Here is a 144,179-nt window from a genome sequence, read left to right as displayed (position 1 = left end):
GGCATATACATAAAAGAAACTTTGTTTTTTTTTTTGAGACAGAGTTTGCTCTGTTGTCCAGGCTCAAGTAAAGTGGCCCAATCACAGCTCGCTGCATCCTTGATCTTCTGGCCTCCAGCTATCCTCCCACTTCACCCTGCTAGTAGCTGGGACTACAGGTGCATGCCACCATGTCCAGCGAATTTTTTTTTTGTTTTTTTTGGTAGAGGCAGGGTTTCACTGTTGTATTAGTTCATTTTTATGCTGCTGATAAAGACATAACCAAAACTAAAACCAAAAAGAGGTTTAATTGGACTTACAGTTCCACGTGGCTGGGGAGGCCTCAGAATCTTGGTGGGAGGCAAAAAGCACTTCTTTTTTTTTGGTTTTTTATTTTTTTTTGAGACGGAGTCTCACTCTGTCACCAGGCTGGAGTGCAGTGGCGTGATCTCGGCTCACTGCAACCTCTGCCTCCTGGGTTCAAGCGATTCTTCTGCCTCAACCTTCCAAGTAGCTGGGACAATAGGCGCACGCCATCATGCCCAGCTAATTTTTGTATTTTTAGTAGAGACGGGGTTTCACCATGATGGCCAGGCTGGTCTCGATCTCCTGACCTTGTGATCTGCCCACCTCGGCCTCCCAAAGTGCTGGGATTACAGGCGTGAGCCACCAGGCCTGGTCAAAGGCACTTCTTAATGGCAGTGGCAAGAGATAAATGAGGAAGAAGTAAAAGCGGAAACACCTGATAAAACCATCAGATCTTGTGAGATTTACTCACTATCACGAGAATAGCACAGAAAAGACCAGCCCCCATGATTCAGTTACCTCCCCTTGGGTCCCTCCCACGACATGGGGGAATTCTGGGAGATACAATTCAAGTTGAGATTTGGGTGGGGACACAGCCAAACCATATCAAATATCTTGTCCAAGCTGGTCTTGAACTCCTGGGCTCAAGCGATCCTCCTGCCTCAGCCTCCCAAAGTGCTGGGATTACAGGAATGAGCCACTGCCCCCAGTTCAAAAAAACTTTTTAACGAGTATCAGGTCATGCATACGAGAGTGTTCATGTGAGCACTCTTTTTAATACCAAAACCTGAAAACAACCCAAATGCCCATTAACAGTCAAGGGAATAGACAAATTAATTAGAAGCTCCTGGAGGACAGGGACCACCTCTACAAAAAATAAAAAATCAGTACCTTCCCCATCTCACACAGTGTCCCAGGACCCTGCAGGGCAGTGGAGGTGCACCCATAAATAAATAAGGATATATTTATATCCACTCCAAGTGAATGTACCGTAATTATATGCCATAATGTGGATTAATCCTAGCAATATAGTATTAAGTGAAAAGCATATGTCCTTAAAGATTACATATAAAGTTAATAACATCTAAACACTCCCTCCCCCCCAAAAAACCCCACTCTTTTTGAATATATTTACATGTGACATTAAAAGGGAAAACAGAATGATTTCAGTAGTGTTACCTTGGAATGGGGAAGAGGCTGGGTGATACAACTGAAGATCAAACAGGTGAATATGAATGGAAATTCATTTCCTAGTTTTCATGTTGGTGATAATGTCAAGTGTATTTGTTGTATTATTTTAAATGAATGAATGAAGGAAGGAAGGATTGAGGGTCTTGAATGCACCAACAATGAGAATGTGTCATGAGCCGAGAATAATGATGTATCTAATTCTATGCATCTGTGCATCTGAGGGGGCCTTAGAAAATGCATTCTGTATCTGTTTGATATAAATAAGGGGAAGATGGTGGGGGGGGGGGAGTGATATTTTAAGTTACTCAGCATCAAATAAAATGGATACTCTGGAAAAATGTGTCACATTTCTCCTGTGGTTTCTAGTACCCTCTGACCAATTGCCACTTTTGCCTGGGCATTTAAGCATCCCAATTTTAGGAGACTGGTGATAGTGGAAAGTCAGTGAAACATCTTAAGCTTGCATAAGAATTTTGCAAAACAAGCAGTGTTTCTTTTTTTAAAAAAAATTAGTCTGGAAGCCTTATATCAGATAGATTCATTTGGGAGAGAGATCACATTCAGGGAAACCAACTATTAGGCTGTCACTATAACACAATTTTTAGTGAGGAATCCCTTGACCAAGTAAGTAGTATCAGCAGAAATTAAGAAGAAAGAGCAAATCCAAGAGCATTGGTGGTTCATTGAATTAAAGATATTGTGGTTCTTAGAATTAAACAAGATGTGCCAGTTATAAACAAACAAAATAATTAAAAGATGAGGTGAATAAGAGAATACATCAACAATTCTAAGGTTTCTACTGGGGCATTTCAAGATCTTATATGGCCTTATACAATTCTCTTTAGAAAAAGAATACATAATTATGACTCAAAATTAGGTATAAAAGTGAATATTTATTTAGAAGGGGCCAATGCAAATGAGCAGCCCACTCATTTGTTTAATTTTAACAAATGTCTGAAGTTTAATGTTATTAACTTCATGGTAAATTTGTCTCTGGATTTTAACCTGATATTGTGACAAGCCTGCCATAGAGTGGTTGGGAAGACCTCCTTCATTGGGAAAGGAAAATATAAAAACTTAAGTTTGACTAAACTTTTATGATCTTAAGAGTCAGAAGGGGGCCTTAGAAAATGCATAAATACCTAAACAAATCCACATTCCTATTCTCATGCATGAGTTGAGGCAGTCTTAATAGAAACCTAAAATCTGAGGTGACCTTGCACATTACAAATACACACTGTCATGCTTACTCAATATTCCCATGATACATTGTTGGCCAATAATCCATTTTTGCTCACTGTTTTAAACTCTTACCCTTCACCTTAGTGATTTACTCTGCTGCCAAAAAAGACACTGATTTTATTCACACAGAAACATAAATACCATAAGCAATACTGTTGAATGTTCAGAGCTTCAGGTCCCTGACTCTAGGCCTTTTCAGGAGCTCCATCTCAAATTGACTTACACTTCTATCACAGGGCCTGTTCTATAATGGATACTCAAAAATAACTGTGAAAGAGATGAAATGCATACTCTGTATACGAAAGCACAGGAGATCAGGAGCGGTGGCTCACGCCTGTAATCCCAACACTTTGGGAGGCTGAGGCAGGTGGATTACTTGAGGCCAGGAGTTTGAAACCAGCTTGAACAACAAGGTGAAACCTCGCCTCTACTAAAAATACAAAAATTAGTGGGCAGGGTGGTGGGCAACTGTAATCCCAGCTGCTTGGGAGGCTGAGAAACAAGAATCACTTGAACCCAGGAGGCAGAGGCTGCAGCGAACCAAGATCACGCCACTGCACTCCAGCCTGGGCAACAGAGCAAGACTGTCTTGTAAAAAAGAAGAAAAAAAAGCAAAAGGAATTTTTCACTTTCTCTTAGTGTGGTACAGATAACATGCTTCCCCAGTTAGAGGGAAATGACTCTAAAAGGCTAGCCAGACTTCTTTCATTCACTTCAACATGATTCTCTCATTTTTCTGTGGTCTGTTCTCGGTGTTCTCTCTTGAACCCCATGGGAATCATTTCTTTCATGTGTTCTGAACATGGGAAAGGTCAATTGGCTAATTCAGATAAAACCTCCTGAAGTGACTATACCATGATGATCTTACCTTTATGTGAGGCCTGATCTTCAACTTTGAAAGTTTAGAAAATTGATTATATGGGTTCATACGATAGTGATCAGCCTCCAAGAAATTTAATTGAAAGAAAGTGACTTTATCAATGGCATTTAGACTAATGCTTACCACATAGCAGGTGCTCAGTAACTGTTGGTTAAGTTAATGACTGAAAGAAGAGACAATTAAATGAAAGTTGGTTGGAGATAACAGATACTTTAGTATACATAGAGGACTTTTGAAAAGCTGGAAAAATAGGTCAAACTTTGAATTGCAGATGAACACAAATCCAAACTTGATTCAGAAGACAGTAGGAATGGGGCCTTTGAAGATTTTAGAGCCAAAAGAAGTGACACGATCAAAGTGGTGCCTTAGGAAAATTAATTTGGCAGTACAATTCAGGATGGATGGCAGGTTAGCAGACTATTATTGAAGTATAGGCATACAGAAAACAAGAGCCAGAACTGGGGTGTTATTGAAAAAAAAAAAAGACGAATACAAGGAACTAGAAAAGTTATTCACAGGACTAATTTGACATGATTTGGAGGATAGGAAAAGAAGAGAAATGATGAAAATTATTCGGTATTTCTAGAGTAGCAGATGGAAGAATGGATCTGTAACAACAACAACAAAAATATAAGCTCAGCTTGGTCTTGTATGCTCTTTGTCAATCTTTTTATTTATCCCCTTCGTTAAATCCCTGTCCAATTCCCTTTCTGGAATCTTTCCTACCTCTCTCACATCATTTACCACATTGGAGGTCATCTCATTTTTATTCAATAACCACACTTCTTTCTTCTCAGAAATGTAATTTGTGGTAAATTCTCTCTTGCGCCTGTGTTTCATTTTGGACATTTTCTGGTGTTTTCACTAATATATTGTTACTTTTATCCAGTGTATTTTTCACCTAAGAAATTGTAGTTTTCATTTCTAGGAGTTCAGTTTGGGCCTTTTTAATATCTTTCCTGTCTTTACTTAACCATATTTAGTCTTTCCTCTAGCTTTTTCACAATATGGAATGCAGTTATAATACTGTTTTTAACTACCTTCCTTTATCCAAAAATCTCAACTAACTCCAAGTAGGATATATATAATAAGAAAACCATGTAAAGGCACATTATAATCAGATTGCTGACCACTACTAATGAAGAGAAAACTGAACAACAGTTAGAAGTAAAGATTAGCCGATCATGGTGGCTCATACTGTAATCCCAGCACTTTGGGAGGCTGAGGCAGGAGAATGGCTTGACCCCAGGAGTTCAAAACCAGCCTGGCAACATAGTGAGACCCTGTCTCTACAAAAAATTTAAAATTTTAATAATTAGCCAGGTGTGGTAGTCTCGGCTATTCAGGAGGCTGTGGCAGGAGGATTGCTTGAGCCCAAGATTTTGAGGCCGCAGTGAGCTATGATCACACCACTGCACTCCAGCCTAGGTGACAGCAAGATACAGCCTCTAAAAAAATTAAAATTATAAATAAACAAAAACATGTATATGCATTTGATTCAGAGCTTCAAAATATATTAAGGAAAAACTGACAGATCTGAAGGAAAAAATAGATAAATCCATATTTATACCCAGATTATAAGTAGACAGAAAATCAGTAAGGATATAAAAGACTTGAAAAATGTTATTAGCAAAATAGATTTTAGATCTAAATGTAAAAAAATGAAACCATATAAGCCCTAGGAAAAAACAGGATGAATTCCTTTAGAACTGGGAGAAGGGAAAATCTTTTCTTAATTATTATTCAAAATCAGAAGAAATCATAATAAAGGCTGACAATTTTAAAAACATAAGGATTAAAGTAAAAAAAAATTTGCATGGGTATAGAAAGACCATAAGCATAGCAAAAGACAAATGAAAAACAGAAGATAATTGCAGCTTGTACCACAGACAAAAGGCTGATTTGCCTTAAAAACTGAGAAGATTACTCTAAAAGTATGATAGGACAATGGATAAAATTCACAAATAGTTCACAAAAAAAGATAGCAAATGCTCCTTAAATATATGAAAAGATAATTGAGCTCACTCGTAGTAAGAGAAAGTTCATTGAAAGCAACACTAATACATTATTCCTTAGCTATCATTTTATCTCAACTATCAAATTGTCAGAAATCCAGAAATGTGACAGCACATTCTGTTAGCATGGCTGTGAATTATCAGACACTCTCATACATTACCAATGGCAATGCAAAATTATACAACCCCATAAAAGAGAATTAGCATTATCTAATTATATATGCCAATCAACTTTCAGGAAACTACCTTGAAGAGACATTTCCATATATAAAAATATATTTCAAAGATGTTTCATTGTAACGTAATTTGTAATAGCAATGGATTAGAAACAACCTAAATGTCCATCAGTATAGGATTATTGAATAAGCTATAGTATTCACTATTTAACTCAGAGCTTGAATTTAGCATCACTAAACCTGACATTATGTGCCTTCTGGTAAGATGTATTATGAAATATATAGCATTACCTATAAATAATTCTTGTCAAGCTCATTTTCATCTGAATTTAATCAAGATTTTAGGCTTAACTCCTAGTTTTCAGGAAATACAGAGGGTACAGGGATTAGGTAGTAACACCATGAAGAAATAATTAGACAAATCCAGAATGTGGTGCATTCCACAAGAAAATAGGTTTACTCTCTCCAAAAAAAAAAAAAAAAAAAAAAAAACCAATGGAGAAAAAAATGTGAGGATATGCTCTAGATTTTACAAGTCTGAGAAGACAAAAAAGTGCTATGAGAGAAACTTCATTAGTTCTTGTTCATATTAAGCAGGTATAAGAGATATTTTGGGGACAGTTGGGGAAACTGGAATACAGATTGAAAGATGATTTTAGGGAATTCATATTGTGGTTATATAGGGGTATGTCCTTATCCTTACAACAGGCATATTATAGCATTTAGGGTGAAGTTTGATGTCTGCTGTTTATTTTAAAATGATTCCAAAAAAGTAAGAAAAAGCAGATATCGCAAAAAATGCTAGTAATTGTTGGATCTACATGATATACACTTGTTCATTGTATTGCTCTCTCAACATTTCTGTTTGAATGTTTTTATTAAAATATTGAAATTTTTCACTATAATTAGTCTAAGTGGAGGTTTTTTCTTCTCTATATTGTAGGCACTTTGTGAAGCCTTTCAATCTGAGGACTTTCACCTTTCTTTAGTTCTAGGATATTCCTGTCATTTCTCCAGATATTCCCTCCCCTCCATTTTTTTCTGTCTTGGATTCATGTTGCATATATTGGTTTCAACATTACCATTTCCTGACTCCATATGGTTTTTCTTTCATATTTTACCTTAAAAATTTTTTTAAAAGATTCTTCTTAGCGTTTCCGACCTTATTTCCAGGCTCACAAGTTTGTTCTTTGGATTTACTCATTTTTCACATTACTCCTTTCATTGAGTGCTTTTCTTTCAGTCATTATATGTTTGAGTCCCAGCATAATTTTCTTGTTCTTTTTTCCTTTTCCCAATATCCTCTCTTAACTCTTTAAGGATATTTAATATGTTTGTTTTAAATTCTAGTTCTGTTTGGTCTATTAATTCTCTGTTAGAATGTTTCATTTTGTTTTTCCTGTACAATGCCTGTTCTCCTCAGATATTTGGACTGGACAATCTCCTATCATCTGCCCATCACCCCCACTTAACTTCTGTCGGGGAACTCTGCCCCTCATGGAGCTTGCTTCTCTGCTCTGCTCTCTCTTAAGAGCTGTCTTCTTGCATTCACCTGAGGTGAGGGGAGGTGGGGAAGGATCCAGAGGAAAAAAATGGAGCCAACTAGTCTGCCTGCACCTATAATTATCTCCTCCAGTTTCTTCTTCTTTTTTTTTTTTTTTTTTGAGATGGAGTTTTGCTCTTGTTGCCCAGGGTGGAGTGCAATGGAACAATCTCGGCTGACTGCAACCTTTGCCTCCCGGGTTCAAGTGATTCTCCTGCCTCAGCCTCCTGAGTAGCTGGGATTACAGGCATGCATCACCATGCCTGGCTAATTTTGTATTTTTAGTAGAGACGATGTTTCTCTATGTTGGTCAGGCTGGTCTCGAACGCCTGACCTCAGGTGATCTGCCCATTTCGGCCTCCCAAAGTGCTGGGATTACAGGCGTGAGCCACCATGCCCAGCCCTCCTCCTCCAGGTTCTAACACTGCTCCAATATTGCCTTGACACTAGCCTGATGGTGGTATTAGTGATATTTTTCTTCCACACAGTAGAGAAAGAGTAAGCAATGATGTGCCCAGTTCAATGTAGGGGAGAAAGAAAAAGACAAACCTAAGTAAATTCTCATCTGGAATATCTATTTTCATGACACTGGTGCTCTTAGTTGTTCAGACTGCCATTTTCCTTCCATTCAGAAACTGACTCTTTTTACTCCCAAAGGTTTCTTACAGTAAGCATCCTCACAGTTGGGTTGAAGGAGGAAGACATGATAATTTTCCATCTTGTTCCCAAAGGGTCATTTTTGAAAGATATTTTACTTTTTTTTTTTTCCTTTCAGAGACAGAGCCTCACTCTGTTGCCCAGGCTGAAGTGTAGTGGTGCAATCATGGCTCACTGCAGCCTTGAATTCCTGAGCTCAAGCTATCCTCCCACCTCAGCCTCCTCAGTAGCTGGGAATACAGGCACACACCACCACCCCTGGCTAATTTTTAAATTTTTTTGTAGACACGAGGTCTCGCTATGTTGCCCTGGCTGGTCTCAAACTCCTGGGCTCAAGCAATCCTTCTGCCTTTGCCTCCCAAAGTGCTGGGATTACAGGCATGAGCCAGAGTGCCCAGCCTGGGAATCATAACAAACTGTACAGCCACTGCACTTGGCCTGATATTTTACTTTTGAATCCTTTTCCTTTCAAATCATTTTCTTGTGAAGTGTCAGTTTATGCCACCACTGTTGTTGATTTTCTCTTCTGCAATTATTGTCTAGTTCCACAACATCCTTATTTTTGTCAGCAGCTTTGCTGTGATTTGAGCAGCTCTCAATTACTGTTTTCTCTGACTTTCTGAAAAAATCCTACATCTTTTGCAACAGATTTTCAATTTGACTTTTCGAAGAGTTTGGAATAAATTTGCAAATAGATGAATGGGGACAGAAAGATATATTATATAAGGAGGGATGCTTAAGAACTAATTTTACAAATGATTGGGTCGTTGGCAAATATATATTAGTTAACTTTTGCTTCTTAGTGCAATCTCTTAACTGTGGGGACTTTTCTAAGGAGACCTTGACTATAAAGTACCCCCTACAGGCATTTAATAGGGCGATGGTGAGTCTTATATGAGCTAATGTCCATGAATCGCTTAGCATTTGTTCCTGGCACAAGTAGAGTTGGTTACTTAATGCTTTGTGTTGCTGCTGTGTACTGTAATACCACATCACACAGTATTATAATTGCTTAATTATACGCCTATATTTCCTAAGAATCTGTAATTCCTAAAAGGTAAAAATGATTTCTAATCAATCTTTGTACTCCTAATACCCAATAAAGTGCACTTCATATATGGTAAACATTCAAAACATATTGAGTCAGTAAATGAAGGAAGGAATGAATAGATATTTCCCTCATCTACTTACCCTCCCCCAGTCAAAAGCTATTTCTTCTAGGCCCTGAAACAATTTTATTTTTTGCTTTTAATTTAAAAGGTTTTTGTTTGTTTGCTTGTTTGATTTGAGGCAGATTTGATTTTTTTGAGACAGGGTCTCACTCTGTCACCCAGGCTGGAGTGCAGTGGCCCAAGCATGGCTTACTACAGTCTTAACCTTCCAGGCTCAAGTGATCCTCTCATCTCAGCCTCCTGAATAGCTGGGACCACAGGCGTGTGCCATCACTCCTAGCTAATTTTTATTTATTATTTGTAGAGACGCAATCTCCCTGTGTTGCTCAGGCTGGTCTCGAACTCCTGGACTCAAATGGTCCTCTCGCCTCAACCTCCCAAAATGCTGAGAGAGTATAGGCAGGAGCCGCCATGCCCAGCTTTTTTTTTTTTTTTAATGAGGCAAATATCTGTATACTAATATGAAATATCCTCCAAGATATAGTAATTGTTTTTATTATTTATTTATTTATTTATTTATTTATTTATTTATTTATTTTTTGAGACTGAGTGTCGCTCTATCACCCAGGCTGGAGTGCAGTGGCAGGATCTGCATTCACTGCAACCTCTGCCTCCCTGGGTCAAGTGATTCTCATGCCTCAGCTGCCCGAGTAACTGGGATTACAGGCACCCACCACCATGCCCAGATAATTTTTGTATTTTTAGTAGAGACAGGGTTTCGCCATGTTGGCCAGGCTGGTCTTGAACTCCTGACTCAAGTGATCCACCTGCCTTGGCCTCCCAAAGTGCTGTGATTACAGGCATGAGCCACTGCACCTAGCAGTAATTGTTTTTAAATGCAGAATAGTCTGTGGCATATGCTACTATTGTGTGTGTGTGTGTGATATGCATAGACTATCTTAAGAAAACATGAGAAACCAGTAAGAGTGACTGCCTTTGGGGAGGAACAATGGAAGCCACATGGGAAAGATTTACTTTTTTCCTGTATACTCTTTAGTACTTTTTTTTTTTTTACCTTGTGCACATATTACCTATTCTGTCTATATGTATTTTTTAATTTTACTTTACAATTTTTCTTTAACATTTCTGAGACCTAAAATAACTGGTAAATGGGAGGAGTGGGAAGATGTTGGAAGATGATAAATTTAGGTTAGAGAAGTATTTAAATATGGGTTTGTTACTTGCATATATAGAAACATATAAGAGTTTAAAAATGTTTGTTCTAGTCTTCATTTACCTAAAGGCTTACATGTTGCATATTTAAAATTGGCCTAACGATTACAGAGAACTAAAAATTAGATTGGACCTAACAGTTACACTTTTTGTGTTTCTAAATGATTTCATACTTTTCATCACATAATCTGCCTTTTCTATGAACTTTGCACCTCTGGCCACACCAGGTTTTGTTTCTGTGACTTTTCATTCCAACCATAGGTGTTGCTGTTACTCTTGCATATATAACCTATAAACATGCTGAAATATCCCAAATTTTAAAAACTATATATAATTTAAGATTTCTTCCTGAAACATGGTAGACCTTGTCAGTCCCCTGCCCGCCTTTGGGTCTATTGTATTTATGCTAGCAACTTCCAGGTGCTGAAGATCTTCTGGCAACAGAAGCCTCTGCCCCTTTAGGGAGGCCAATCAGCAAATGAAGAGAATTAAGGTCTCTTGGGAACAGCCCTGAACCAATGACTGGCAGAGTTGGTTTATAAACACCCCAGCACCCTTCCCAGGTGGGATAACTCAGAAATACTTATCTTCACTGACTCCCAGAGTTCCATTTAACCACAGTGACAACTGGCTTCATAACTTGGTGGCCTTCCCTTCCCTTTTTCAGTTTCCCACATTCTTCTACTGGTATTTTCTGGAATCTCCTCCAAAATAAACTATTTACATTCAAATCCTTATCTCAAGGTCTGTTTGTGGGGAATCTGAATTAACACATAAGGGCTGAAATCAGGTGAGATATACTATCCTAGATGCTTTTAGAGCTATCAAATACCAGAAGTAAAGGAGGCCTTAAGGATTATTTATTCTTTTGTTTTCTTTTTGTTTGTAAATGATTTCATTACTTTCAACCCTGAGAAGCTAAGGAAGGGATTGTCTATTCTAATCAAACCACATTGCTCAATATGGGATGTCTGTAGGCCTGGCATGGTGGCTCATGCCAGTAATCCCAACACTTTGGGAAGCTGAAGCTTGAGGATCCCTTGAGGCTAAGAGTTTTGAGACCAGCCTGGGCAACATAGGGAGCCCTCTCTTTACAAAAATTAATTAATTAATTAATTAAAATAAATAATGGAGATTTGTAAAGTGATTTTCTATAAACAGATGCTTATTTTTAGTGCACTTGCATTGTAGTAGGAGAACTAACGTTTTGCCTATTAATTCAACAAGTATGTATGGGTATGGGGCTACTATATGTAGGGTGTCCTGTTAGGCTCTAGAATGGATACAAAGATTAAGAAAGTGACCTTGCCAGGCACGGTGGCTCACGCTTGTAATTCCAACACTGGGAGGCCAAGATGGGCAGATCGCTTGAGCCCAGGAGTTCAAGACCAGCCTAGGCAACATGGCAAAACCCTGTCTCTATGAAATATACAAAAAGTAGTTGGGCATCATGGCGTGTGCTTGTGGTCCCAGCTACTTGGGAGGCTGAGGCAGGAGGATGATTTGAGCCCCAGAGTCAGATGTTGTAGTGAGCCAAGATCATGCCACTACACTTTAGCCTGGGCAACAGAGCCAGACCCTGTTCCCCCTATCCCCTTCACCCAAAAAAATGACCTCTTATCCTAAAGGCATTCATAGGCTAGTACTAGGGAAAAAATTCTGCAAGGCAGAATATTCAGAGGTGCATGCAAAATGCTGTAGGTGTTTTAAGGAAGAAAAAAATTCTAAGCAGCTAGAGAGAATCACGAAGAAGGTGGCATATACATTTTAATTTCAATAGGTGTGATGAGAAGAAGGCCCTTTTGATGAGGGAAAACATTGGGTGTATTTAGGAAATGGTAAGCGTAGCCTCATTACTGGAGTGTTGGTATGTATAAGGAAAAAGCAAAAAATAAAACTGGAAAGGCTTGAATACCAGACTAAGGAATTTGGTCTTAATTTGCTAGGTGTTGAAGACCATCAGAGTTTACTTTTAAAACAGGCATTAGAGGCCAGGCGTGGCAGCTTACACCTGTAATCCCAGCACTTTGGGAGGCCAAAGCGGGTGGATCAGTTGAGGCCAGGAGCTTGAGACCAGCCTGGCCAACATGGTGAAAACCCATCTCTACTAAAAATACAAAAATTAGCCAGGCGTGGTGGTGCATACCTGTAATCCCAGCTACTCAGGAGGCTGAGGCACAAGAATCACTTGAAACCGGGAGGTGGAGGTTGTAGTGAGCCAAGATTGCACCACTGCATTCGAGCCTGGTGACAGAGCAAGACTCTGTTTCAAAAAAAAAAGAAGAAGAAGGAGAAGGAGAAGGAGAAGGAGAAGAGAAGCATTACAGGGCCTGGCAGAATAGAAGAGAAAAGAAACTTGTAGAAACCAGTTAGAAGTTTCAAAAATAATAGAAGAAAAAGTGGGTATCAATGGAAAGCTCGAAATTCTCTATTCTTTCCTAATTGAAAGAACTCAGTCAACCCTCCTTAATTTGAATAGATATCTTCTGATATATTCTTCAGTGTCAATATGGATTTTGGGATCTGTAACGAAGTTTGCTTAAAGTAGAGCACTGAACAATAATCAAGGCAATGATTTAAGAAATAAACTGGGCACAGTGTGTATACCTATAGTCCTAGCTACTCAGGAAGCTGCCGCAGGAGGATCACTTAAGCCCAGGAACTCGAGTCCTGCCTGGGCAACATAGCAAGACCCTGTCTCTAAAAATAAATAATAATACATTTTAAAAATAAACAAATAAGATTTAAAAAACAGTAACACTACAAGGAAAGAAAAAGGACCTTAAACACTTACACACTTCTGGTGAGAGCTGAAATTGGGTTAAACATTTAAAAGCAATTTAGCAGGATGTAGCAGAGGCTTTAAAAACATGTATACCCTTTGGGATGGGTGCAGTGGCTCACACCTGTAATCTCAGCACTTTGGGTGGCTGACGTGGGAGGATCACTTCAGTGCACAACTTAGAGACCAGCTTGAGTAACATAGGGAGACCCTGTCTCCACAAATAATCAAAAATTAGCCAGGCGTGTTGGTGCACACCTGTAGTCCCAGCTACTTGGGAGGCTGAGGCAGGAGAACTGCTTGAGCCCAGGAAGTTGAGGTTTCAGTGTGCTGTGATCATGCCACAGCACTCAGCTTGAGCAACAGAGACCCTGTCTGAAATAAACATGCATACCCTTTGATTCAATAAAAGAAAACAATCACGCAGATGGTCCAAGAAGCATGTTTAAGGGTGTTTTCACATTCTTACCTAATTAAAAAGGAAGAATATCTAAATTTTTTTTAAAAAAAGCACTGGCCAGCTGGGCGCGGTGGCTCATGCCTGTAATCCCAGCACTTTGGGAGGCCAAGGCGGGCGGATCATGAGGTCAGGAATTCAAGACCAGCCTGACCAACATGGTGAACTCTCATCTCTACTAAAAATAGAAAAATTAGCTGGGCATGGTTGCACACGCCTGTAATCCCAGTTACTCAGGAGGCTGAGGCAGGAGACTTGCTTGAACCCGGGAGGTGGAGGTTGCAGTGAGCCGAGATCATGCTGCTGCACTTCAGCCTGGGTGACAGAGTAAGACTCCGTCTCAAAAAAAAAAAGCACTGGCTAAATATAGTAAATTTACACAAGGGAATACTTTTCAGTATTAGTAAGTATATAAATGCATATTAATTGCATTGAAAGTTCACCATACATTGTATAATCTTTGTTCATTGGTAAATATCTGTTAGGACAGCTTTTGCTTCTTAGTGCAATCTTGTAATTGTGGGGACTAGGTTAATGAAACTTTGGCTTGAAAAGACCTTTTAACTCAAAATGATCTACATATGAAACAATCCCTATCAAAATTCCAATGGCATTTATTTTGCAGAAATAAAATAATTCATACAAAATCTCAAGGAATCTCAAATAGCCAAAACAATTTAAAAAAAAAGAAGAGCAAGTTTAAAAGATTCAAACTTCAAAATCTTCAAAAGATTTCAAAGCATGTTTCAAAGCTACAGTAATTAAAACAGTGTGGTACTGACATAAGGATGTCAAGTAGACCAATGGAATAAGACAACCAAGAAATAAACCCTCCCATAGGTGGCCAAATAATCTTAAACAAGGGTGCCAAGAACACTCAATGGGGCAAAGACTCTCTTCAAATAGTGTTGGGAAAACTGAATCTTCACATGTCAAGGAATTATGTTGGGGTCAGGTGCTGTGTTTCATGCCTGTAATCCTAGCTCTTCGTATGGCCAAGGTAGGAGGATTGCTTGAAGCCAGGAATTCAAGACCAGCTTGAGCAACATAGGGAAACCCCATCTCTCCCAAAATAAAAAAAAATTAGCTGGGCATGGTGGCACACACCTGTAGTCTCAGCTACTCGAAAGGCTGAAGTGGGAGGATTGCTTGAGACTGGGAGGTCAAAGCGTCAGTAAGTGATGATCATGCTACTGCATTCCAGCCTATTGGATAGAGTGAGACCCTGAAAAAACAGACAGACAGAGAGAAGAGAAGAGAAGAGAAGAGAATAGAAGAGAGGAGAAAAAGGACCTTATATTTAGGTCCTTACATTTAAGGACCTTACATTTAAGGATCTAAATATAAGACCTAAAATTAATAAACTCCTAGAAGAAAATGTGGGGGGAAAGCTTCATAACATTGGACTTGGCAATGATTTCTAGGATATAACACCAAAAGCACAGACAACAAAAGCAAAAATAGACAAATGGGACTACATCAAACTTAAAAACTTTTGTGTATCAAAGGACACAATTAACAGAGTGAAAAAGGCAACCTACAGAATGGGAGAAAAAAATTTGCAAAACATATATTTGATAAGGTGTGTTAAAGCAAACTAAATATGGCCTGAGAAGGACTCCGTACTTCTATATTTGGGTCCTGGTAACCTAACTTAATAGGTGGACAAGATTGAAAACCTGACTTAGGAGTATGCACCTGTAACAATAGCTGAGTCTTGGCCAATCCCAGCAGCCATACTTCAACCACTCATACACTGCTGAATGTTCAAACTGTATTCAAATAAGGCAAATGCTGAGCTGTAACCAATCCAGTTGTTTCTGTACCTCACTTCTGATTTCTGTATGTCACTTCCCTTTCTTTGTCTATAAATTTGTTCTGAACACGAGGTATCCCTGAAGTCTCTCTGAATCTGCTGTGATTCTGGGGACTGCCCGATTTGCAAATTGTTAATTGCTCAATTAAACTCCTTTAAATTTAATTTGGCTGAAGTTTTTATTTTAATAGGTGTTAATTTCCAAAATATATAAAGTACTCCTATAATTCAACAATAAAAAGTAATATAACCCCATTAGAGAATGGGCAAAGCAGTTTGGAGATTTCCCAAAGAACTGAGAACTACCATCTGACTCAGCAATCCCATTACTGGGTATATACCCAAAGGAATATAAATCATTCTACCATAAAGACACATGCATGTGTATGTTCATTGTAGCACTATTCACAATAGCAAAGACATGGAATCAACCTAAGTGTCCATCAGTGGTGGACTGGATAAAGAAATGTGGTACACATATACCGTGGAATACTATGGAGCCATAAAAAAGAATGAGATTGGTGTGGCTGGCAAGATGGCCGAATAAGAACAGCTCTGGTCTGCAGCTCCCAGTGAGATCAACGCAGAAGGCGGGTGATTTCTGCATTTCCAACTGAGGTACCCGGCTCATCTCATAGGGATTGGTTAGACGTGGGCACAGCCCACGGACGGCAAGCCAAAGCAGGGTGGGGAATCACCTTACCCAGGAAGCGCAAGGGGTCAGGGAACTCCCTCCCTTAGCCAAGGGAAGTTGTGAGGGACTGCGCCTTAAGGAATGGTGCATTCTGGCCCAGATACTACACTTCCCCATGGTCTTCACCCCCCGCAGACCAGGAGATTCCCTCGGGTGCCTAAACCATAAGGGCCCTGGTCTCAAGCAAAAAACTGGGCGGCCATTTGGGCAGACACCGAGCTAGCTACAGGAGTTTTTTTTTTTTTTTTTCATACCCCAGTGGCGCCTGCAAAGCCAGTGAGACAGAACCATTCGCTCCCCTGGAAAGGGGGCTGAAGGCTAGCAAGCTAAGATCTGCTGGCTTGAAATTCTGGCTGCCAGCATAGCAATCTGAAGTTGACCTGGGATGCTTAAGCTTGGTAGGGGAAGGGGCGTCCGCCATTACTGAGGCTTGAGTAGGCCGTTTTTCCTTCACAGTGTAAACAAAGCCACTGGGAAGTTTGAAATGTTCATCGCAGCTAGCCCGACTAATAAAGAACTAATAAAGACTAATAAAGAAGAAAAGAGAGAAGAACCAAATAGACACAATGAAAAATGATAAAGAGGACATCATCACTGATCCCACAGAAATACAAACTACCATCAGAGAATACTATAAACACCTCTATGCAAATAAACTAGAAAATCTAGAAGAAATGGCTAAATTCCTGGACACATACACCCTCCCAAGGTTAAACCAGGAAGAAGTTGAATCCCTGAAGAGACCAATAACAAGTTCTGAAATTGAGGCAGTAATTAATAGCCTATCAACCCAAAAAAAGCCCAGGACCAGATGGATTCATAGCCAAATTCTACCAGAGGTACAAAGAGGAGCTGGTACCATTCCTTCTGAAACTATTCCAAACAATAGAAAAAGAAGGACTCCTTCCTAACTCATTTTATGAGGCCAGCATCATCCTCATACCAAAACCTGGCAGAGACACAACAAAAAAAGAAAATTTCAGGCCAATATCCCTGATGAACATTGACGCGAAAATCCTCAATAAAATACAGGCAAACCGAATCCAGCAGCACATCAAAAAGCTTATCCACCATGATCAAGTTGGCTTCATCGCTGAGATGCAAGGCTGGTTCAACATATGCAAATCAATAAACATAATCCAGCACATAAACAAAACCAAAGATAAAAACCATACAATTATCTCAATAGATGCAGAAAAGGCCTTCAATAAAATTAAACACCCCTTCATACTAAAAACTCTCAATAAACAAGGTATTGATGGAACATATCTGAAAATAATAAGAGCTATTTATGACAAACCCACAGCCAATATCATACTGAATGGGCAAAAGCTGGAAGCATTTCCTTTGAAAATTGGCACAAGACAAGGATGCTGTCTCTCAACACTGCCATTCAACATAGTATTGGAAGTTCTGGCCAGGGTAATCAGGCAAGAGAAAGAAATAAAGGGTATTCAAATAGGAAAAGAGGAAGTCAAATTGTCTCTGTTTGCAGATGACATGATTGTATATTTAGAAAACCCCGTCTCAGCCCCAAATCTCCTTAAGCTGATAAGCAACTTCAGCAAAGTCTCGGGATACAAAATCAATGTGCAAGCATTCCTATACACCAATAATAGACAAACAGAGAGCCAAATCATGAGTGAACTCTCATTCACAATTGCTACAAAGAGAATAAGATACCTAGGAATCCAACTTACAAGGGACATGAAGGACCTCTTCAAGGAGAACTACAAACCACTGCTTAAGGAAATAAGAGAGGACACAAACAAATGGAAAAACATTCCATGCTCATGGACAGGAAGAATCAATATCGTGAAAATGGCCATACTGCCCAAAGTAATTTATAGATTCAATGCTATCCCCATCAAGCTACCATTGACTTTCTTCACAGAATTAGAAAAAACTACTTTAAAGTTCATATGGAACCAAAAAAGAGCCCACATTGCCAAGACAATCCTAAGCCAAAAGAACAAAGCTGGAGGCATCACACTACCTGACTTCAAACTACACTACAAGGCTACAGTAACCAAAACAGCATGGTACTGGTACCAAAACAGAGAGATAGACCAATGGAACAGAACAGAAGCCTCAGAAATAACACCACACATCTACAACTATCTGATCTTTGACAAACCTGACAAAAATAAGCAATGGGGAAAGTATTCCCTGTTTAATAAATGGTGTTGAGAAAACTGGCTAGCCATATGCAGAAAACTGAAATTGGACCCCTTCCTTACACCGTATACAAAAACTAATTCAAGATGGATTAAAGACTTAAACAAAAGACCTAAAACCATAAAAGCCCTAGAAGAAAACCTAGGCAATACCATTCAGGACATAAGCATTGGCAAAGACTTCATGACTAAAACACCAAAAGCAATGACAACAAAAGCCAAACTAGATAAATGGGGTCTAATTAAACTAAAGAGCTTCTGCACAGCAAAAGAAACTATCATCAGACTGAACAGACAACCTACAGAATGGGAGAAAATTTTTGTAATCTATCCATCTGACAAAGGGCTAATATCCAAAATCTACAAGGAACTTAAAAAAATTTACAAGAAAAAACAAACAAAAAAACCCCATCAAAAAGTGGGTGAAGCATACAGACACTTCTCAAAAGAAGACATTTATGCGGCCAACAAACATATGAAAAAAAGCTCATTGTCATTGGTCATTAAAGAAATGCAAATCAAAACCACAATGAAATACCATCTCACAGCAGTTAGAATGGTGATCATTAAAAAGTCAGGAAACAGGCTGGGCACGGTGGCTCATGCCTGTAATCCCAACACTTTGGGAGGCTGAGGCGGGCGGATTATGAGGTGAAGAGTTTGAGACCAGCCTGATCAACATGGTGAAACCCCGTCTCTACTAAAAATACAAAAATTAGCCAGGCGTGGTGATGCACACCTGTAATTCCAGCTACTCAGGAGGCTGAGGCAGGAGAATTGCTTGAACCAGGGAGGTGGAGGTTGCAGTGAGCCGAGATCGCGCCACTGCACTCCAGCCTGGGCAACAGAGCGAGACTCTGTCTCAAAAAAAAAAAAAAAGAAAGAAAAAAAAAGTCAGGAAACAACAGATGCTGGGAAGGATGTGGAGAAATAGGAATGCTTTTACACTGTTGGTGGGAGTGTAAATTAGTTCAACAATTGTGGAAGACAGTGTGGTGATTCCTTGAGGATCTAGAACTAGAAATACCATTTGACCCAGCAATCCCATTACTGGGTATATACCCAAAGGATTATAAATCATTCTACTACAAAGACACATGCACATGTATGTTTACTGCAGCATTATTCACAATAGCAAAGACTTGGAACCAACCCAAATGCCCATCAGTGATAGACTGGATAAAGAAAATGTGGCACATATAAAACCGTGGAATACTATGCAGCCATAAAAAAGAATGAGTTCATGTCCTTTGCAGGGACGTGGTTGAAGCTGGAAACCATCATTCTCAGCAGACTAACACTGGAACAGAAAACCAAACACTGCATGTTCTCACTCTTAAGTGGGAGTTGAACAATGAGAACACATGGATATAGGGAGGGGAATATCACACACTGGGGCCTGTCTGGAGGTGGGGGACTGGGCAGGGGGATAGCATTAGGAGAAATACCTAATGTAGATGATGGGTTGATGCGTGCAGCAAACCACCATGGCATGTGTATATCTATGTAACAAACCTGCACATTCTGCACATGTATCCCAGAACTTAAAGTATAATAATAATAATAATAATAAAAGAATGAGATCATTTCTTTTGCTAGAACATGGATGGAGCTGAAGGCCATTATCCTAGTCAAACTAACATAGAAAACCAAATACCACATGTTCTCACTTACAAGTGGGAGCTAAACATTGAGTACACATGGACACAAAGAAAGGAACAATAAATACGAGGGCCTACTTGAGGGTGAAAAGTGGCAAGAGGGTGAGGGTCTAAAAAACTACCTACTGAGTACTATGCTTATTACCTGGGTGAGGAAATCATCTATACACCAAACCCCCGCAACATGCAATTTATCCATGTAACAAACCTGCACATGTATGCCCGAACCTAAAATAAAAGTTGGAAAGAAAAAATAATAAATAAATAAAATCAGTGATAGGGAAACAGGAAAAAAAAAAGAATAGGCAGAAGACTTGAATAGACATTTCTCTGACGATGCTATACAAATGGCCAATAAGTATATGAAAAAATGCACAACATCACTAAATCAACAGAGAAGTGCAAAACAACAACAACAACAAAACAAAACAAAACAAACCACAATGAAGGCTGGGCACAGTGGCTCACGCCTGTAATCCCAGCACTTTGGGGGGCTGAGGTGGGCGGATCACAAGGTCAGGAGATCGACCATCCTGGCTAACACGGTGAAACCCCATCTCTACTAAAAATACAAAAAATTAGTCGGGCGTGGTGGCGGGCACCTGTAGTCCCAGCTACTCGGGAGGCTGAGGCAGGAGAATGGCGTGAACCCGGGAGGCAGAGCTTGCAGTGAGTGGAGATCATGCCACTGCACTCCAGCCTGGGCGACAGAGTGAGACTCTGTCTCAAAAAAACAAACAAACAAACAAACAAAACCCACAATGAGATATCACCTTACATCCATTAGTATGGCTATCAAAAAACAAAAACTAACAAGTGTTAGTGAGGATGTGGAGAAATTTGAACCCTCCTTCACTGTTAGTGGTTTTGTAAAATGGTGCATCTGCTATGGGAAACAGATGGAAGTTCCTTAAAAAATTAAAAATAGAATGATCCAGCAATTGCACTACTGGGTATATATTCAAAAAGACTGAGGGAGAGGTCTTGAAGAGATATTTACACACCCATGTTTATAGCAGCACTCTACACTATTCCAGGAAGTGGAAGCAACCCAAATGTTCATTGATGTTGAGTAGAGGAACAAAATGTGGTACACACACACACACACACACACACACACACACACACACACAGAAATATTATTCAGCTTTAAAAAGGAAGACAATCTTACCACATGCTACAACATGGATGAACCTTGAGGACATCATACTAAGTGAAATAAGCCAGTAACAAAAACACAAATACTGTATGATTCCACTTATATATCTAAAGTAGTCAAATTTATAGAAACAGTAGAATGGTGGCTACCAGGGGCTGGGAAAAGGGTGAAAAAGTGAGTTGTTGTTTAATGGGCACAGAGTTTCAGAATTGCAAGATGAAAAAGTTTTGCAGATCTGTTTTTCTGTTTTACAACAATGTAAAAAAAACAACAGAACAGTACTGAATTGTAAAGTTAAAAAATGGTTACACTGGTAGATTTAATGTTTTATATATATAATATATAATAATATATATAAACATGGTGAAATCCTATCTCTACTAAAAAAATACAAATATATATATATAATATATATATAAATTTTACCACAATAAAAAAGAAAAAAATCAATTGACCATATATGTGAGGGTCTAATTCTCATCTCTCAAAAAGAAGACTTTGTTAAAAACAGTGTATACATGGCCGGGAGTGGTGGCTCACGCCTGTAATCCCAGCACTTTGGGAGGCTGAGGCGGGTGGATCACCTGAAATCAGGAGTTGGAGACCAGCCAGGCCAACATGGTGAAACCCCGTCTCTACTAAAAAAATACAAAAATTAGCCAGGCATGGTGGCGGGCGCCTGTAGTCCCAGCTACTCGGGAGGCTGACGCAGGAGAATTGCTTGAAGCCGGGAGGTGGAGGTTGCAGTGAGCGGAGAGGAGAGAGCGCCATTGCACTCCAGCCTGGGGGACAAGAGCGAGACTCTGTCTCAAAACAAAAACAAAAACAAAACAGTGTATACATTAAACGTAGAAGGACATCTAGAATACTGACAGTAACTTGTAATTTATTGCCAATATTCTGGATCTTACATAGGATGGCAGATGTTTATTAATTAAATAAATAATAAGAGGGTCAATGATGACAATGAGTTACAAAATAAGGGTTACGTTTAGTTCGAAATCTGTGTGACTGAAGTCCATTAAAAGACTTTTAAAAAGAGGACTGGGCACAGTGGCTCACACCTGTAATTCCAGCACTTTGGGAGGGTGAGGTGGGAGAATCACTTGAGGTCAGGAGTTCAAGACCAGCCTGGGCAACATAGAAAGACCCTGTCAAGAAAAGAATAGAAAAGAAGCATAGAAAGAAAAGAAAAGAAAGGAAGGAAATGGAAAAACATATAGGTGGTTATACACTGAAGTGTTAACTGTAGTTATCTCTAACTGGAGCCTTAAGATGATTGTATCTCTTTATTATATTTTAAATCAGATTTTCTAATTTGTCTTCAATTGTATATTATATAATGAGGAAGTAATGAAAGTCAATATCATAAAATTTAAGATTAAAAAATACTCAACAATAACAACAGGAAAGCCTTACTCTCTTAAATAAACAAAAGACTTGCTGGCCAATTATGGTCCTTTGTAGTGCATTACACTGAGTCCATGTAGAATACAGCCAAAACATTTCTATGAACAATGGATAAATTATATTAGGTTTGACTCATTTCACCTATGCCAGGCCACTTTTGCACAATACTTACAGAAAATGCCAAGTTGTTTCTCAAATATTTTCAAAAGGAAGGAAGCAGTTCTCCCAACTACTAGGAAATAAGTATTAAGCCATTTGGCAAATCTTTTTCTTGGTTGTAAGGTGTTATTTATATATAGAGGTATTTGAATGTACCTACTTTTTTAGGGAAAGAAGAATTTCTAACTGTTATTACCTTATTTTAAATAAATGAGAGCTGTGGACATAACCATAATAATTTAAAATTTCCAAATTTTGAATAACCAAGCTGAAAGCTTATTTTAAAACACTGAAATTGCTCTGACACTTGTCTGTATTATCTCGTATTCCCTAGTATTTTCCCGAGCATTATATTTCCATGTCATTGCTTGCATCAATGGTTGTCCTTCTTTCCAGATTGTAAGCTCAGTAAGAGTACAGATGATATTCTTCTTACTGGCAAATAATAGGAAATTAATATTTAATGTCATAATGTATAAATAGAGCATAGCGAGACTCTGTCTCTACAAACAAATAAAAAAAAATAGATGGAGGCTAGACGTGGTGGCTCATGCCTGTAATCCCAGCACTTTGGGAGGCCAAGGCAGGTGGATCACTTGAGTCCAGGAGTTTGAGATCAGCCTGGGCAACATGGCAAAACACCATCTCAACAAAAAATACAAAAATTAACCAACCATGGTGGCACAGGCCTGTAGTCCCAGCTACTTCCAGAGCTGAGGTGGGAGGATCACTTGAGCCCAGGAGGCAGAGGCTGCAGTGAACCAAGATCACACCACTGCATTCCAGTCTGGGCAACAGAGCGAGAGCACATCTCTTAAAAAAAAAAAAGTGTATAAATGAATTAATGGATAGAGATCTCATTAAAGCTAGGAAATAAAGGGTAGGAGTCTTACATTTAAGACTGGAGGTTTAGAGTGAAATGTTTAAGTTTGCATTTGACACTAATCAGTTCCAGTAAATGAAATGCCAATCTAAGGATATACTACTAAAAGTTCCTATCAGATGCAAGAATGTCAAGAAAAGTGGCAGATAAGCTACAATGTTATAATCATAAAAATTCAGAGCTGGGAAGGATCTTAAAACATTGAAAAGTCAAATCCTTCATTTTGTAGATGAATAAATTGAAGAAAATATAATTTAAATAACTTATGAGATCACACAGTTGTTGGCAGAACTAGACCCTGAGCCAGGTCTCCCAACTTGCTGGTCAAGTTCTCTTTCCTCTAGACTCAAAAAAAAAGATTGGCTATTACTTACATCCATACAAAGAGGATCAGCATATTCTTTGAACATGTTGGTCCAGATTGCTTCCTCAGCCACAAAGACCAACAAAAATTTAGGATTATGAGGGGCATTTTAACACAAAAGGAAATAAGAGCCACATCTGGAACACTGTATATAGTTCTGTGTCCTTACCTGAGAAAAGATACACTATAGCTAGAGGAGGGCTACAGGAGGAAAAGAAACTGATCTGAGAGTTGGAAGGATCCAGAATAGAATGAAAGCATTCTGCTGTTTCAGTCAGAGATGTTCAAAGAAAATGCAGTTGTTGGGTCTGCACCCAAACCTTTTGAAGTTGTCACCTAGAAGAACATCAGACCCTTCCACAAAATAGCCCTGGAGGCCATTGTCAGATGTCCTACCATGAACCCATGACTCTTATAACTCACATGGCCTTATTTACAAATATCTTTGTCTTAACGTTACAAACTACTGTGTCCCCAGAAGTACCACTAAAAGAGAGGGGGAAATGAAGTTGTTTTCACTGGTGACCATTAATGGTGCTGCAGGTGTCAACAGGATGACAATCGTCTGGAGACACTCTGTGTTGATCATTTCATTCCAAATCTTGGATTGGTAAGATGAGACACATCTCCCCCTCAATCATAACTATCAACTAATGATGCCTTTTATTCATTTTCTCCTTTTGGCATACATGGCAGTTTTATGCCTATGAATATTTTCCTGTTTAAGTATATCTTGATTTATAATAGCAATAGGGGAAACTTTTTCTTATAATAGTGTTAGAGTATTCAAAGGATGTTTTGCACATGCCAAAATTAAAAAATGAATTATGCCCTTGTTTCACATCTTTATTACATCCTAGCTCTTATTTGAAGTTATCAGATTTCAATCTTCAGCTTTCTTTTCCCTAGGTTTATTTCTTCTTTAATCTTCTCTTTTGTGTTTAGCTTTTTATATTCTTTTTCCAAAAATTTTTACATGCTAATATTTATTTTCACATTTATCTGCAAGCTTAAATGTTTTTACATGATTAATATGTACACTTTTTGTTAGATAGTGAAAACTGACTCAACTCTTCTAGTAGTGAGCAGTTATTCTAAAACAACTCTGCAAATATGAAATGTTAAAAGCTAAGCTAACACTAACCTGCTCATAATGACGATCTCTAAGGGAGGGTATTAAAGGGAACTTTCTCATTCAATACAAAATGTTCTGGCCAGGCAGTGGCTCATGCCTGTAATCCCAGCACTTTGGGAGGCCCAGGTGGGAGGATACCTTGAAGCCAGGAGTTCGAGACCAGGCTGTTCAACATAGTGAGACCCCCATCCCCCACAAAAAAAGTTTAGCTGGGCATGACAGTGGGTACCTGTAGTCCCAACTACTTGGGAGGCTGAGGCAGGAGAATTGCCTGAGTCCAGGAGTTTGAAGTTGCAGTGAGGTATGATTATGCCACTGCACTCCAGCCTGGATAATAAAGTGAGACCCTGTCTCAAAACAAGTTATGCATTATTTAGTTTTTTTTAATACAGAACATCTATAACTTTTTATGCTAAAAAAATTATGATAAATTATTAGGGGTCTGTGTTTAACTTGGACTAGTGTAACTCCTTCATGCAATAAACTGAAAAAAAATTATTAACTTAATATTAAACATGAGATGTTTATCAATAGAAAGCTAACATCAATAAATATGCTTCTCAATGTAAACAGGTCTCTTAGGATCTCTCCCAAGACAGCAGAATACCGTTTGTTTCCTTGTAAGAGATAATTTGCTAGACCAACACTAAGTTACTATAGAGAAGCATTTCTTAGGGTGAGATCCACAGAACATTAATTTTGCTGCTTGGTACTGGACATACCAGAAAAAAAGATTTTGTGGTTTGGTAAATTTGGTAAAACATGGTCTAAACAAAGATAAATATGCTTATTATTACTAACATTTGTAGTCTATTTAATGCACTAATACACATTGTGACTCTGAGAAGTTAAAGTGAGAATAGAGTGCAGTATGTAGGTTCTTCCAAACTCATTTGTTCCTAGTATCCTAGTATCCCTTTTCCTCCCAGGACCACTGTTCCAAGGAGCACATTTTGGGAAGCATTGCTTTAGGGAGTTCAGGAGAGAGTTCTTTGCATATTGAGGGGTATGCTTACTTATTACAGGATACTTATTACAGGATACTGCATACTGAGGGGTATTCTTTATTTAAGACTTTTTTTTTTTTTTTTTTTTCGGAGACAGGGTCTCACTCTGTTGCCCAGGCTGGAGTACAGTGGGCAATCTCGAAATCTCGGCCCACTGCAACCTCCACTTCCTGGGCTCAAGTGATTCTCCTGCCTCAGTCTCCTGAGTAGCTGGGATTACAGGCACACGTTACCAAGCCCGGCTAATTTTTGTATTTTTAGTAGAGATGGGGTTTCACCATGTTGGCCAGGCTGGTCTGGAACTTCTGACCTCAGGTGATCCACCCGCCTCGGCCTCCCAAAGTGCTGGGATTACAGGTGTGAGCCACCGTGCCTGGCTGGGTATTCTTACTTATTACAGGATTTATCCATATCTGGTCATTGCACATAGTTTTTGAGCCAGATCTAAATTAATTAAAGTATGGATTTTTCAAATATTAAACCTTACATTTTTTGAATAAACAAAATTTGATAGTGATGATTTATCCTTTTTATGTATTGTGAGATTTGGTTTGTTAAAATTGTGTTCAGAATTTTTACATTTTGGCTGGGTGCAGTGGCTCACACCGGTAACCTTAGCACTTTGGGAGGCTGAGGTGGGAGGAATGCTTGAGTCCAGGAGTTTGAGATCAGCCTGGGCAACATAATGAGACCCTTGTCTCTGAAAACTAAAATGAAATAAAACAAAAAGGGACCGGGCCATGGTGGCTCACGCCTGTAATCCCACCACTTTGGAAGGCCAAGGCAGGCGGATCACCTGAAGTCATGAGTTCGAGACCAGCATGGCCAACATGGTGAAACCCTGTCTCTACTAAAAATACAAAAATTAGCTGGGCATGGTGGCAGGTGCCTGCAATCTCAGCTACTCAGGAGGCTGAGGCAGAAGAACTGTTTGAACCCAGGAGGTGGAGGTTGCAGTGAGCCGAGATGGCGTCACTGCACTCCAGCCTGGGTGACACAGCAAGACTCCGTCTCAAAAAAATAAAAATAAATAAATAAAACAAGAATTTTTACATTTTATACTCATAAGAGAGATTGGCCTTTAATTTTCTATTCTTGTAATATGTTGTCAGGTTTTGGCATTAAAGTTATACTGGTCTCATAACTTGAGTTGTGAAACATTTCATCTTCTCTCTGGTAGAGTCTGTATAATCTTGGCATTAACTCTCCTTTGAATGTTTGGTCGAATTCACTGGCAAAAGTATTAGGGCCTGGAATTTTATTTTGTTGTATTTTATTTCACTGGAAACTTTTCCATTTTGGAGTTCATTTCTGTGAAAGGAGTAAGACTCCATTCAGTATGAGGGGCAAAACCCCATAGTCTTGCCAGCAATAAATGGTGCACTTAGTTGGGTACAAATAGGAAAAATGCATAGCTCTGCCAGCTTGAGAATGAGGTTTCGTTCAAAGCAAGTGGTGGAGCATACCACTGTAGGGACACCAGCGGGTGCACACCAGAGATACAGATTCTGCCATTTAAATCTGGTTACATTATTAGCGGGGGAAAAACCCAACAACCATTAAAAATAGAAAACAGAATTCAGAGTTGCTGCAATATATCACCTAAAATGTTGTTTTTTACCAGAAATTACTAGACACGCAAAAAGCAGGAAAGTATCATCCATATACAGGGGGGAAAAAGCATTTAGTAAAACTGACTCTGAGTGGGCCCAGATTTTAGTTTTTACAGGCAAACACTTCAAAGGAGCTATTATAAATATGTTCAAAAAAAACATTTTTTTTTTTTGAGACAGAGTCTCACTCTGTCACCCAGGCTGGAGTTCAGTGGCATGATCTCGGCTCACTGCAACATCTGCCTCCTGGGTTCTGGCAATTCTCTTGCCTCAGCCTTCCAAGTAGCTGGATTACAGGCACGTGCCACCATGCCTGGCTAATTTTTGTATTTTTAGTAGAGACGGGGTTTTGCCATGTTAGCCAGGCTGGTCTCGAACTCCTGACCTCAAGTGATTCACCCACTTCGGCCTCCCAAAGAGCTGGGATTATAGGCATAAGCCACGGTACCTGGCTGTTCAAACAATTTTAAAAATGCTAACAATAAATCAACAAAAAGGAAATCCAAATAGTGACATAGTATTAAAAAAAAAACACCAAAAAACGGAGGCCAGGCGTGATGGCTCACGCCTGTAATCCCAGCACTTTGGGAGGCCGAGGCAGGCAGATCACAAGGTTAGGAGTTCAAGACCAGCCTGACCAACATGGTGAAACCCCATCTCTACCAAAAATACAAAAATTAGCTGGGCATGCTGGTGAGCAACTGTAATCCCAGCTACTCAGGAAACTGAGGCAGGAGAATCACTTGAGCCCAGGAGGTGGAGGTTGCAGTGAGCCAAGATCATGCCACTGCACTCCAGCCTGGGTGACAGAGCGACTCTGTCTCAAAAAAAAAAAAAAAAAAAAAAACACAAACCAAATGGAAATTCTATAGTTGAAAAGTACAATAACTCACATGACAAATTCATACAATGAGGTCAACAGCAAATTTGAGTTGACAGAAGAAATAATTACTGAATTTGAAGATAGACTAATAGAAATTATCCAATCCAAGGAGAGACCAAAAAAAATTGAAGGAAAAATACAGCCTGGAAGACCATGGAGTCAAGCATTTCAGCTTATGTATAATAATAATCTCAGAAGAAGAGACAGAAAGGAGTAGAAAAAATATTTGAAGAAACAATGGCTGAAAACTTCTCAATTTAATGAAAAACCTTAATTTACATATACAAAAAGCTTGATGAAACTTGAGTAGAATAAACAAAAAAGAACCACACCTAGACATATCATAGTCAAATTTCTGAAAGCCAGAGACAAAGAGAAAAATCTCTCTCTCTCTCTCTCTTTTTTTTTTTCCTCAAGACAGAGTCTTGCTCTGTTGCCCAGGCTGGAATGCAGTGGTGCAGTCTTGACTCACTGCAACCTCCACCTCCCAGGTTCAAGTGATTTTCCTGCCTCAGCCTCCTGAGTAGCTGAGACTACAGGTGCACGCCACCACGCTGGGCTAATTTTTGTATTTTTAGTAGAGACAGGGTTTTGGCATGTTGGCCAGACTGGTCTTAAACTCCTGGCCTCAGGTGATCCACCTGCCTCAGCCTCCCAAAGTGCTGGGATTACAGGTGTGAGCCACCGCACCCAGCCAAAGAGAAAAATCTCTTAAAAGCAGCAAGAGAAAAATGACTCATCACATTTAGGGAAATGATACAGTTAACAGCCAACTTCTCATTAGAAGCAATGGAGGCCCGAAAGACATAGTCAAAGTGCTGGAAAAACAAAACAAAACAAAACAATCTTTCAACCAAGAATTATATATCCAACAAAACCATTTTTTTAAAAAAAGGAAGTTAAAATAAAGACATTACCAGATAAGCAAAAACTGAGAGAATATGTTGCTAGCAGACCAATACACTGCTAACCGATCAATCACAGATTGTGAAACTATATCAAAAAGCAAGATGGCTGGGCACTGTTCTAAACCGTAGCATCAGTAAGATTTTAAGAACCTTCTTTTCAGGCTGGGAAAGGTGGCTCGCTCCTGTAATCCCAGCACTTTGGGAGGCCAAGGCGGGTGGATCACCTGAGGTCAGAAGTTCGAGACCAGCCTGGCCAACATGGTGAAACCCTGTCTTTACTAAAAATACAAAATTAGCCGGGTGTGGTGGCACATTCCTATATCCCAGCTACTTGGGAGGCTAAGGCGGGAGAATCACTTGAACTTGGGAGGCGGAGGTTACAGTGAGCTGAGATCACGCCACTGCACTCCAGCCTGGGCAACAAGAGCGAAACTCTGTCTTAAAAAAAAAAGCAAGATTCAATTATATACTGTCCACCAAAAGACATACTTTAGAGTTGTAGGCATAAATAGGTTAAAATTAAAAGACAGAAAATAATATACTATGCACACAGTAATCATAAGAGACCTGCAGTGGCTATTTTAATATCAGACAAAACAGGCTTTAGGACATATTAGAGACAAATAAGGACATTTCATTGTTAGAGACAAATAGAGACATTTCATAATGAAAAAGGATCAACATATAAAAATAACAATTATAAATATATATGTACCTAACAAGCCCCAAAATACATGAAGCAAAAAACCTGACATAATTCAAAAGAAAAACAGACAATCCACTTCACCCTCAGTATCTGGTGGCCAGGAGACGTGCCTCAAAGACCTTCACTTACAAGGAACAACATAACTAACCAAGACCCCAACTTGTGTACTCTGAGATCAACTGCTTCATTTGCTTCCTGGCCATGCTTCCCCTAGGCTACTATCAGCCAATGACTGCATGTAGCCGGAATGCTAAGGCAGCCTCATTCCCGGGAGATATGGGGCTCTTCGGATTATCAAGAACTTTGACTCGAGGACAACAGCTTTGCTGAAACTTTCTTATTCTGCATAGTAGTCTAGGGTGCTTCTTCCCAACCTTGCTTCTCTCTCTCCTTCATTCAGATTTAGGCTTGTATTGTAGTCTGATGACTTCTCCAGTTCCTTCTCCAATTTTTCTCATGGTCCTCTCCCCTAATAAAATCTTTGTATACTTAATGCCGTCTTGGTGTCTGCTTCTTAAAAGGTCCAGACTAACACAAATGGTTCCAGGAGTGATCTAAGAAAATAGGCAGTAAGATGGGGACTTGGCTCACTTAGGACTAGCTCACCTACTGCCCAGCAAATGAAAAGGATGCTGTTGTGGTTGTGAAGTGGGGCATGGCACAAGGTGGAGGCTCAGAGGCTGAAGATGTCACTAGTGGTAATGTGGGAAAATGCATCCCTAGAGGGGAATGCTGATGGAAGAGAATGCTGTAGCAGGTGCAATATCTCAAGCCTTTCAAAAATATGAAGAAACAATGCTTTCAAGGACAGTAGAGCTGGAGTTGGCTGGTTGCTGCTAAGTCATAGTGATACAACTACCTAAGGATAATGAGAGACTGAGAGCACTTAACAATCAGCCAACATAGTGGCTCACCCCTGTAATCCCAGCACTTTGGGAGCCTGAAGCAGGCAGATCACTTGAGATCAGGAGTTTGAGACCAGCCTGGCCAACATGGTGAAACCCTGTCTCTACTGAAAACACACACACAAAAAATTAGCCAGGCATCATGGCACGTGCCTATAATCCCAGCTACTCAGAAGGCTGAGGCAGGAGAATCTCTTGAACCCAGGAGGTGGAGAATGCAGTAAGCTGAGATCATGCTATTGCACTCCAGCCTGGGAGACACAGGGAGACTCCATCTCAAACAAACAAACAAACAACCAATCAGTTAATGGTTAAGTGTGAGATTCAGAACCCGTGTGGTAGCTTACAAAGAGGCCCTTATCTCTTCTAGTAGAAGAACAGGCACATTTGAGCAGCAGGCTGAAGACTTAATATGTAGAGTCTTAGAGCTCCATAGTTTTTGCATTGCTCAGTCAAAGCAGTAGTGAAGATCAGGGCTTGGTGATAAAAACCTGAGATCCTAAGATGTGGGTGAGAAGGCTTTGAAGAGTCTGGCCTCTGCAACCACTGTGCCCCTGGACCCTCTGGGTTTACAGAGGTACCTTATCTTTCTTAATAAGAGCTAGTACTTTGGCTGTGCTGGAAATAGGTGCCCTCCTCTGATGCTGCCCTTACCCCCACCTCCTCTCCTGGCTAGTAGGCTGATAACTGGGGCTGTGCTGGGCCTGATAAAGGAGAAAAGAGACTATGTACTTAAAAAAATGGCAAGGGCTGGGTGTGGTGGCTCAAGCCAGCACTTTAGGAGATCCCAGCACTTTAGGAGATCGAGGTGGGCGGATAACAAGGTCAGGAGATCGAGACGATCCTGGCTAACACAGTGAAACCCCGTCTGTACTAAAAATACAAAAAATTAGCCAGGCGTGGTGGCATGCGCCTGTAGTCCCAGCTACTCGGGAGGCTGAAGCAGGAGAATAGCTTGAACCCAGGAGGTGGAGGTTGCAGTGAGCCAAGATTGCACCACTGCACTCCAGCCTGGGAGACAGAGGGGGAATCCATCTTAAAAAAAAAAAAAAAAAAAAGCAAGACTTAGCAGAAGTCAGGGGATTATTCCTGGGATTAGCATTTGAGGATGTTTAATCAAGGATGTCAGAATGGCAGACTGGATAAGCAAGAATTCACTGATGTGGGGGTACTTTCTCAGGACAAAAGATTTACTATTCTACTAGGAACTCCAGGAGATGGGACAAAGTTGCTGCAAGGATTTAAGAAGCCTGGAAAAAATAATGGCCAAATCTCAGAGAAGTGAAAATACCTGCCTTGCCCTGACAAACCGCAGAGGAAGGTGGGCATGCCGAAACTGATATGTAAGGCAAGAAGACCAGCTAGATAATTATGTTCCATTGGAAGGCCTAGAGGACACACTGCTAAAGCCATCAGGAATGAGCTGAAAGAGAGGTACCACTGATCCTAAGAAATTTGGTGGTGGCTCTCCTCTGCAGGCCAGGGCTAATCTAAGAGAAGAGGTCACAGTGTTGGGTTTATTAACACCCATTGAAATGATGGTGCCCCAAAGTAGTAGAAGTATGTGTCTTAAGGAATGGAATGGCAAAATAAGGCTTTTTGTTGTTGTTGATTATGATAATTTCATTAAGTCAGGTAATTTGTTACACATTCCAAAAGTTGAATTAAAAATGAAATCTGGAGAGAAAAATAGGAATAATCTCTAGAGGAGGTGTTTAACTTTTGACTAGAGCTGATTAAGTTTTTTATTATTTATTTAAAAATAAGGGGTTCTTTTATCCTATTGTATTCTTATTATAATTTAATGTCATATTGAATTTATATTTTCTTGTATTCGACTTTATAAACTTCCAGCCTGGGACTAGGAAAAATGCTGCTGAATGATGTCCTAGAGCTTTTATTTAGAAGTTAATCAAGATGATTATGTTCTCTTGGCTAACATTGGTTAATAGCTTAACATTTAAAATGCTATATCCCTTTAAAAATTTTTTATCCCTTTAACCTCTTTTCCATCTTAAGATACAAAATATATATGTGTATATTTACAGATATAGATACACACCTATATACACATTTACATGTATACAAAATATGTATGTATGCATGTGTGTGTGTATATATATAGCACATTAGGAGGATATACACACACACACACACACACACATACACACACAGTACATAGGCCAGGCACGGTGGCTCACACCTGTGATCCCAGAGCTTTGGGAGGATCACTTGAGGCCAGGAGTTCAAAACCAGCCTGGGCAACATAGTGAAACCCTGTCTGTACAAAAAAAAAAAAAAAAAATTACCAAGCATGGTGGTGCATGCCTGTAGTCCTAGCTACTCAGGAGTCTGAGGCAGGAGGATCGCTTGGGGCCAGGAGTTTGAGGTTACCGTGAGCTATGATCACACCACTACACTTCAGTCTGGGTGACAGAGCGGCCAAAATGAAGTTCAATCCCTTTGTGACTTCCAACTGAATCAAAAATCGCAAAAGGCATTTCAATGCACCTTCCCACATTCACAGGAAGATTACGTCTTCCCCTGTTTCCAAAGAGCTGAGACAGAAGTATAACGTGCAAGCCATGCCCATCCGAAAGGATGATGAAGTTCAGGTTGTACAAGGACACTATAAAGGTCAGCAACTTGGTAAAGTAGTCCAGGTTTACAGGAAGAAATATGTCATCTACATTGAATGGGTGCAGTGGGAAAAGACTAATGGCACAACTGTCCACGCAGGCATTCACCCCAGAAAGGTGGTTATCACTAGGCTAAAACTGGACAAAGACCGCAAAAAGATCCTTGAACGGAAAGCCAAATCTCGCCAAGTAGGAAAGGAAAAGGGCAAATACTAGGAAGAAACAATTGAGAAGATGCAGGAATAAAGTAATCTTATGTACAAGCTTTGATTAAAACTTGAAACAAACAACAAAAAAGAAAAGACACAGGCTGGGTACAGTGGCTAACATCTGTAATCTCCGCACTCTGGGAGGCTGAGGTGGACAGATTGCTAGAGTCTAGGGGTTCGAAGTCAGCTGGGCAACATGGCAAAACTCTGTCTCTATAAAAAATACAAAAATCAGCCCCGTGTGGTGGCACTCAAATGTAGTCCCAGCCACTTGCGACACTGAGATGGGAGGATCGCTTGAGCCCAGGAGGCAGAGGTTGCAGTGAGCTGACATTGCACTACTGCACTACTGCACCCCTGCCTGGGTGACATAGCAAGACCCTGTCTCAAAAAAAAAAGTATATATATATAAAATATGTATATAATATATATGCTATATATTATATATAGTATATATAGTATATATCTCTACATTATATACATATCTACATTATATATAATATACATACTATATATAGTATGTATATACGGTATATATAGTATATATATAGTACTATATAGTATATATATACACTATATAGTATACATATAGTATATATAGTAATATATATACTATATAGCATACACTATAGTATATACTATATATATACTATACTGTAGTATATACTATATATATACTATACTGTAGTATATACTATATATACTATGCTGTAGTATATACTATATATACTATGCTGTAGTATATACTATATATATACTATGCTGTAGTATATACTATATATATACTATGCTGTAGTATATACTATATATATACTATGCTGTAGTATATACTATATATATACTATGCTGTAGTATATACTATATATATACTATGCTGTAGTATATACTATATATATACTATGCTGTAGTATATACTATATATATACTATGCTGTAGTATATACTATATATATACTATGCTGTAGTATATACTATATATATACTATGCTGTAGTATATACTATATATATACTATGCTGTAGTATATACTATATATATACTATGCTGTAGTATATACTATATATATACTATGCTGTAGTATATACTATATATATACTATGCTGTAGTATATACTATATATATACTATGCTGTAGTATATACTATATATACACTATGCTGTAGTATATACTATATATATACTATGCTGTAGTATATACAATATATATACTATGCTGTAGTATATACAATATATATACTATGCTGTAGTATATACAATATATATACTATGCTGTAGTATATACAATATATATACTATGCTGTAGTATATACAATATATATACTATGCTGTAGTATATACTATATATATACTATGCTGTAGTATATACTATATATATACTATGCTGTAGTATATACTATATATATACTATGCTGTAGTATATACTATATATATACTATGCTGTAGTATATACTATATATATACTATGCTGTAGTATATACTATATATATACTATACTGTAGTATATACTCTATATATACACTATACTGTAGTATATACTCTATATATACACTATACTGTAGTATATACTATATATATACTATATATACTATACATACTATACATACTATATACTATATATACTATAGTATATATAGTATGTATACGTACTATATATAGTGTATATATAGTATATACACTATATATAGTATGCATATTATATATAATGTAGATAAATATATATAATGTAGATATATACATAGATGTAGATACAGATACACACATAATTTTTAAATCTTATTTTTCTAGTTCTGATGACCTAACTAGCTGAAGATCTTGCAAACTCTCTCAGGAGAGGTACCCAGGGATCAAACCAGTCTCTTCCACCACCCTGAAAGGAGAACTTGCTTAACTGACTTTCTCTCTTCAGTTCAAGGCCTTTCCAGTTACACCAGGGTTTCTTAATCAAGGATCTTTGGAGTTCTTCATGAATGGGTTTCTTGAGCTGTCTGAACCCTTTTGAGTTATCCTCAACATTCTATTTGTGTGTGTGCATACACAGTGTTTTCCTGGGGAGTCTGTTGCTTTTGTTTGTTTCTCAGCTTCTCTGACTAAAAATATTTCTGAAACACTAGCGTTCATCACTTGAAGCCTTAGGCCTCCTTGCCACCAAGAACAGCTACAATTTCATTCTGAAGGAAAACCAAACTAATCTTCTCTCCTAATGACCTGGGGAGAGTTCACTTCAAGACACCAAAGTAACTTTTAGTAACATACCATGAACACTGAGCAAAAACTAATCTATCTAACCTCATTTGGCTTCCAACATCACTTGGCACCTCAGCCCATCATCTTGAGGAAAGTCAAACCTGCCATCCTTGGCCACCAGTTCAAATACAAGCCACTAGACTAAATGTAACTACTTCTCTGACATTGATGCCATCAGCAGTACCATCCTCTGCTTCTCCTCTTGACAATCACCAGAGCTCTGAGACGAGGGTGAGGCAAAGTGGGTGCCTAGGGTATGAAGGAGCTGCTCCTTTCCCACCCTGCACTTGCGTTTGCTCAACCCAAGAGTCAGTGCCTCCTCACTTTTTGCACTCAAGGCACATCCCTTGTCTCACCCTAATCCCAGCTCTATAACACCAACTATAATGCATCCATTATGACCTGATGGAAAGAGCATCAGCCACAGGAGGAGGGAAGGGGTAGTAGTAAATTATCTGCAGAGACAGTAACCTAAGAACTAATTAGGGAAAATGAAAGAAGTCATTGCATAAAAGTGGGATAGCAACGATTAAGACTGGTGACAGGAAAAGAAGTAAAGGATCAGATATGGGTCTAGGTGAACAGGATGAAGCCAAACAGCTTAGAACATGGTGAATAAAACACGGATTCTGGGGCCTGCTCTTAACAGGTGCTGGTAGCTGGCTGGGCAAGACAATAGAACTCTTGACTTTATCTCAGCCTATTTTCAAAGAATCACATTAGAAAGTGTCCTGGTATGGGGAAGGGAGAGAAAAATCAGAAAATCTCTATAACATACAGAAATCTGTATATTAATTTTTTCAATTCTGTGAAGGCTTCTTCTTACGAGATTTCTGAAGTTGGGCCAACTAAAATTTAAGGACCCTTGAATGACTATTATCTTTGCTGAGAGAGGGTGTATGTTAAATTCAACAAAATTAATAACCTACATTTGTGTAATGTCTTACAGGTTATGACGTTCTCTGATGCTGTCTTTTTAAATCTCAGTCATTTCTCTTTGCTTTTGCCCATTTCTGTTCCCATTTCCTAAAACTCTTTCTTCTAGCCTTCTGGTTGACACCAATTTTTTTAAAACAGCTTTATTAAGATATAATTCACATACCATGCAATTCACCAATTTAAATTTTACAATTCAATGGCTTTTAGTATATTCAAAGTTGTGCAACCATCACGACAATTTTAAAACATTTCCTTCACCCCGAAAGAAATCCTGGACCCATTAGCAGTCTCTCTCCATTTCCCACACTAACCTCCCTAGCCATAGGCAACCACAAATCTACATCGGACGGGGCCCATTCTGGACATTACTTTTTAATTTTTATTTGAAAGTGCCCCTGTAATCCCAGCACTCTGGGAGGCCAAGGCGGGAAGATCACTTGAGCCCAGGAGTTAGGGACCAGCCTGGGCAACATGGCAAAACCCCGTCTCTACAAAAAATACAAAAATTAGCTGGGCGTGGTGGTGTGCACCTGTAGTCCCAGCTCCTTGGGAGGCTGAGGTGGGAGGATCACTTGGGCCTGGGGAGGTCAAGGTTGCAAGTGAGCTATGATCATGCCACTGCATTCCAGTCTGGGTAACAGAGTGAGACCCTATTTCAAAATGAAAAAAAAAATACAGAAAGAAAGAAAGTGCCCTTGGGGATTAGGAATTCTTACTTTTGGAACTCCTGACCCCTAAATGGTGGACATATGTGATAAATCAGAGAGCTGTGACAGAAATAGGGGGGGAAGGGGAAACAGTATTTATTTAACAACTACTATGTACTAATGTGTATCATTACTTTCATAACCATCCTGTGAGTGAGTTATCATTTAGCAGTTGAAGAAACTGAGGTTTATAGAAATTATGTAACCTGGCTTGGTGGCTCATGCCTATAATCCCAGCACTTTGGGAAGCTGAGGTGGGCAGATAGCTTGAGCTCAGGAGTTTGAGACCAGCCCGGGCAACATGGTGAAACCCCACCTCTACCAAAAGTACAAAAATTAGCCGGGTGTGGTGGCTGGCGCCTGTAGTCCCAGCTACTTTGGGAGCTGAGGCAGGAGGACTGCTTGAGCCCAGGATGCAGAGGTTGCAGTGAGCCAAAATAGCACCACTGCACTATAGCCTGGGCAACAGAGTAAGACTCTGTCTCAAAAAAAAAAAAAAAAGAAAAGAAAAATTATGTAACCTGTCAAAGGTTATAAAGTTAGTAACAAAGTAAGATTATAAATCTTTGTTTTCTGACTAGAGCTTATTCATCTTCTTTGCACCAGAACAGTGGTTCTCGAACTTTGGTGGGCATGAGAATCACCTGGAAGGCTTATAAAACACAGACTGTGGAGCTCCACACACAGCGTTTCTGATTTACTAGTTCTGGGGTGGTGCTTAAGCATTTGCATTCCCAAATGCTGCTGCTGCCAGTCTGAGACTGCACTATGTTGTGCTGCCTAACAGTACCTGAGAATGTAATTGATTAAGGTCACAGAGCTGGATGTGACTGATTAAGGTCAGAGAGCTTTAACGTCATCCAGCCATCTTTTCAGAACAGTACTTGTGATCTGACAAAGCAACTGCTGATTGATAAAAGGTGGAAAGTAATTAGAAAGGTAATACAGAGAACGATAATACTTCGGATACATGATGAAGTGTGATAACATCTATTTTTCTGGCTGGGGAATGAGATAAACAAATAGAGAATTGATCATGGTGCATGAAGCACCTAGAGTAAGAACATTTCAGTTGGGTGCAAAATGTAACGTTCCTTGTCTAGTTCAGAACTATGGCTACTCAAGGGGAGAAGGCAGGCAGACAAAGGACTGTCAACAGCAATGTCTCTTATTGTTCTTTGGCTACAGCTGCACTTGCATACTCATGCTGACTTCATGCCCAAATGTTAACTAGGCCAGAACTTGATCAGACTGAAATCTGTAAAAGAAAAAAAAAACCATCACAGATACCAAGAAAATGTATTTCCTTGAATCTGTTCTAACTCTGAATTTTGTTAAAAAATTAGATTTTTTTTTTTTTTTTTTTTTTTTTTAGTGGGAGGAAAAGGAGGACAGCTCCAAATCACTTAATTCAGAATCTGCAGTGTAATTGTTACGGTAGGCTCAAATGTGATTTGAACATCCCTAGCTATGGGATTTGGTGACCAAGCTCCCAAGAGAGGATGACACAGCACAGGGAATAGCACAGGCAGCTTGCCTTGCTTTGTAGGGGGCAGAGATGTGAAAGTCCTTGTTGAGGTCAGTGGAGCTGAGAGTACTCTTCATAATTTAAATGGACACGGGTAATTTCCTTATATGTAGGCAAGCCAGCCCTAGGGATAGGAAGGAGAAAGAAAAACAGGGAGTACAGAGTGCAGATGGCTGCCCTCTGCTAATTAGGCCTTACCTTTATATAGAATGCTTTTGATTTTTTCAGACACTTTCAGGTATATTAACTCATGCACAGAGGTCAAATATTATTATTATTAAACAAAGTGCAGAGAAGTATGGAGAATTAGCTCAGTTAATGAATTAGCTCAACTAGGTAATAGATGCATTAAGATTAGATGGGGACAGTCACTCTGGAATGCCAGGAAAACAAAACAATCAGAAATAAGTATAGTAACCACATTAATACAATCAAGGGAACAAGCGTTTCCTTCCAAAGTGATGGAAATTAAGTTTACTTGTTGGTGTCCTTACTTCCATATTCATTCATTTGTTCATTCATTTATCATGTATTAAATGCTTCCTACTTGCTTATCATTCTGCTCAGTGGGCCTGGGGGATGTAGAAATGAGACATCTCTTTTCATTTGTTGAGGCCCTACAAGGTGCCAGAACCTTTCCAGGCGTTGGGGATATAGTAATTAAAAACAAAACAAAACAAAACAAACAAGAAATGTATAAGCCAGTGTGGAGTAAGTCAATTAAAATTAACAAAGCAAAAGGAAGTAAGTCCTATAATAAAAATGCCTGGATGGATAGAGGGATGGGTAGATGACCAGTTATGTTTTAAAGCAAGTATATATATAGTACTATGTTAGTGATAAGAGTCTAGGTGGTGGGTATATTGGTGTTTGCTGTAAAATCTTTCAACTGTGCTTGAAAATTTTTATGATAAAATATTATGGAAGAAACACTATAGGAATGACAAGGAAGATGCAGATTTGAGAAAAGTTTATGAAAGACATGGCATTCTTTTTTTTTTTTTTTAAGAGACAAGTTGATAGAGGAATGCAATGGCATGATCACAGCTGCAACCTCAAACTCCTGGGCTCAAGTGATCCCCCTGCCTCAGCCTCTGGTGTAGCTGGGACTACAGGTGTGCACCACCATGCCCAGTTAATTTTTGTACTTTTTGTGGAGATGGGGGTCTCATTATGTTGCCCAGGCTGGTCTCAAACTCCTAGCCTCAAGTGATCCTCACTCTTCTGCCTCCCAAAATGTTGGGATTACAGGCATGAGCCACCCCACTGGCCTTTGGCATTCCTTTATCCTCCTCTTCTTCTCCTTAACTACCTAATATCCCCATGCTAACCCTTAGCTGTAGGTTCAACTTCCAAATTCCAATGGGCTATAAAGAGTTCTACAAAAGTCCATGACGACTAATAAATCTATCTAGTAGAGAAAAGACCTTTTGGAGAAGAGGCTAACTCTAGGACCACCTAAAACTCACCCACTCCCTAGCTATTTGGTAAGGCACCCCTTTAGGAAACTTCACCCAAATGCCTGCTTCTGGGTACCAGGTAGTGGCCACTCTCCCCATCTTTGTTTCCTGTCTGAGCTGCTACCGAGTTTCATGTTAGATGGTGACATAAAATACAGTAATTCCTAGATACATGCGGAGGGACTGGTCCCAGGACAGCCTACATGTAACCAAATCCACACATGAAGTCCCACAGTCAGTCCTGAGGAAACTGCACAAATACTGTATTTTCCATCTGCCCTTGGTTAAAAAAAAAAGCTGCATAAAAGTGAACCGCACAGTTTGAACCAGTGTTGTTCAAGTGTCAACTGTAATTTAAAAGTGAAAAAAGTTTGTTTTCTCTGGTATCCTTTTTTTTTGTTTTGTTTTTGTTTTTGTTTTTTGACACAGGCTCTGGCTCTGCTGACCAGACTGGAGTGCAGTGGGGAGATCATGGCTCACTGCAGCCTCGATTTCCCTGGCTTGAGAGAAAATTATTTTTTTCAAAATAATCTTCAATTTAAGGTAATTTACTAAGTTTCAAAAGATAATGCTATTGACGTAAATTCTGTTTTAGATTGTAGGCCCCATCAGCTCATTGATACTAGTCCCAAGTTCACAGGAGAAGAGACTGGAAGTTACTAGGCTAGTCCTGCCTCTCTCAGGTGTGTCCCAGCAAAACTTTTCTTTCCAGTTCCAGCGCTTTAGAAACCTTTTCTCTTCAAACACTAATACAGGGCCTAGACTGTACCAGCACTGTTCTGAGAACTTTACATATACTAATTCATTTAATTCTCACAAAAATCCTGGGATGTAATTGCCATTATTATTCCCATTTAACAGATAAGAACACTGAAGCACAGAGAGATTAAGTAACTTGCTCAGGGACCTGGATGTGAATGCAGAAATCTGGCTCCAGAGGTGGAGTCTGAAACTGCCTTTCTAAGTGACTGATTGCCAATCTCTGGAAAACCGGTTCAATTGAAGATATTAATGGATCAAAATGTCAGTATGTTTTCAGATACCCTAACTCCATAGGAAGCTCAGTGTATGGGATGAGATACTGTGGTTTAGAAGGGAATTGCTTTTCCAATGGAGGGCACCCTTCAGATAAGCCCCTCAAATTGCCCTTCTCTAGAGAGTCGCACGAGGACAGGCCTGCTAAAAAGGATGGCGCTGGGGGGTTTCCAAGACAGGAAATATCTAAAGCCAGCGGCTGACATATTATCTTGGCGAACGGGAGAAGGGAAAAAGAACCCTCATTTTTTGGAAACACAAGTTTTTAGCCTGGATAATGGGTAAATGACATTAACTCTTTGTTCCACCCTAATCTTTCAAGCTTGTTCAAATTTTGCTTCTCAAACCCGGGCCATTCCTTCTTATCTACTCTGCCTATTATTTCCTTCAAGCTTTTTATCCCTTCTGAAAATAGGTGGTAGCATACCAAATTAAAATACAGAACAGCCTGTTTCTTTCCCCCAGGGTCCGCTAGGGCGCGTCGGAGAAAGGGTTAACCGGGCGGGTGGGAGGGAAGGTCGGGCTCACACCTTTCGCAGAGACCTCGGGCGGCGGCGGGGCCCGGGAGGGGCGGAGGCTGGGGCCAGACGCCTCGCCGCCTCCGCCTCGGCGAATAGCAGCGCGCTGCCCGCCCGGATTGGAGCAGCAGCATCACGCTGACCTCTGCCTGGGATGTAAACCGGACCAGCCGCTGCGGGCAAAGGAAGGCTCTTGGCTCCTCCGGGAAACCCAGCCCCATCACCGGGCTCCGAGCGGCTCGCAGGCCAGCGACAGCGGCCTCAGCCCCGGCAGCGCCCAGCGGCGGCTGCGGAAAGCGGAGGGAGTCCGACGCGGGCGCGGGCGGGGAGCGTGCGTCCGTTCGCACAGGCAGCGGGAGGAGGGGCGGCGCGAACCATGGCCGGGGACAGCGAGCAGACCCTGCAGAACCACCAGCAGCCCAACGGCGGCGAGCCCTTCCTTATAGGCGTCAGCGGGGGAACAGCTAGCGGCAAGGTACGGCGGGGCCCGGAGCCGCGCTCCCTTCCCGGCTTCTGTCCCTGGGCGGCGCATGTGGCCGGCGGCCGCGGGCCGTGTCAGTTGCTGCAGCCACCGCGTGGCCCGCGCGCCTCCGCTCCCGGCCGCGCTCCAGCGCCGAGTGCGCCCCGCGCGGCCTGGGGGCGCTGCGGCGGGTGCGGGCGAAGACTCGGGCCTTGGGGGTTCCGGGGGTACGCGGCCACGATCGCAGGGCGGGAGTGCTCCTCCGGCTTTTCTCCCCCCGCGTTAATAACTCGTGGCCGGGGTCCTATGGGGGAAGGGCAGGGAAGCGGATGCTTATTGTTTTGCAACTCCAGTGTCGGGGGAGAGGGCTTTCCGCAGGATCCCCCACTAACCCCCGATGGACCCCCTCAAGCCCCGGTCTGGCACAGACGTGCTCGCCCCGCGGCGCAGCCTGGTGCCGAGGGCGGAGCGAGCCGGGAAGCGCGGCCGAGAGGGCGAGGGTGGCGGGAACGCGCGAGGCGGCATCCCGGGGAAGGGGAGCCCAGTGTGGGGCTGCACGCAAGGGCTGGGGATTACAGGGGTTTCCGGGTAAAAGTCTGAGAGCCAAATAGGTGCCGTGACATCAATGAAACGATAATAGTAGGGGCTTCTGTTTTTTAAGGTTATAAGAGGAAACGTGGTTGGCTTCAATGAGAAAGTTGTACTGGCTCCATGCTCTTCGGTGTCCAGGACGTACGCGTCTTGGATCCACGGAAGGGGGTCATCGTATGGGTGTCTGACCCTCTTAGGAGCCTGTTTCCTTTGTTTTATCAGCAAGGCAAGGAGAGACAAGGGAAATGACTTCCTAGCTTTACCCGGGGTTTTTTCTGCAGGTGGAGAAGGGTGGAGTCCTCCCAGATGGTTCTTTCTTTGCTCCCCTAACAGCCTTTAAGATGTGGCTACTTGTTTTTCCCACCGTTTAACACCCTCCAACTTCATTTGAAGCACGGGTTCCTCAAGGGATCCTGAGAGCTGGGTGCTGGGTGCTGGTTTGGAGAGGCAGGATGATGCTTCTCCCGGCTGGGGAGAGCAGAGCAGGAAGGCTGGTTGGCGCCATGAGGAAAGAGCCACGAGGTTTTAGCTCCCGAACCGACTCGTCAGTAGCCCCTCCTCCATATTGGTTTTACGTTTTTCCCTCCTGGTCTGGACTACTTTAGCGCAAGGAGCCCAGCCAGACACGGCGGCTGGCGCTGCTGGACTTCTTTATTGATGAAGTTGATCTCGTCCCTAGCTCCCGGGGTTAGGAATCGGCCTGCTTTAGGTCCTGAAGTTTCTGTTCTGTGTGCTCCCTGGTTGAAGGCTTTTAAAAAAAATTTGTAATTTTTGAGTATGTTCTTTACTATGACTTATACTAGTAATTCAAAGTAAAACCAGAATGCTAGCCCTTTCAGGAAGCTTTACCTGTTCTTTTAGAATTATTCTTGCTCTTCTGGCATATTCCTGTTGGATTGGGAGCATTTTTTGTTGTTGTTGTTCATGGCTGTTTTCCCAGCCCTCCTAGCACAATGCCTGCCTGGCATGTAGTGGGGTCCAAATTTTAAGCTGAAGTCCAGTCCTCCTAAAGTGGGGAGGAGACTTAAACTTGCATATGAGCTTTTAGAAACAAAATGATCTTGGTAATCATCTGAATAATTTAGTTACCACGAGGGTGAAAACTGCGACCCTAAAAGGTGAATAACTCTGTTCTTGTTCTTCTTGTGTGTTTCTCAGTCGTCACCTGTTCTAACTTGATAATCAAGCTTTTGGTGTTACTTGGGTAAAGTGAGGGATGGGATAGTGGTGAGCCAATGTGGGAGTAGCTAATTCTCTGCTATTTTTCATCCAGGAGGAAGAGTGTAGAAACTCCCAAGAAAAGAAGGGTCCGTTTTTATGCAGTTTTCGAAGCATGTTGTACATTTTTATTTATTAATTTAATTTTTGAGACAAGGTCTCGCATTTCCACCTAGCCCAGAGTAAGTGGCGCTGTCACAGCTCACTGCAGCCTCAGCCTCAACCTGGAGTAACTGGGACTACAGGCTGGCACTATCACGACTGGCTAATTTTTTTGTTCGTTTGATTTGTTTTGTTTTTGAGACAGGGTCTCACTCTTTTGCCCAGGCTGGAGTGCCGTGGTGAGATCTTGGCTTACTGTACCCTCCGCCTGTTGGGCTCAAGTGATCCTCCCACTTCAGTCTCCAGAGTAGCTGAGACTACAGGCTTGCACCATCATGCCCGACTAATTTTTTTTTTTTTTTTTTTTTTTTTGTAGAGAAGGGGTTTTGCCATGTTGCCAGGCTGATCTCAAATGCCTAGACTTAAGTGATCCACCCGCCTCTGCCTCCCAAAGTGCTGGAATTACAGGTGTGAGCCACTACCTGGGCTGGCTTTTTAATCTTTATTTTTTTTTATTATTATTTTTTTTGAGACAGAGTCTTGCTCTGTTGCCCAGGCTGGAGTGCAGTGGCATGATCTTGGCTCACTGCAAGCTCCGCCTCCCGGGTTCATGCCATTCTTCTGCCTCAGCCTCCCAAGTAGCTGGGACTACAGGTGCCCGCCACCACGCCTGGCCAATGTTTTTGTATTTTCAATAAACACGGGGTTTCACTGTGTTAGCCAGGATGGTCTCAATCTCCTGACCTTGTGATCTGCCCGCCTCGGCCTCCCAAAGTGCTGGGATTACAGGTGTGCGCCACCGCACCCGGCAATCTTTATTTTTTGTAGAGACTAGGTCACCATGTTGCCCAAGCTTGTTTGTACATTTTTGACATACGAATGATTGATAGTTTGTCATCCTTTAAGATTATTGATATTTTTGTTATTAAAAAAGTCGAAGACTGGGCCTGGTGGCTCACGCCTGTAATCCTAGCATTTTGGGAGGCAGAGACAGGAGGATTGCTTGAGCCCGGGAGTTTGAGGCCAGCCTGGGCAACATAGTGAGACCCCGTCTGTATAAAATGAAAATTGTGGTGGGTTGAGAAAGTTATTTTGACGTATGTTAAAAACCAGATTCTCAGCTTGGGCAACATGGTGAGACTTGTTCTCTACAAATAATAAAATTATCCAGGTGCGGTGCTGCAGGTCTAGAGGCTGAGGTGGGAGGAATGCTTGAGTATGAGAGGTCGAGGCTGCAGTGAGCTGTGATTGTGCCACTACACTCCAGCCTGGGTGACAGAGCAAGACCTGTCTCGAACAAAAACCAAAAAAGGTTATGGCTGAGTACGGTGGCTCACACCTCTAGTCCCAGCACTTTGGGAGGCCAAGGAAGGAGGATGGCTTCAAAAGCAGCCTGGGCAACAGAGAGAGACCCCGTCTCTACGAAAAATTAAAAATTAGCCATGTATGGTGGTTTGTGCCACCAGCTTCTCAGGAGGCTGAGGCAGGAGGATGGCTTGAGCCTAGGACTTGGAGGCTGCAGTGAGCTTTGATGGTGCCACTGTACTCCAGACTGGGCAATGTAGCGAGACCCCATCTCAAAAGCAAACCAAACCAGATTTTCATATTTCCCCCTAAAGGACAGGTGTAATAACACTAAAAGGTGGAAAAAAACCCAGGCTAAACTTCTTTGCCTGCATACATATCTGTGACTTTTAGGTGTCATTCTGTTTCCTTTTCATCTTTGCCTGTTCCTTGTTCTGTGACCTCTTCATTGGACAACTAAAATAGCCTCTGAAACGAGAAAAATCTGCTCCATTACACTGCCATCAGAGTGGTCTTCCTTAGGAATAGCTCTGGATGTGCCATTTTCCTTTTTGGAAACCTTGGGTAACTCCCCGCTGCTCAGTACAGGTCAAACACTTCAGTACAGTACAAATCCCCTTGGCCCCTGAATATGGTCCCAGGCTATTATTTTTATTTTTTATTTTATTTTTTATTGAGATGGAATCTCACTCTGTCACTCAGGCTGGAATGCAGTGGTGCCATCTTGGTTTACTGCAACCTCCACCTCCTGAGTTCAAGCAATTCTCCTGCCTCAGCCTCCTGAGTAGCTGGGATTATAGGCATGTGCCACCAGGCCTGGCTAGTTTTTTTGTATTTTTAATAGAGGTAGGGGTTTCACCATGTTGGCCGGGCTGGTCTCGAACTCCTGACCTCAGGTGATCTGCCCGCCTTGGCCTCCTGAAGCGTTGGGATTACATGCATGAGCCACCGTGCCCGGCCTTATTTTTCTACACAGCCAAATGCGCACAGACCATCTTACTGAACTGCCTTCACTTACATTTTTGCTCAGTGGCCTTCTTTTTGTAATGGCCTTTAGTCTTTTTAAGGCTCAGCTCTGTTAATACTTTCTTGAGGGAGCTTTGTTACCCATTTCCTTAATGAGAATTATTTTTTCTCTCTTCTGCTTCCATAGACTTACCATATCTTTCTTGTCTTATGCTTATTTGTTGACTGCTTCTTCCTGTAGAGTATGTGTTCTGTGAGAGAATACTTTTTCTTACTTAACCTGTTTAAGTGCTTGGGATTGAGGGGAAATAAGGATTTAAGGAACCATGAGAGAAGGTCTCTGTCCTTAGCAGTTTACTGTTTATAAATTTCTTCCACTGTTTTTATCACCAAGTCACTTTATCATTAAAGCATTTGATTATCTATTCCCTTTGAAGTCAGGCACGTGTCTTCCCTACTGGTAGATGACAATGGAAGATGAGGTTAGGGGAACTTTTGACTTAGTGGTAGGACTGGGATTAGGATCTAGGGTTTTATTTTTTATTTTTTATTTATTTTTGGGACAGAGCCTTGCTCTGTCACCCAGGCTGGAGTGCAGGGGTGCGAACTCGGCTCACTACAACCCCTGCGATTCTCCTGCCTCAGCCTCCCGAGTAGCTGGGATTACAGGTGCCCACCACAATGTCCGGCTAATTTTTGTATTTTTAGTGGAGACGGGGTTTCACCGTGTTGGCCAGGCTGGTCTCATCTTCTGACCTCATGATCCGCCTCAGCCTCCCAAAGTGCTGAGATTACAGGCATGAGCCTCTGTGCCCGGCCGGTTTTTTTTCTTAAAATCTGTACCTGTTTTGAACTTTCTCCACAAGCAGTGGCCTCTTCGTGTAAATATTTTTAGGGAGGATGGCCTGTGTGTGACCATTATAGGATAACAGAGGAGATGCCGTCCCCTCTGAGGTGTGGACCGCCACCTCAGTGCAGCTTGGCCGTGAGTCAGCATCTGCTTTTGGAATGCTTCAGAATGTGCTCTGGACCCGTGTTGGCGCCCACTGCCCTGTTCTGGAACCTTGGTCGCCATCCCCATCCAGCCAGATCACGTATTCCACACTTTCCTGTCAGGTGTTCCCAGGACTGTGGGGCTGGTTTGGTCCTTTTGCTGCTTTTCTCAGAGATGGCATTGTGTGTTTTCCGTCACCTCAAACTGCTGCCATGGCTGGGAAGGCCTGGTGTGATCTGGCCCTTCGGACCTTCTTCCCTTTCCCCCTTACTCTAGCTAGTCCAGCCAGACCCACTCTTGGCATGGCAGGCTTTCCCCCAGCCAAGGATGTCCGCATTTGCTGTCTGCTGTGCCTGAAACTCTCCTGCTTGTTCACTGAGCCATGCCTAGCACGATGTCTGGTAGAATGAAGAAGAAACCCTGGGTCCGGCTGCCTCCAGTAGTTCCTATCCTGCTGCCTTTCCTCAGGCTGTATTTCTTCTTTGTTCCTTGAGTGTCTTTGAAGTATGGTTTCTGATGCTCACTCTGTCTGTGGTCACCTACCAGTTCACTACATAGCATTTGCTTTCATGTCATTTCTTTGTCAAATCTTGCTTTTATGACGTTCTGTGATGGAGACAGATTGTCTTTGGGAATTTCACTGCTGAAGACCTGACCTTTTTTGCTAGTGGGCTCTGTGATGGTGCTGTTGGAACTACTTACGGTCTCTAAATCTTAGACTTGTATTTCAGTATTTTAAAATAAATAAAAAAGGGTTGAGAGTTTACTTTTATATGTGAGTGTGTATGCATATGTCTGTATGCTTTCGTGTCCATTAAACCATTTCAGTCATTAAGGTGATTTGTCATGAAAGCATTTGATCTTTTCATCATATATATAAAATATATAAGCATAACCCATATATAATTATGACATACAAAGTAGGAATAAAAAATGAGAAAAAGGAAACATTTAGAAACATAATTTCTTTAATGGTATAAAATCTTTTGATACTAAAATATTTTTTATTTGTGACTGAAGATTGAAAGAAGTTTTATTTTTAAAAATCTTGTTTAATGCTTGGTGAGTCTTGGATGACCTTGGTGGTGTTAGTTTTGGTGATCATTCAAGACTGAAGGTTTTGTTCTAAGTTTAGTCTTCTGAATTTTTATTTAATGATTATCATATTTGAAAAAGTTACCTCTAAAAAATCCAAGTAGAGGAAAGTCATCATTTTGTAGTACTTACTAAATCATGATATTCCCATCCTCCAGTTATGCTATGGCTTTTCCTTAAAACAAACTAGAAAATTTTCATCCTGTAGTCCCAGCTACTTGGGAGGCTCAAGTGGGAGGATTGCCTGAGCCCTGGGAGGTTGAGGCTGGAGTGAGCCTTAGTCCCACCATTGCAATCCAACCTGGGCAACAGAGCAAGACCCTATCTCAGAAAAAACAAAAAAAAGTACAATTAGTAGACAATTTAATATAATAACCTGAAAAATATAAAGAACCGTATAAAGCCCTCCAGCATCAGGTTTTCAGGCCTCATAAGCGGTAATTTGATTGGATGAGGGGGCAATGGTTCTAAATGTATGCCTGAGAATTTTGAACAATGAGAGAAGGTGACAACTCTGAAAAATTCAGTTTGCTTTGCCAACTCGCTATTGGCAATACTCTTTCCATAACATGGGTTTTTTTCGTTCTTTTTTTGTTTTTTTTAAAGCAGTTGTTTTTACTTGGTTTCTCCCAGTGAAACTACAGGAAAAGTGTCAGTATTTCTGTGAATGCCCACACTTAACCTTCAGTACCCTATGGGACAGGTGACCAGCAAGCAGTACTTTTTCTTCCTGTCCCATGTAGTGTTTGGTAAGAATTTTGCCTGGTACATATATGGCAGAAACAAAAATTTTGTGTGGGTTGTAGAGTTGTGCTTCTTTATTTCTTTATTCAGCCCATAAGTATGCTATTTGGTCTGACATTTTTACCTTTTTTTTGGCTGACTAGCAGGGAGCAAGGGCTGTTTTGTCATCTCAGCTAGCATGCTCTGCTTTCCCTCGCCTGTCCTCTAGAAGTCCAAAGTTCCATGTTTCTGGGATTGCTTTTCCCTGGGAGTGGAGATGAGCACTGTCTTTGCCCTTTGCAGGCTTCTAGTCTCCTAGGCTGTCTAGAGAAAGCTTGTGATAGAATGGGCTGATAACAGTGCTGATTTTGGACTATGGTCTAAAAGACATTTTTGTATTCATAACCGCTAAGAGAATTTTGGAGAATTCTTCATCCCATTTTGCACATATAATATATATATTTTTATATGTTATAAAATATTATACATTTTATATGTTATAAAATATATATTTTTATATGTTGTAAAAATATGTATTTTTAAAATTAGTTATTATTATTATTATTTCAGAGACTGTGTCTCACTATGTTGCCCAGGCTGGCATGAACTCCTGGCCTCAAGTGGTCGTCCTGTCTTGGGCTCCCAAGGTGCTGGGACTACAGGCAAGAGCCACTGTACTGGGCCCAATCACATATTTTTGACATCAGTTTTTTTCATTATAAATAAAGAGTTGAAAAGGAAGTGACTTCTGATATATTGTAAATATACACTTAAAAACAACAATTGTTTCATTATTCTTTTAAATGTATCTGATGGGCTCTAAATCTATAATAATTTGACCTATTGTCATACATTTTAAAACATGTAGATGAACAGGCTCTTATTTGAGTCAGAAATGTTTATTTTTCTTTTTTCCTCAATCATATTTCAGTTCCACTTCCCCTGCAAAATATTAATTTAATTTCATTTATTTTTATGCTTGAAAATATTTTATTGGTCGTTCTATCACACGTGACAGAAGTATACATTAAAATTTTATTTCCTGTTCTCATGAATCTAAGTATTTATTTCTTTTCGATTGCATTACTACTGTACTTATTAGTATAAAATTCATCAAAACAAATGGATACTGCCGGGCGCGGTGGCTCATGCCTGTAATCCTGGCACTTTGAGAGGCCTAGGCAGGCAGATTACCTAAGGTCAAGAGTTCAAGACCAGCCTGGCCAACATGGGGAAACCCCGTCTCTACTAAAATACAAAAATTAGCTGGGCATGGTGGCTGGTGCCTGTAATCCCAGCTACTCCGGAGGCTGAGGCAGGAGAATCGCCTGAACCCAGGAAGCAGAGGTTGCAGTGAGCTGAGATTGCACCACTACACTCCAGCCTGGGCGACGAGCAAGACTCTGTCTCAAAAAAAAAAAAAAAAAAACAACCAAATGGATATGTTATACATTTTTTTGAAGAAAACATCTTGATGAGATAGAGCCTTCCACCCCCAATTATTTGGTGATTCTGTGGATAATTACTATTTAATACTAGAATAAGATTTTTCATTTGTGTAGATCTAAGCTTTAAGGAACCCTGTTGACATAAATAAGTAGATGGAAATGGACAGAATATTGTTATATGAAGGTCACTTAGACTCAGTTTTTACCTTTAAAATTATATGTCAAAATACAGTGGATTTTTTGAATCAACTAGCTTGCCATTCATCTCCTCTAATTTTGTAGAAAGCAGGAAAACTGGGAACCTCCAGACTTGTAAAAGGAATTATTATTCAGTCATTAAGTCATTCATCTTTCAGTATCAGCTCGAGTATTTTAGATCACCTTTTTGCATGGATTCAGAATGGAGGGGTGATGGGCCTTTATTTTGTAAAGTGGGAGAAGCCTGATTGTGAAAAAGTATGCTTGCTTTCATGTGGCTCAGGAAGTTTTCATGTACCCTAGTTTGAAGACAACTGATTTAGGTAGCTTGGTGTCTTAGTCTGTTTTGTACTGCTATAGCAGAATACCTGATAATGAACAGAAATTTATTTCTCACAGTTCTGGAGGCTAAAAAGTCCAAGATTGAGCATCTGACACCTGGCCTTTTTGCTGTGTCATGGTCATCCCGTCCTGGAAGGCAGAAGGGCAGGAGGAGAGGAGGGGGAGGGAAGTCCGTGTCCTCATGCACAAAAGTTTCAAACAAGAGGTTCCTTTTATAAGGAACCCACCCCTGTCATAACGAATCTGCTCCCACGATAATGGCATTAATCCAGTTCATGAGGGTGGTGCCTCCAAGATCCAAACACCTCCCATCAGGCCCCACTTCCCAACACTGCCACGTTGGGCATCAAGTTTTCAACACGTGAACTTTGGAGGACACTTTCAAACCACAGCCCTTGTGTTCCAGCCCACTGTTGCCACTTACTTATTAAGTATCTGTATATTCATCTACAGAAGAGGGTCCTTACAAGCCCTTACATTTTCACAGTTCTGTAACTAGCCTTGAGTATCCTGTAATTGTTACCACTGGTCACACAGAGTGCTTCTTGAATCTGAACCTGTGTAAGTGGTAGTCATTTGTAAGCTTTCTTTGGTGGGGTTCTGAAAGACTGACATCCCCTGCCGTTTGCTAACATTCATCTCAACTGGATACCAGTTAGATTTCCTGAAGGTCCTGGGACCCTTCAGTATGCTTACTGTCACTTTCAAGCCTTTGCAGGTGTTGCTCTTTTGCTCTTTTTGGGGCCTCCTCTTCTATGTTGCTAAAGCATCCTAAACGGACCTCAGTTACAGAATTTTTTTCCCTTGCCCTGTGTGGTCCTTGCTTGTTTAGTCTATCTTCTCTAGACTGAGCTCTCAGGATCAGGGACTTTGTTTTACCTCACTATTGCCTGAAGCTAACAAGTGTCCAAAAACGGGAAGGATGAGGAGGTTCTCAAATGTTTGTAGAATAACCAAATATTAAGTATTTTTTTTTTTCAAACTCCGTGCATCATAGGAATCTCAACATTTCCAATATTGAACTCCTCATCTCACCCCTTGAACATACTCAGTCTTTAACCTCACCATCTCAGTTGATGACAGCTTCATCTTTCTAGTTGCTCAGGCCTAAAACCTCGGGGTTATCCTTGACTACTCTTTATTTCTTCTGTAGCCTCTCAGGCTGTCTAGAGAGAGCTTATGAAGAATGGGCTGGTAAGAGTGTTGACGTTGGACTGTAGTCTTCAAACATGTTTGCATTCATAATCGCTAAGTCACTTGGATCCATTCCCTTAGGAAATCCTGTTGGCCCTGCCTTCACAACATATCTGCAGCCTGAGCACTTTTCCACTCCTTTGCTTCTACCCTGGTCCAGGTCGTCATCATCTGTCGGTTGCATCATTGCAGTAGTCTCCTGACCCATCTCCCTCTTCTTTCTTTGTGTACACATTCTATTCTCATAACAGCCAGAGTGATCCCGTGAAAATGAAAGTTGGATAATTCCCTGCTCTGATACAACCCTGCAGTGGCTTCCCATTTTACTCCTAGTAAATTAAGTCTACAACAAGATCGGGAGGGCCCTAGAAATGCATCCTTTGCACTGGCTGTTCATTCTGCCAGGGCATCTCTTGATATCAGTATCGTTAACCACCTTCCCTCCTTCAAGTGTTGCTCACGTGTCTCCTTCTCATGATCACTCTATTTAAAATTGTAAACATTAGACACTCAAATATCTGTTGAATGGTTGAAGAATGAGTTACTTTGCTCAGTTACTGCTTCTAATACTAGTTTTAACATTAAACCTGTTGCTGGGGGATGTGGATAGCTGTCCCTTTGCTGTTCACATTTGTATTTCCTCTTGGGGTACCATCACCTGGATAAGATTGCTGGCACATTGTCAGTCACTGGAGCTTGGTCTTGTAAGTGTGCATGCTAGATGGCTTAGGTGCCTGTTTAGTGGTGCATTAAAAAACATCAGGCTGGGTGCAGTGGCTCATGCATGTCATCGCAGCACTTTGGGAGGCCGGGATGGGCAGATCATCTGAGGTCAGGAGGTCGAGACCAGCCTGACCAATATGGTGAAATCCCATCTCTCCTAAAAATACAAAAATTAGCTGGGCATGGTGGCGGGTGCCTATAATCTCAGCTACTCGGGAGGCTGAGGCAGGAGAATCACTTGAACCAGGGAGGCGGAGATTTCAGTGAGCCGAGATTGTGCCACTGCACTCCAGCCTGGGTGACAGAGCAAGACTTCGTCTCAAAAAAAAGGAAAGAAAAAATCAGAGAGTGACTTTAACTTAAACTTTTAACTTTAAATTCGTATTGTCAAGCTCTTAAAGAACTGTCACCTATTTTGTTTAACTCAATGCTTTTTTTTAAATTGAGGTAAGATATGCTTTTTTTATTAGTCAATGGCTACATTTTTCTCTACCTCCTTTTGTAGAGAAAGTAAACATTTGAGAGCAGAAGGAATAGAATATTGAGTGATACATAGTGTTTGAACAAGAGAGGTAGTGAATACTCTTCAGGAAGGAAATGCAAGCTGAGCAAGCCCTCCTTGTCTGACTACAGAGGGATGACACAAGCTGAAGTGGGCATCAGATTGGCCATTTGATTTCTGGAGGAAGGGGTCAGGAGACATCCATTGTTAAGGTGGAAAAGTTTGTGTTTTGGACCTGTCTTCTGGGAAGAACTCAGTCCTAGCCTGCCATGAGGCGCTGCTTGCTGGGTCTTGGTGGAGTTTAAGGTGTTTTTTTGGTGTGACAGAATTGAAGCTTTATAATGTGTCCACTTCAAGTTAGGATTGAGAATCCCTGGTTTGTTCAGAAAATGCTTCCTTGTTGAGGTAAGCCCAGGAAGCTTGATGGAGTGGAGAACGTGCGTGGGTTTTGGAGTCAGCCAGGCTTGTGTTAACATCCCTATTTGGCCACTTTTAATCTGTTTCGTCTGAACCTATTCCTACATCTGTGAAAAGGAGATGATGTCTGGTTTGGAGAGGTGTTAGGGTTAAACGATAAAATGTATGCAGAGGTATATACATAGCAATGCTTCTGCAGTGGGCGGGTCACTTGCTGGTACCGTGATTCATGTTCTGTGCAGATGTGCTGTCAGAACAGGCTGGTTGGCCAGCCTTCCCCCACCCCCGCCCCCGCCCCCGCCCCAGACAGAGTCCTGCTGTGCTGCCCAGGCTGGAGTGTGGCGCGATCTCGGCCCACTGCAGCCTCTGCCGGGTTCAAGCAATTCTCCTGCCTCAGCCTCCCAGGTAGCTGGGACTACAGGCGTGTGCCACCATGCCCAGCTACTTGTTGTATTTTTAGTAGAGGCGGGGTTTCACCATGTTGGCCAGGCTGGTCTCAAATTCCCAACCTCAAGTTATCCCCCGGCATTGGCCTCCCAAAGTGCTGGGAGTACAGGCGTGAGCCACCATGCCCGGCCTGGTCAGACTTTAAAAATGTTTTTAAATAGTTATTCATTGATTTTAATTGACAAATGAAAATATATTTATGGTGTGCCCATTAATGTTTTAATGTGTGTATACATTGTGGAATGGTTAAATCAGGCTAATTAGCGTATCTGTTACCTCACTTAGTCATTTTTTTGTGGTGAGAACAATTGAAGTCTACTCTTTTGGCAATTTTCAAGTATACAATACATTGCCATTGACCATAGTCAGCATGTGGTGCAATCGATCCCTTGAACTTGTCCCTCCAGTGTATCTTTGGTCAGTCTTGCTGTCCAGTTCTAGCCAGCACTGCTCCCTGGCATCTGTGCCTGACAGGGTCCAGGAATGGAGGCATTGATAGTGATAAGGAGCCTTTATAGTTTGAGTCCCACTGACTAATGTGAGTTATTACTTCTTTGCTGATAAGACCCATAGCTAGTCAGATATTGGGCACCCTCTTCCTGGGTCGACCTTTCAAGTTTCTTATTCTTGTGTTACCAGCTTTCTGTAGGCCTTAGCGATCCTTTCCTGTAGTTAAGTTGTGCCTTTTTTCTAAAGGAGTTAAGGTCTCTTGTTTTGTAGTAGGTAGTTAGGGGGAGAAAAAACAGTTTATTAGCATCTTTTTAAAAAAACCTTTTAATTACTAATAGAACACCTAGCAAAATGTATAAATTCTAAATGCACGGTTCAATGAATTATCATATGGTGAACATAGATTATTCCCAGCACCACAGAAAGCCCTCCCATTGCTACCTCTCCTATCAGCTGTTTCTTGATAACCTGCTAGAGGCAAGGTAGTGTTTGACCAATATCTGTGTGACTCTAGTAACTTAGCCTTGTACAGGAGATATATATTTGTGTGCGCACGTATGTGTGTGTATATATATATATATAAAATGAATATAAAAATCTCCATGAGCCTAGCAAAATCCTACTGCTGCTGCTGCTGCTTTTTTTTTTGAGATGGAGTTTTGCTCTTGTCACCCAGGCTGGAGTGCAATGGCACGATCTCGGCTCACTGCATCCTCCGCCTCCTAGGTTCAAGCAGTTCTCGTGCCTAAGCCTCCCGAGTAGCTGGGATTACAGGTGCCCACCACCACACCCAGCTAATTTTTGTATTTTTAGTAGAGACGGGGTTTCACCATGTTGGCTAGACTGTTCTCAAACTCCTGACCTCAGGTGATCCACCCCCAATCAGCCTCCCAAAGTGCTGGGATTACAGGCGTGAGCCACCGCGCCTGGCCCGTACTACTTCTTTAATCCAGGTCACAAATTGCAGTTTTTGAAGCTTCCACCCCTTCCTGCTCCTGAAGGAAAAGGTCCATGTCTTCATTCATTCAGCCATTCATTCAGTAAATATGTGTTGATTACTTATAGTGTGTCAGACACTTGTGAGGTGCTGGGAACACAGCAGTGCATTAGAGAAAGGCCCTGACCTCAGGGAGCTTGTATGTTTAGGTCTGACTCATCTGTGCTAACCCAGTGCCCAGTGTCATGGTCGGTGTTTTTAAGCGTCTGCCAAACTGAATTAAGTAGTACTCCCTTTACTGGTTTCCTGTAGCAGTCATTCTCTTGTGTCATGGTTAGCTGTTTACACCTCTAGATTCCAGGATCCTGGAGTGTCAGTTATCCCTCTTGTGTTCCTAGTCTCGTGCACAGGGAGGGCTTCAGTCTGATTGTTGAAAGTATGCTAAATACCAAGTAAATGCTACAGTCATAAAGTGCTGTCGCAGGTGGAGAGGAGTCAGAAAGTGTTAATGACTATGCTAAAGCTTTTCTTGCTAAAGTCACCAGTAATCACCTAGTCTCTAAATCCCGTTCGAGCTGTAGATTCTTTACCTTGACTTTTCTGTAACACTTGACAGTGCCCTTGTCCTCTGGGAAACTTTTCTTGGTTTCACTGCTCTTGGCTGGTTGGCTTTCTTCACTCTCACCATTCTTCTCAGTCATCTCTGGGCCCTTTTCTGCCTATGGCTGTGTCATGCCGCAGAATCCCCTTCTTGATTCACTGTTTTTTCCCCCTCCATGTTCTGTATTCTCCATTTGTCAGTGATTCGCAGATTGGGTATTTCCTGCCTTGAGTCCTTTCCTGGGCTGCTTTCTCATTTATTCAGCTGTCACTGGGCATTTCCACATCATGTTCTTCACCAACGATTATCCAGAATGAGACCCCTAACAATACCCTGCCTCCTGTTCCTAGCCACAGACCTGCTGCTCTACTTGTATTTTCTTTCCACACAGATGTACGAGACAGAAACCTTACAGTCATCTCTGTCACTCCTGCACTTCCACATTCTCCCACATCCATCCTGTCTCCTGGTGCAGTCAATCTTGCTTTCTGAATTTCTCTTGAAATAATTTCTCCTCCCAATCTGCATCCATATTTCTTGCCTGGGTAACTCTCCACTGACTGATTTCCCAGCTGCCAATCTGGACCACCTCCAAAACATTTTCCACATTGCTGCTGGAGTGATCTTTAAAAATGCAACTCCGATGTTGCCTGTCCGTCGGGTACATTCTTCAATAGCTCTTCTTTGCCTTCAGTCTTGCTGTCATCCTGTTCTCCCAGCTAAGCCACAGGAGGCTTAGTCCCTCCAGCCTTGCTTCCTGTCACTCCCTCTTTGCCTTATCGGTCCTCCCCCACCCTGAGTTGTCAGCACTTCCAGTTCCCAGCTCTTGAGAGCTCACCTCCACACTAGTGCACGTGTTGATGCTGCTGCTTCTGATGTGCCTCTTTTGTGTGGTCACTTTTACTCATCCGTCAAAGACCTCTTCAGCTGCCAGTTCCCCTAGGAAGTGTTCTGTCAGTTGACTGCAATCTGAATTGAGGTTTGCATCCTGTGTTTTTCTTTCTCTGACACCCCATACTGTTCTCTTCTCAGTAGACTGAGTTTAAGGTCACTGTCTTTATCTCTGTCCATTGTGCCTAGAATATTGTAGCTGCTCAAATGTACTTGAGTGAATGTATTCAAGTCCTTTTTTTTTTAAACCATGATTGTGAGATTGGATTACCTGGGAGTTCATCTGGGTCTTTTTTGTTTCTCATTCTCATGTCAGAATTTAAGATTTGAAAACTTAATTTCACATGTATAGTTTTGGGAAAAGTCATCTTTAAATGAACCCTACATTTATGGCAAAAATTAGGGACATGACTGAGTTTCAAGAAGTCGTTAGGCCACAGGTTTTTTGAGGGATGGCACAGGCTTTTAACTTACTAAAAAGGACAACTTTTGGCTGGGCTTGATGACTCAATGCCTGTAATCCCAGCACTTTGGGAGGTCAAGGCAGGAGGATCACTTGAGGCCAAGAGTTTGATACCAGCCTGTCAACATAGTAGAACCCCCCATCTCTACAAAAAATAAGTAATGAGCCAGGTGCAGTGGCATGCACCTGTAGTACGAGCTACTCAAGAGGCTGAGGTAGGAGGATCTGTGGAGGCCAGGAGTTTGAGGGTGACAGATGGAGAGACCCTATCTCTAAAAAAGAGGAGAACAACCTTCATCATGTTTTGCCACTTTTTATTCTTAATCAGAAGTAACACATGTTCTTGTAAAATGTTGATTTAATACTAATGGAGTGCCTACTGCAATTCTTGATTCCACTGCCTTATTTTTTTCTTATATCACTAATACCATTTGAAATAATTTTGCATGTGTTTATTGTTTATCTCTTTTCAATGTATTTCTTTTGGTAATAGCTAATACTTCCCGAGCACTAACTATATACTGAGTGCTATTCTAAGTGTTTTATTTGTATTAATGCCTTTATTTCCTCTCACAGCCCCTTTAGGTAAGGTACTATAATTATCCCCAATTTCAACATGGGAAGACTGTAGCACCAAGGAGTTAAGTACCCACTGTGTATAGAGTGCCAGGTGGGGCTGGCATTTAAACTCTTGGCTTCAGAGTCCAAAAAACCTACTCTGCTCTATTGAGTCTCAGTGCAAGCCTGAAAGGGCACGTATGCCTTCTCCTGCAGTGCCTGCACCTAGAACGGCTCCCTCCTCGTAGTTGACATTCAGTATGGATGAACACGAGGTATTCCAAGTAAGAAGTAAAAATAAAATCCTTCAGCACCTGTGGTACTATGATATAATAAGAAATATGTGTTTGGTCTCTGCCCCCTCATTCCTGGCACAGAGCTCCTAAAACCCTGTGGATAGGGGCACTAGGAGAACCTCTTGTTCTAATATGTTCCTGACACAGAGCCCCCCCAAACCTTTGTAATTTCCTGGGTGATAACAGAGCTCCTAAATCCCTTAGAATTTCCCAGGTGATAGGAGCATCTTTTGTTCTAACAAGATAACTGTGGTGGGCTCCTGGATAGCCAGGATGGTGGCTGGTTGCCAGGGGAACCAACCACGTGATTACGGTGTTAGAACTTTCAGCCCCATGCCCCTGACCTCTGGGGAGGTGAGAGGGAGAGGGGGGCTGAAGGTCGAGCTGATCACTAATGACAGCATTGTGATCAATGATGCGTATGTAATGAAGTTTTCATAAAAACCTAAAAGGACAGTGTTTGAATGAGCATCCAGATACCAGAACAGGTGGGGGTTCCTGGAGGGTGACTGCCTCGAGAGGGTGTGGAAGCTTTGCACCCTTCCCACATGCCTCACCCTTTGCGTCTTTTTAATCTGGCTGTTCCTCTGTTTCCTTTATAATCTTTATAATAAATTGTTCCCTTTATAATAAATGGATAAACATAAGTAAGTGTTTCTTTGAGCTCAGTGAGCCAAGCTAGCAAATTAATCGAACCTGAGGAGGGGTCATGAGAACCCTGATTTAAAAGCCTCTGTCAGAAGCACAGGTCACAACCTGGGACCTGCCATTGGCATCTGAAGTATGGGGCAGTCTTGGGGACTGAGCCCTCAGCCTGTGGGATCTGGCGCTCTCTCCAGGTAGATCGTGTCAGAATTGAATTACAGGACATCCAGCTAGTGTCTGCTGATGAATTGATTGGTTGCTGGTGGGGAGAAATCGCCATATGTTTTGGTGACCAGAGGTGAAATATTCTGTGCACGGTAGAGGGTAGGAAAGGCACTTTGGTTTTTTTCCTACGTCTTCTTGGCCCACTCTTCCTCAGAGATTAGTTGCTGTAATTTGTTTTCCTCATAAAGCTTTTCCTTTTCAATTACAAATATATATTTATGCACAGATGTAGTACTTATAAAATGAATGTTACCTCTCTTGGGAAACAGACTTTTTTTCTTCGCAACTCTTTGGAGAACATGTCCCTTGAGGTGTGACATTATTTTAGCTGTGTAACAATTAACTGGATCTGAGTTGTTTTACATCAGCTAAATATCAGTCTCCTTGAGATTTGGGAAATATTTAAGTCTCATCAGCAGTATTTTGGGGAAGGGGGTGCTCCTGCAGACAGCAGCTGCTGTTTTCTATTTGTTTGTTAATTGATTGATTGATTGAGACACAGTCTCGCTCTGTTGCCCAGACTGGAGTGCAGTGGCATGATCACTGCTCACTGCAGCCTCAACTTGCTGGACCCAAACAATCCTCCTGCCTCAGCCTCCTGAGTAGCTGGTACTATAGGAGTGTGCCACCATGCCCAGCTAATTTTAAAATTCTTTTTAGAGATGGAGTCTCACTTTTTTGCCCAGGCTGATCTCTAACTCTGCACTCCAGTGATCCTCCCGCCTCGGCCTCCGAAAGTGTTGGGGTTACAGGTATGAGCCACTGTGCCCAGCATTCTGTGTGTTCTCACTGGATGTCATGCCCTGCAAAGAAAGTTGACCAGGTGCAGTGGCTCATGCTTGTAATTCCAGTGCTTTGGGAGGCCGAGGTGGGATGATCACTTGAGCCCAGGAGTTCCAGACCAGCCTGAGCAACACAGTGAGACCTTGTCTCTACAGAAAATTAAAAAAGAAAGTTAAAAAAATTAGCTGAGTGTGGCACCTGTGGCCTAGCTAGCTACTTTAGAGACTGAGGTGGGAGGATCACTTGAGCCCAGTAGTTTGAGGTTACAGTGAGCTATGATTGTGCCACTATGCTCCAACATTGGCAGTAGAGTGAGACTTTGTCTCTAAAAAACCACAACATTTTAAAATTTATTTAATGTCTCTGGATTCCTACAGGTATTGAATTCCTATGGGTATGGGATTTTGACTGTGGTCTTTTCCTAGTTTCTATAACTGTGCTGATAAGAAAAAAGAGACTGCCCTTTTTTTAAAACAAAACGAAACAAAACATCTGGAAGTTGGTCAAGTCTTATCTTTCCTTCTGTTTCCCTCTGGTGGTAGCAGACAGTTTACCTGTAGGTCAAGAGTTTTTAGATTAGCCTGGGATCCTTGGATAGGCGTCAGAAGGGCTATCTATCTTCTGAAACCACATGTAGAATTTTGTTAAGTGTGCATTTCACATTTCACTGGGGAGAGTGTTTCATGTCAGATCCCAGGATGAGGATAAGCACGAACCCTTTTTGATATAGGTGTATTCTTTGTCAAGTTGGCAACAAGGATCCTGGAAGCTGACTTGATTTAGGGATTAGAACATGTTTTTCCTTTTTATTCCTAGTCCCAGAAAATGATATCAGTGGGAATAAAATGAGAGAGGGCAGTTTGGACTGTTCCTCAGTGAAGAACGGGTTCGCACTCATCAGGGGGATGTATGGGCTTAGCCTGTATGCGGGGGCACCTGTTCATAGTAAATCTCATGTTGTGGTGTGACAGCAATGTCATGACTGCCTTTGTCCCCTTGTGAGCCTTGTATCATGTAGAGTGGAGATAGCTCACACCCTCATTTAACCGGCCAGTTAATGAGGCTGCTGCTGCTGTGAAGTGTGTGTGTGCTTGTATATTGTTAAAAACTTAACATATAGGTTATTACTTTGGTAAAAGTAAAAAAAAAAAAAGTATATGGTATAAAAAGACAAATCACACTGTCTCAGTGGTACCACTTCCTAGTGAAATGATCTTGGGCAAAGTTACTCGCTGTGTGTCAATTTTCCTCATCAATAAAATGGGTACCAAAGTAGTGCCTGCCTGTATTGTGAGGATTGTAAAGATTACATAAAATAATAAATAATTCAGAAAAGGCAATTGAAATGTTTTCTGGTATATGGAAAACCGACAATAATTATCTCTTATGATGGTGGTGGTATTGATAACAATAATGACACCTAGAAAGGCCTGTAACCAAAAGTCAGTAGTCCTTCTTTCTTTACCCCATCCCATTTTTAAGAAACAACCACTTTTAAATCCTCTAGCTATTTCTTTTATCTCCATATTTCAAAAAATTACATTTTCTTAATTTGCATCACTCCCTCAGCCTCGACTATGTTAAGCTTCTTTATTGACTTTCTCTTTTAGAAGATCAGATCAGGTTTTTATTTTTTTCTAGAGATAGGATCTCACTATGTTGCCCAGGCTGGAGTGCAGTGGCTATTCACAGATACCATCATAGCACATTGCATCCTTGAACTCCTGACCTCAGGCGATCCTCCTGCCTCATCCTTCAGAGTAGCTAGGGCTACAGGCATATGCCACCATTCCCAGCTTGAAGATTAGGGTTTTTTCTTTGTTTGTTTTTTGAGACCGAGTCTTGCTCTGTCACCCAGGCTGGAGTGCAGTGGCGTACTCTTGGCTCACTACCTCTGCCTCCTGGGTTTGGGGTTTCACCATGTTGGCCAGGCTGGTCTCGAACTCCTAACCTCAAGTGATCCGCCCACCTGGGCCTCCCAAAGTGCTAGGATTTACAGCCGTGAGCCACTGCACCCAGCCGAAGATTAGGTTTTAAGTGACACCTCCTGTTTCCCTACACTTTTCTTCATCTTCTGATGCAATTATATGAAGTTTTGGTTAAATTGGCATTTAGTGTTAACATAATGATCATATGAACATTTTAACTGCTAACCTGAGTTGAAAAAGTTGGGTGAAATATTGTTTATTGACTTTAGTTATGAGTGAAGTTAAAGGTTGTCGTGTGGTTGTAGTTTATTTAGGTTTATTTTATGACTTGCTCATTTTTCTCCTCAGATGCTCAGTTTTACCTTACTGGTTTGTACAAGCAGTCTGGACTCTTAGAAAATATTGGTGGAGGTTGAACTTCTTGAAGAAACGTTGAGCTTTTGTCAGGTGTGGTGGCTCACGCCTGTAATCCCAGCATTTTGGGAGGCCAGTGCAGGAGGACTGCTTGAGGCCAGGAGTTCGACACCAGCCTGGCCAACGTGGTGAAAACCCATCTCTACAAAAAATACAAAAATTAGCCGGGTATGTTGGCGTGTGTCTGTAATCCCAGCTACTCGGGAGGCTGAGGCAGGAGAATCGCTTGAACCAGCCGAGGCGGAGGTTGTAGTGAGCTGAGATCGTGCCGCTGCACTCCAGCCTGGATGACAGAGCAAGACTCTTGTCTCCAAACAGAACACACACACACACACACACCCCAAAAAAACCCCTGAGCTTTACATCCATAGATGAGGAGTTTGGAATACAAATAGATGACCTGTTATCTGTGTCAGCTTTTGATACTATCTGCCCTTCACGTTTTTATTCTTAGATTGTCATCTGTGGGTGGAAAACCTTAACTTTCTACCCATAGAAATAAGCCCACCATATTTCAGAAAACATGGTGGGTCATAGGAAAGCACTCAGATGGGACAACCTAGTTGGATTTGGTACAAAATGAGCCAGATGTGGGAAAAGGCAAATTAATATGATTATGAAAAGTAAGAATGATGGAGCTGGGTGCGGTGGTTCAGGCCTGTAATCCCAGTTTGGGAGGCTGAGGTGGGAGGGTTGCTTGAGGCCTGGAGTTTGAGATCAGCTTGGCCAACAAAGTGAAACGCCATTTCTTAAAAAATATAGTAGGGGGCCGGGCGCGGTGGCTCACGCCTGTAATCCCAGCACTTTGGGAGGCCGAGGCGGGAGGATCACGAGGTCAGGAGATCGAGACCATCCTGGCTAACACGGTGAAACCCCGTCTCTACTAAAAATACAAAAAATTAGCCGGGCGTGGTGGCGGGCGCCTGTAGTCCCAGCTGCTCGGGAGGCTGAGGCAGGAGAATGGCGTGAACCTGGGAGGCGGAGCTTGCAGTGAGCCGAGATTGCGCCACTGCACTCCAGCCTGGGTGACAAAGCGAGACTCCGTCTCAAAAAAAAAACAAAAACAAAAACAAAAAATAGTAGGGAAGAGCAGAGGTTTCTTAAGAGTGCACTCAACAAAAGGATTAGGCTGATCTAATAATTGGAATGTCAGTATTGATTTAGTTTTCCTTGGTACAGTCTACCCAGAGTGGGGGAAGGGGCAGAGCATAAGGATAAAGGGGGAGTTGTGGTTTTGTGGATCTCAGGTGTTTACCAGTGAACTAGATGGAGGTGGTCAGGTGGTGGAGAGCTTCTGTTCTGAGAACCTGACCGAGAGGCAAAACATTGTCTCTATGTAGTGCTTGGCACAACCGTGGGCTCCGATCTGGGAAAGAGTGGACTTGGGACCACAGCAGATTTCTCTGTGGGGCTGCAGTCAATGAAATTGTCCTGAAGCAAGCCTGGTCTAGGGTGTTCTGGCCTCTAAGATTGAGAGGGATGGTGGGCAGGGCAGTGGGCCAGAGGTGAAGTGAGATGAGGAAGGCCAAGCCTTTTTCTCCTGAGGAAGCCAGTGCTAGGGCACTAATTATAGTTTTACACAATGCCAGCTTCCAGCCTGCATAGAGAAACATGAAATGTCTGCTTAAAACAGAGTTCCTTTTTCCATTTTTGGCTCTAAACTTTTTGTGTTGGAAGTTAGGAACCAATTTTGGAGAGTGATTGTAGTGAGGGAATCTGGAAAACCTGCGAAAATGGAAAAGCTCATTTTAGACAGGAAAAATCTGTCTCTTGGAATGAGTAGCAGAGGGTTTTCTTGCTCAAGGTAGTTTTCTTTTCTGTTCTTGGTGTGGTGCCTGACTCCACATTTTTCACCCAGCTCTTAAACAGGTTTTGCTGAGTAGCTACAGGCAAGTCATCTTCTCTGTAAATTAGGTGTAGTTAATAACACCTGTTACTCAGAGAGTGTCTGGATTAACAGGTAAGAGTTTGGACTGGAGTGACCCAGAAATGGTATGAAATAGCGAGAAGAACTTGAGATCGCTACGTGTCCCAGAGGAGACACCTTCCTTAGATCTAAGTTGAGGAGACTGAATTAAACAGCCTTTGTTCATTTAAAAAACTGTTTTTATTTTTATTTATTTATTTTGAGACAGAGTTTTGCTCTTGTTACCCAGGCTGGAGTGCATGTTGTGATCTTGGCTCACCACAGCCTCCACCTCCTGGGTTCAAGCGATTCTCCTGCCTCAGCCTCCCGAGAAGCTGAGATTACAGGCATGCCCAACCACGCCCGGCTAATTTTGTATTTTTAGTAGAGATGGGGTTTCTCCATGTTGGTCAGGCTGGTCTCGAACTCTCGATCTCAAGTGTTCCATCTGCCTCGGCCTCCCAAAGTGCTGGGATTTTAGGCGTGAGCCACCGTGCCCGGCCTTATTTTTTAATTTTTAAATTTTTCTTAGAGACAAGGTCTTGTTCTGTTGCCCAGGCTGGAGTGCAGTGACGTGATCACAGCTGTCTGCAGCCTTGAACTCGTGGGCTGAAACCATCTTCCTGCTTCAGCCTCCCAAGTAGCTGGGACTACAGGTGCACATGCCACCACATGCGACTAATTTTTAATTTTTTTTTTTTTTTTTTTTTTTTGAGGTGGAGTCTGGTTCTGTTGCCCAGGCTGGAGTGCAGTGGCGAGATCTTGGCCCACTGCAAGCTCCGCCTCCCGTGTTCATGCCATTCTCCTGCCTCAGCCTCCCAAGTAGCTGGGACTACAGGCGCCCACCACCACACCCAGCTAATTTTTTTTTTTATATTTTTAGAGACGGGGTTTCACCATGTTAACCAGGATGGTCTTGATCTCCTGACCTCGTGATCCGCCCACCTCGGCCTCCCAAAGTGCTGGGATTACAGGCGTGAGCCACCAAGCCTGGCCTTTAAATTTTTTTTTTTTTTTTTTTTTAATAGAGAATGGGTCTCGCTATGTTGCTTAGACTCTTGGGCTCAAGCAGTCATCCCCCTTTGCCCTCCCAGAGTGCTGGGATTACAGGTGTGAGCCAGTGCACCCAGCTTAATCAGCCTGTGAAGTCCCCTCCAGGTCACACAGGGTGAATCTTGGGAAGGCAGACTGGAGATTCTGCTCCCCCTGTTATCTCTGTCGTGTCTTTAGAGTTGGTCCAGTGCACCTGGGTGTGTCTGAGATCATGTGCCCCCAGGGGCAGCAGTAGTGAGAAAGACGGTTGTGAAAGGCACATTGTCATGATGGTTTTTCTTTCTATGGTTTATCCTTATTTCCTGGCTTCGCCCACAAGCACAGATTCTCAGCCTCTTGCCTTTGTCTTACTTTCTTTTGAACATTTATTTGGAAGCCCTCATTTTGTGCCCATGTTTTTTTTTTCCTGGATCTGGATGTGGTTAATAGGAGTGACCTCAGCCCAACCTGAGTACCTTGTGTAGATTGTCTGGCTAATTTAACATTCTGAAAGACCTCCTTATAGCCTGATGAGAATCAAAGTCAAGCTGGTAAAGCTACTGTTGCTACTCTGTGCATGCCACTCCCCGACCCCTGCAATATTTATTAAAATGTAACCCTTTCAGGGCTCAAGGCTTGAAGTGGCTTATGGATTTTTTTTTTCTTCTAACACAAAGGAAAAAAATGGGATACATGTGCAGAACGTGCGGGTTTGTTATATAGGTATACATGTGCCATGGTGGTTTGCTGCACCTATTGACTCGTCCTCTAAGTTCCCTCCCCTCATTCCCACCCCCAGCAGGCCCTGGTGTGTGTTCCCCTCTCTGTGTCCATGGGTTCTCGTTGTTCAGCTTGCACTTACGAGTGAGAATATGAGGCATTTGGTTTTCTGTTCCTGTGTTAGTTTGCTGAGGATGATGGCTTCCAGCTTCACCCATGTCCCTGCAAAGGACATGATCTTTATGGCTGCATAGTGTTGCATGGTGTATATGTACCACATTTTCTTTATCCATTCTATCATTGATGGGCATCTGGGTTGGTTCTAAGTCTTTGCTATTGTAAATAGTGCTGCAGTAAACATATGTGTACATGTGTCTTTATAGTAGAATGATTTATATTCCTTTGGGTACATACACAGTAATGGGATTGCTGGGTCAAATGGCATTTCTGGTTCAGCATCCTTGAGGAATCACCATAGTGTCTTCCACAATGGTTGAACTAATTACAACAAAAGCCAAAATTGATAAATTGATAAAATTGATCTAATTAAACTAAAGAGCTTCTGCACAGCAAAAGAAACTATCATCAGAATGAACAGGCAGCCTATAGAATGGGAGAAAATTTTTGCAATCTACCCATCTGACAAAGGTCTAATATCCAGAATTTACAAGGAACTTAAACAAATTTACAAGAAGAAAGCAACCCCATCAAAAAGTGGAGAAAGGATATGAACAGACACTTCTCGAAAGAAGACATTTATGTGGCCAACAAACATGAGAAAAAGCTCAACATCACTGATCATCAGAGAAACGCAAATCAAAACCACAATGAGATACCACCACACGCCAGTCAGAATAGCGATTATTAAAAAGTCAGGAGACAGTGGATGCTGACGAGACTGTGGAGAAATGGGAATGCTTGTACACTGTTGGTAGGAATGTAAATTAGTGCTTATGGTTTTTAAAAGGCTTCCAGAGCAGGGGACCCATATATTTAGTCTCATAGAACACATCCCTTAACCTGCCTCTTAGCATTTCATCTATCCTTCCTTATATAAGTTCTTTCTTCTGGAGTTGGGACAGGAGGTGTCTTGTTATTTGGGTAGAAAGGAGAAAGAATGGGTGGGTATGTGGACAAACGGTGCAGGGAAATAGATAGCATGGGAAGTGTTGCCACAGCTCTATGGAAACTACTTGGATATTATGATTAATGGATAGTCAAACATCTCTCAAATAAATATCAAAGAGTGATCTTCCCTTAAAGATTATTGTTCCCAAGTTTATCCCTCTCTTGGTGCCCTGGCTCTGGTTTCTTTTCTTCTAAGTTGCCCCTTTGATTACTTGTCATGTGAATATCAAGGCCTGATCCTTCCTCTGTGTGAGTTCCAAGGGGCCACCTTCCAGTGGAGCTTTGTAGAATCATATGTGTCATAGAGAACAGGTTTTAATGCTGGGCTGCTGTTAGGCTTTAGCGCTAGTGCTGAGAGGCCCCACAAAGAGCTGAACCTACTGATGAGGCCTCTCCCAAATCTAATCAGAGATGGGGGAAAATTTGGGTGCTGGGAAGAGCAGATCATCTCAATGATTTTAATGCCCACCTTTATTTGCAAAGTGAAAGGAGAAATATATTTCCCTATTGCATTTCGTACCCTTCACTTGTCAGGCATATTTGATATATTTTTTTTGTTTTCATTTAAAAAAAATTCCAAAAAAACCATGTCAAATATGTCAAATATTTATTTTTTAAAAAGTAGGCCAAGTATTAATGTCTTTCTGCTAAATCTAGTGGGTTCTCTCTCACCCACCCCCCCCTCCAACCAGGTGTTTGCAGAAAGGATCTTTTTTTTTTTTTTTTTTTTTCCTCCGGAAAGGATCTTTATCCAGAAAGGAATTTTAAACCTCAGATTAAGTTCTTCTTCACCTCAGTGCTTCCCTCACTAAACATCATCCTTACCCAGAATGTATTTCATAGAGTGTTCCTCCTTCCATCCTTTGATGCTTTATGACCCATGAAAATAATGAAAAGTATTTGTTTCGGGCCCCTAGTATTACCAGGTTTAGGTACTATTGCTATCCTGCATCTTTTTCATTCTTATCTCTGTGCTGTAATTCTATCTCCCTTCTTGAGTATTTCACAACTGGAGACAAGTGAGTTATCTTCCCTAGAACTCTTAACTTACCCTAAGTGTAAGGCTCTGGATAGACACTCAAGGGCTTTTGGAATCTCCACTCATGGGAGCAGCTGTATTTTGTTGCTAGAATATAAAGACCTCATCTTTCAAAATTTCTTTCTTAACAGTTAACAGTTTTAGATTCTTGGATGCTGAATGTTCACCAGTTCTTTCAACTAGATCTGTGTAGTCAGAAGTCCATGCTCTTTGGGAAGTCTGAGAAACTTTAGGTGCCATTCCTATCTCCTCTCATTTTGGGGTTCAGATTGTGAGGCAGAATGCCTGTTGAGACTTTCTGAGCGCATAGGAAGCATTGGAGCAGTGGGATCTGGAGTGGCTTCACCAGGCACCTCAGAGCACAGTGGCAGGCTGAGAACGTCTGTGTGATCCCACACAAAAAGACTGTCTGGGAGTTGGAAACCACTCCTGCCTGTGTGTTACTTCCTGCTGCTGGACGTATGTGTGGTATTTGGTGTTGCCACACCAGGTGGGGGATGGAGAACAAATTATGTCTGCTCCTCGGATATTAGTTAACCTCATTCAGATGATTCTTGGGTGTCCCATGGGGAAGTAAACCGATTTCCCTGGTTTTGCTGTAGGACCTGATTAGTCACATACTGCAGAGAACCAACATGTAGCATAAGGCGCCATTGCCAGCCTGACCAGTGTAGTAGGGAACTGGGTCCCACTTCCGCAGCCCCCAGCCCTGTCTTCTAGAGTTAGACTGTACATTGCTAACTAGGCTTCCTTTTTAATAAATAAATAAATAAATAAATAAATAGTGTGTCTTTTGGATCTCTTCAGATTAGAAAAAAATCTGTATTTGACTTTTCCTATGTTTGTTCTGATTTTGTTCAGTCCTTTACTCTGAAGCAGCTCCCCCACTCTCCCCACTTAACTCCTATCTTACTTCACCATATCTTTTCTAGTCCATAAATACTACCTTCCATGCTTTATTCTGGTCCTCGAAATCTTTCCTTTATACTTCTGTTTTTCCTACCAATCCCCAACTCGTACAGAACCCTACTGTAGGAGAACATAACTGAGAAGAATTTAACTGGGTTTGAATAATTAAATAAATTCCCATACGAAGGTATAATAAATAATTTTCTAGATACTTTGTACACATGACACTGAAAAGAGAGGTACATATTCTGTAAAGTAGCTCACTGGGGGAAAATTACCATTGCTACATTTTCAGCCTTAAATTGTAAGGAGTGCAGATGGTTAGCCAGCCTATGTTTCTCCCACCCACCTTCGTTTTAAACTATCCTACCCTGGAAAGATGGATGCTTATAAAATAAATGAAAAAGACTTTACCTTTAGAATGACATAGATTGTGATTGACAGGGCCAGGTAGCTCTTGTGTATGTGAAGGGGAGTTATATAATGTATTAGGCTTTCTTAATTCATTCCACAAACACCTATTCCTAGTTCTTGTCTGAATCTCCATTTATTTTGCAGCAAAGATGTCCCCAAATAAGGTGCTTATATATAGCAACAGATTCTACTTCCTTACATTTTGTTTCAGGACAGCTCACACAGTTTTTTTAACACATTTCAATGGGCCCAGAATCCACCGTGGTAGGAAGTAAAACTGTTTTTACATATATATTCGGTCACTTCCCAGTTTTTTCTTTTCTTTTTTTTTTTTTTTCTTGCAAGCTCCTTCTGTCTGGGCTGACTGAGACCCACATAACATCTCAGCCAGCTGAGTTGGACATTCCCGGGTTTCTGTTGGTGTCTGAATATGTGCAGAGCAGTAGAATATGTGCTACTTGAATCTTGCTGTGCGTGAGCTGCTGGAAGTCGCTGTGTCTGACTGGTGTGTAGAAGCTGGGGCTACCTGTGATGGGGAACATGAATATTCGAGGAGTGCAGGTGGATGTGGGGTGGGGACATGGGGTGTGCATCGTCACAGAGCCAACCTGGCCCTCTGGAGACTTGGAACCCTGTTTCCTTGTCCTGGCCAATGTGAAACCTTGGTAATAGTTGCAGAGTAGAGAAATCAAAATACACAATCTGTTCTCTGCTTGGCCTTTTTACGCCCTGGTACAAATTGACTAACCTGTGGTTTTTGATCATCTCTGTCCAGTGGTTAGGAATCTGTGCTGTCTATAGCATCTGAGTGTTGTGAGAATAAAATGTGAAAATAGGTATGAAAATATATATAAACCATAAAGAATTTCCCCATGATAAAATGATGTGTGTCTTCCAGTGTAGAATGTTTTATCTTTTCTATATCTGTATATATAAAAAACATTTATTACATATTATAAGATACATATGTCTGCATTCAGATGATAAAACTAAGGCCCGGAAATGAAAGTATCTTCCCAAGCTCACACAGCTAATCAATGGCCTAGCCAGTGCTTGAATCTTCTCTTTGAATTCTGATATCTAGTAAGCTGATTGGGGCCCATTGAAGCAGTAGCCAAATTATGGTACTAAGTACCATCTGATACATTAATTTATTCAGCAAACATTAAGTGCCGGTTGTATCCCCAGCTCCTGGTATTTTGGGTATTAGGTGATTTTTTTTTTTTGTCATTAAAATTTCCTCCCCCCACCCCCACCCCACAAGTAACTTGTAATAAGCTTCAGAGGCATTTAGCTTTAAAAAAAAAATCTTCCTCCCTCTTTTTAACCACACTACCCTTGGTTCTTAGTTTAAAAATTTAGTTGACATTCCTGTGTGTTTTTATCTTGCAATTGGCCGGAGGGTTATTTATTAGGAAAAGAGATTTTGAATGATTTCAGTAAGTGAACTAGGAGTTGTGATACATGATTATATTGCATTGCTTATGATTGGTTTTCCAGGAGGTGATTTAATTGTTCACCTTCCTAAGTCTTCAGTCTTAGGCTTATCCAGTGGGAGGTGGAAAGCTTTAATAGGTAAGTTTATTGGAACACACTTCCAGAGTCAAATGTCACTCTTGGCAGCTGCAGATGTCAACTGGGACAAGTATTCAGAGCCTGAGAATTAAGGATATGTGTTAAATATGGCCCTCATAGGCGGCCCCAGGGTTTTTTTTTTTTTTTTTTTTTTACTTTTGCGAACATGTTGACAGAGATGAGGCTCAGAAGGCAGGTATACATGTGCCTTGTCTTCATTCTCTGCAGACAGAATGTTTTTAGGGGCTTGGGAAAGTATTTCAACTCGAAGAAAGGACTTATAGTTACTAGAATCTTCACATCTGCTTTCTCGAGTGACCTTGAGTCAACCACAGTCTTGTGGGGTAGATGGTATTATTCACCCCTCTTTTGTTACATATTAACATGACAAAACTAAGACTCAGAGAGGAAGTGCCTTCCCCAAGCACATGCAGCTAGCCAGTGGCACATCCAGTACTTGAACCCTTTTCTCTCTGAATCATGCTTTGTACTAAGCTGATCAGGGTCCACTGTAGCAGTAGGTGACTTATGGTACTAAGTACCCTCTGATACATTAATTTATTCAGCAAACATTGAGTGTCTGTTGTATCTCTAGTACCTGGCATTGCAAAGATGAGTAAGGCAGTAGACAGATAACTGACATAACCCATGACAGTGCAGTTGCGTAAGTGGCATGATCTGGAGTGCAGAGTACTGTGGGGACACCCATGAGGGAGCCACAATTGCCTGGGGTAGGGAGTTGGAGGAGGCAGATGACAGGAGGTAATGACTGAGCTGGAGCTGGAGGGATGAGCAGGAGTTAGGCAGATTGCAAAGGGGGTGCGGGCATGTGCTGGGTGGCATTTCCAGACAAAATCGGAGGGCTTGGAACAGCAGTGTGTGCTCACACCTGGTACGTAGCAGGAGTGAGAGGCAGGAACAGCAGTTTGAGGCTTGACATCCCTGTGTGCGAAGCGAAGCATTTGAATGATGTCCCATTACCACTGTATACCACATATCCTTCCCCTGCAGCTTTGGCTGACATCTGTCATTCTACCCTACTCCTGTTGGCCTTACTTTCTCCCTTTTACCCCTCTCAATGTTTGCTTTAGGCTGTCAGTGTTTACTGCACCCCATAAAAGGTTAGATCCTCCCACCAGGCCTGATCTGACTACTAGGAGAGACTGTCTGTATCTGCTGGAGGGATTGAGAGGATTGGTACAGAAGGAGTTTTGTGGATCATGACATCTAGAATTAGCACTCTGAGAAAGAGGGAGTAAGCATGGTATTAGGATTGGAAAAAGGTTTTTTTCCTTTCAGACCATTACAAAAACTCATGAGTTCAAGATGTATCAGATGTGTGAATAAGGTGGATGTTTGAAGACCCCACTAGCATGTGTTGAGTTTACAGCCACTGTGCAAGATGCATCTTAAAGATTGATAGTCTGTGCACTTTTATCCCGAGGTGTGAGGTACTGGACCTCTGTCATAGGGGAGAGAGTAGAGGCTCAGAGAGGTTAAATAACCTGCCTGAAGTTGCTCCACCAGTAAGATATGGAACCAAGGATTCAAATGTGGGCTGGCCAACCTCTTCATGCCCTGTGCCTCCTATGTGTGTAGGTGGGTCTGTCACTACTGCCCTGGGTGTGCTGCAGAATGGCTGTGGTTCCCAGTCCACCCCCTTGGGAGCCTTGCCTACATTAGCTCGATTTGCTGACAGGTGAACAAACAAGCAACCAGCTGCTCTGATAGGCCTGGGAACTTGTCCCCGGAGAGAATGCCCAAGTCCAGGAAGGTTATGCCAGGTCATGAAGCAGAAGTGTCTGGACATGTCACACAGTCTGCTGAGCCAGCAGTGCCCACTTCATAGCCCTTTCTGTAGGGCCCCTGTGTTGACTCCCTGCATGGTACTCATCCCTTAGCCCAGGAGGGGCCCCATGGGAGGAGGGAGAGTTGCAGCAACTTCTGGACCCTGAGCCATAGGAACTTCCCCTTCTGAATCTCTGAGAAGATGTTCACAGTGACCTGGCCAGGGTCATTGCAAGAAAGAAGATGGAATGCTGATGGGGCAAGGGTGACAGGGAAGCCAGGCATTCCAGCTGTGTTCAAAGCAGTGACAGTGACTGTGGGAGCGGGTCCCGTTTTATATATTCATCATTCTGAGGCCTTCAAGGACTGTTTTGTTAGCTACATGAGTGTTGAAAGGGCTGCGCAAACCATAAATCAAATTCTGTAGATTGGCATCTGCTGGATAAATCTTCTGCTGGGATTGCTACAACATGTTGAATAACCGTGTGTTTTGAAGAATGAAAAAGATAAGACAGTTCACTGAGTTGCAACGTTTATGACACAGGGAATGGAGGACTGTAATTAAATCTACATAAAAAGGCCATGTTTTCCAAGTGTACTTTGAACTTCTTGGGGCAGGTGTTCTGAGTGGGTGCATCATCTCATTTTCCCCTGCGGAGGAGGCTGCTGGCAACCTGGGAATGGAGGTTAACACCATTTGTTACCCCTGAAGTTTCTGGATGTCTAGAGGAGGACCCCCTTCCCGTGCCCCGCCCCTCCATGCCCCAGTCAAGAGCTGTTGTCTCCTTCCTGTGTTGGAGACTCGCTGCTGGTCCTCCGCTGGTGTCTGAGTTGGTTAACCTTAACTGAACCGCTTAACTGAACTTTTCTTGTTATATGTATTCCAGCTCTCAGTGAAGTGACATTCTGCCCTCTGGGCCCAGATCCCTGAACTCTTCCCTGCATTTCAGACCTAAATAGCACCCTGTCAGAAAGATCATTGGGGCTGGGAGCCGTGGCTCACGTCTGTAATCCTAGCACTTTGGGAGGCCAAGGTGGGTGGATCACTTGAGCCCAGGAGTTTGAGAACATCCTAGGCAACATGGTAAAATTCTTGTCTCTACAAAAAAAAACCCACAAAAAATTATCAGGGTGTGGTGGTGCATGCCTGTGGTCCTAGCTACTGGGTGGGGAGGAGTAGGGGGAAGCTGAGGTAGGAGAGAATCACTTGAGCCCAGGAGTTCAAGGCTGAACTAAGTCATGAGTGAGACTCTGTCTCAATAAGATCAGTGGGTTGGAAGTGAAAGTCCCTTCCCAAACTCAACTCTGGGGAAGAAGCTCTTGCCTTCTCTGGCCCTCCCCTGCCCACCTTGTCCACCCTGCTTTGCCCATCACAGCAGGCCTCCCGTTCCACTGCAATAACCCTCCCCACTAGTCTCCTTGTGCGGGACCAGTCTTTACTCTTCTTTGGCTTGCTGTTTGCATCAGGGCTCACAGCTTCGAAGGAGGTTCAAGCCACCATCATATTTTGCTATAGTCCAGACCACTGGACATTGATCAGTCCTCTATCCCCACCTTAACCCTGTGCACGCAGTTGCACTGCGGGGCAGATTCAAGATGCTCACCCTGTGTCCCACTGCTTGTTTTCAGGCTGTGTTGATCACACCTGCCTGCTGCCTTTCAGGATCACCTTCTTAGTTCTTTGTATCCACCTTTGTCCCCACCCTCCACAGCCTTGTCTTGAAGGCCACATACCACACCTTTGAAGCTGCCCTCTTCCTGTTGAAGCCTTCCTTGCTTTTCCAATTGCTTTTCTACTGTTGACAAAAGTAGAGGGGACTGTGACCTAGGGTTATAATTCATCTCCCTGCAGTTGTGCATGATGTTTGTGCAGAGTGAATTCTTTTTTTTTTGAGACAGGGTCTCACTTTTTGAGACGGGCCTCACTCCAGTTGCCCAGGCGGGAGTACAGTGGTGCAATTGCAGCTCACTGCAGCTTCGACCTCCCAGGCTCAGGTGATTCTCCCACCTCAGCCTCCCAAGTAGCTGGGACTACAGGTGCACACCACCACACCTGGCTAATTTTTTATATTTTTAATAGAGACAGGGTTTCAACATGTTGGTCAGGCTGGTCTGGAACTCCTGAGCTCAAGTGATTCATACGCCTCAGCCTCCCAGAATTCTGGGATTACAGGTGTGAGCCACAGCGCCACGCCCCAGAGTGAATTCTTAACCTTATCTCATATCTATTCGCTATTCTTGACTCCCTTGTTTCTATTATAATCCTTAGAGCCATGGTGGTCAACTCCAAGAGAGTAGGAACCAAGTCTGCATGATTTGCCTAAAATACTTGATACTTTACTGGGAGTAAGTATAATACTTGAAACTGCTTTGTTGAGAAAAAGAAAAGAAAGCATCTGTCCAGTCTACTATAATAAAATAGCTTAGACTGGGTAATTTATAAACAACAGGAATTTATAGCTCACAATTCTGGAGTCTATGAAGACCAAGTTCAAGGCACCAGTAGATTCAGTTTCTGGTGGGGGGTCCATTCTCTGTTTCATAGTTAGTGCCTTTTATGGTCTTCACTTGATGGAAAGGGCAAAAGGGCTCCCCCAAGTCTCTTTTAAAAGGACGCTAATTCCATTCATGAGGGCTGAGCCTTCATGACCTAATCACCTCCCAGAGGTCCCACCTCTTAACGCTATTGATATGTGGATTAAGTTTCAACACAGGCATTTTAGGGGGACACAGGCATGCCAACCTTAGCAGCAACTTGTCATATAATTTGTATCCTAAAAACAGTAAAACTCAATAGCTCTGGTTTATTGACTGTTTATTACATGCCTGCTAAGATAGGCATTCCCTACCTGTCCATTTTACAGAAGAAGGAACTCAGGTTAAAGGAGGTTAACAACCTTGTCCAAGGTCAGACAGCACATCTGGATTCAGACATCAGCTTGTGTGACTTAAGCTTATTTTTCTCTTCACCATGCCAGTCCTGCCTCTAGCAAAATACACGCAGATATCATGATACCACTTTTAATTTCAGCAAATTATGTTATCATTTTCAATTAAGTGATAATTAGCTGGCAGTCCTTGGAAGGTAGAAGGAGTTCTGATGGAAGCCCTCATCGTTTTTTATTCTTTCATGACTTCCACTTGAAGGTCCTTGCTTACTGAAATGGAAGCCATAAGTCCTCTCGTCACCCTTGGTAGAAGGGTCCTAAATCATCCTTGCTAAATACTTGACGGAAACCATTAGTCATCTGCTTTGGCTCTCATCAATCTCTTTGTTCATATGCACAGGCTCTTAATCTCTGTTTTCCCTTTCTTTAGAGTACCGTAGTCTCAGATGATAAACTTCTCTGAAGCTAATTTCTTCACTGCTGCCCTGGAGTGTCTCTTCATGCTGCATTCTAAACAAGTGAAGAGCAAAGTTGCTCTTGGTAAGGCAGCCAGGTTCAGGACAGTGCTGCTTCCAGATCAGAAAACATCCATAGGGTGTAGTCTGGCCCACGCTTGATGTGGGCACAAGGCAGAGGCGAATGGAGATCATGGGAGGTCCTTTGGTGTAAAAACCCCATCTGCCTGGAGCTTCAGGATTAGCAGTGTTTCACAGCCCGTCTGAAGTGCCAGCACTTGGGAAAACTTACGAGAGAGATGTTTGGGAAGTATTTCAAGCACTGCTTTGTGTCCTTAAGGAACAGTGAGTGAATGGCCCGCTGCAGGCTGAGTCTGATGTGTTTTTGACTTCCGTATAGTAGTACATCAGGTGGCAGCTGGCTGCAACCCAGCCTCCACTGACTTTAGAGCCAGCCAAGTGAGTTCCAGTTTCAGCCCACAGGTCTTACGTTGTTGCCGAGGGACCTTTACAAGACACTTAAACCCTTAGTTTCCTCTTGTAAATGAGAATTTTAAAAAGTTCCTGACACAGAGAGAGAGTCCATCAATAAATGTTGGATACCTTCCCTTTCGCTTCCCTTTTTATGGTTTTTGAAATTTGGAAAAGAAGCTTGTCAGATTTGTGTGTAGAAATAATAAATAATAGGACTTCCCTGTGTAGAAAAGAAAAACTTTATTTTTTAGGGATTTTGTTAGGCATTTGCCTACTTAGAGATCATTCTGATGGTCTCGTTCTCAACTGTCCCCAGCCAGATGGGGAACATAGGAAACATATTATGTGCGAGCCAGTGGGTCCAGAGAAAAGAGATAGACAGCTACTGTGATGTCTATCAGAGGACACTGTCTTCTCCCGTGCCAGGTGCCAGGTGTGCTAAAGATCTACTTTGCAGATTGACCCCATAAGGATTTATGCACTTGAGGGCTCATCTCTGCAGACACATGGAAAATTAGCAAGGCAGAAGTTTGGAGTAAAGATGTCTGCACAGAGTGGGCAGCTTGTGTGTTGGAGAACAAGCCGTGTTGGCCATTTGTTGTGAATGGCGTGAGGAAAAATGCTTCAGAAACATAGACTTTTCTGGATCTGCAAGCACCAGCATTTTTGGTGTTCTTTTTTACTTCAGTTTTAGATTTGCAGCAGTATTATTGTTTCCTGATTTTGTTAAGCAGATCTTCAGTATTTCATCAGCAGTATGGGTTAAGTTGGCATTAGAAGCTATGCTGGGAACCTAATCCTCACCTGTTTGTCTGGGAAAATGTGTTTCCGTGTTGCACAGTGAGTGAACTTTTTGATGGCAGTGTGTTTGTAAGTTGGGGACTGCCTGTAGGGCATTTTGTAAAGAAGAGAACATTCTTTTCAAACCAGGGGCTTCTGAGAGATAAAGGGAGTTGTCATTGGAACCAGATGCTAGAAAAGCATGCTTGAAATTAGTTTTGATTTTACCTTAGTACAGTTGAGCTGAAATAACCTCTAGCAGGGTGCTCTAGCAATGCAGAATATTAGTAGTAGACTCATGGAGGTCATCTGGTGGTTTCTGATTGAGAGTTTACAGACTGATTTGGTTTGTGATGAAAATTACATTCTCTGAAATTTATATAGAAAGCATGTATTATATATCACTTATATAACGTATTTGTTAAATATGGCAGTCACCTTATGTGTTTTATAAAAAGTCATGTAGTTTTTTAGTAGTTCCTGCCTTATTTTTTTTCCTTTTCTTCTTTTAAGACGGAGTTTTGCTCTGCAATCTTGGCTCACTGTAACCTCCACCTCCCGGGTTCAAGCGATTCTTCTGCCTCAGCTTTCCAAGTAGCTGGGATTACAGGCACCTGCCACCATGCCCAGCTAATTTTTGTATTTTTAGTAGAGACAGGCTTTCACCATGTTGGTCAGGCTGGTCTCGAACTCTTGACCTCAGGTGATCCACCCGCCTCGGCCTCCCAAAGTGCTGGGATTACAGGCATGAGCCACCATGCCCAGCCAGGTCCTGCCTTATTTTTCAATATCCAGGTACATGACTCCACCAGGTCCTAGGTCTGCCACCTCTTTGTGCCTTCTTTGGCTTCTGTGATGGTCACACCCAGGGTGCCAAGTGAGAACAGTTTTTTTTTAAATGATATTTCAGAAACAAACGTTTTATTAATTATTTTTATAGGTATCAGTATATTGTGTATGGGGTTTAGGATTTCACCTCATTATGCTTCAGCCTGATTATTGGGTATACAAAAAGTAATTAGAATAGAATAGTATAAAGAAGAAAAAACTTTCATGACCCAAACCTAACCATTAACTAATAGTTAACACTGTTACATTTCTTTCTAAACTTTTTAAAATATATGTATGGAACTTACATATATAAGTAAGGTTTTAGACAAAAAGGTTTTGGATAAAATTGAGATTTTAGTTTTATTTATTTTAATTTTTATTTTTTAGAGACACAGTCTTACTCTTTCACTCAGGCTGGAGTTCGTTGGCATGATCATAGCTCACTGCAGCCCCGACCTCCTGGACTTAAGTGATCCTCCCACCTTAGCCTCCTGAGTGTCCAGGAATACAGGGGTGAGCCACCATGCCTGGCTAATTTTTATTTTTTCTACTTTTTGTAGAGATGAGGGTCTCACTGTGTTGCCCAGGTTGGTCTTGAACTCCTGGCCTTAATTGAGCCTCCCATCCCAGCTCCCAAAGTATTGGGATTATAGGTGTTAGCCACTGTGCCTGGCCAAAATTGAGATTTTACACACACACACACACACATACACACACACACTTTTGGTAACTTAATGTATACTGAACATCTCCCATATTACCAAATATTCTTTTCAAATGTCCTTTGGTAGCTGTACACATCTCATCGTATGTGTAATGTACTAAAACTTAACAACCCACATTATTGGTGACCATGTAGTTTGTTAATCCACTTTCGTGCAATGACGGGCATCTTCCTAAGTTAATTTTTTGTTGTTCTTTAATTATTTCCTTAGGATAAATTCCTAGAAGTGGAATTCATTGGTTAAAAGGCTAGACATTTGTTATACTCCTGCCAAACTGGTGTGCAGAGTTCTTGGTGCTTGCCGTTGGTAGCACTGTGAGTAGTTTCCCAGATGTAGTGTGTTGCAGGGGTGACAGTACTGAAAGGCCCTCCACCCCCTGCAAAGCATGGCAAGTGCAGCAGTAAGATCTGCGGTGGCAAAAACCAGGAAGACAGTCATTCCCATCATCTTTTGACATTGCTTTTTCCCCCATTTTTTAGGGGGGACAATTGATGTTCTTTGTCAATTCAATCATATTTCTTTCTTTCTTTTTTTAATGTACGAAGATAGACTTCCTATATTATATTGCCTTTTTAAACGTCTTTCCCACACAAAAAAGAGAGCTACCGACAGACTGTCCATTCCGTTGCACTAGGACGCTCTTCAAACAAAGCCGGTACCATGAGGAGACAGTAAAGGAGGTCTGAAATGAACATGCCCCGATCACCAGCCAAGCATTCTGATGACAGAGCTTGGAAGCCAGGGTCTGGGGTAAGCTAACTAGGATAACCACAGTCGTAACGACCAATTACAGAAGAACACTCGCACAATGAGACTTTGCTTTCACCAACAGTGACAGAACTCAGGCCAGTTCTTTTGATTCTAAAAAGGTATGAGATCAAACCCAATGCTTACCACCTGCTAAGCAGAAAGATCTGATCCGCTTTCCCAAACCAGTTATTTGGTGTGTGGCTGGAAACAGAAGAAGGGCTGCCTAAAACTGAGTGGTGGGCTAGGTAGTATGGGGAATAGGGAGAGGAAGAAAGGGAGGAGCAGGGAGCAAAGGTACTTTCAGGGAGCAGTATTTTAAGTCTTCCTGGAAGAGGAAGTTAACTGGGAGACTGGAGTATAGGCTATGCTCTTAGCATATATACCGGGAAGTAAACACCTCTTAGGAGGCTGGCTTGAAGTTGACAATTAGTAATGCAAGCTATTGATTTTTTTTTGAAAGTATTTGTTAAGAGTGAATTATTTCTATAACTGTGAAAATGGCTGTAGGACAAGGTTTCCCCTGCCCAATTGTGGTTTCAGATGCTACTTTTCACCACTTTGAACCTGGAGGACATCTTGGTTTTAGAGACTCTACCTGAAAAATGTAACTTAGGTTCATTGTACTTTTATTGAGGGCTTGGCACTGGAATAAGTGTACACAGATTGATAACATAAGATCCCTGCCCTTGATATATTCAGTTTAGTGGCAGTGAGAGGAATAATAATATAAATAGATAATTTTATTATTCTGGGAAAATATACGTAACGTAAAATTTATTTTGAAGTTTACAGTTCTGTGACATGCTCATGTTGTTATACAACCGTCACCACCATTTATTTCCAAAGCTGTTTCATCTTCTCTAACTTAAACTCTGTATCTGTTAAATAATAATTCCTCCTCATCCCCAGGCCCTGGCAACCACCATTCTACTTTCTGACTCAGAACTGGACTATTCTAGGTACTTTAGTTAAGTGGAATCACACAGCATATGCCTTTTTGTGATTGGCTGATTTTACTTAATATAATTCCTCAAGACTCATCATACTGTATTGTATGTCAGAATTGTCTTTTTAAGGCTACGTGTCATTGTATGTATATATCAATTTATTCATCAATAGGCACTGGGTTACTTTCACCTTTTGACTGTTGTGAATAATGCTGTTATGAACATGAGCGTACAAATACACACATACCTCGGAGATATTGTGGGTTCAGTTGCAGACCACGGCAATAAAGTGAATATCATAGTAAAGTGTCACACAATTTTTTTGTTTCTTTTCCAGTGCACGTAAAAGTTATGTTTACACTATACTATAGTCAATTGAATATGCAGTAGCATTATGTCTAAAAAAATTGCAGAGACCTTAATTTTAAAATGCTTTATTACTAAAAATCGTAGATACCTTAAGTTTAAAATGCTTTATTGCTAATGGTCATCTGAGCCTTCAGCAAGTTGTAATCTTTTTGCTGGTGGAGTGTCTTGCCTCGATAGTGATGCCTGAAGGCTAGGGTGGCTATTGCAATTTCTTAAAGTCAACAATGAAGTTTGCCACGTTGATTGACTCTTTGCTTTGTGAAAGATTTCTCTGTTTTATGTGATGCTATTTGATGGCATTTTGCCCATGGTCAAACTTCTTTCAAAGTGGGAGTCAATTTTACCATTCGACCCAGCAATCAAAAAATAAAAAATTAAAAAAAAATTAAAGTCAGTCCTCTTAAACCTTGCCACTGCTTTATCAACTAAGCTTATGGAATATTCTAAATCCTTTGTTAGCATTTCAACAATGCCCACAGCATCTTCAGCATTAGATTCCATCTCAAGAAACTACTTTCTTAAGAAGAAACTTGTTCATCATAAGAAGAAACTCCTTATTTGTTCACATTTTATTATGAGATTGCAACAATTCAGTCACATCTTCAGGTTCCACTTCTAATTCTAGTTCTCTTGCTGTTTCCACTACATCTGCAGTGACTTACTCCACTGAAGTCTTGAACCCCTCATGCATGAGGCTTGGAATCTACTTCTTCCAAACTCTTGTTAATGTTGATATTTTCACCTCCTCCAATGAATCACAAATGTTGTTAATGGCATCTAGAATGGTGAATCCTTTCTAGAAGGTTTTCAGTTTACTTTGCCCGGATCCACCAGAAGCATCACTATGGCAGCTGTAGCCTTACGAAATGTATTTCTTAAATAATAACTTGAAAGTCAAAATCACTCTTTGATCCATGGGCTGCAGAAGGGATGTTGTGTAGGCAGGCATGAGAATAACATTAATCTCCTTGTACATCTCCATCAGAGCTCTTGGGTGACTAGGTGCATTGCTGATGAGCAGTAATATTTTGAAAGGAATCTTTTTTTATGAGCAATAGGTCTCAACAATGGGATTCAAATATTCAGAAAATCATGCTGTAATGAGATATGCTGCCATACTGGCTTTGTTGTTCCATTTACAGAGCACAGGCAGAGTAGATAGAGCATACAAGGGCCTTAGGATTTTTGGAATGGTAAATGAGCATTGACTTCAATTTAAAGTCACCAGTTGCATTAGCCTCTAACAAGAGAGTCATCCTGTCCTTTGAAGCATTGAAGTCAGGCATTGACTTCTCTAGATGTGAAAGTCTTAGATGGCATATTATTTTAATAGAAGGCTGTTTTTTCTACATTGAAAAAATCTTTGGTGTAGCTACCTTCATCAGTTATTTTAGCTAGATCTTCTGGATAACTTGCTACAGCTTCTACATCAGCACTTGCTGCTTCATCTAGCACAATATGTTAGGGATATGGTTTCTTAACTTAAGCTTCATGATCCAGCCTCTGTTAGCTTCAGACTTTTCTTGTGTGGCTTCCTCATCTCTCTCAGCCTTCATAGGATTGAAGAGAGTTAGGGCCTTGCTCTGGATTAGGCTTTGGTTCAAGGGAATGTTATGGCTGGTTTGATCTTCTATCCAGACCAAACTTTCTTCGTATCAGTAATAAGTCTCTTTTGCTTTCTTATCATTCATGTGTTCACTGGAGTGGTACTTTTAATTGCCGTCATGAACTTTTTCTTTGCATTCACATCTTGGCTGACTCCTTGGCATAAGAGGCCTAGCTTTTGACCTATCTTGGCTTTCGACATGCCTTCCTCACTAAGCTTAATTATTTCTATCCATTGATTTACAGTTAGAGATATGTGACTCTTTTACTTGAACACTTAGAGGCCATTGTAGGGTATTAATTGGCCTAACTTCAATATTGTTCTGTCGCGGGAAATCATAGGGAGGCCCAAGAAGAGGGAGAGAGACAGTGGAATGCCCCAGTCAGTGGAACAGTCAGAACATGTACATTAATGGATTCAATTTGCCATTTTATATGGGCGTGGTTGGTGGCACCCCGAAATAATTACAACAGTAATGTCAAAGATCACTGATCACAGATCACCATAACATATAATAAAATAATGAAAATGTTTGAGATATTGTGAGAATTACCAACATGTGACACAGAGATACAAAGTGAACACATGCTATTGGAAAAATGGTATTAACAAGACTTGCTTCACACAGTGTTGCCACAAACCTTCAATTTGTAAAAAAAAACGTAGTATCTGTGAAGCACAATAAAATGAAGTATGCCTGTATCTACTTGAGTTTCTACTTTAAGTTCTTTTGGGTACATCCCCACAAATGGTATTGCTGGGTCATACGGTAATTCTATATTTAGTTTTTTGAGGAGTTCCTATACTGTTTTCTACAGTGGCTATACAAGTTCACATTCCTGCCAGCAGTGCACAAGAATTCCTTTTCCTTGCATGCTTGCTAACATTTGTTCTTTCTAGTTTCTTTCTTAAAAAAAAAAATTGCCATCCTAATGGGTATGAAAGAGAATCTCATCATGGGCCTTTTTTTTTTTTTTTTTTTTTTTTTAAAGAGATGGGGTCTTGCTCTGTCACTCACGCTGGATGCAGTGTCATGATCATAGCTCACTGCAGGCTCAAGCGATCCTCTGCTTCAGCCTTCCAAAGTGCTGGGATTATAGGCGTGAGCCACCACCAGCTAATTTTTAAAAACTTTTTTGTGGAGGTCTTGCAGTGTTGCCCAGGCTATTCTTGAGCTCTCAGCCTCAAGCAATCTTCCCAAAGCACAGGAATTATATTAATTATATTAATAGGTTGAGCCACTGTGCCTGGCAAAAGTTTTAAATTTTGATGAAGTCCATCTTACCTATTTTTTTCTTTTGTTGCCTGTGCTTTCAGTATTACATGTAAGAAATCATTGCCAAATCCAATGTCAAAGTGCTTTATTTTTATATTTTCTCCTAAGACTTACAGTTTTAGCCCTTAAGTTTAGGTATTTGATCTGTTTTGAGGTGGTGGTTTCTTTTGTTGTTGTTGGTTGTTTCTTTTTTTGTATGGTGTAAAGTAAGGAAAGGTCTAACTTCATTTTTTTTTTTTTTTTTGCATATGAATGTCCAGTTTTGTCAATACCATTAGCTGGACGATAATTTTAATATGCGAATGAAGATACTTCTGCTCACAGGAGTTTTTGAGCCTCAGTGTCTGGCTACAGGGTCTGCTTTAATATGTAGGAGGAGGAGATTCAAGCCTCTTGCTCCATTATGGGTAGACAGCACACTACAGGGAGCTTCCCTGAGGGAACTTTCTGTGTACTGTTTCTTAGAAATCTGTAGGAACCATTTCAAGTGACATGGAAGGAGGTTATCAAGGTAGGATTAGAAACATGTATTTATTATGCTACTTACTATGCAGTCTTCAGTTATATATGTGTTATTATTTTACAGAAGGCTTCATTGGACAAAAATTCCTTGTTAGTCTTTTTTTTGAGAAGGAGTTTCGCTCTGTTGCCCCGGCTGGGGTGCAGTGGCACGATCTTGGCTCACTGCAACCTCCGCCGTCCAGGTTCAAGCCATTCCCCTGCCTCAGCCTCCCAAGTAGCTGGGATTACAGGCATGTGCCACCATGCTTGGCTAATTTTTGTATTTTTAGTAGAGGAGTTTCACCATGTTGGCCAGGCTAGTCTTGACCTCCTGACCTCAAGTGATCTGCCAGCGTTGCCCCTCCCAAAGTGCTGGGATTACAGGTGTGAGCCACCTCGCCTGGCCCCTGTTAGTGTTTAGTATGGTTTCTTTTTTGTAGGGGGAGTGATTTTTTTGTGTGTGCGTGATTTTTATTGTACCCATTTCTCATGGTATGGAAAAAAACAGGATTTCATACTCTTAACAGGATACCCTGCACAAGGTGGGAAAATATACCTCATGTTTTAAAGAAAAATAGTTTAACAAATGGCTTTCATCTTGGTTGTACTCCAGACTTGCTGCTGCTTCATGCTTTTCCAATTGTGCCACAGGCCTGATCCCTTAGCATGTGTGCAGCTGTGGGCTAGAGCGTTGAAAGCAGGTCCTGTGTCTCTTTCCTGGTGAACTCCACAGGGACACAGCTGCAGGTCTTTTGTAACGCTCTGTATATGCACAGGAAATCCCTTACAACCCACTCTGTTAGATCTCATTTCCTCTTCGGTTATTTGCCCTCTGTGGTCTCTGGGTGTCAGCCTGGCCTGCCTTTTCAGGGTTCAAGGAGCTGCTGGATTGGTGCCCTCTTGTGGTCCGCCTTTGATGTGGTTGGGATCTTGGGAGCTGAAGGCAAAGAAAGGACAAGTGAGCTACCGAGGAGTAAGGAAGACATGAAGTTGAGAAGATAACATAGGGAAGTTAAAAAAAAAAATCTTTGGTTGAGGAAATTGTTTCTGAATATAACATGATAAAATCAGTTTAGGTTAATCAGTTTAACTGCATCAATAAAGAATTTCTTTGCAGAACACTACTTAAAAAGACAGTTAACTAGAAAGAATTTGTGATGCAAATGAGAAATGGCCAGTTTCCTTAATATATAAAAAGCTTTTATAAATCAATAGGAAATAAAAGACCAATAAATCAACAGAGAAGTAAGGACAGGATATCAACAAACCAGTTCCAGAAGAACAGAAGCGTTTTAGGCATATACATAGTCTTTTTTTTTTTCTCTTTTTGCCAGCTGCTCTAGCCAGTTTACTTATTTTTTATTTTTATTTCTTTGAGACAGGGTCTTGCTCTTGTCACACAGGCTGGAGTACAGTGGTGCAATCTCAGCTCACTGCAAACACCACCTTCCAGGTTCAAGCGATTCTCCTGCCTCAGCCTCCGAAGTAGCTGGGATCATAGGTGTGTGCCACTATGCCCAGCTAAGTTTTGTATTTTTAGTAGAGACAGGGTTTTGCCATGTTGGCCAGGCTGGTCTTGAACTCCTGATGTCAAGTGATCTGCCCGCCTTGGCCTCTTAAAGTGCTGGGATTACAGGTGTGAGCCACCATGCCTGGCCGTCTTTTAGGCATATAAAAGATGTTTACCCTCACTTAAAATAGGACAGCAAATTAAACAGACCAAAGGTTAGATATCATTAAGAGTGAGGGGGAAATAGTACATTATATATAAATTGTTGATGGTGGGGGCTAACTGGGCATATATATGGAAATTTTTAAAAATGCAGATTCTTTGCCCTAGCAAATCCACTACTGGAAATCTATTCTACAAATATATATGTATATCCATACATTAAGTTCATTTTAGAAAAAGTTGAGACATAATTTATGTCTGTCAATGGAGACTAGCTGCAGTTCCTTCATATAGTGGAATACCTTGAAGCCCTTAAAAAGGAGGCAGTCTTAAAAGTATTGATAGGATAATCTTTGAGATATATAAGTGAACGAAGGTGCAGACAGCATGTATTAGTGTCTGTGTTTGAAAAAAATCATTCACACATGGTTTTATATGTAGGGGCTGCCTCTGAAGGGATGTACACGAAACTGAAAACAGTAGCTGCCAGAGAAGTGATCAGCAATCCGGCTGGGAGATAGAGTAGGAAGGAGACAGGCTTTGTGCCTTATACTATTTTGTACCCTGTGAATTTTGCATCACGTTGGAGATGCAAAAAGCAACTACCTTGAAAAGGGCAGTCGAGATCAAGTAGAGTAAGATATTTATTCAGCGCAATGTTAATTATAAAAAGTAAAGTAAGTAGAAAGACCAGGGTAGGAACTACCGAAAAACAAACCAACGAACAGAAAAGAAAACTAAAAAAACCCCCAGAATTTCATGTCTGGTTTTAGGTTGCCACAATTTAATAATGAAGAAGGGACAGATTATAGAATTCTGAGATAGAGAATAGAGAGATACAATAAAATGTAGTTATCTTAAAAGAAGTCAGTATGCAATTGATTGAATAGACTTCACCCCTCACTGGAGGAATATCTTGCCCACATAGGGAGGGAAGAAACTGATGGCCACCGTCTTGGACACAAGCTACCATGCATGCATATAAACATGGAAAAATGCTTGCCAAAATGGTAGCTACATTTATTTCTAGCAGTAGGACTTAGCCAATCATTTCTGTCTTTGTTTTACCTACTTGTACTTTTTAGAAAAAGATTATTACGTTCATTTTTTAATAATGAGAAAAAGTGAAGCTTCCCATTTCTGTGTGATTCTTTATATCTTCCTGACCTTCTCTTTTTTCACTTCTTGCAGTGTGAAAACCCTTTCTCCTGTTGGGCTGTCGTAGTTCATCATCAGTAAAACCTCCATATTCTCAACCCTTTCTTTTGAGTGTCCTTTACCTTTTCTGTCAAAAACTTGCTCTTTCCTGATTTCCCTGTTTTTCCTGCCAGGCCTCAGGAGAAGCTTTTCCCACATGCTGCTTATCTTTGGGCCTTAGTGCCGAGACGTGGGGGATGGTGCTTCCTTATTACTTCCTATTTCTTTCAAACCATTCTCCCTCCCTCCCTCCTGCCTAAAACACCAGCTTTGGATCTCACATCACCAGAGCCACTCACTACTCCTGAGCTATTTCTCTGTGATTTTATCTCCTACCTTATTGTCTCTTTCTTTCCAGTATCACTGCTTCCTTTAGTTCTTGGCAATTTCAGTGTAAACATAGGTAATGACTTTAGCCGTTGTCTCTCTCTACCTTAGACCTTATCATTACCAGTAATTGCAGTCCTCCATAACCTTAATTTCATGCATCCCATCCTCTGAGGACAACCTTCTATTTTATGAATTTACTTCTCTACTACTTTTATTTTAAAAACAAAAGAGACAGGGGTAGGTGGGAACTTGATTCTGCCCTCATAAGCACTGATTCTCTGGGCTCCACAATCACCTGGGCCATTTCCTGGGCCACCCAGCCTGCTTCTTGAGGGAATGCTTTGTGATTTGATTGTTTATAGATGTTATGCTAGACCCCTGTTGACTCCAATAGGGATGACACCATGTTTGAGAGACTGAAGAAAAGACCCGGAGATATCAAATGAGACATAGGGTTTATTTGGGGGACTCACGTACAGAGCCGTCCAGTGGCAGCGGGCTTGGCAGGAAGCATGCTGCTACCTTTTGTAAAAAACATGTAGCTCATATAGCATTTTCATTTAGCATCCTCCCCCTGGCAGCCTCCCAAAACAAAGGTCTCCATCCCCTGCGTTAAAAGGGATAGGGCAGGGATTTGGATGTCTTTAATAGATAAAGACTGAATCTCCAGGTTGGCCACTCTCAGATTTCTTAGCCTGGAACTCCAAACCAACACTCTTCTCATTCTTAGGATATGCTTCAGCTATGGCTATCAGGTGCCTCTGCCATAAAACAGGAAGATTTTTTTTTTATGTAAGAATTCCTTTTCTTCCATCTATAGGTTGTTAAAATGGAAGATTTGTTTTATCGAGGACATGAAAGGCATTGCAGTTGCTTGGGCATTCTAGAAGAGGGTGCTGTCCTTTGCCCTGGTGTTTTCTTAGGTGGCTGTGGCAGGAACACTAACTCTAAGGAAATGAATGCTTTTTCTTTCCTGGTACATAATGTATGAACACTAGTGTGTTGTTTTAATTGTGTAGTGTGGTTTAATAGTATGATAATGTAGTTTTGTGCCATTTTATAGACGTGAAGAAAATAAAACTAATGGGCATGAATTGATGAAGTTTTCAACTGAGTTACCAAAAAAAAAAAAAAAAAACAAAAAACTTCCTAATGGACTTTCCTGGAAAGATTTGTCTAAATGAAAATTTGGTGGATCTTAAAGAAGAGAATAATTTTTATTGAACATATAGTTTGTGCTAGCCACTATCTTAGGCATGTAGCTTATTAACACTTATGGCCCATTTGTGGAACAGATATGGTTACCTGCAGTTTAAAACAAGGATGCCAGTGTTCTAAGAGGTTGAGTTGCCCGAGATATCACTGGTATGTTAGAGTCAGGAATCAAGCCAGGTCCTGTGTGCCCTGCCCAGCCTGACTTTAAAGGACTATGTAGGGAAACTCTCTGAAACCACATTTTTCCTTTGCTCTCACACCACAACAGTTAACACGGAAGACTTCTGTGACCGATTGTGGTGAGAGAGGGGGGATTTCCTCACACAGCAAGGCACAGACACCAGTTGAGTGTCCTCCAATTTACTTGCTACACTATTTACCTGGAGATAGTGTCAAATCCCACAGGTTGGAAACTCAAGTCTCTAAAACTGCCCCTGCCTCCTGCAGACATGCAAACCTGAGCCTCTGGAACTTCTGATTGATTGACTTCAAGTCGAGGTTCCCATAACCCCCTCTTTGGGTTTGATTAATTTGCTGGAGTGGCTCACAGAACTCAGGGAAACACTTATGTTTACTGGTTTATTATAAAGGATATTTTGCAAAGGACACAGATGAAGAGACGCACAGGGCAAGGCATGGGGAAGGAGGTGCGGAGTTTCCAACCCCTCCCTTGTGTGCCACCCTCCAGGAACTTCCAGGTGTTCAGCTATCCGGAAACTCCCTGTACCCAGCTTTCTTGGGTTTTTTGGAAGCGTTCCTTCCTACAGTGCTTAGCCCTCTCAGGGGAGGGTTTGAGACCCACAATCTGAATGGTGGGGAAAGATTAGATTCCTGCCTCGGGCCAGGTGAAAGGAAGGCAGGAAAGAGATTCTGTTTCCTGACCCAACATTATCACAAAAGACTGTAACAAGGGCTGTGGGAGTTATGGACCGGGAACCTGGTTGAAAACCATTATAAATCATGACACCACAAGGACCTATATTTTGCTTTTTAGGACATTGTAGTAGGTGGGTAGTTTTCATCCTCTTGCTTTTTAAAATCTATCTTGCCCAGAAGTTTATTGGGCATTTCTATGGAAACACAACACCTCTCTTAAATGGCAGTTTCACACATCTGCAGCCTAGTAATTGCTACTCATTTTGAAGACCCTGAAGCACACCACTGGATCTGGAAGTGATGTCTTAGTCACCAAGGAAACAGTAGATTAAGTCCTGTGCTCAGTATAGTTTTACTTCTAAGTTGAGTATTTAGTAAGTATGATAAATTATTAACCAGGATATTTGATGAGGTAGACATGCCTATATTCCAGATAGCAACAGTTTACCATTAGAGCAAACAGAAAACACCAGGAAAAATTCTGCAGGACAAATTCGTAAAATGCAATGATACATCTTTATGACATATATCCTCTGTAAGGAGATAAAAACAATGTATGTACAGGAGTGTACATAAATAAAAGTTGAAGAAAGTACATCCTCTGTGATTTAAAAAAAGAAATTGAATATACCCATTAAAAAAGTGACAGGTGTATTAGTTTTCTATGGCTATAGTAACAAATTACTGCAATCTTGATGAATTAAAATGACAGATTCATTCTCTTATAGTGCTGGAGGCTGTAAGACTGAAATTTAGGTGTGGGCAGTGTTGGCCTCTTCTGGAAGATCTGAAGGAGACCCATGCCTCCATCCTGTCTCCCAGCTTCTGCTGCCATTTCTTGTATCACCCCAGTCTCTACTTTCACCTTTATATGGCTTTCCCTCATGTCTCCGTGTCTTCACCTTTTCTGTTTCTTAGAAGGACACATGTCATTGGGTTTAGGGCCCACCCTAATTCAGGATGATCTCATCTCAAGATATTTAACTTAATTACATGTGCAAAGACCTTTTTTCCAAATAAGGTCACATTTTGAGGTTGGGGGAGTTAGAACATGATCGTAGATTTTGGGGGGCAACAATGTAACTCACTTATAACTGGTCCACTGACCCCCCAAAATTTGTCCTGTGTGCAGAATGCATTCACCTCATCCCAATTGATTATTAACACTGCTTTGTGAGGAAAAATTAAGAATTTTGAAAAGTGAGAGGCTATACTTCTGGGATAAATAAAAAGACAAATGGCAGAAGATGGATAGTTGCTAATCTTTTTTTTAGATAAACATTTGGTTTTGAGATAGTTTTAGGTTCACAAACACTTATAAGAAATAATACAGAGAGATCCCATATTACAAAAGACACCGGGATGTTGACGTTGATACAGTGAAGATACAGAACATTTCCATCACTACTGCTGTTTTGCTCTTTATTACCTGCCCTGGATTTCCCGCCCCTCCACTGCTCCCTGTCCCTAACCGTGGTCCACCACTAATCGTTCCACAATTTTATACAAATATAACCATACTGTATGTAACCTTTTGGAATTGCCCTTTTTTACTCAGCACAATTCTCTGGAGATTCGTGCAGGTTGTTGTGTGTATCAGCAGTCGTTCGTTTTTATTGCTGAGTAATAGTCCATATGGATATACCGTAGTTTAACCATCGGCGTAATGAAGGCCATCTGGGTGGTTTCTAATTTTTGGCTCTAACAAAGCTTCTATGAACATTTGTGTATGTATTTTTGTGTGACTGTGTTTTCATTTCTGTGGGATCAGTACAATTGCCAGATCATATGGTAGTTTAGTTGCATGTTTATTATCTTCTTTAATATGCTTTTTTTAAAGAGCAGTTTTAGGTTCCTAGCAAAATTGAGGAAAAGATAGAGATTTCTCTGATTCCCCTTGGCCCAACACATGCACAACCTCCCCTATTATCAACACCCCCCATCAGAGAGGTACGTTGGTCACAGTCATGAACCTACATTGTCACATCCTTATCAACAAGTTCATAGTTGACGTTAGGGTTCACTTTTGCTGTTGTACATTGAGTGGGTTTGGACAAATGTATGATAACATGTTATCCACAATTATAACATCATACAGAATAGTTTCACTTCCCTAAAAAATCCCCTGTGCTCTGCCCATTCATCCCTGCCTTTCCCCTAACCCCTGGCAACCACTGATCTTTTTGTTGTCCTCACAGTTTTGCCTTTTTAAGAATGTCATATACTGTAGTTGAAATCATACAGTATGTGACCTTTTCAGATTAGCTTCTTTCACTTAGCAATATCCATTTAAGGTTTCTCAGTGTCTTTTCATGGCTTGCCAGCTCATTTCTTTCTTTCTTTTTTTTTTTTGAGACAGAGTCTTGCTCTGTCACCCGGGCTGGAGTGCAATGGCGCAATCTCGGCTCACTGCAGTCTCCACCTTCCGGGTTCAAGCGATTCTCCTGCCTCAGCCTCCTGAGTAACTGGGACTACAGGTGCGTGCCACCATGCCCAGCTAGTTTTTGTATTTTTAGTGGAGACGGGGTTTGGTGAAACCCCCTCTGGCCATGTTGGCCAGAGTGGTCTTGATCTCCTAACCTCGTGATCTGCCCACCTTGGCCTCCCAAAGTGCTGGGATTACAGGCGTAAGCTGCCGTGCCCGGCTGCCAGCTCATTTCTTTTTAGCACTGAATCACATTCCATTGTCTAGCTGTACCACAGTTTATTCATTCACCTACTTTAGTACATCTTGGTTGCTTGCTTCCAAGTTTTGGCAATTATGAATAAAGCTTCTATAAATACCATGCGCAGGTTTTTGTGTGAACATACATTTTAAACTCCTTTGGGTAAATACCAAGGAACATGGCTGCTGGATTGTATGGTAAGACTGTTTAGTTTCACAGGAAACTGCCAAATTGTCTTCCAAAGTGGCTATACCATTTTGCAGTCCTACCAGCAATGAGTGAGAGTTCCTGTTGCTCCACATCCTTGTTAGCACTTGGTGTTGTCAGTGTTCTACATTTTGGCCATTTTAATAGGTATGTAGTGGTACCTTGTTTTAATTTGCATTTCCCTGATGACAATAGATGTGGAACATCTTTCCATATGCTTATATGTCATCTATATGTCTTCTTTGGTGAAGTGTCTGTTAAGGTCTTTAGACCATTTTTTGTTAGGTTTGTTTCTTATTGTCGAATTTTAAGAGTTTTGTGTTTTTATTTTTTGTTATATTTTGGATAACAACCTCTTATCAGGCATGCCTTTTGCAAATGTATTCTCCCACCCTGTATCTTGTTGTCATTCTCTTGCCAGGATCTTTTGCAGAGCAGACCACCATGCTTGGCTTGAGGTTCATTTTTTTGGTCGATGGATATCCATTCAGTTGCTTCAGCACCACTTCTTGAAAAGGCTGTCCTTCCTCCACTGAATTGCATTTGCATCTTTGTCATATCAGTTATTCATATTTGTGTGGGTCTGAAATAAGAGTTTGGCCCATATCTACTGATAGTTGTGCCAGTTTCACAAATTAATAAAAGAAAATCATTATATTCAAAGGATGTTTGCTTTTTATTATTATTTATTATTATTATTATTATTATTTTGTCAGTAGTAGATTAGCCCTGAAAATTTATGATGACTTCCAGTGTGATGAACTTACTCCTCCTTATACAGTAACATGGTCTATGTGGCTTTGGGAGTTCTTTTCTCTTTTCTCTTTTTTGATTCTTGGAGTTTTGGGGCCCTGGAGATGGTAGTGAATGACGAATTCAGCAAAACTTAGAAGGGAACAGTCGAGGGAATTGAGACAGCCAATAGAGGACTTGAACCCCTTTCTTCAAATGCTATGAAGAATAAATAATAAGATTAGTTTTCAAAGATGTGAAAGAGACTCTGAAAAAGGAACGGAAGTGGGTGCTTGGCATTGCTTTCTCTTTCCTTCCCTGTTGCTCTGTATTTGGGCATTAGATATGGGTGCTGGAGGAGAAATTAAGAAGAAAATTTTAAAAATCTTGATAACTAGACAGTCTGATTTCTGATTTTCCAGTTTAGATAAGGATTACTGGATGGAGGAGTTAACTAAAATATACTTTGTACAACAAAGCACTGTTGTGCTGTTACATCCACATTAAATGTTTACTCATGTGCGGCCTGCAATTTGGAAAGATTCGGCAGAGGATCCAACTGGCACACTGTGCTCTCTTGATCTATTCAGTTTTTTAAGAACAGAGGAAAGTCAGCTTTCGTTTTGTGTCTCATACCCAGAAGGACTTCAGTTCTTTCTTTCAGTACATAATTTCTGTAATAAGCATATTATCTTTGCTCAGTAAACAGGTCCCTAGCAAGTGGGTGGGTTTTGGTGTGTCACCCAGGACAAGGGGCCCAGTTTGTTGTTTTTCACTATCCCAACTTGCCTCTTAACGCTCAAGTAAAAGGGGAAAGAAATAGGCCCAGCCTTACTTGCACCCACAAGTCAGTAATAATTAATCTTCCAGCAGGTCTCCTCTTTGTTTCTGCTTCTTGGAGAGGGCATCATAAGCAGCAGTTCACCAAAGTTAGCAACAAGCCTAGATCCATTCAGTTTTTTTTTGGGGTGTGTGTGTGTATGTGTGTGTGTGTGTGTGATGTCTTTTGTGTTTGTCCTGTGGGGACAAATACAAAGTAGGATCCATAGACTCCATATTCAGGCTTAGAATAAAGACTGAAATTAATCACTATTCTATATGGAATAATCTTAATTCAGTTGCGAGGGATACATTGCCCCTTGAATCTCAAGCATAGCCCTGTTTTGTGTTTGCTTGGTGGTAGCTGTTAACCAGGCTCTGGGTGAGCCTAGAACTTGGTCTCACATGAGCAGTGTAGATACCTCTCTGCCTTTTTGTTTAAGATGATGTAGCAGGCTGGGCGCGGTGGCTCATGCCTGTAATCCCAGCACTATGGGAGGCCGAGGCGTGTGGATCACTTTGGGTCAGGAGTTTGAGACCAGCCTGGCCAACATGTTGAAACCCCGTCTCTACTAAAAATACAAAAAATTTGCTGGGTGTGGTGGTGCACACCTATAGTCCCAGCTACTCATTAAGCTGAGGCAGACGAATTGCTTGAACCTGGGAGGCAGAGGTTGCAGTGAGCTGAGATCACGCCACTGTACTCCAGCCTGGGCGACAGAGTAAGACTCTGTCTCAATAAAACTAAAAAAAAAAAAAAAAAAAAAAAAAGATGATGTAGAAGAACCGTAGTTCTCATTTTTGGCCAGTTTGCCTTCCAGATTTTCTCTGTCATGTTTACCTATATCTTTTACATGGTTATAGTCAGAGTATTTGTACTATATTCTCCCCTGTCCTCATATGTACTTACTCAGGGTTTTTGTTTGTTTGTTTGTTTTCTATCTTGATCAATTTCACTGTAAGTTTATTACTTGGCATGAGGGTAGAAATGTTGATTCTTACTCTACTGCTTTAAAATGGGTTTACCGGTTCACAGCACAACAGCCGGCATGAGTGTACCAGTTTTGATATGGTGAGGTTTTAAACAGTTGGTCTGCTCATTTCTGCTCCCAAAAGCACCTACGTAGGCTCATCTGTTTCCCAGAGGATTAATCCCAGCCCCCTTAAGCATGGACTTAGATACCATTTTCAACCAAAGAATGAGTTGTAGGGAATCAGAAGTGACTTACCTTTCTCTTTTCCTGATAAAATATTTATCAGAAAAATTAACTTCTAAGGAAGCCCAACAAACGTGCTTTGCAGAGCCCCCCAGGGAGTAAATTACGGAGCCTTGCTGAGAATGTTTTGCTCGTGGTGGTTCCAGTATATTCAGTATACACATGTTGGCACTACACCCCTGCTTGTAGGGTTATTGTGGCTCTTTTCTCACCAGAAGATTTCCATCCCCTTCTGATGGTGGCAAGACAAGTCAAAGCAATTGTGTGGTGGCGAAGAGCATGCATCTTGAAGCCAGCCCACCTGACTTTGAAGACAGACTCAACTGTTTTTCAGACGTTTGACTTTGGTCCGAGTCATTTAATCTGCTTCTCTGACTCAGTTTCTTCTTATGTAAAGTAAAATAGGGGTAATAAGAATACCCACTTCATAGAGTTGATTTGAGGATTAAATATAACCAAGTATATGTAAAGCCTTTAGAATAGTTCCTGACATATAGCATGTTCTGTGTGTTAGCTATTATTATCATCACTCAGTTAATTTTGAACCACTTAATTTCCAAGTGCTGGTGAGTCTAAAGAGCAGAGCCAAACATGTAATTACATAAACCCAGAAGTGAATTTTTCAAATGTCTTTTCTAGTAATAGAGCTTAATGAGATTGGCACTTCAGGGAAAAGTCCTAGGAACTTGTTTATGTTGGTGACTGTTGATCAGCCAGAAGATCTCTGAGACGCAGTCTAACATCTGCATCTTTCTAGGCTGGACTATCTTTGCGGCACCAACAGATGGATCAGGAATTAAAACTGGGAGCTTCTATTGTGGGGACTCTTTCATCTTCTACTGTTAATAGCCTTTTGGGTTTCCCTCTCCTGGGTACTACTTTCTCTACGGAGAGCTTGGTCTGTGGCACAAACAGGTGCCGAAAGGGGGAAGAAACACCTCTGGGTAAATATCTGGAGGTCGGCAGGTGACAGAGCAGTGGTCTGGGGACACTGGTTCAGGTGTATGTTCATCACCCTATCCTTTAAAACTCACATGGAAATGACTTGGCTGATAAGTTACTTGTGGTTCCTGTGATAATTAAGGCAGCCTGTTGGACCAGGACAAAGGATTTCCTCAGCTTTCAAGAGAACTTTTCTACCAAGAGCCATATACTAAGGTGTGCTGGTTACGTGAGTGTTGACCTCAGTATTAGTATCGCTTCTGTTGAAAGTGACAGAAAACCTCTAAAACAGGGTTTAAAGATAGTGTACCTCATTATTTCAGAATGTTTGTGCTGCTGTAACAAAATACCTGACACTGTGTAATTCATGAAGAACAGAAATTTATTTCTCACAATTCCAGAGGCTGGGAAGTTCAACATCAAGGTACTGGCAGGGTTGATGTCTGGTGAGGGCCGCTGTCTGCTTCCAAGGATGCACCTGGTTGCTGAATCCTCTAGAGGGGACTAATGCAGTGTCCTCACATGGCAGAAGAGCAGAAGAGAATGAATCCACTCCCTCAAGCCCTTTCATAAGGGCCCTCATCACCTCCTATAGGCCTACCTTCTAGTACAATCACATCAGCAGTTAAGTTTCAGCATTTCAGCATGTGAATTTTGGGGGGACACATTCAGACCTTAACACTCACTCTTTTGTTTTTTTTTGAGACAGAGTCTCGCTCTGTCACGAGGCTGGAGTGCAGTGGCATGATCTCAGCTCACTGTAACCTCTGCCTCCCGGGTTCAAGCGATCCTCCTGCCTCGGCCTCCCAAGTAGCTGGGACTACAGGCGCGTGCCACCACGCCCAGCTAATTTTTTTGTGTTTTTAGTAGAGACGGGGTTTTACCATGTTGGCCAGGATGGTCTCGATCTCTTGACCTCGTGATCTGCCTGACTCGGCCTCTCAAAGTGCTGGGATTATGGGTGTGAAGCACTCACTCTTAATGGATCTCAGCTCTAATTATTTGAATCTTGGGCTTTTATTTAGCTGCTCTCCCATCCTTGGTTAGAATGATAGCAGTGCTGCAAGGTGGCTGCTTGAGCTTCAGCTATCAAGTCTTCATTTGAGTCAACAGGAAGGAATGTCAAAAGGGAACAGTTGCATAGTCATGAGGAACTGCAAAGGTGGCTGAAAAATGCAGTCTGTGTGCCCAGCTAAAATTCAAGGACTGATGGCTTGAGTCCAGGAGTTCGAGGCTGCAGTGAGCTAAGATGTTACGACTTCAAAAAAGACTTCTGATAAATTTTGACATTTCTATTTAACAGACATTTGGGAGACACACCCCCACCCCCCAGTCCAGGTGCCTGAGAATAAAAACTTAGTCACACTATTGGTCCTTGTGCTCCAAAAGCACTTCAGTTATTTGATTGACCCATGGCTGCTTTTTGGTACTGGAGAGCCTTATTAGTAATTTAGTGAGTTTCTAATTTAGATCCTGTATATGGTGGCATGGGTGGGTGGTGGTGATTGTATTGTAGCTAGGAGCTCCTAGTCAGCAATGCATGGGCTCTGGGGCCATCCATGACTTCAAGAATAGATGGCCTAGGGCAACCCACTTGGGTCCCCTTCCATGCTGTGGAAGCTTTGTTCTTTCGTTCTTCACAATAAATCTTGCTGCTGAAAAAAAAAAAAAAAAGAATAGATGGCTTTGCAGATATTCCAGGGAAGCATTTGAGTGACACTTCTCTATTGTGACACTTAATCAGTTGGATTGGAAGTTGAGCCAGCAGGTTTGAACCTTGTTCTTAGTTTTAAACCAGGGCAAATTACTGGTGCTTTGGTTTTCTAATGCCTGTAAATTAGAGCTTCTGAGCCATGTGGGGAGCAACCCCTACCCGCAAAGGAGTGATGTAATGTCTGGGGGCTGCAATGGTTTTTTCCTTTGAGATGGATACCATATAAGCTAGTGGTGATACTTACTTTATGATAGTGACAGGGAAAGCTACTGCCAAGAGTAATTGATATGACCCACACATAGTCCCAGAGCCAAGGAGCTAGATGGGGTCTTCCTGCCTGAGGAGGCCAAGCGTCTGGCCTTCAAGCATTCTTCTCTGCTGTGATGTTGTTTCCCATCCTGAAAAGCAGGGAGGAAATGATCAATCAGTGTGCCTCAACCTGGAGCCGATTGGCTGTGGTTGCTAGGTTTTCTTCCCTCTGAGCAGCCCTCCCTGTGATTCTGAAGCAGCTCATCTGGAGTGTTACAACAGACATCTTGATGGGATTCAAAAATGTTGGGCAACATGGTTATCTGGTCTTCTTCTGTAAGGATGACTGTGAGATGTGCCAGCCCATTCCCGTAGGGACACACCTAACCCGACACCCTCCCAAGGGCTGAATTGTTCTGAGCTGTCCGGGCTTGGGCTATGTCAGGTTCTGAGCACTGAAGTGCAGTGGAGGGTATATGACAAAGAGGCGACAGAGCTGATTGCCCTGCTTGTTTTCTTTTATTCATTCAGTGGTCTTGGAACTGGCCAAGAGGATTTTATGGATTAGATCCTGGAAGACACACACTAGAACTAACATAGTAAGATTGTGTTTAGGCTGTCAGAGCCACCTCCAGGGTGAGAACGATTTTAGAGAAATATCCTTTGTGTAGCAATACAGGAACCTATGCTGGCTCAACAGCTGCCCTTTTGGAAACTGCCAGCTGAAGGGGACTGTTGATGAGCTGTTTACTGCCACTGGGGCTTCCCAAATGGGAAGTCTCTGCTAAAGGAGTTCATTGTTCAGCATGTCTAGTGGACTCTGGCTCCTAACAGCTGGATTCTTTTGAACATAATAAACATTTCTAGAACAGGTTTTCTTGGTGAGCTTTTAGCTTCCTTTTAATAGGCACATCACTTGCCTGCCTTTAGTTCTATGAAGTTCAACATAAATGTTGACTTTAGTGATGCAGTGGGACAAAACAGTATTATATTTCTCATCAGTTTCCTCCCTGTCTCCCTTCCCCTGTCATTGTTTTCCAGAGGTAAAGTACATTTATGGAGAACATCGGGGTGAATGCCAAAGCAGCTTATGTTCTAAAATAGTGAAAAGAATTGTGCAGTTGGAGTTAGACCTATGGTTTGAGACTCAGCTTTGGGACTGAGCAAATCATTTCACGTGATCAATTTTCTAAGCTTCAGTTTCCTCATTAGGAAAAAAGAAGAAAAAGTAATACTTGTTGTAATGGAATTAAATGAGATAATGTCTTCAGAATGCCATGTAAGTAAAGAAATTGTGAATCACCTTCACTGATTTGTTCCATAGATTTTGTTTTTTCCTTTCTTAAAATACCTTGTATTGACCTTCACCTAACTTTGTATTTGGACAACACGCCACAGTCCTAGCAGACCTTTAACCCTCCCGACTCCAATTTCAGTAATGTGTTAGAAGTGGCAGGGACAGAATATATTCTGGATTCATTCACTAAATATAGAGATATTATACAAAATGAAGCTGAACTCACGCTCCAGTGGGCAGTGTCAGTTTGCCTGTGAGACAGCCCTATGCAGCTGCAGCCACTAAGTGTCTAGGCACTGGAGATGGACTGCTAGAGTGGGAATCCTGGCTCCATTCAACCTCTCTTTGCCTCTATGTTTGCCATCAGTGGTGTGGATATGATAATAATTCCCATCACATAAGCTTGTGGTATGCAAATGAGATCATTTTAAAGTGCTGAGCCCAGTACCTAGCATATAGAAAGAAATGGGGCTTTTATTATAGTAATAATAATTTTTAATTGTGGTAAAATACACATAACATAAAATTTACCATCGTAACCGTCTTTAAGTGTACATCTCAGTGGTGTTGAATATATTCACATTATTGCATGACCAAATTCCAGAACCCTTTCATTACGTAAAATCCATTCAACAACTCTTCATTTTCCCCTCCCCTCAGCTCCTGGCAACCACCATTTAACTTTCTGTTTCTATGAATTTGACTACTTTGCATAGTGAAATCCTATGGTATTTGTCTTTTTGTGACTATTAATATAATTGTTAAGTCTTAGCCCACTGTAACAGTTGTACCCTTTCCCATTTTAGATTTCTGTAGGCTCAGGATTGCCTGCCTTCTCAAACCCTGGTTATTGGTGGATTATTTCTCTTTCTTTTCTTTTTTTCTCTCTTATTTTTTAGAGATAGAGTCTTGCTCTGTTGCCCAGGCTGGAATGCAGTGGCATGATCATGGCTCACTGCAGCCTTGATCTCCTGGGCTCGAGCAGTCCTCTTGCCTTAGCCTGCCACACGTAGCTGGGACTACAGGCACAAACACCATGCCTAGATAATTTCTGAATTTGTGTAGAGGTGGGGTCTCACAGTGTTGCCCACCCTGGGCTTGAACTCCTGGGCTCAAGTGATCCTCCTGCCCTAGCCTCTCAAGTCACTGGGATTATAGGTGCACGCCACTGTGCCCAGCTGAATTATTCTTAAGGAACAAGATGACACTCAGAGCTCCATTTCATCCTTTTGAAGAGAGGGGCAGGATTAGGCAAAAGGAGAACACAGAGATGATAGTGAAAGAGATACAGAGGTGAGCATTAAGTAAGCGAAAGAGCATTTATTCAGGGCAGAGTAGAGTCTCTTTGTGGGACTCCTCCTTCCCTCCCTGCCTTCTTCCCTACCAGGTAAAAATTCAAACCTACACAACAATAGAGAGGATGATATAACCAAACCCTATGTACATGTCAGCCAGATTCAACAGTTATCCGGATTTTTTAGGGCCCATTTGTAACATGGCCCAGGAGGAAGAAAATGCCTGAACAATCTAGATTAACCTAGAGGCAGGTGTTTCTTTGCTTATTTGTGCAATTTTATTTATCTCCTTCCTGATAAAGGGCTTCTTCTGCCTTGGGACTTCTTACTATCTAAGGTTGAGGTAAAGAGCCAGGACTCTATGAAACCACGTTACTTAACTTGGTTTCCTCATCCATGCAGGAGAGCACATGTGGCTTCTAAAGGTGGTCATAATGGAGTGTTTGGCACAGGGCCTGCTGCCTAATAAGTAATCATTTACACTGTTAGCAGTGGTAGTGTGTTTGTGGAAGGGAAGGGTCACTAGCCAGGTCCTTGAAAACACGGGACTGAAACATGCAGCGGGGGATCAACACAATTAGTCATACTGTATCATTGATCAAGGGTTGGGATGAGCGCTGATTTTCTAGAATTGCACCTACTGTATGTTCATTATCCCATGTTACTGGCCATTGTACAGGTTCTGTCCTAGATTGTGCTGGGTTAAGGGAAACAGTAGTTTATCTGCAAAATTAGGTAGTGTAACTTTTTAATATGCTTTTTTGATGGTGATGGGATTGCTATTTACATTAAAAGCATTTTACGGGTTTTAAATATAAATAAAAATATCACAATTTGAATAACTAGATAATATACATTTGGCTTCGTGAATCACTTTTTTGTTTTTGTTCTTTGGAATTCTAGGAGGAATTCTATCTACTAATAAAGTCTGCAGACTTTACCTTCCTACAACCTTAGGACGTAAGAAACGTCCTAAGATAGATGCCTGGGAGGAAAAGGAAATTGAGGGCCTACAGGTGTTTAAAAACTTATGGTTTATAATTGCTTAGAGCCTTTGATTTTCCCCCCCACCCATCCATCTGTAGCACCCAGAGAGCCTTGGTTTTGTTGTAACATTTTCACTTTTGAATCTAGTTTATCATATGAAAGTTTTACTGTTCTGTGATATTTTGAGGCATGGGAGGATCTGTGGTCCCAAAGTCCAGAGTAGTTTTAAATGTTTTTCTGTGTTAATATGCAAAAGTATCATGAAGGCAAAATAAATTGTTTGCAAATAATTGAGTCAAAATATTATTGTTCCTCCAAAGATCCTTACTTAGTCGTGTGTCACAGCTTGTATAACAGGACGTATTTTGCAGAGCTGTTTAGTTTGCACTGACTTGTGCAACAGGAATGGCCAGTTTTCCTTACGCTCAGGGCAATCAAACACAACTTTATAAGAATTGTAACTTTAAAAGATTTCATGTTTTTGTTGTTGTTGTTGTTGTTAAAATCAGTTGATGAAATAAATTCAATAGTAAAACTTCTAAGATTTGAGTCATCAAACCTCTAAATATGCTGTTTTTCTGTTCTGTTCTGTTCTGTTCTGTTCTTTTCTCTTTTTTCTTTTTTTTTTGATGCAGTCTCACTCTGTTGCCCAGGTTGGAGTACATGGCACGATCTCAGCTGACTGCAACCTCTGTATCTTGGGTTCAGGTGATTTTCCTGGCTCAGCCTCCCGAGTAGCTGGGACTACAGGCATGTGCCACCATGCCTGGCTAATTTTTGTATTTTTAGTAGAGGCAGGGTTTTGCCATGTTGGCCAGGCTAGTCTCAAACTGACTTCAGGTGATCCACCCACCTTGGCCTCTTAAACTGTGGGATTATAGGTGTGAGCTACCCTGCCTGGCCTAAATATGCTGTTTTTCCTTTCTATTTATTCGGTTGACCAGTTTCTTTCCTCTTTTTTTTTTTTTTTGAGATGGGGTCTCACTGTGTTGCCCAGGCTGGTCTCAAATTCCTGACCTCAAGCAATCCACCCCCCTCAGCCTCCCAAAGTTATGGGATTACAGGCATGGGCCACCGTGCCCGGCAGGTCAATCGGTTTCATTAGAAGACTTGGGTTATGTCTCCTACAGCTTATGTAATACAGACATTTTTATTTTTACATTAGTCTTTGTATGAAATGAAAAAAGAAATCAGTTATTTGATAAATACAATCCTTCACTATCTCATTCTATTGAATGCACTTGTTTCATAATGTTCCTTTTACGAAGAGTATATTGAAGGGAAAAAGGGGCAGACGCATGTATTACTATCTGTTTTTCTTTTTTTTAAATTTTAGGATACATGTATTACTAACAACAACACACAAAGCATGTAGGTTTGAGTTCATTTGGAGTTGGCTTCTCCACTCTTGTTTGGGATACCCCTAAGTTGTTTTAGATGTTGGTGGTGTTTGTGTTCCTTGTCACCCTGTCTGTAGTGACACACGTTTGTGAAAAGGCCACCTGGTTTACTGTAGATGTGAAATCATGGCTGTGGACTGAAGCAAAAGTAACCAACAGAAGTAGGATTAATGCTGTGAGCATAGCCTTCTTGCTAACTAGCTGAGCTTTCTGGCCATGGTTTTTGGTTCCGTTGATATAAAGAGATGTGCAGGGGCTGAGTGGCATTCCATGGATGTGCAGTCACCTTGTGATTCCAAGGCCCTGTAGCCCCTCAGCACATCATCACCATGCCCTCATTCTACTTTCTGCTGCCTTTTTTGTCTGTCTATACCAGGGCACAAGCAGACAGGATCAGGTAGCCCTACCTTTATCAGTGGCTCTGGGAAAGGCTCTTCTGGAGGAGGAGGTGGTGTGTGCTGCCCTCCTTCCCCCACCGTCACTGCAAGTACCTGACAGTAGTAAGCTGTGTTAAGGGAAGGGAGGAGGGAACTTTGGGGATCCTAAGACTTCTCTGTCACAGTCGTGTAAGGTGGACTCTTCTCCGTTAGCCTTTTTTTTTTTTAAATTTAACTTTTAAGTTCAGGGGTTTGTTACATAGGTAAACTTGTGTCACAGGGGTTTGTTATACAGATTATTTCATCACCCAGGTATTAAGCCTAGTACCCATTAGTTATTTTTCCTTATCCTCTGCTTCCTCCCACCCACCACCTCCAGCAGGCCCCAGTGTGTGTTGTTCCCTTCCCTGTGTCCATGCATTCTCATCATTTAGCTCCCACTTACAAGTGGGAACATGCAGTATTTGGTTTTCTGTTCCTGTGTTAGTTTGCTAAGGATAGTGTCCTCTAGCTCCATCCATGTTCCCACGTGAGACGTGATCTTATTATTTTTATGGCTGCATCCCTTAGCCCTTTAACTCATCATGCACGGTAGCTGCCTTTGGATTCTTCCTTCCAGAGCCCCTTCTTGGAAGGTGTGCATCAGCTTGGTTACTCCCGGGACTTCCTCTGTACCACACGTGCCCTTTCTCTTATTCCTGGGTGCTCTCTTCTCTCCTCACAGTCTTCCGTGTGTGCTAAGATCGTGCAGCTCCTGGGGCAGAATGAGGTGGACTATCGCCAGAAGCAGGTGGTCATCCTGAGCCAGGATAGCTTCTACCGTGTCCTCACCTCGGAGCAGAAGGCCAAAGCCCTGAAGGGCCAGTTCAACTTTGACCACCCGGGTGAGTCGGGCATTGAAGGGGGTATGTATGTGTATTGGTGTGTGGGGGGGGAATATTTTTATTTTGCTCATGAGGAAGTTGCTTAACCTCTCGGAATCTTGTTTCTATCTAGAACGTAGGGACTTGATAACTACCTTGCAGTGTTATTGTGGGGCTTATGTGAAAGAAGGGATTTTCAAATGCTTCAAGTAGTGCTTGGCTCATTAAATACTGATTGAATCTGTATCTGAACAAAGGTGATTTTGTATGAGCCTGGGACTCAAGATGGGCCAGACATGAGGTCGAACATACAGAGCTAGTCCTGCTGCCTCTGATCTGAGGCAGCCCTCGTCAGACCCTCCTCCTCAGGTGTACATGTGTGTTCAACCCACTGTCTGGCAGAGAGGGAGATGGAGGGGCAGGGTGGCTGCCAGAGTGGTTTTTGCCCTACAGCCCTAGATCAGCACACTGCTCCTTTAGCTGGCTTGGATTTCTTATAATTGTTAGAAGCAAACCTGGGCATGGTGCCTATTGTGTGTACTCCCCCAGTCATGGGTTTGCTTTCCAGGTTAGTTTAGCATGTGCCAATCCTAGGATGATAACAGCTAAACTTGGAGAGGGGAAAGACCTGTCTGAAGTCAGGGATAGAATGTCAAAGGAGAAAAAAGAGAAATCTATTTGTCAGAACTCATTTATACACCCTATTTTGAGATACAGGGAGCTTCCATTCTGCTTTGGGTAAAAATCCAGCTTTTTAGGGAGCAGTATGATTACGTTTAAAGTGTGATGTGCCCATATACATGTTTATGAGGATGCCTTGTGTATGATTATAGGAGATCCTATTTTAAAATTAAGAAACATTTTAACAATTTGGTATTTTTCAGATGCCTTTGACAATGAACTCATTCTCAAAACACTCAAAGAAATCACTGAAGGGAAAACAGTCCAGATCCCCGTGTATGACTTTGTCTCCCATTCCCGGTAAGTGAGCTGTTCTGGGCCAGGGATGGCACCCACTGCTCCGCAGAGCATCCTTGGTCTGCACTGAGACCTCCTTCCTTACCTCTCGCACTTCAGACCTCTGTCCTACCCCTGCCTAATGCCACTCCAGCCGGTCAGTGGAGTGGGTGGTGGCAGCAGTGTGTGCTGTGGGATTGCAGAGGTTGGGGAGTTCATCTGAGCGCTTCCTGGAACAGTCCTGTTGTCACGATTCCTTAACTCTGAAGGATGGGATCGTGATTTCAGCTTGAGGGACTGCATGTGCGTTCTGATCCACATTCCAGTGCTGTTGTTCCTGGAACAAGATGTAAGGGGAGGGGTAGAGGAAGGGCAGGAAGAAGAGCAAAGAAAACTGTTTTTTCTGCTGTCCTGGTTTACTTGGGATTGGACAATGTGGAGAGGTATGAGGTCACCAGATCGTGATCTCAGAATTAACCAAGCCCTCCAGAAAGCTTCTCAGTGGAATCAAAGCAGTCCTTTCTAGTGAAGCCTCAATTTTAGTGCTCCTGATTAGGAATAGAGGAGTGGCCACACTTCCACCTCATCCTCCTTCCCTTTGAGTGATGGGAATGGGCTCCTAGAAGATTGCACTCCTGCTGGCCAGACCCCAAGCTCCTTCAGAGCGTCTCAGACCTGAATGTAGAACACACACATCTTCCCATGAGTCTGAACTAGAGAGCATGGTGACGATTTGGTTGCAGGAGGAAGATGAGAGAGAGAGAGAGAGAATGAGCATGCATGTGTGTGCGTTGAGGTGTAGAGGGGGCTGTTTTGGTGCTTACCTCCATGCCTCACCAGAATCTTCTGAAACACTTCCTTCTATGGGCCAGGTTCTTCTGTGTAGGAGAGAGGAGAGTGAAAGATCAGGATACCATCCTCATGCCTCCCGTGTCACTCTGTTTTCCTAACCCAACCACTGCAGATCATGGAGGAATGAATGAAGGCATTTAGTATAGGATTTGGAGCTTACACGAACATCAAGGCTGGGAGAGTGAAGGCCTGGAAGTTTATAGCCAGAGAATCAGACAAAATAGTCCTCACTGACTCTAGCCTGAGGCACTGGAGCAGCAGCTGGGGTTCATGGAAAAGTCCAAGAAACCACCATGTCTGGGTTTGCAGCCTCAATCTGGGAGCTTGTGGACTGTTTGCAAAGTTTCCCTGTCTCAGTATTATGATCTCCTGAATATTGTGGATTTTGCTTCACTCTCAACTTCTAAGTCTCTTGTTGGCGCAGTAACCTGGAAGCATGTGGGGCAAGGGATTCTGAGAATTGTAGTTCTCCCTTAGGGGGAAGTGGTGGTGGTGTCACGTTGACAAGAGACATTCCAGCCCACCACTTCCCAAGTAAAGAATTAAAATGCAGCATGATGGCTAAGGCAAGGGCCTGCAGAAGAATGTAAAGGAGGGAGGAAGAGCAGGGGATTCAGAGCAGGTTGTATGGAGGAGGTGATATTTAAGCTTTAGATAGGAAAGGATAAGAAGTTGTTTGGGAAAGGGATTTCCAAGGTGCTGGGTAGGGAAGCATTTCAGAGCTAGGCATGGATCAGCTTGGTTGGGGCATGGCAGTGGGGAGGTGTGGAGGAATGGGAGTGGGTGTGTGGGAAGGCAGGCAGACCTCAGGTCATGAAGGGCCATAGGCGGCAGGGCCAGGAGCACAGACATTTTGGCAATAGGGAGCTACAGACGGCTCTACTGTTGTAGTGGAAAGGTCATCGTGGTGGCAGGAAGAGAGAGGATCTGCAATGCCATTTGTGAAGAAGCCTTTGGAACAGCCCCAGTGAGAGTCTGATAAGGGCATGAAAGAAAGCAGTGGAACTGAGCGTGGTTGACAGGAGCCAGGGCCTGACCAGTGCAGTCCAGGAGTGGAGGAGGGAAGTTGAAGACCTCGTGCATCATGAGTTCCATCAAGTTGATATGCCAACAAAAGAAAATCCTGGTAGAATTCCCAGTGCAGACATGTTTCACGTTTCCTCCTGATTTATCTCATACCTTATATTTTAAAACCTTATCCTTTAGTGGCTCAAAGCTCATGTCTTAGAAACTTTCACTGATCACCCTAGACCCATATCCACCCCTTTCCTACCTCCTTGCAAATCTTAAGGGCCACTTAATTGGACATCGAGCCATTCAGGGTTAACTGATTCCATCCCACCCATGGGCGTTTGGTACAAATAAAAATTTGTTGGGCTAAAATGAAGAAGACATTTACTTGTTGCAGTTACATTTCTCTGAGCATCCTTTTCCCCATAAGCCAAATGAGATGGTTAGACTGGGTTATCTCAAATGATCTAATTGGCTAGTTTCTTTCTGGGGCTTCCCAGCCAGACTCTAAATTCCTAAGTGGTATATTATGCCAGGTATGACTCCTTGCACATTCTGGGCTAGTAGTTGCTCAATAAATTTGTTGTTGTTTTTTAAAAACTCTGAGCTGTTATGACAGTTTTTAGACCTGCATTTGGACTTGGGAAATGATTAATTCTAACTTCTTAAGGCACCAACAACAAATTAGGCAGTTAATTTTCTCCTTCCGAAGGAAAACCACTTTTCCTTTTTAGTATTTATCAGTTAGGCATCCTAAAATGCTCTTAATATCTAGTGTCAGTACAGATTGAACATCCCTAATCTAAAAACCCAAAATGTGAAATGCTCCAAAATCTGAAACTTTTTGAGTGCCAATGTGACGTTCAAAGGAAATGCTCATTGGAGCATTTCAGATTTTGGATTTTCATGTTAGGGAGGCTCATTGTAGATCCTCTCTCTCCCTGCCATATTAGGGATGCCCTAAATATAATGCAGATATTCCAAAATCTGAAAAAAAATCCAAAATTCAAAAATCCTAAACACCTAAGCATTTCATATAAGGGATACTCAACCTGGATATGTAAACTTAGTGCAGCCATTGTGTTCTCTGTTAGTGTGTTCAAGTGGACTCTCGCACATACATTCACTTTATTTTTGGACAAAGCCTTCCCACACTCTCCTTGGTGTAGGGGAGTTGCCTAGAGAGTGGCTCACTATTTCACTTACCCATTGGTTCTGTTTTCTGAACTTCTCTAGGTTGCCTTCTTATGCACAATGGGCACACCATTTTCTGGCAGCTGACATTCCTTTAGACTGGTGCTTCTCTACCCTGGCTGCATGTTAGAAGTATCTTGGGAGCTTCTAAATAGTGTTGAAGTTCTAGCTCCACTTCAGACTCATTAAATCAGAGCTCCTTGGGGGTAGGATCCAGGTAGGGATATTTTTATAAGCTTCCCAGATGGTTCTGATATGCATCTCAGATACACCACAATTCTAGGGCATTTCCTAATCCTAGTCCTTTTCTCCCGTCTTCCCTGCCCCGTTCTGCCACTTGCTAGCTACCCTAGCAGTGCCTGCCTTAAAACTCAGACACAAGCCTGTTGGTCCAAGCTGAGAAGGCATCAGGGAGTGTTTATGGGAAGGAGTTCCAACGGCACCCTCTTGAGCTGGCCGTTGATACTGACCTCCTTATGTTTGCACAGATGGAACTACTGTTTTAAGAGACTTTGTTTTATTTGGTTTGCCAGTGTGCTAGTCAGGGTGAGTGAAAACCTTGCAATGATGATTATTTCTCTATTTTCAGTGAATTTTGAGCAAGAGGCAGTTGGTGACATATAAGGTGGGCATAGGACAGAATCAAAAGACAAAACACAGTGAAAGTTGCAGCAAGGCAAAGCTGAGCACAGGCAAGGCCATCTGTGAAAGCCCATCGCCTAACCGTTTAGCAATGTTTCACCCTTCTTGCTTTTTGAAAAGTCATGTTGGTTGGGCTTGGTAGCTCATGCCTGTAATCCTAGCACTTTGGGAGGCTGAGGTGGGTGGGTTGCCTGAGTCCAGGAGTTATATACCAGCCTGGGCAATATGGTAAAACCCCGTTTCTACCAAAAATACAAAAATTAGCCTGGGGTGGTGGTGTGCATCTGTAGTCCTAGACACTTAGGGGGCTGAGGCGGGAGGATCGCCTGAGCCTGGGAAGTTGAGGCTGCAGTGAGTCCAAGATTGCGCCACTGCACTCCAGCCTCCTGGGTGACAAAGTGAGACCCTGTCTCCAAAAACAAGAAAAAGAAAGAAAAGTCATGTTTACAATTAGTGCCTGCCCTAGGCTACCCAACCATGTGGGTTGGGTGGATGAGGTCATGCATATTTCTGCTTTATTGATAAGGAAGAGCAGCTCTAGGGAGCTCAGGATTGACCTGTGGCCACTTTGTTGGTTTGGGGTAGAGCCAGACCAGACAGACGTCGGGATTCTGTACTTCCTCACAAATGCTTTCTCGTCTGTATCCTCTTTCCCAAAACTTTTCTTTATTTTCCCTCCTTCCCTTCCCCTTCTGTCCTTTCCTCCCTCCTTTCAATTGCCTCAGGACTGGCGGGGAGGGGGTGGAGTTGTTGAGAGAAAACTGTGAGTTTCTGTTTTTAAAGTTCAGAGTGTTAGGTTCCATAAATGCCAGGCCATGAGAGCATTCCTGGAGACGCCTTCAGAGAAAAAAAGAAATCACATCTGTTTTTGTCTGCCTTTATTCTTCATTCAACAGCACGTTTTTTTAATTCCAAGGAGAAGGATGTCTGCCGTGTATTTCTGTTTCATGGTGAAAGCTCAGAAGTGGTCAAAGGAGACCTTTGTCCCGGCCGTGATCACCCTTGGCTCTTTGGTGGTGGTCCGAGGGCTCTGTAAGACCATATTAGCCAAGTCTTTAGCCCCCGCTTGAAGTCTGTGGGGGCAAGGAACCCAGAACCCAGCCCAGCCAGATGTTCTGGCCCTTGTTCTCTGTCCCTTGCTAGCCCCTGCCTGGCTTGGCCCATTATCTGCTCTGTGCTTTGCAGGAAGGAGGAGACAGTTACTGTCTATCCCGCAGACGTGGTGCTCTTTGAAGGGATCCTGGCCTTCTACTCCCAGGAGGTACGAGACCTGTTCCAGATGAAGCTTTTTGTGGATACAGATGCGGACACCCGGCTCTCACGCAGAGGTGCGTTCTAAAAGCCTCAGGTGGCCCTGTTGGTGGCCACCTTGAGGGCGGGGGAGCTGGGAGCCTGTGACAGGACCCCACCCGCCTGAGTCTGAAGCCCATGCCTTCCCTGAGGCAGCTGTGTGTCGCATGGTCCAGCCCGGCTGCGTCAGTCCAGCCCCAGGATATCCTGCTGCCCAGACACTTGGTAACATTTGAGAAGGGATTAGTCACTTACTGTTTGGGATAACGAAAGGCTTGTGAGGTCACAGAGACTAAATAAGACATTGACATCTGGTTTTGCTGGGAAAAGTTTGATTAAATGCTTAGTTCCTTGCAATTTGTTTATAAGACATCAAAATGAAGATGCTCTGATTTGGGGAACTAACTGTAGGACCCCCGAGGATAGGATCCCTTGTGCCTGAAGTACTGGGCAGCTCATCCTGTTAGCCTGCTTCTCTAGCCCTTTATTTTCCAGCAGGCTTTATGGAGGCATTATCACTCTTTCCAGTCAGCTCAGGAGGGAAGTCAGCTGTGCCCTCTGCAGGCCCTACTGAGTGTGGGCCTGTCTGTGCTAAGTCCCCGTGCTTGTGTGCTGAAGGCACAGCAGTGCCCCTTGGTAGAGGAGCCCGTGCTTGTGTGCTGAAGGCACAGCAGTGCCCCTTGGTAGAGGAGCCCATGCTTGTGTGCTGAAGGCACAGCAGTGCCCCTTGGTAGAGGAGCCCAGCCTGTGAACTGAGCTCTATAGGGTATTGAGCAGAGAGTTTGCTTCCACCAGGAGAGATTGGGAGGCTTCATGGAGGAAGAAGGGTTGGGACTTGGATGTCGTGGGGTAGGGTGACGCTATAGGCAACCCATGAAGGTGCACGGCAGAGATGTACAGACAGTGGCTTGTTCCGAGAGTGGCAGGAACCTGGAGTGTACAGAGGGTTGTACGAAGAGACACTACAAAGTAGGTTGGGGTCTGGTTTTAGAGACTGAGATCTCTAGTCTGGTTCTCGGTGGGCAAGGGAGAGCTACTGTGAGGTTCTGAGCAAGGCAAGTGAAGTGGCCACTGTTCTGTGTTGGACACTGGTTCTGACAAAGGAAATGTAAGTGAAGCCTGTAGCTGGAGCAGCTCTTTGGAGACTGCTCTGCTGATCTAGACGAGAGGCAGGGCTGTGGTCCTTAGATGGGTGGGAGAGGGAGCAGAGCTGGGATGAGAAGAATATTAGCAGAGTGAGAATCGACCAGGACCCAGCAAGGGCAGTGGGTGGAGGCGACTGAATAGAGGAATGAAAGGTGAGAAGGTTTGAGTCTCCGTTGTGTGAAAGAGGCAGGGAGACACAGGAAATGACGAGGTTAGCTCCTAGTCACAGGACACATTATTGACAGTTTCAGATTTTATAAGCTCTATCCCAGGGCCCTCTGACTTCAAAGTCTGGGTAATCTTCTCTTTTCGGTTCATGAAACAGATCTGTAGTTTATCCCATTTAGCACTGTAATTGTAAGAACTATTCATGAGACCAGTAGAACCTACAGAAACAAGTCCTGAGCTTTGCCCTTCTAAGTAGTAATAGATACACAGGCTATTAAGTCAGTGGGAGCTACATCTTGCTCCCAGGTGGGGTGAGGGACAGTTAGTTTTGTGTGATGGAAAAAAGAATGGAATGGGAGGAGACTTTTAGTTCTAGCAGAGCCCTTCCCAGCTAGCTTTGTGACTAGGCTCTTGCGACACCCCGGCTTGGGTTTCTTTATGGATAATACAGGGGAGACAGGCCTGCTTTTAGTGTCACGACTCTGGCTGGGTAAGAGTTGCATGGTCATTTTGGATAGATAATTGAACCCTGAGCCTGACAATCCCTCATGCTTCTGCCCCAGGGCCTGGCTTGTCACCTTAATCCACAAACTCCGGCCCTGCTTTGGTTGATCTGCTCAGTGTCCATGTCAGCTTGTCAAATTAGAGAGGCAACGTGATACACAGGGACAGATAAATTTTAGAGTCCAGTGAATTGGGCTGAGATCCTGGTTTTACCACTTACTAGATGTGTGACCTTGGGCAAATTGTGTTTTAACTTTTTTGTATCTCATTTTCCTATTAGAATGTGGTCTTTTGATTGGTACTTCTGGGATAGTTGTGAAGATGAGAGGTAATGCAGGTAAAATGCCTGGTGGTGCATTAGTCAATAAATATCTATGTGGCAGATCAGAAATCTGCTTCTGCTGAAGGGGTCGGTGCTGTTAGTTTTCTGAATTTTCTGACAAGACTGGTTAGGTCCTCCAAGGGGATCTGCTCCGGTCACGTCCTCAGGAGCTAGTGATGCCCGGACTGATGCCATCACTAGTCCAGCAGTGGTACTCAGTCTCAGGGATGCAGTGCTGCCGAGGGAGGCCTCGCAGCAGGGAGTGCAAGAACCAGCACAGGAGATTAGAACCAAGTTTTGAGCAGCAGCAAGATGCTGGAAATAAAGTGCATCCTAGTGTCTAATTCAAACAGATCATCACAGTGTGGGTTCAACAGAACATTTTCCCTTCCTTTCTTGCATGGGATTCTTATGTGAAATAGGAGCAATTCCTACAATGGTGCTGGCCCTCTGGGGTTTTCTTAGGGCCAGCTTTGCCTCTCTGCCTTCTCTGAACAGGCTGCCTGGGCAGGGCTCTGCTTTCTTATTTCAGATCTGCTAACTTCACATGTCACCTACTGCCGAGTCACTTTCCTGATGGCCTCATGGGACTTTTCTGCATGCTATTTCTACAAATTCATTCTCTCTCCACGTAGGACAAAAAACATGCTTGGCATGTGCTTTGTGGAGTGCGGGGGTGCTGGGGTAGGGAGGCTGGTTAGTCAGAAGCAGCTGTTGAGTGAGCTTGAACATTCCTGGAGACTTGAGTTAGCTCCATGATTTTACCCATCTGTCACACCCTCCTGGGCATGTGACCTCCAGATTCTGAGTTGACCCTCATGTGGGAGAGAGATCTGTGTTTCAGTGAAGCAGCCCTGGAAACTACCTCCTTCCTGATGGAAACCCTTGATCTTCTCGGGATTGGTTTCTAGCCTCATTTGCCTTCATATTCCCTCTGTGCTCTTTACCACCACCCAGCCCTGAATACAGGGACAGGGAGGAAGTGGGGCAGGGAGATTCAGGATGGCTGACCCCTCATCTTCTTCATCCATCATTCTCTGGTTCTCATAGAATTAGGGCTGCACTGGGCCTTGGGGGATTCAGCCCGTTCTTTTACTATAGAGTAGCACATTTCCTCATCAGATTTTTAAAGTGATTGACTTCACCATTGAGGAATTATCTTTATTTTGGGTCCCTCTAAGTTTCTTTCTTGGCTTTTGGCTAACCAGAAAGAGCAAGTCTGGGTTTGGAAGGGCTGACGTGGAAGCCCAGCAGGGAATGTGGGCAGACTTGTAGCTTCCTGCCCTGTACCCTGTCCTCCGAAAAGGCCTGTCCTGGCCCAGCAAATGTGCTGGGGTCAGAGCAGTGATGGAGGGGCTGGTTTTGAGCCCCTGGGGTTTCCAGGTTGTGCCAAGACCTTGTTTGGACTCAGTCCTTGGCGCGGCTCTGTTTCCTGACTCTGCCTGAGGAGCAGGGCCTTTCAGTGCAGGGAACTGGCTGGCCCTCTGTTGTCCTTGGCTCAGGGAGGCACAGTCTGCCTGAGGTGATAGTTCTATCGGAGGTTCTTGGGGAGCAGAGGTGGGCAAGGCCTTATGATGTTGCGTGTTCCCAGTGTCTGGGCAACATTCTGACCCATTCCCCATTTGCTTTTCCAGCGTGGAAGCTGTAGTGAGACTATTCCCTGTCTTCCTTGCTTTTTTTCCTTCCTCACGTATGTTGTCCTATGTGCTTGTGTCCTGCTCTCCCTTCCCACGTGGCACCCCGCCTTTCCAGCTGCCCTGCAGGACTCCTTTTTCCCTTTGCTGCCCCCGCTCAGCTGGGTCTGACCTGCTTACCTGAATTCGAGGTTCCCACGCTCCCACGGTGTTGAGCTGCTCTGTCAGGGAGGCACTGCCCTCCCAACGCGTCCTCAGGTTCTGTTGTGGTCGTAATCATCATAGAACACATGCTTATTGAACACGTGCTAAGGCGCCAGCTATGGTGCTGAAGAGTTTTATGCACATCTCTGTATTCCTGAATAGTAACTTTAAGAGGAAGGTACCATTATTGTCCCTGTTTTATAGTTAAGGTACTTAAGATTCAAAGAGGTTAAAGTCACTTGTCGAAGTTCACAGAGGTAGGAGTTATTGGGGTCAGGATTCAGGTCCAGGGCAGTTTTCCCCCCAGAGCCCATAGAGGTAGAACAAGAAGCAGCTTTTGGGCTACAGAGCAGCTTCACTGTGATTTACCTCCTCCTCCTACTTTCTGCACGACCAGTTTCCTCTCTCCAGTGACAAAACAGCTGAAGCCACCAGGTCTACAGAAGGAAGGGGGCTGAAGGCCCAGGCTGAGGGCAGTAGGAGGACTACATGACAGGGTGTGGACATGCATTGTGTGTGCGTGCGTGTGTGTGCATGTGTGTTTGTGTGTGTGCATGTGTGTGTGTGTGTGTGTGCTGGGAGAAGGACAAAGCTTCCTCCAGTGCTGAAGCCTTCAGCAATTGTATGAAAAGCATGTGTTGCAAAACAATCCAGCATCAGGCATTTGCAGGGCTTTAAGTAAAAGCTGCCCAAGCACGGGTGTGTTTGTTTTTTCCCTAGCTCTGATACCCTTTTGATCTGGTTTCCTTTTTTCTTTGGGCTTTATCTGGAGACGTGTGAAGAATTGGAGGCCGCGCTGGCTGTGTGTTTTGGCGGTGCTACTCTGGTTAGCCACGTGTGCCGGAGCTCTGGGGACTTCTGGGGGGTGAGCCACGTGGCAGCTCCTTAGGGCTCCTTCTTGGCGAGTCTCCCAGCAGATCTGCCAGAGCAGCAGGTCGGCAGCAGGAGCCCAGGTCCAACGTTGCAGGGGTGGGGAAAACCATTTCCTGGCTGGAGAAGGCTGCTGCTGGGCTGGGTGGGCAAGTCCTGACACATTAGCGACCAACCAACTGTTTTATTACCAGGTCTCCCATGGAGAAAACACTTTGTAAACTGAGGAGCTGTTACAAAAGTCGAATGGCAGCATCATTAGTGCCCGGCTTTCTGGAAATGTGAATTTCCTGACAGTTTTCTCGCCTTCTCATCTTATAGATTTCCTGTCAGCCTGGATCATAGCCGTGACAGCCTCCCCGTTCCCTGTCCTCTCTGTGCATGCACCTGTGCATGTGTGTATAAAGACAGAATTATTTAGACAAATGGCTTTCGGAAGTTCTGTCACAGATATACCCCGTGTTCGTTTACAGTGAGTTTCACCCAACATTTGAGTCTATTCATTGAGAAATGGTTGGGAAGGAGCTGAAGAGCCACTGCAAATGATTGTAGATGGATGTGGTAACTTTTTGGGGTGAAAGATTTAGCAGCTCAGATGATAAGGTTAGATTAAGATAGCATTTAAAATGACATCTGCAAAGAGAGGCAGTTTTAATTAGGAGAATCTACTTCCAAACCCCCTACTCATGGGGAAACTAAGGCCCATGTACAGCGGCAGAACGAGGGTGATCAGTCTTCTTTCTATTTATTGACAGAAGACTCTATTTAATAAAGAGTGTATGGGCTGCCTATAATTCCAGCACTTTGGGAGGCCGAGGCAGAAGGATCACTTGAGCCCAAGAATTCAAGACTAGCCTGGGCAACAAAGCAAGACCCTGTGTCTACCAAAAAAAAAAAAAAAAAAAAAAAAAAAAGGCTCACACGTGTAATTCCCAGCACTTTGGGAGGCTGAGGCAGGTGGATCAGGAGGTCAGGAGATCGAGACCATCCTGGCTAACACGGTGAAACCCCATCTCTACTAAAAATACAAAAAATTAGCCAGGCGTGGTGGCAGGTGCCTGTAGTCTCAGCTACTCGGGAGGCTGAGGCAGGAGAATCGCTTGAACCCCAGAGGCAGAGGTTGCAGTGAGCTGAGATCGCGCCACTGCACTCCAGCCTGGGTGACAGAGTGATGAGACTCTGTCTCAAAAACAAACAAAAAATTAGTCCATTGAGGTGGCGTGTGCCTGTAGTCCCAGCTACTTGGGAAGTTGAGGTGGGAGGATCACTTGCTCAAGCCCAGGAGGTTGAGGCTGTAGTGAGCTATGACTGTGCTACTGCACTACAACATGTGTGACAGAGCAAGACCCCTTGTCTTAAAAGAAAAAAAATTTAAAAAAAAAAAAAAAGAAGAATGGTAAAAGCCCCTGGATAAAACTGACCAGGGGAAGAAGGTAGAAGACAGAAGATGGTGAGTTTGTTGTCAATTTGGGCTTCATCTCAGCCCCAGCCCACCATTCTAGACCATGGTTTTCTTATCTTTCACTGAGTGATTTTTTTTTTTTTTTTTTGCAAACCTCTGTGCATGAGGTAGGTGGAAATGGTTAACCGTGGCTGGGTCCTCAGCCTAGCCTGGGCTCCATGCTGCAGAGGGGGCATGGGTGGGAGCTGGGAGCAGTGAGCTGATGCCTGAGCAGTGGGTCGCTGGACTTCTGAACGCAGGTAAGTGCATGCAAGGAGGCAGCGTGCAGCCCAACCCACTCGGGGCCCAGATTGCTTCTTGTTAACAGTGAGCTCTCCAGGACTGCCCTGCTTTTTAAAAAGATTCACACTGAAATTTTGTTTGGAGCAAATGTTGCTTGAAACAAGAAGGCTGTTGGACAGCCTTTTGTTTCAAAGAGCATTGTCATTGCCAAGTATGACCATTGTAAGATGTCAGAATGTAACTTGTCTTTTCCGAAGCCGCTGCTGATCTGCTCTTGGTCAAGCCTCTCAGGATTCCAGCTTGAGAATCATCTAGAGTAATTGTGGAGCCTGTGGGAGCTAGGTCCACCCCATTAAGGGCGGGTGTGTGCTGGCTCCTACACCGTTTTTTGATTCTTGTTTTCCCTTCTCTTACAGTATTAAGGGACATCAGCGAGAGAGGCAGGGATCTTGAGCAGATTTTATCTCAGTACATTACGTTCGTCAAGCCTGCCTTTGAGGAATTCTGCTTGCCAGTGAGTTGTGTTCTTGGTTTGTTTTTGTTGAATGTAGAATTTAAAATTTGATGATATAAATGAAGGTGTGCAAGTTGGTGGAGCTCCCCTGCCTGAATCTCACTCCTCTCTCTGAGTGATCCTCTGTCCTGAAGTCCTAAGAGAGGGCAGCCCTTGGTTCTTGTGTCCTCTGTGTTCTCCAGGAGCCCTGTCCTGCTGTTCTTTCTTTGGGTAGCCCTGTAGGGTCCTGCCAGTCCTTAGGCAGGTCATTTAATTCCCAGCTAGTTCTAGGCTTCTTGCTTGGTGGGATCATGGTGTGAGACCCTTTACTGAGGGTGTATCATATCCAAGGAGAGTCCTTAGCCATTTGGATCTCTGAAGGGTCTGCAATGGGTGACGTATGGATGCACTGGGTGCTGTGCCCCGAGATGTTCCCCTCTGAGCCTCTCCTGCCATCACCAGTGAGCCCTGCTTTGAGCTTGTCTTTAGCTCCCATTTGGAGACTGTCATGCCTTACTGGAATAAGCTTCCTTCCCTTCACCCTTGCAGACTCACCAGTCCTTCCTGTGGTAGCTAGGAATTCTCTAGTGAGGTGGCTTTCAGAGAAGAAAGAACACAGAGAGTTGGCCCTCAGCCCAGGAAAGACAGGAAGGGGCATGTTGAGGGAAGGCTACTAGAGACAAGAGGTGTGGTGTGCTGGGGCTGCAGAAGGAGAAGTATTTAACTCAGGAGAATCCTACTGAGTCAATGAGCCTTCTCCAGCTTGGCCGAACCATGGTCTGGCTCCTTAATTATTTATAGTTAAGCTCTGAGACCGGGAGGAAGGGAAGGAAGAGGTTGGGACTTAACCTGGTCTTGGTTGAGATATACTGGGAAGGCTGGAATCTCTGAAGACATTGAAGATTTAGAGTAAGGCTGGGTATTGGAATTTCCCTATTTATTCTAACAATAAACTTCATTCTTTTTCTTCTGGGAAAATATCTCAAATTGTCTTTGTTTCTTTAAGGATGTTAGTAGCTTTTACAGCAACCCATACTTGACTTTGGTTTTAGATGCGGGACAGGTGGACTTTTTGAGCCAACTGAGTAACATTGATGCCCTATCCATTGCCCTGGAGACTATTGGGTTACAAGAGTAGGTTACTGGAAAGAGACCAGAGGGGGCTGAGGAGCTGTGAACTTCTTTCCACCCATTTATCTATCTGAGGACCTCTCCTGTTGTTTTTGACTTAATAAGAACACAAAATGAATTTATTATTGGATATCAGTCATAGTTAACTGTCAGTTTTCTACTGTTGAACTTAGTTGTAACAAAGCTAAAAATTCTGCAGACATTTTCTGGGTTATTTCTGCTTGCTTTCACTGTCCAGCCCTGTCTTTGCTCAGGGAAGATCAGCTCATTCCCCTGTAAGCCAGGAACTTGGACCTGATAAATGTCTGCTCAGTTCAAGTTGGGTTTGGGGCTGACACCGTTGCCTTTCAGCAATCCTAGGGCAGAGGCTGCACAGAGTAAGATGCCCACACGCTTGAGGTGTGGTTTATGTGTTCTTATGCTAGACTTAGTTTGTATACCAGGATGCAGTTACTTGTAGAATGGTCTACAAAATCTCAGTAAATTTGGACCAACAAAAAAGAAAAAGAAAAAAGAAATATGCCTCTTTGTGGCCTGACTTTCTTTCTTTAAAAATTAGGTAATAATAGAACCTATGAACTGGTCATCAGTGAAGAATACTTTTTCTGGTTTTACCCTGTGCTAGGAGTGAACAGTGTCATGTTTCAGACTATGCGTAAAAGCCCAATGTGAACCAGTCCCCTGGAAAGTTTGGGTTTTTCTAGTTCATATTTGTCCTAGTGGAATAGAGGCAATTAAGTGTTTGGCTTCAAAGACCATGTTCTCTGCATAGGTCATAAGCTGAAACAGTGTTCAGCGTTAGAAATGAGAGCTTGGTTGGGTGCGGCGGCTCACGCCTGTAATCCTGGGACTTTGGGAGGCCCAGGTGGGTGGATCGCTTGAGCCCAGGAGTTTGAGACCAGCCTGGGCAACATGGCGATACCCCCTCTCTATAAAAAATAACAAAAATTAGCCGGGTGTGGTGGCGGGTGCCTGTAGTCCCAGCTACTCAGGAGGCTGAGGTGGGATGATCTCCCCAACTCAGGAAGTCAAGGCTGCAGTGAGCTGTGATGATGCCACTGCACTCCAGCCTGGATGACAGAGTGAGACGCTGTCTTAAAAAAATAAAAAAAGAGAGAGTGAGAGAGAACTTGAATAAAAGCTAAATTCTTGTAATGTAGATAAAGTGGATAAAAATCCATGGTAGATAGTTATCAATCGAATTATGAACTGGTTTTGGATTATCCACTCAGTCTGGACCATTTTCCCTCACTGATACATGAAAGTCTTCAATCCTTCTTTCTCATTTTCCTCATTCCCTGCTTATCTTCTTTCATTCACATTTCAGCTAAACAAGGCACTTCCTTAGGTTTCCCCAAATTTCTATTAATAGATGCATTCACTGTGAAGTTGTAAACAATATTATATTTGAAGCCTTAAAAGGTGCTCCTCTGGGCTCGCTAGTATGAATGCTGCCCTTTCCCCATATTCCCTTGGAGAGGGTCTCGGGCCAGTTGTCTCTTAACTGTGTTAATGCATTTTAACTGTCTTTCTCCACAGACAAAGAAGTATGCTGATGTGATCATCCCTAGAGGTGCAGATAATCTAGGTGAGTCCCTGCAGAGTGTCATCCTGGAGTATAATGTCTGCCCTTTGTCAGTCATAATTTGGGGCAGGATGTGGTGACCCTACAGGGCTCTGCAGACATGGCTGCCCTGCTTGTCTGTGATTGTGAGCCAGCAGAACCTTTCCACCTACACGTCTGGCCTCAGGAACAGGTCCCTGGGTGTAGGCACCCACGTGTTACAGGGACAGACATGCACTTGTGCTTCTCTGGCAGAATAGAGGGCTGTAGATTACCTTTTACTATCACTTCCCAATGATGACACTTGGGTACTTTGCTTCTGCGGCCACCTTTTAGCAAAAGCAGATTCCCTCCTTGATCTAATTTAGAATGACCTGCCATCACGGTAGCCCTTTCTAAAGGGAGCTCATTGCTACCGTTATTGTACTTATTTTTCATTTTATTTTATTTTACTTTAGAGACGAGGTCTTGGTGTGTCACCAAGATGGAAGTGCAGTAGCACAGTCACAGCTCATTTGCAGCCTTCAATTCCTGGGCCCAGCCTCCCGGTAGCTGGGACTACAGGCGTGCACCACCACGGTCCACTAATTTTAAAAAAGTGTTTTTGTAGAGATGGTTTCATTATGTTGCCTAAGCTGGTCTAAAACTCCTACCTCAAGCGACCCTTCCATCTCAGCCTCCCAAGGTGTTAGGATTACAGGCGTGAGCCATAGCACCTGGCCCCATTGTTTTATTTATTTTTTTGGCCTGTCTAGGAAGTATGAATGTCTCTGGACTAGGCGTAGTGTGGCAGAGTTGATCTGTAAAATAGGACCTGGTTTCTTCATTCTCTTTAGAATTTATTTAATTTTCCCTCCATTTAAAAAGATTATTTCTTGAGCTGTTTGGGAGTAAGTTATAGCAATAAATATTTAACCCTGTATTTTTTAAGAACAAAGGCATTCTTATTCATCACCACAATGCAGTCATTAAATTCAAGACATTTACCATTGATATGACCTCTTCTAACCTGGAGATGTTCCCTATCTTTTGTTTTTTAAGACATTTTTGAGGCGTACAGGCCCATTGTTTGGTAGAATGGTCCTCAATTTGGGTTTGTCTTTTGTTTTCTTATGATTGGTTTCATGAGCTTATACAGTCTGAAGGAATTAGCCCACGAGAGATGTGGCGTGGTCCTCTTTGTGTATCACATCAGAAAGCATTTGATGTGTATTCCATTTTTGGTGATGTTAAATTGACCTCTTGGTTGAGGTATATAATTTATTTCTAATGCTAATAAAAGATAGCTCTCTGCATTATATTTTTTGGAGGGAAAGAGGGCCTTCCATAGGGATGCTCTGTCTTAGGATGGAAAACTGGAAGGTTCCCTGGTGGAAAGGTCTCATAGCTAATTGATGTGTCAGAACCATGGCTGGTTACCACGTCTGCAGACTTTGGCCCGAGTGCTTCATCCAGTGGTGACTGATCATCTCCTGATAAGAAGCCCATTCATTAAGGGCTTACTCTGTGGTAGGCATTGTCTATCTTACTCCTTAGAGCCCTCCTGTGAAGGAGGAGGATCATATTAGCTCAGGCAGAGCCACTGGGAAGTTGGATGACTTGCCTGCAAGTGGCAGAGCCACTTCCCTGGAAGTCTTTCTACTGTGGTTCCTGCATGCCCTTCCCCCAGACAGACTCCCACACTCACCCCTGCACCCATGCCTGCACCCGTAACGCTCTGCTGGTCTCTGCCCCACAGTGGCCATCAACCTCATCGTGCAGCACATCCAGGACATCCTGAATGGAGGGCCCTCCAAACGGCAGACCAATGGCTGTCTCAACGGCTACACCCCTTCACGCAAGAGGCAGGCATCGGAGTCCAGCAGCAGGCCGCATTGACCCGTCTCCATTGGACCCCAGCCCCTATCTCCAAGAGACAGAGGAGGGGTCAGGAGGCACTGCTCATCTGTACATACTGTTTCCTATGACATTACTGTATTTAAGAAAACATCATGGAGATGAAATGCCTTTGATTTTTTTTCCTTTTTGTACTTTGGAACGACAAAATGAAACAGAACTTGACCCTGAGCTTAAATAACAAAACTGTGCCAACTACTACTGGTGATGCCTAATTATGAATCCAACGTGTAACCAGTTATAAATACATATATATATATAAAAGGATCTATTTTTGTGTAAATGTACAAATACTGTAAAGCTGTTTGCCATAAGTATTTTGCAGGAGGGTCTGTACTTGAGTGTTTTAGAACTGGAGCTGGAATTTCACCAAGGGGAAATTGCCTGTTGTGTCCCAGGGTGGGGAGGCTCGGGCATCTGTGAGAGACAGGGAGGGTGGCTAAGGTCCAGTTGCTTTTGAGTGCCCCGTGGAACTTGATGGGAATGGGGTTGGAAAACCTTGATTGCCTCCTCTGTCACATGCCACTCTTGGAGCTGGAGCTTAGTGATATGTCAATGAGAGATACTCTTGTCTTTTTTTTTTTTTCTTTTCTTTTTTTTTTTGAGTTGAAATTAGGTAAAATCTCAACTCAAAAATCAAACTCAGGGAAGAGGCCCACTGAGGAGAACAAGTCTTCTGCATTTTCTTCCTGCCCTGCTCCCACCTTCTCGCCTCTGGCTGCTTGGATAGCTTGGTGACTCCTTCCTCACCCTCCTGCTTCTCTGTCTCTCCAAGAAGCCAGAGCTGCCTCTTTCCTTCCCTGGAAGAGATTTTATGGGATTGCTTCCTGATAGAAGATGGGAAGGAGAGGGCAGAACTTTGCCTGCTGTCATATCTGAAGAATCACTGGTTCTTTCTGCATCCCAGGGGCGTAACTGATCTGACTCCTTGGGCTTTTTCCTGTATTGTGGAATATAGAGTGGACCATTGCAGGCTGGGTGTGGGTGAGGGCTTCGGTAACTGATGCCGGCAGCAGCGCCTCATGGAGTGGCAGGGGAGCTCTGTCTGTGGAGGGGTAGTAGTTTCCGTTTCCTGGAGGTTTGCAGTGAGGTGAGGAGAGTAACTTTGGTCAGGGATTCTCACTAGCAGCATCATGGCCAGGATGATTTACTTATTTGCAATACCATCTAGTGGATATGGCAACTGCAGAGCATAAAAGGGTCTCGGAAAAGCAGTTTTTAAAAAGTATTTAAAAGGAGAGTATTTAAATCATAGGTACCTAAGTTGGAGTCTGAGGTTGAAATATTTGGGGTGGAGATTTCTAGCTTTCCTGAGAGCCACTGCTTGGTGGTAGTGTTTTCTCTGGAAGTACAGATTCCTGACATTCTGGGTGGAGGGGAGCCCAAGTGAGCCTGAAGGAGTTCTGATTATAGAGTCCCGAGCCTCAGTTTCTGACCGCAGAAGAGCCAGAGATGTTCATTTCATTGTTGACCACCCTAGTGCTTGGTGGACTGTGCCCTTAGCTATCCCACTGTGGCTGCCATTGCCAGAAACATTTTGGAGAACCTTTTCTTCCCATTGCTCTCAGAACCTGTTCGAGCCATTCAGGTAAATTGGTCTCCATTATTACCTGGTCACACCAGATTTTCCCCCAGACTCAGCACCATCCAGTCTGATTCCCCGTTTCTGGGCTCAGTTTGACTCTAAATCTGTTTTGCTATTTTAAAAAGTCAAACCTGGTCCCCAACAGAGCTTGCCACCCGGAAACTTTCAGAAGACCGTGCAGGCTCTGAAGGGAGCTCCCAGTCACAGCAGCCGCCTACTTGGAGCAAGGGAAGGCTCCCAAGATGCCTCCTTTGAAAGCCGGTGCTCACCAAGATCAGTTCAGGATCAATCATTATTATCCTTGTAGTCATGCCTTGATCAGTTCTGAGATGAAGCAGGGAATGCAGGCCTGGGTTAGCATCCTGAGGACACAGGGCCCCTGGCCTTGATGGCACTGGGCCGTGCTCAGGTGAAGCCCACCCGTGTCTGGGAGAGCCTTGGCTTTTCAGTGGGCAGCATGCTCAACTTTACTTGAAGCTCCCAGGTGCCAAACCATTTAGTGCCTTGGCTGTTTATCCCACTGCCTTGGAAGATGGACTCGTCTCATCTCTGAGCCTTTACCTAGCTGCTTCCTCATCTACCTGTGGTGTTGGGACCAAGCCTCCAATATCTCTGAATAGCCCACTCCTAGCTTGGAAACAGCTATAAGGGCTGCCCTGCCCCTTGTCAAATGATCACCAATTCTTGGTGGCTTGGCTGGGGACAATGAACAGTGTCTGCTGGGGTCTGTGACACACTGTTTCTGGAACAAGGAAGGGATGGAAGGCTCTACCCCTCCGTGGCAGCCCAGCATTTGGCCAACTCTGTATCTGAACTTGAGCTTTCTATGGAACAAACAATGGTCTTAGTTTTTTAAGAGCCTCTGGGTCTCTGATTCCATGGAGAGTCAGGAGTAGAATTATTGGACCAGAAACCATGACATTTGCCATCTAGGTACTCTGCTGTTCAGGGTGGAGGCACAGATGAGCAGAGTGGGGTGATGTTGGTTGTATGTGCATAGAAGTCCCCTGGCCCCAGAGCCATCCAATGGTGCTTGGTTCTCTCTTCCTGCCCAGGTATTGTGTGTGGACCAAGTGTTTAGGAAACAAACATAGAAGCATTATGTCACAGGAAGGCCTGGCCTCTCACTCCTTCACACTAATGAGCCTTCTACTGACCCAAGTTTCTTTTTCTCGGGCAGCCTGGGACCACTATGAGCAGAGAGATGGGAGTCTGTGTAAGAAGGATGCAAGTATCCTTTGATTTGGAGTGGACAGAGCAGGTCCTTGCAAAGGCAGTGGGTTAAACAACGGGATGTCTGTGGGACAGGCCAGGGAAGGAGGGCAGAGACAGGGTCTCCAGTTCACCTTGCCGCAGAACTAGCCTAATCGTCCCTGCTTCTGGTCTTGGCCACTTGGCAATCATGGGGAAGTTGACTCCCCGCCTCACTTGGGCTTGGAGCTGGATACTCGTGGCCACGCCCAGGATAGGTTGCCAGAGTTTCATTAGGCCGCTGGGTCGGGCTGGAGGCTTGTGTACACCTCGGAGCAGTCGGGCAGCAGGAGGGCCGGAAGCCTGGTTGGTTTGTATATGACCTCTCTTGCCCTTGTGCACTTTCCTTGATTTAGCAACCTTGACCTGCACTGGCCCTCACAGCTGTTGGAGGGAAGTAGCCTCTTGCAGGGAAATATTTTCCTCTGCCCTGGAATCTCCTATGTGCCTGTTAAAGATTCCAGGGCCAAGAACTGGGCAGGCTGAGGAGCAGCTAGGTAGGTGGGTTATGCGGTTCAGGACTGCTTCTGGAAGGGACTGCCTGTACTTCTGTACCACCGTTGCCCTTTACACTTTGCTCAGGGCGGGGTGGGGGAAGCATTCAAACAAAACAAGGAAGGGAACTGTCTGGCAAAGCATAAGTGGATGCATCCAGAGCTCAGTCCCCTTTAATCTTTTGTCTCTGGGTGTTCTGCTGCCCTCCTCATACCGGGGACTGGCATTCCGGGTCAGCTTGGCTGTGGTCTTAGAGGCAGGGAGTGCCTACCCAGTCCTGCCTCAGGAGCAGGGTGAGTAGCTAAATACAGACTTAGGCTTTTTTCCCCCCCTTTTAAGATGCTTGCTCCTCTCCCTTTTCTTTTTACCACCCTACCTTTATTGTTAGTGGTTACAAAGTGACCACATATTATGTACTTTGCTGTAAATAAAGACAGACAAAAAGGCTCTCGCCTTCTGTGTGATGCTTGGCCCAGAGCAGCGACCGAATCCTGGCTGTGAGGCCCAAGTGGCTCAGGAAGGGCCATGCTGTGCCTGTGTGGTGTAGATGTCACTGGGCCTGCTGTCACGAAGCCTCATGATCCTGGGGTGTATGTGGGGCAGACCCCAGGCCTCACCTGGGCTCAGATACCGGTTCAGGTTAGTGGACTTGCAGTTCTTATCAAGTGGGAAGCCCGGGCCAGGGTTTCTGGGAGCCTTTGGTTCTTAGGACAACCTAGCGCTATGTTCCCCTGATTCCATCCAGTTTACCTGGCCTCTGCCCCATTGCCTTCCTTAGGCTGGTGACCCAGCCCCTTCCTTGCTCAAACAAACCCTTTTAAAGTAAACTTTTTTGAGGGAGGTGGGTGGAAGATGAGGAAAGTTTACATTATAACAACACAAACAGTTGCATGTTGCCCACACGCAGTGAATGGATGTATGTGTGTGTCTATCCCTGTTTTTCAAAGACCTAGGCTACCCACCAAAGATAGATGATTGGCTTTTGTCAGGGTGTGGTGGCTCATGCCTATAATCCCAGCACTTTGAGAGGCCAGGGCAGGAGGACTGCTTGAGGCCAGGAGTTTGAGACCAGCCTGGGCAAGAGGGTGAAACCCCATCTCTACTAAACAAAAATTAGCTAGGTGTGGTGGCACATGCCTGTAATCCTAGCTACTCGGGAAGCTGAAGCACGAGAATCACTTGAACGCAGGAGGCAGAAATTGCAGTGAGCTGAGATCACACCGCTGCACACCACTGCAACAGAGCAAGACTGTCTCAAAAAAAAAAAGGAAAAAAAATACGGCTTTTCTGTTGTTTGTGGTGCCCTATCCCCTATCAGCTTGCCACCTTTCTTAGCTTCTCATTTAACTCTTCTACCACTGCCTACCAGGCACCCAATGACTGTCATTGATGAGCAGAGCCATTTTCTTTCTAGCCACTCACTCCACTCTTGACAGGTGCAACCCCATCTGTGAATTTAGCAGGTTTTTAACAGGATCTGCCCTCAAAAGGTGGCTATTTTAAACAACACGCAGGTGCCCCTGCAAGAGCTAATGTAAGCATTGTCAACTTCTGGCAGGTGAAGACATCGTGTGTCACAGTGAGTGGCTTGCCTGGTGTCACACAGGCAGTGGTCGTGCAAGCCGGTGCTTAGCTGTGGTTCAGTTTCCCTCTGCACTGCTCGCAGTCTCACCTGTCCCAAGCCGACCACCTCTGGACTTTGATGCTTTGCTTGGGATGCCAGTTGGTTCTCACAGTGTGTTTCTGCACGTTTGTTGTAGTTAGAGGGGACCGTGGTGCAGGCCAGTAATGCCCCGGAGTTGATTTTTTATTTTTGTCTCCCCACCCTTGTGTCACAACATCCTCTGAGCCATCCTCCAGCTTCACAGCTAGGAGGAGACGCCTGTTTGACTAGTGCTGCTTTAATCAAACCCTAATTGGGGCAGATTAAAAGAAACTTGTTAGGACCTGCTGAAAGGTTTTAAATAAGGGGTGGAGAAGGAGACTTGGGATGTGGGAAAGTGCTTTGAGAGGATGGAACCAGAGATGGATTTCTGTTATTTGGTGCTTGGGGGATGTTTAGATTTCTTTTTTTTTTTTTTTTTCTTTTTGAGACAGAGTCTTGCTCTGTTGCCCAGGCTGGAGTGCAGTGGCATGATCTCGGCTCACTGCAAACTCTGTCTCCCGGGCTCACGCCATTCTCCTGCCTCAGCCTCCCAAGTAGCTGGGACTACAAGCGCCCACCACGACTCCTGGCTAATTTTTTTTTTTTTTTGTATTTTTAGTAGAGACGGGGTTTCACCATGTTAGCCAGGATGGTCTCAATCTCCTGACCTCGTGATCCACCTGCCTCGGCCTCCCAAAGTGCTGGGATTACAGGCGTGAGCCACTGCACCCGGCCTTTAGATTTCTATTTTAAAGCAGACTGTAATCAGATCACTTCCTAAACCCAGAATGAAGTAAAGCTACTTGCTAGATTTTGGATTGTGTGTGTGTGTGTGCGCGCGCCTGTGTATATATACACACACACACACACACACATATGCTTATAATTTTTTCATGAACTAAAATAACAAAATACCAAGTAAAAAAATGTGAGTTAGGACTAAACCAAGATATATGTTCTCAATTAAATGAATGGAGGTGAGGGGCAGGAGAATATGAAGTTGTGCCTTATACACACTCCCTTTTCATATAGTCAAATCCATGCTTAGCATTGCCTTTTCATATTAGGGTGTGTTTGGACTAGATCCAATGGTGCCTATGACATGGTGCCCAGAATGAAAACAGTGCAGGGTTTAATGCAGTGTTCACTGAATTCTGACTGTTCTGGTCCAGGGAAAGCCACCATGGCCTCTGCCTAAATAGCTCACATGTGATGGTGGAATTCTATGCTGAAAAGCCCAGGAGTTTTTCACCCAAGATAATTGTAGTTGTGGATGTTCTCAAGATTTCTCTTTATAATGGCATGTGCTTTCTCTTCTGTTTCTGAAATTTCCAGTTTGCATTGTAATGTTCATATTCACCTTTTCCAGCTCTCGTTACACTTTTCATTTTATCCTTAAAACAGTCCTGCGAAATATATAAGGAATGTGGTCATGCTCCAGTTTTACTGAGAAGGAAACTTGATTTAAACCCAAAGCAACTGCTGGGAAGTAGGACAGGCTGTATAGTCAGGTTGCCTGATGTGTGCCTGCCATCTAATGGTGGGATTCAGATTGCAACAGGAAGGTTGTTTCGGTTGCTGAACTTGGCATATGCTTGGCTACCATGGTTTATAAGAGAGTTGTTGGAATGTCCCTAGAAGTCTCTTTTTTTTCTGGAAAAAAAATTTTTTTAAGCGATGGGGCAGGTCTTGCTGTTCCCCAGGTGGGTCTTGAACTCCTGGGCTGAAGGGATGGATCCTCCTGCCTCAGCCTTCTGAGTAGCTGGGACTATAGGCATGCACCACAGCACCTGGCTTTTGGAAAATCTTTTTATTAAAGTCTTCACTATGGGAGATGGAAGCTGACCCTCTTAATTTCTCTATTGCTACCATCTGTTGTAGTGGTTCTACAAGATGGCCATCATAATCAGTGGGTGGGCTTGTTTAAAAACTTTAGTGGGATCCATTCCTGAGAATTCCAGGGAGGGATTTTTTTTTTTTTTTTTTTTTGATAGGGTCTTGCTGTTGCCCAGGCTGGAGTGCAGTGGCATGGTCATGGCTCATTGCAACCTCAGATTCCTGGCCTCAAGCGATCCTCCCACCTCAACCTCCTGAGTAGCTGTGACTACAGGTGTGCACCACCATGCCCAACTATTTTTTTATTTTTGTAGAGATGGGGTTTTACCATGTTGGGGAGGGAATCTTTTATAACAAACTGTACAGATGAATCAGATGAACAGGCGGGGTTGGAAATGAGGGGCCTTGTGTATTTAACCATATAGACCATTAAAATCTATAGTGTTCATTGTGTTGGGGATCCCATTTCTCCCAGAAATGTCCTATGTGTTGCTTAAGGAGCTCCCCTGCCTGCATGGAGACTGGAAAGAGGGTTTCGAGGCTGCCCCCAAGCCCATTCAAAGCCAGCGCTGTTCTCTAAGGTTGTCAGACCCCAGGAGGTTCTAGGCTGGAATTTTCCTGGGAATGTTCCTTAGGATGTCTGCTAGAACTGGGGTGCTTTTAGAAGTTAGCGAGCCCAGTGGCCTTCAAACATGTTTTGGCTATGGATCCCTTCAGGAAATCTTACCTGAAGTTTCAACATGCAAATCAGAGGAAAGCAAAGCTGTGTGGTTGAAACTGGCAAGGGGTGTCTGGAGCCTCCCCTTAGCCTCTCCCTTGAGCTTGGAAACCATTTAAACCCAGGCTTCTCACTTCACAGATGATGAAATAGACCCAGAAGCAAAGTGACTGGGTCAAGATCCCATTGTTGGGCTGTAGGTCTGCAGTGGATTGGATTAGGGCTTTACAGAGAACTGAACACTGTTTACAAGTTACGTTTGGTTAGTTGATATCCACTGAGTTCTGTAAAAGGGACTCCACCTTCTCCTCAAGGACCTCAGTGTTGGCTGGCCTCAACCAAGTGGGGAGGTGGCTTGTTTGGGGAAATATCTCTGGAGTTAAACAGACCTGGATTAAAAACTTGGCTCCCTCACTTAATAGCTGGTCTTGGGGAGGCTGTTTGGCTTCAGTGTCTACATCCATAACCCAGGGCTAACCTCCTTGTTTTGCCTAGAGTATTGAATGAGACTTTACAGGTAGAGTGGCAGGACAGTGTTGGCACAAGAGCTGCCCAGTGAGTGGTGGCTGATTTTGTGCTTCTAGTCTATCCCCGGTGCTTGGGTTGTGGGTGAGGCTGTGTTGTCCAGAGATCTGGGAGTGGCTGGCTGGCTTGGGAAAGAATACCTAAACCAGACTTCTCAGCAGCCACTGCTAGAGCCCTGCCCCTAGGCTAAACTCAGCTGTTGCAGAGAAGGGTTTAGTAAAACCAAAGCAGGATATTTTGATCAGACATCAAATGGGTTTTAGAGTTTGGCCTACCCCTGGAGCTCTGTGCCTCGCAGGCTGAGACACACCGATTTCTGGGCCCTTTGCCAATCCCGATGCCCACTTTGGGGTGAGGTTGTGATATGGAAGTTTGGTTCGGGGATGGCGTAAGGAAGGATATCTGTTGCACATATTATTTAGTAATTTTAAAGGGTTCCTACAATTTAATGGTGTGTGTTTCACCATTTCTTCAAAATAGTGAAAATCAAAAAGTCCTGGCATCAAAACGAAAGGGTCTAATATTGTGTCCTCTGATTCTTCAGCTAAAGGGGCTGCCTAGGGGGTCAGACAAGCTGAGGGACACTTGGCATCTTTAGTGAGACAGTCTACATCGTGCCTGGAACCCCTTTAGGCCCAGTGTCCGCCTCTACTCAGGGTGTTCCAGTACCCTGGCTGATGAAAATACCCCATCTTTGTCAGTTGGGGTTTATATACATATATTTTGTGGGGGAGTGCCATGAACCCCTCTAGCAGGCTACAGAAGGACCCCTTCTCAGAATGTTTTTACATACATGAAATAACACCCCACAAATATCAAAGGAAATAAATTGCAATACAGTTACCAAAACATAAAGACAAATCTGGGATATGGTAAGGTATGTGTTGCTTTAGTAACACATCAAATAACAAGATCCAGCAGCAGGTCTAATATGTACCAAAATTGTGTGGTAGTGATGCACCTGAGTGATATTTTGTAATTCTGTAACAACAATAATGTGTTATGAAAATAACTGATTTCTGTTGCTGACAAACAAATACAGCCAATATTTCTATGATGCCTACAAATTGCCTTCATAATGGAAGGAATTGCTAACTTTCAGTTAGAGGATAGTGAAAAGATAGATGTCATTTTTCAAGTTCATGGATTACCTGAATTCTGCTCAGTGCTTTATCCTCAGGTTATGAACCCCTGTCCAGATCCAAATCATCCTAGTCACCTGGAGACTAAGGCAGACCAATGATTTTCCTCTTTACCCTGCGTGTGGAATGAGCTGAGCCTCAGTCAGTGGTGCTAGGCTTCTTGTGAGATAATTGTACTGGCTCTGGCCAGTAGAAACAATTTTAAAACGTTCTTGGAACCACTTTTAAAAGAGTAAAAGGCAGAACTGGGTGCAGTGGCTCGTGCCTGTAATCAGTGCTTTGGGAGGTCAAGGTAGGAGGATGGTTTGAGGCCAGAAGTTTGAGACCAGCTTGGGCAACATAGTAAGACTCCTGGCATCGTGGTGCGTACCTAGAGTCCTACTTGGGTGGCTGATGTGGGACGATCACTTGAGCTTGAGAGTTTGAGACTGCAGGAGCTGTGATCACACCACTGCACTCCTGCCTGGGTGACAGAGTGAGACCCTGTCACACACACACAAAAACAAAACAAAAAACTCAAAACAGGTGAAATTTATTTTTGCATCATATTTTATTCATATAAACTATCCAAAATATTATTTTAATATGTAATTAATATAAAATTATTCATGAGATTTTTGCATGCTTTTTTTGTACAGAGTCTTTGGTATGTCTATTTTGCATTCATGGCACATCTCAATTTGGACTAACCACATGTCAAGGGGCTCAATGGCCACATGCCTAGTGGCCATGTCACTGGGCAGCACCGGTCAATATAGTTAGAATTATATCATGTCAGGGCTGGGCAAGGCTGCAGTTGAATCCTATTGTTTTACCTAAGGGGAAATTGGGGTTCAGAGAAAGAAGGTGATTTGTCCAAGGTCATGGTTAGCTAGTTAGAGAGCAAGGCTTTGGTTAGGCCCTGGTCTAGTGGATGTTCTACCATCACACTGCCTTTTGGTAAAGGTTATGTTTTCCTAGCCCTAAGTCTGATGGAAGGCAGGAGAAACTCAGGCTTTGGGGGTTCTGCCTCTGAAAGCCCAGTGATGAGTGATGCCAGGAGGACAGCTAACCAGAGCCGAGGAGAGGAAGGCCTGGAACATGAAGGCTTCAGAGGATATAGTGATGGGAGATGGGGTCACCTCATAGCAGGAAGAGTAAATGTTTTAAGGAATGGATGAAGAGAAAGTGAATCTCTCTCAAAGAAATCCAGGGTGGAGAGAAGTAAACAGTAAGTTGCCAAAAAGAAATATGATAAACTGGCAAAATATTTGCAATGATATTGAATAGATGGGAACGCATTAAAGTCCATTTATTCCACAGAGGTTAAGAGGAGATGACTGGAATGAATGGAAGGTGGAAATGACTGGTAATCAAAGGAAAAGAGGAGGAAATAGTAGAATGCTCTAGTTCTTACCTAAAAACAGATAAGGGAAGACACCAGGGAATTGTCCTTTTCCTTGCACCTCCATCATCTACCCCGAGATGCCACCCTGACAGCTTGCTTGTCCGTGGCACTGTGGGTGTGTATGGCGAGTGGCCTCTTCTGCACTGGTGGCTCCTTGAGAGCCCGGAGCATGTCTGGCTCCTCTTAGTGTCCCCAACATGTGGGATGGCAGGTTCCTGCTGCAGAGCAGGTGCTTGGCAAGCATTTGAAAAACAAATGGGAATAAAGGAGTGAGTGACTGAGGGAGGGCTGTTCTGCAGCACAGGACAGGCACAGAGTCGGGGCCCTCGCTGTACTCTCAACGCCCCACTCTTTCCTGGGGACATTTGTAGATTGCTCGCTTCTGTCAGTCCTCTTCATCTGAGAGATGAGAGTGTCATCTCTGCCCTCCTCAATTTAGTGGTTTAGAAGACCATGTGAAATAATCGATATAACATGAATTGGAAGCAAAAAAAAAAAAAAACTATAACACAAACATATACTGTGTTACTTATTTTCAGTACAAAGTGCAACTGGGCCAAAGTGGTATTAAGAATTGATCGAGTTCAGCCCTGACCAATGTATTTGTAAGGAAAATAAGATGTCCACACAAAGCCAGAAAGCAGATTACAGCAGATGAAAACAGCGAAGTGGATTCAGGGAATCAAAGCCTGTGTCAGCCAGGCTTGGGGCAATGTCTGTGAGCTAGCAGGAAGCATGAAGACAATGTTCACTCAAGGTGTCAACTTGTCATAAGACCTAAGTACCCCACTATCAGAGAGTTAGCCCCACCATACTGAACCTCACTGGGGGAGGCTCTTTCAGTGAGGACTAGGTTCAATGGCACATAATAGAAAAACAAAGAACCAAAACAACTGGCTTAGGCAAGGTAGAAGTCGACTTTTCTCACAGAAGTCTAGGGTGTGGAAGTCTGGAGCTAATATGGCGGTTTCATCATATCGTAAGGGACTCAGGCTCCCGTTCCTATCATCAGCACTTGGTTGATGCTTTCAAAGTCACTTTATGGTCTGAAAAGGCTGCTGGAGTCACAGTCAGCAGATCTTCATTCTATACAGAAGGAAGAAGAGATGAAGGGCATGCCTTATTCCTGTTAAGGAAGACTTTCCAGAAACACCACATGACACTTCTGCTTACATCTCTTTGGCCAGAACTTAGTCTAGGTCTACATCTACCTGCTAAGGAGGTTGAGAAATGTGATCCTTTTAGTTGACTGCATGCCTACCCTGAATAAGATAAGAAATGTGCAATGATAATATAACCAAAAAGAAACAATCAAGCATGACAAGCACTCAGTCAATGACATCTGTTAATATAATTTTATTTTTAAAAAACAGCTTTATTGAGGTATAAAGGGCATAAAATAAACTACACACATTTAAAGTGTTTAATTTGATAAATTTGAGATATGTATCCACCTCTGAAACCATCACCAAAATCAAGATAGTGAACATTCATCGCCTCCTAAAGTTTCCTCATGCTCCCTCGTAATCCTCCCTCCTACGCCAGGGAACCACTGACTTGCCTTCTTCTCACTAGAGATTACTTTGTGTTTTATAGAATTTTATATAAGTGGAATCATATTGTATGTACTCCTTTTCTTTTTGTTTGGCTTTTTTTCACTCAGCACAATTTTGTGATTCATTCATGTTTTGTATATCAAAGTTTTGCTCATTGTTTTGGAGGAGGGTTGTTTGTTTTCTTATTGAGTTTTTTTTTTTCATTAAGAGAGATGGGGTCTTGCCATATTGCCCAGGCTGGTTTTGAACTCCTGGCCTCAAGTGATCCTCCTGCCTCAGCCTCCCAAAGTGCTGGGATTACAGATATGAACTACCATACCTGGCCTTCTTTACTGAGTTTTGAGAGTTCTTTACGTATTCTGGATACAAGTCACTTTCAGATTTATACTCTGCAAGTATTTTCTCTTATTCTGTGGCTTGTCTTTCTTTTCTTAAATGACACGGTTTTTAGAAAGCTCTTGTTTTAAATTTTGATGAAGTCTGACATCAATTTTGCTTTGGTGCCATAGCTAATAAACCTTTGCATAATCTAATGTCACTTTTTTTTTTTTTTTCGAGATGGATTCTCACTCTGTTGCCCAGGCTGGAGTGCAGTGGCGCAATCTCGGCTTACTGCAGCCTCCACCTCCCAGGTTCAAGCGATTCTTCTGCCTCAGTCTCCTGAGTAGCTGGAATTACAGGTGCATGCCACCACAGCCAGCTAATTTTTTTATTTTTAGTAGAGACAGGGTTTCACCATGTTGGTCAGGCGGGTCTCGAACTCATGACCTTGTGATCTGTTCACCTGGGTCTCCCAAAGTGCTGGGATTACAGGCATGAGCCACCATGCCCAGCCAGTGTTTTTTTTTTGTTTGTTTGTTTTTGTGTGTGTGCTTTTGACGGAATCTCACTCTGTTGCCCCAGCTAGAGTGTGGTGGCATGATCTTGGGTCACTGAAACCTCCACCTCCTAGGTTCAAGCAATTCTGCTGCCTCAGCCTCCTGAGTAGCTGGGATTACAGGCACCCACCACCACTACTAATTTTTGTATTTTTAGTAGAAACGGGTTTCACTATGTTGGCCAGGCTGGTCTTGAACTCCTGACCTCAAGTGATCTGCTTCCCTTTGCCTCACAAAGTGCTGGGATTACAGGTGTGAGCCACCACTCCCAGCCACAAAAGTTTTTCTCTTGTGTTGTCTTCTAAAAGTTTTATAGTTTTAGGTGGGGGGTTTTTTTTTTTTTTGAGTTAATTTTTTTTTTTCATTCTGTCACACAGGCTGGGGTACAGTGGCGCAATTATGGCTCACTGCAGCCTTGACCTCCTGGGCTCAAGTGATTCTCCTGCCTCAGCCTCCTGAGTAGCTGGGATTGCAGCTGTGCAACACAATGCCTGGCTAAGTTTTTGATTTTTTGAGACAAGGTCTTGCTATGTTGTCTAGGCTGGTCTCAAACTCCTGAGCTAAAGCAATCTTTCTGCCTCAGCCTCCCAAAGTGCTGGGATTACTGGCCTGAAACACTGCACCTGGTAAGTTTAAATTTTTTAAGATGGTGTGAGGTAATAGATGGAAGTTCATTATTTTACATGTGATATCCATGTGTTTTAGCACCATAATTGAAGACTGTCCTTTCTCTTTTGAATTGCCTTTGCACCTTTGTGAAAAAGTCATTTGTCCATATATGTGGGTCTGTTTCTAGACTCTGTTCCATTGATTTGTCTATCTTGACATCTATACCACACTGTCTTAATTACTGTAGCTTTATAATAAATCTTGAAATCTAGTAGTGTCAGCTCTCCAACTTTATTTTTTGTCAAAATCGTTTTGGCTGTTCTGAGTTCTTTGCATTTCTATATAAATTTTAAAGAATCAGCTTGTCAATTTCTACAAAAAATGCTGGGACTTTAATTGGGATGGTGTTGAATCCATAGATCAATTTGGGGACAGCTGACATTTTAACAGTGTTTTTTCTTTTGATTTATGAACAAGATATATCTGTCCATTTATTTTGGTCTTTAAAAGTGTCTCTCAGCAATGTTTTATTGTTTTAAATGTATAAGTCTTATATATCTTTTATCAGATGTATCCCTACATATTTTATATTTTATGATGCTATTGTAAATAGTATTTTTTTTAAAAGTCCAACTTATGATTGTTTGTTGCAAGCATATAAAAATACAATTGATTTTTATATATTGGTCTTTTATTCTGCAATCTTGCTAAATTCACTATTTTTAGAGTGGTGTTAGAAGACAGCAGAGAGAAAACAGTGGTTCAACCTATCCTGTTTAACCAAAAGTTGAGATTTTTATGTTCACTTTTATCCTCTTTTTAGGTTTGAAAATTACAGATTATATTTTTCTTACTTTAGTGGCCATCTTTTAAAATTGACATGGATCATTGACAAAATCTGAATTTAATCAGTATTTCTCTCCTCTTCCTAAACAATATGAAAGCTTTGAAAGCTTAAACTCTGACCACTCTATCTTACATGTTATTGATGTTAAGTATTATAGTTCCACCTTGCTTTTATATTCCGGACATTAGTTATGATTACTGTTTTATCCTGTCAGTGCTCATTTAGATTTTCCCAGATTATTACTAATGACTTTGTTCACTATTTTATTTTGCATTGTCAATCTTGGTTATGGATTCAGTTTTCTTCATAACACACATTTTTTCATAATTATTTGGCAGAATTATTAGTGGGACACTCTTTGTTGGAAAATGCCTTTATTTTACCCTTATTCTTGAGTTATAATTTAGCTGTTTCTCTCAACATTTTGAATAGATTGGTCTTCTGTTTTCTGTCTTTTAAAAAGACTTCTCTTTGATGTTTTGCAATTTCTTATGATGTGTTGAAATGTGGATTTATTTTTATTTATCCTACGTAGGGCATGTGCTTCCTGAAAGCAAGTTCTATGTGTTTCATCTATTTTAGAAAATTTATAGCTATTTTCTAATGTTGCCTTCTCACTTTTCTATTTTCTGTCTTTTGATCTGTGCTTCCATGTACATAGGACCTTTTGTTCTTTCCTCTAAGTCTCTTACTCTCTGATTTTTAATCTGTTTTTTGTTTGTTTGTTTGTTTGAGACAGGGTCTCACTCTATAGCCCAGGCTGAAATGCAGTAGAGTGATCACGGCTTGCTGCAGCCTCAACCTCCTGGGCTCAAGTGATCCTCCCACCTCAGCCTCCTAAGTAGCTGGGACCACAGCCACCATGACCGGTTAATTTTTGTATTTTTTGTAGAGATGGGGTTTCACTATGTTGCCCAGGCTGGTCTTGAACTCCTGGACTCAAGCCATTTACCCATCTTGTCCTCCCAAAGTGATGGGATTATTGCTATGTACCACTGTGCCCTGCCTTATTTTTAATCTTTTTATCTCTCAAGCTACATTGTAGCTAAGCTCCTTAGATCATTTCCAATTTAGTTACTCTCTCTTCACCCATGTTTAGTTTGCTGTTTAAAACTTACCAAGTTTTTAATTTCAATGACCATATTTTTGGCTTTTAGAAAAACCATTTCATTATAGTGCAAATCTGCTTGTTGATTTTTGATTGTGTTTTATACTAATGTTTTAAATTGCTATTCTTGGCCCTTGTCTAATGTCATTTTCTTATATGCTCAGCTATGCCTTAAGCAGGACTTCATTATTATTATCTTTTTTGTATTTTATCTAGAACTTGTAGGTATTTTGTAGCAGAAAGGTTTTCTGGTTATCTGAACCATGATAATGAAAAAAAAAGTGTCTCATTGGTTTTTTCAAACTTTCTCCTCCAGAGAAATTCTGCTTTGTTCACAGCATCAAATGTTGCTTGGAGTTCTAAAACTTCCATTGTTCTATGTATGTGAAGCATGCTGGGATGCCTGGGCGGTGGAGTGTTGTTACTTCACATTAAATTGTGGGCTCCTTTACGGTCAGGAACTGTGTTTCCTGTATCTCATGTGTCCCGGCAGGGTACTTGCCACGTAGTCAGTGCCTGATAAACATTTGGCTGATTTCCTTATTTGACTTTTGCTTTAGAGCCAGACACCTCGCTAGCAGAGATGCGCACGTTTTTTTTTTTTTTTTTTTTTTTTTTTTGAGATGCAGTCTGTCTCTGCCGCCAGGCTGGAGTGCAGTGGTGCAATCTCGGCTAGCTGCAAACTCCACCTCCCGGGTTCAAGCGATTCTCGTGCCTCAGCCTCCCGAGTAGCTGGGATTACAGGCGCGCACCACCACGCTCAGCTAATTTTTGTATTTTTAGTTGAGACGGGGTTTCATAATGTTGGCCAGGATGGTCTCGATCTCTTGACCTCGTGATCCACTCGCCTCGGCCTCCCAAAGTGCTGGGATGACAGGCGTGAGCCGCCGCGCCCGGCCCGAGATGCACATGTATTTTTAAAGAGTTCCATTGATAACTGAGTTTCTCCTGACCAGAAGGTGGACTGTGGCCTAGGCATGGCAGTGCCTCCTGATTGGCTTTGGAAACTCAGCTCGATCTGTGGTCCGTTATTCTTAAAAGTGGCCACTAGAGGGTAAGAATGAGCCACAGCACAGCAAAGTCCTGTTTTAACCTTCAGAGCAGCTGGAGGACGGTCAATTCAAACACACTAGAGAGCACCTATCATGTGCCAGGTACTGTGCCAAGCCCTCCCTGCCTTCCAGGACCTCATAAATGGCCAGTGACCCCTCACATATAGACACAACTCTTGTACAAGGCAGAATGGAATGTGCACGAAGAGGTACAATCCCAACTCCTAGATCTAGGGGGTCTCAACAAGGAGGAACTGTGGGTGGCTTTCCTGTAGAACTCAGATTGGTCAGTCTGTGAGAAGGAAACTTACAGGACCTGCACCATCCACCCTCTCAGTCTCAGTCTCACCCACCTCTTCATACACCTGTTTCATGTGCATATGGCTTTACTGTTGCCTGCCAGAGACCACCCAGGCTTTGCAGTAGACTATTTGCATAACCCTGGACTAACCACTCTCTAATCTTTAATCTCTTTATTTAGGGATGATAATATCAAGTCCTTTCTACCTCATAGGATTGTGTCAGATTTAAGCAAAGTAATGAAGATCAAAGTACTTTTGAAAATTCATAAGTGCCATATATTTATGAAGCTTTAAAATAATTGTTAATATAAATTTCCCTAAAATGCCCTCAGAGTCTAGGAAGTTTGGGTCCATCATGGGCATTTACTGAATTAACTAGAATGTACACTCTTCCAGAAGAGGAGACCCACAGTAAGTGGAGGTATACCAGGCAGTTTCGGACAAATCTCAGAGCCAGGAAACAGCAGTGTCATTAAAGTGTTGGGCTGAACATTGTGCTCTGACACTCTCTGGGGAGGTGTCAGCCTGGCATCCAAGAAGGGTGGCCCTGTGGGAGGGTTATGCTCCAGCCAGTGGAGAGGGGCACTTTCCTTTTCCAGGCAGGGACCCTGAGGAAGAGGAGATTAAGAATGGGTGTGGCATGATGCTGCCCTAACCCCTGAGATAAGCTTCCGAGAAGAAAAGCCACTGTCACTCACTTTTCAGGACCAATAAAAGAACTGAATGGTAGAGAGAGCTTTGCCATCTTCTCTCATGCTTGAGGAAAGGAGACTGACCCCTTCTCAAGGTGATGGGAGACTTAAAGTGCCTGTTCATGATCGGTGGCATGAGAGGGGAGGAGGAAAGACTGGAAATGTCAGTCACCATGCTTATCGCCTGCTGCGCCAAAGTACACCCCAGTGAGATCCTTAGGGCCGTTTTCTTTCAGAGTCTATTTTTAAAAAGTCTTTATTGATTTGATCAAACTAGTGTTTTTAAAACTTCAGTTAAGGTGAGCTTTCCATGCACACACATTGGTATGTGTGTGTATGTGCATGTGTCAGGGGGCTGCTGGGGTGGGAATGGGGACCAAAGAGAGACTATTTTTAGGATAGCATTTCCTCTGAGAGGGTTTTAACCCGTTCTCTGCTGTTTTATGTTAGAGATTTATTTGATCATACAGTCAACAACAGCACCAACAGCACAATCTGGTTTGCTAATAGATATTTTTTTTTCTGTTTCAGCCTTTATTTTAGAATTGGGGGTACCTGTACAGGTTTGTTACAAAGGTATATTGTGTGATGCTGAGGTTTGGGGTATGACTGAATCCATAACCCAGGTAGAGAGCATAGTACCCAATGTGTAGTTTTTCAGCCCCTGCGCCCCTCCCTCAGTCCCTTCTCTAATATTCCCCAGTGTCTGTTGTTGCCACTTTTATGTCCATGTATATGCAATGTTTAGCTCCCACTTATAAGTGAGAACATGTGGTATTTGGTTTTTTGTTTCTGTGTTACTTCACTTAGGATAATGGCCTCTAGCTGCATCTATGTTGATGCAAAGGACACGTTTTTTTTTTTTTTTTTTTTGAGATGGAGTGTTGCTCTGTTCCCCAGGCTGGAGTGCAGTGGTGCAATCTCGGCTCACTGCAAGCTCCGCCTCCCAGGTTCACACCATTCTCCTGCCTCAGCCTCCCGAGTAGCTGGGACTACAGGTGCCCGCCACCACACCTGGCTAATTTTTTGTGTTTTTAGTAGAGATGGGGTTTCACCGTGTTAGCCAGGATGGTCTCGATCTCCTGACCTCGTGATCCGCCTGCCTTGGCCTCCCAAAGTGCGGGATTACAGGCAGGAGCCACCGCGCCCAGCTGATTTTGTTCTTTTTTATGGCTGTGCAGTATTCCATGGTGCATATATACCACATTTTCTTTATCCAGTCCACTGTTGATGGGCACCTGGGTTGATTCCATGTTTTTGCTATTGTGAATAGTGCTGCAGTGAACATATGGGTGCATGTATCCTTTTGGTAGAATGATTTATTTTCCTTTGGGCATATATCTGGTAATGGGATTGCTGGGACAAATAGTAGTTCAGCCTAACTTCTTTGAGAAATCTACAAACTGCTCTCTACAGTGGCTAGACTAATTTGCATTCTTGCCAACAGCATATGTGTTCCCTTTTCTCCATAGCCTTGCTAGCACCTGTTATTTTTTGACTTTTTAACAAAAGTCACTCTGACAGGCGAGAGATGGTATCTCATTGTGGTTTTGATTTGCATTTCTCTGATGATTAGTGTTGTTGAGCATTTTGTCATATGTTTGTTGGCTGGTTGTATGTCTTCTTTTTAGAAGTGTTTGTCCATGTCCTTTGTCAACTTTTAATGAGGTTATTTGCTTTTTGCTTATTGATTTAAGTTTTTGTATCGATTTTGGGTCTTAGACCTTTGTTAGATGCATAGTTTGTGAATATTTTCTTCCATTCTGTAGGTTGTCTGTTTACTTCCTTGATGGTTTCTCTTGCTGTGCAGAAGCTCTTTAATTAGGTCCCACTTGTCAATTTTTGTTTTTGTTGCAGTTGCGTTTGAGGACTTAGTCATAAATTCTTTGCCAAGGCCAATGTTGAGAAGGGTATTTCCTAGGCTTTCTTTTAGGATTCTTATAGCTTGAGGTCTTAGATTTAAGTCGTTAATCCATCTTGAGTTATTGTTTGTATGTGGTGATAGGTAGGAGTCCAATTTTATTCTTTTACATATGTATAGCCAGTCATCCAGCACCATTTATTGAATAGGGAGTCTTTTCTCCATCGTTTATTTTTGTTGCGTTTGCTAATAGATATTTGATAATACAGAACTTGGATATGACTTTTGGACACACTTAGATGTGGAGATTTTTCTCTTGGTTGCATTTGTGTATGTGTGAGAATAAGGAGAAAGGACTAATACATGGTCATTTCTATTTGCTGCTGTAGCAGCAAGGAGAATCTGGCAGAGGTAGACTGTGTGTGTGTGTGTGTGTGTGTGTGTGTGTGTGTGTGTGTGTGTAAGTATTGGCCATGACACATTGACACATCCTGTAATGACACTATCTCCCATGTGCTTGTCATTCTCCAATGTGCTAGGCTTCACAACCTCACCAGGGGGCGCAATTGTAATTTCTCGCATTCATTTCGTTCATCAACCATTTACCTAGTTAGCCTCTACTGTATGCCTGTCACTGAAATGCATTGTTTTGTTTTAAACCTCATTTGAATCCTGTGAGGTAGATTGAATTACCCCTCTTTCCATAAAGGGAATTGAGCTTTAGGAGAGGTTAATTATGTCGTCAGCAATACATGGAGAAGCTGGAATTTGAACCCGTGTTTTTCTGCCTGCAGAATGTAAATCCAATACCCTTACACCCTGCTGCCTCCCCCATGTCATGCTATCTCAAAGACTGAGTTCTGTTCTCCAACCCTCTCCCTCCTGGATATCTTTACAGTGCTCGGCTCTCCACGGAGCTACTCCTTGGAAGTCCCCGTTCACCTGACCAGCAGGTGAGCACCTCGGCCCTTAGCCTGGGTTTGTGTTTCCTTATAATATCCCCATTTGGGACCTTGTCATTCATATCTGCATTTTATTTATTGTTATTATTTTTGAGACAGAGTTTCACTCTGTTGCCCATGCTAGAGTGCAGCGGTGCGATCTTGGCTCACTGCAACCTCTGCCCTCCAGGTTCAAGCAATTCTCCTGCCTCAGCCTCCTGAGTAGCTGGGATTACAGGCACTCACCACCATGCCCAGCTAATTTTTGTATTTTTAGTACAGATGGGGTTTCACCATGTTGGCCAGGTTGGTCTCAAACTCCTGGCCTCAGGTGATCCGCCTGCCTTGGCTTCCCAAAGTGCTGGGATTACAGGTGTGAGGCATCACGCCCAGCTGATATCTGCATTTTAAAGGCACATTTCCAACTTAGATGCTATGGAAGCATCCACATTTCATTTTACCTGTCTCTGTGGCTTGGCCTAAGTCTCCCTTAAGGTGGCTGTTCCCTAAACTCAGAGTAGCTTTTGAGAGGAAGGATGCTGCCTCCGAGAGGGACAACCCTTTAAGCTATTTCCAGTTAGCAATACAGCACCCCAGTCAGGACTGTCTGGTAAGGAGAGCAGAATCTTGCTGGAGGCCACTTGAGAAAGTTAGAGGTCCATCTTGATCTGAATGATGGGACAGAGGAAACAGAAGACTTCCTGAGAGGGGAGTGGTCAGCAAAGCCTGGGACCATGGAATTCCGTATGAAGATTTGGCTAAAATATGGGGTGA

General features: G+C 42.6%; 1 protein-coding gene and 1 pseudogene across 2 annotated transcripts; both read left to right on the top strand.

Moving 5' to 3' along the window:
• The first annotated feature begins 33,500 nt into the window (after positions 1-33,500).
• LOC101126812 (large ribosomal subunit protein uL24-like) lies at positions 33,501-33,938 on the top strand (annotated as a pseudogene).
• An 8,404-nt stretch (positions 33,939-42,342) lies between these two features.
• Positions 42,343-126,753, top strand: UCK2 (uridine-cytidine kinase 2). 2 transcript variants are annotated; one of them, XM_019026120.4, is made up of 7 exons: positions 42,343-42,804; positions 105,275-105,434; positions 106,298-106,394; positions 111,255-111,397; positions 118,308-118,405; positions 121,055-121,103; positions 122,818-126,753. In XM_019026120.4, the coding sequence occupies exons 1-7, from the start codon at positions 42,706-42,708 to the stop codon at positions 122,955-122,957; spliced, it is 786 nt and encodes a 261-aa protein (XP_018881665.1). In that variant the 5' UTR covers positions 42,343-42,705; the 3' UTR covers positions 122,958-126,753. The 2 variants fall into 2 exon arrangements, with proteins under 2 accessions (XP_018881665.1, XP_055220828.1); XM_055364853.2 differs by lacking the exon at positions 42,343-42,804 and adding an exon at positions 100,235-100,473.
• Positions 126,754-144,179: the final 17,426 nt, after the last annotated feature.

The sequence above is a fragment of the Gorilla gorilla genome, chromosome 1, assembly GCF_029281585.2.
Source record: "Gorilla gorilla gorilla isolate KB3781 chromosome 1, NHGRI_mGorGor1-v2.1_pri, whole genome shotgun sequence".
NCBI classification, from domain to species: domain Eukaryota; kingdom Metazoa; phylum Chordata; class Mammalia; order Primates; family Hominidae; genus Gorilla; species Gorilla gorilla.
This window is presented reverse-complemented; position numbering and strand designations above follow the sequence as displayed.

Excerpts from the sequence above, each read along its gene's own strand:
- UCK2 (XM_019026120.4), top strand. The coding sequence starts at position 42,706 with ATGGCCGGGGACAGCGAGCAGACCCTGCAGAACCACCAGCAGCCCAAC. Across the intron at positions 42,805-105,274 it reads GGGGAACAGCTAGCGGCAAG|TCTTCCGTGTGTGCTAAGAT; the intron begins GTACGGCGGGGC and ends CTCTCCTCACAG. Across the intron at positions 106,395-111,254 it reads GACTTTGTCTCCCATTCCCG|GAAGGAGGAGACAGTTACTG; the intron begins GTAAGTGAGCTG and ends TGTGCTTTGCAG.